The sequence below is a fragment of the Dipteris shenzhenensis genome, chromosome 30 (assembly GCF_047967505.1).
Source record: "Dipteris shenzhenensis isolate YYH24624 ecotype China chromosome 30, Dip_SZ_1.0, whole genome shotgun sequence".
NCBI lineage: Eukaryota > Viridiplantae > Streptophyta > Polypodiopsida > Gleicheniales > Dipteridaceae > Dipteris > Dipteris shenzhenensis.
The window spans coordinates 32,102,891-32,247,069 of record NC_141625.1 but is presented as its reverse complement, the minus strand read 5'-3'; the positions used below and the strand labels follow the sequence as shown (position 1 = coordinate 32,247,069).

The 144,179-nt window shown below is 42.6% G+C and overlaps 2 protein-coding genes across 2 annotated transcripts; one reads left to right on the top strand and one right to left on the bottom strand.

The window, feature by feature from the left end:
• Window positions 1–42,342: 42,342 nt before the first annotated feature.
• Window positions 42,343–133,311, bottom strand: LOC147881992 (oligomeric golgi complex subunit). The gene is made up of 11 exons (XM_087401736.1): window positions 132,544–133,311; window positions 131,113–131,165; window positions 95,049–95,196; window positions 94,438–94,545; window positions 70,781–70,848; window positions 49,598–49,721; window positions 49,191–49,337; window positions 44,046–44,303; window positions 43,564–43,848; window positions 43,300–43,470; window positions 42,343–43,170 (listed from the first exon to the last, which is right to left on the bottom strand). Exons 1-11 carry the CDS (start codon window positions 132,757–132,759, stop codon window positions 42,625–42,627), a joined length of 2,124 nt encoding a protein of 707 aa, XP_087257862.1. The 5' UTR covers window positions 132,760–133,311; the 3' UTR covers window positions 42,343–42,624.
• On the top strand, window positions 64,922–67,572 carry LOC147881993 (uncharacterized). Its single transcript, XM_087401202.1, has 4 exons — window positions 64,922–65,019; window positions 65,101–65,161; window positions 65,255–65,392; window positions 67,537–67,572. Exons 1-4 carry the CDS (start codon window positions 64,922–64,924, stop codon window positions 67,570–67,572), a joined length of 333 nt encoding a protein of 110 aa, XP_087257328.1.
• Window positions 133,312–144,179: the final 10,868 nt, after the last annotated feature.

The following is a 144,179-nucleotide window of genomic DNA, read 5'->3' as shown; positions in this document are numbered from 1 at the left end:
TGAAGAAGCACAAGAATTTCCAGAAACACCCCAAGTAGAGCCACAATAGCTCAGACGGTCTACTAGGGAAAGAAGACCTCCAGCCAGATTAACATATGCTTAGAAAGGCAAAGCAATTTAGGTTGAAACTACTAACTATGCTCTTATGACTACCATCATGGCTACAAAAGAGCCAATATACTTCAAAGTCGCAGTAGACAAGCCAGAATGGAAAATTTCTATGAATAAAGAAATGATTGCTTTGTATAAGAATAATACTTGGAAATTATGTGACCTTCCACCAGGAAAGAAGGCCATAGAAAACAAATGGGTATACAAAGTGAAGTACAATCTAGATGGAAGTATTCAAAGATACAAAGCTCCACTAGTTGCAAAAGAATTTGTACAGCAATCTGGTCAGGATTATGATGAGACTTATTCTCCAATAGCAAATATGGATTCCCTATGGTTCTTGATATCACTAGCGACACTCAACAAATGGAATGTGTATCAGCTCGATGTCAATAATGCATTTCTCAATGGTTACCTAGATGAGAAAGTCTACATGCAACAACCAGCCATTTATGTTGAACCAAGAAAGGAGAATAAGGTTTGCCATCTTAAGAAGAGTCTCTACGGCTCAAAGCAAGCACCCAAAAGTTGGTACAGTAGAATCGACAAGTATTTTCCTGAGCTGGGATACATGAAGTCCAATGCAGATCATACTCTCTACTATAAAGTTCAAGGGGAAGACATTAATATTGCACTTTTGTACGTAAATGATCTGATTATGACCGGAAGCAAAGATAGCTTCATCAAAAAGATAAAACAAGATTTGTTTTTCAGAGTTTGACATGAAAGATCTTGGACTTATGCACTATTGTCTTGGAATTAAGTTTTGGAGAGATTCAGATAGCACAAGTCTTTATGAGTCAACTCAAATATGTTTACAGTCTCCTGAAGAAGTTTCATATGGCAGATTGCAAGATTGCAGCCACCCCCATGGAATAGAGTTTAAAACTTACAAAAGATTTAGAAAAGCATATAGTCAATGACAGGTACTATAGGCAGCTCATTGGATCTCTTATATATCTGACTATCACACGGCCACATATTTGTTATGCAGTAAGTTCACTCGCATAGTTTATGGCAAATCCAAAACAGTTTCATTGGAATGTAGCCAAAAGAGTCTTGAGAGACATTAGAGGTACAAGACAGTTTGGGATAGAATACAGAGGAAGTCATCTATGGTTGCATGGATACTGTGATAGTGACTATGTCGGAGATCATGAGACAAGGAGATCCACATAGGGATATGCATTTTTCCTTGGTCAAGGTGCTACATCATGGTTCTCAAACAAACAGCCAACTATTTCTTTATCTTTGATTGAAGCAGAATATAGGGCACTCACTACAGGTGCATGTGAGGCTATATGGCTCAAAAGACTATTGTCAAAAACAAATTACTTTGATGAATCAAAGCCAAGAACAATATACTGTGATAATCAATCGGCTCAAGCATTGGCCAAGAATCCAATATATCACTCCAAGACAAAGTACATTGATGTCAAAGAGCACTTCATCAGAGAAAGAGTGCTACTTGGTGACATTACACTGTAGCATTGTGATAGCAAAGAGAATGTTGCAGACATCTTTACCAAACCACTCGGTGAAGAGATTTTTGAGAAACACCGACAAGCTCTTGGTTTGACGCAAAGGAAGGAAATTCCCATTAAAGGGGTGTGATGGAATGTAATGCTCAGTCCTTCTTCGATTCCATGGAATCATCATCTTGAGGGAAGGCCTACTTCATGATGTTGATCTTGAGGGAAGGTGTTGAGAGATCACACTCAACATCATGTGATCATATGTGCATAGCACTAACACTTATAGAGTGCTAAAATGGGTTTGTATATATTCTACATTTTCAACTAAATCTAGTGTATAGTTAGTCATTTGTGGTGTGCTCTCTAGCTGTGCCCTCTCTCCTCATCTCCACTCTTCTCCTCTCCCCTCTTCATATTTTTTTAATTCCCACTGTTGCCAATCCTTTCCACAACCCTGAAGGCATAAAGTGGGGGTCTGTAAAGGCCCTCATCTCGAATGACAAATTAGTGGCTAGATGGGATTGAAGCACAGTTGCCATTGACCCCACAGATGATGACCCATTTTGCAGTGTCATAACCAAGCCATGAAAGAGAATGCAGCCACCATTTGGGAGATGATTTTTGCAAAGAAATTTCACTCAGATATTCCCCAACACTTTGCAAAGATACTATACGCAAAGTTTTTCTTGGTCATGAAGTGGACTTTTCCTCAAATTCTCGAGTAAAAACCACGTGTGACAAACACCACACCCATGGTAGCCGAAACTCCACAAAGCGTCGACAATACAATTTCAAGTGAATCTAATGTTTAAATATCATGTTGACTATTTGCTTTTGGGTTTTTTTAGACAATGTCAGCCCAACATCAATTGATAACTTTGTATGTAACCTTATTGGACATGTAGCCTCGGTGACACAACTGAAGAACTCTATATGAATATTGAAGAGAAAGTTGGAGAGGGAGCACATGTCGAGCAAGATGTCACGTTTTCTACCGCAACTGTATGAGATGCAACTATGGAGCATCGATGAGTGCTGCAAGAACTTGAGCGGTTGAAAAGTGACAATGAAAGATTGCATGCATTGCTATCTCAAACTAGACAATGGCTTGATATAGACAATGCATACGTGGAGATGTGCCTAATAGTATCCAATTATTCTCAAAAAAGCACATGATGCACAAGCTGCTTTGCAACATATCAAAGAAGGGGGCATAGTCTCAGCAATCAATTGTGATTTTGTTGGCCTCGCCATGTGCAAACCATCCACAATACCTGGAAAATTATAGCTCATCATCATGGATGGGCCATGTTGTGCAATCTGCCAATATCATTTTGACAAGGCCACATGATACTATTCCCTCTCTTGTGATCATCGCTTTCACCTTGTCTGCCTTGTGAATACTTTGAAGGTGAGAAGTGCATCTGCATCATGCAACGCTCCCATGGAACGTGAGTTGTATGACATGCTCGGCATCGGTGCAACGTACTCTGATCCAAGACTATGTAGAATTTAAATAATCAAGAGAGAAAGAATTTTGTATACAAACATACATATAATATTAAATTATTTTTTTGGCATGTATAATCTATTTGCAATAATTGTATTGAAAGTTTGTTTCAATGATGTATTGAATTAATATTCTTTTCGTTTTCCATTCTGGTTAAATTTGTTTACGATGATATATTGAAATAATTCTTACTCATAAAGTGTAATACTTTGTTTTAGTAGTTGATCATCCCGATGTTGATCATCCTTGTGATTCTAATGCTTATCGCGCCAGCATGGTGCTCGGGGTCACCATTCTTTGTGGCTACTTTGTGGTGTTATATTGCCACGGGTTGCATATTCTATTGGGGGCTCAAGGAACCCACCAACTTCCACTCGCTAGCAGATGAGGCACATAGAAAAGAGTTTCGGCTGATTTGTTTTTTACTAGCATCTTGTACAATCATGGCATTGCCAACTCCTGACAGTGTGACAGGTGTTCGCAGAATTCTAGGAAAAAGCAAGTATTATCATTGCTTTTGTGATGATTTCATAGAGATAGTGCATCCCATGAACTTGTTGATAAGAAAAGGAGTTTCTTTCCAATGGTGTGTGGAGCAATACACCTTGGATCGAAGACAAATGGGATGTTTTACCTACTGATATGTTAGGGTTTATTGTTGTCTACTTTCTTAGAGATATCCGTGTAGGAGAGGAGTTGTTTTGTGAGTATGATTTTTAAGATGTAAAACCATAGGTCTTTGATACCGAGAAAGATAAAGAATTCAAAAGTAATGCCTGATCTGGAGTGAATGAATTCATGCATACTGAGAAAGGCAAAGACATCAAAAGTCTTGTCTCTTCAGAATTAGATGATTTTAATGCAATCATCTATAGAAGTGGCATATTATTAGGAGGGGATGAGTTTAGTGGTACTGTGAAGGCAAAAGACTTCAGAAGAGATGTCTTATCTGGAGTCGATGAATTCACACATGTCAAGAAAGTTAAAGATATCATCAGTGTTGTCTCATCAAACTAGACTTCAATGCACTTAACTATAGAACCTGGGGCGCCAACTCCGAACTTTAGTAAGAAAACCATGAAAATCTTGAGTATGAGATGAATTTAAAAATATGCAATAAGTAGAAACTATTCAAATTAACATGGTTGTGTTCTATACTAAAAGAGCTTCAAATTTGTCTTTACACCTTAAAATTTGGGTAACACATGAAAAAGTTACATTAATTTGAAAGGAGATGGGTTTTCATATTTTAGTGTATTTTTTGTTTTACCCTGCCTCATCCAAAAGACCCCCCCCCTTGGGAGTCACATATTATGAAAAATTTGTACGAATCTTAAAATCTTGCATATTTTTCAAGGTATATACCTTATATTTTGAGGGTGGGAGGACATGAAATTTTTATATTTTTCGCTTGCGTATTTGAAAATTTTTAAGGAAATCCATGCATATTATATATGGACCTAGTGGGAAATGTGCCCATGCAGATCATAGGGTGGCTTGGAGAGACCATCGCACTAGTTTTGTGCATAATAATCAGATGCAATCTATCATTTTGAACATCGCCTCAGCACAGTGATGACATGTCATCACCCGAAATTCAAGGTTGTCTTGGAATGACCACCGTGCTAGTTCTTGGAGTTATAGCTCTATTACCTATTAAATTGTGTATGATAGGAGGAGGTCTATGACCACTGCTGCTATGGCAAACAGAAGGAGAACTATGACAGCCATTGCACTGGTTCTTGGAGTTATATATTTGTGTACCAAGGAAAATGTATGTCCTTGTGCAACCAAGCAAAATGCAATTGACAATATGGCCCTTCAGGGGTCTCCTTTAGGGGCAAGTGCCATATCAACATGCATTATCAATCCAGTGGCATCCTCGATATTGTATAATGCATGTCCATATGGCCCTTCCCTTGTCAAGACCCATTTGCAGGCCTTCTTTAGACATAATATGCCCCAACAAGACTACTTTTGTTTGAGCCAAATGACACTTACTAGGATTTTGACACCCTTTTGCTTCATCAATCCTAGAGCTAAGGCCATCTTTAACTTCTCCATGTGATCTATGCGTCGAGAATAAATGCAAAAATCATCCAAAAACACCCTCATGAACTTTCCCAAGTAAGGCTCAAGCACTTGACTCATGAACCTTTGAAATGTAGCTAGTGCATTGGTAAACCTTAAAGGCATCACTCTGTAAGCAAAAACTCCCCAAGGTGTGACAAATGATGTTTTCTTTTAATCGAGTTTTAATCTTCCTCCTGAATACGAATTTGAAAGTACCCAGAATACCTATCACATACAGAATACATCTCATGCCCTGCTACTTGGTCTAGTATTTCATCTTGGAATCTTAGTGCATGCATTCAAAGGATGAAAGTCCACACAAACCTGCCACTTATTTCCTTTCTTTGTTGTGACAACTACAAGAAATATTCATACTGAATCATCAACAAGAAAGATGAATCCTGCCTCAAGTAGTGTGTTACCTCTTTCTTTAGTGCCTCAGCCTGGATCACCCCCAATCGCCATAAGCGTTGCACAACTAGCTTGCTTTCTAGCTTCAACTCAATCTTGTGCTCCACAAGAGACACTGGTCAAACCTGTGAATAGCTTATTGCAAAGAGACATGGAAAATCATCTAACATATCCAAGTACTGGAGCTTCTCACTACCTGATAGAGAATCACCAAGAAGCTCTTCATTGCATTGGCGTCGTTTAGTGTGCTCCACATCCTCCACATGAAGTGTCTCTATAGGATCTTCTTGTACCACCACCTTGTTCCCTCCTGACCCATCCCAATCAGCACCAAGACAAAGACCAAAGGCCACTCCTTCCACCTCACCCTCTGAGCTGGACTCCTCGGAGCTACACCCTATCTCTTCTTCTTCATCGGTTAAAAAGTCAAAGCTTGAACTCTCTGATGTTAAAGACTCCTCCTTGACAACTTCCTTTTTGCGACTTCTGATGTTGTAGCACATCTTCTTATCATTTCCATGTAAAATCCATTCTCCAGTATCCCACTTTTGAACAGCCTTCACCTTGTGTAGCCAAGGCCTTCCCAAAATCAATGGATAGGCACATGCATCTAGCTTGATAGGGATCACCTGAAAAGTAGTCCGCACAGAAATTCCACATACATCCACTTCTAGATTCTTCACAACTCCCAAGGTCTTTACCCTAGTGTTGTCAACCAATTTGATGCGATAAGGAGAGGTAGTACTAGAGTATTTTAAATCAGCATCTATCATGGTCTTCTCACTCATGACATTAATCGATACACCTCCATCAATGTACACATTAGAAATCACTTGACCATCAATGATCACATCAACCATAGGTACATCATCACCAACATCTATATCTACCTTTTGAACAACAGGAATGGCATTTTTCTTCTTTTTCAAGTCTTTGACACTCTTGTTCTTGCTAGCTTTCCCCATTCCTTCCATAGTTTTGCAGACAAAGCAAGTAATTGACCAAAGGTGAGATGAGCTTCCTTTTCTTTAAAGTCGGACAAGTCATAGCTTCCAATGCCTTCTCCTAAAGGAAAGTCTGACTGGCTAATTCTCCTTCTGGATGTCTTATTTTTCTTATTACAGCATTCCTCTTCGTGATGTTCCTCATCTACTTCTCCCTTGCTTTCTTCTTCTTCTTTTGTTGTACCATGCCCCCGTTTAGCCATCATTACCTCTCTTTCCTCATCCGCAACATGAGGCCTAATGGTGGAAGAGATGATGAACAAGGGAGAGGAGGGCTCCTTTTATAGAGATTTTGTCACCTCCTTCACCCATTTATAATTGCTGCCTGTAGATTCTTTTCCCCATCAATCACATAACCCCATATGTCACCATCCATATCCTTTTTGGCTACTCTTGCCATGTGTCCCATCAAAAGATGCTCAAGACTCTTAAAATATTGAGAAAGTTAAGAGTCTCCCCACATGGAGCCCATAGGGACCCTCCCTTTTCCATATGTCCACATCCTCCTTATTCCACACGGGAATTCTAGAAGGATTTCTCTTGACTCCACACTCCTCCACATTCCTTCCACATGCTTGGCATGTGGCCTCTCTTCTATTATTGGAACACATGGACATGATGTATATTATTCATGGCATTACAAATCAGAGAAGGACCCTCAACAAGTGTTATGCATCATACATGAAAAGATGGATCAACAAAAGATAGCCATACCAAGGCTCAAAGTTAGAGCAAAAGATATCGCTAAGTCATATCAATTGCTAGCATCATTGACTAGAATGCTAACACATGGACGTGGACAAGAAGTATATGGACATTTTTCACTTGGTCTTTGGCCTGCAGACCCAAACTTTACTGTGGGATCATTAGCACTGTGTTTTCGTAACTTGGAAAGAGAAGATAAGCATGAGTATGGTGATCTTGTACACAGTTCTTTAAATACTTCAAGCCAGCTCCTAAATTGTGAGACCTCGAGGACAGCCATGGATATTCATCTATCAATGAATGGGAAGTCAAATCCTTATGCTCAACAAGTGCTTGCAAGCACATATAACACATCCACTACATCTTTCAAAACTCTTCCACCTTGCCTCTTGTTGCAATTAGACAATTGTGGATCGGAGAACAAAAACAGATATGTGTTTATATACCTATCTTTGCTGGTGGCTAGGCGGGTTTTCTTAATGATGGAGATGGGTTTCTTAATGGTTGATCATACCCATGAAGATATTGATGCATTGTTTAGTCGTTTTTCATAGCAGTTGAGGACAAGTCATTCTCTCACTCTAGCACATCTTATGAAAACCTTCAACGAGTGCACAAGCTCAAGGCCTACCCCTTTTATGATGATAGAGGTTCCAGACTTTAAAGGGTTTATTGATGGTTACTTATGTGAAGGCCAGGATACACTTATTGGACATTCAAAGCCACTGCATTTTTGTTTTTTCATGCAAGATGACATTCTAGTAATGCAGTACAAAATGAATCACATGCAAGACCATTGGATGCCAAAGGGTGGTGGCATAGAGTTGTGGAAAAGAGCTACTCTTGGAAAACCTTTGTTGCCAATTGGGGAACCACCAGTACTTCCAATGTGTGAGTACTTAAAAGTTAGTGCTCAAGTGGTGAATGGCATAAAGGACTATATAAAATATTGGAACAAGCATAGCATTGACAAAGGCTCACTGGATCCTTATTCTATATACATTATGCCAATGATATAGTATTGGGAAAACATGATCAATGCATTGTCAGAATTTGCATCAACTATGCAACATCAAGATATATGTTCAGGCTTTTGGCCAAAATACAACACATGCAGTAGAGCAGAACACCAGCACCAAAAATGAAGGTTTCATGGGTTTAAAGGCATTGAAAGACCACTACTGTGGTCCACAATGCAACAAGCCAAAAGATACATTCCACCCTCTTTATAGATGTCAAAAAGGGTGACTTTGTTCTTATGAGGCCAAGCGACAATATATATCCAATTTGGTTGGGTGAAGCCAAGTTAGGCATTCAATCCAACACTTCCTCCAAGGAATACAACATGGTATTGATACAATATTGGGCACCATGTTCCCATAAGAAGAATGCAAGTGAGGAAGAAGTCTATGCAAATTGTTGGGAGAAATTTTGGATGTGCAATGACAAAGATCCTACACGTTGGGAGCAAGCAGACTCAATAGTATGGAGTTGGACACCAAAAGGAGGGAAGTCGAAGCCCAAGAAGATCAAAATTCCACCTACTGTGCATGAGAAAGCAGAAGCAAGCCTAGAAGGGGCTGATCAAATAAATGACAAGAGTGCAAATTGAGCTAATACTCAATGGTCTTAAGGTTTCGTTTTGTTTAAATAATGGCTTGTATTGAGTAGTTCAGCTCATTGTCTTCCTATTGGTTGAGCATTTTCATGTGTTCAATTCTTGGAAGTTGGCCATGAGCTAATACTGTATGGTCTTAAGGTTTGGTTTTCTTTAAATAAGGGCTTGTATTGAGTAGCTCAGCTCATTGTCTTCCTATTGCTTGAGCACTTTCATGTGTTCAATTCTTGGAAGTTGGCCCTGAGCTAATACTCAATGGTCTTAAGGTTTTGTTTTCTTTAAATAAGGGCTTGTATTGAGTAGTTCAGCTCATTGACTTCCTATTGGTTGAATGTGTAACAATTACCATTGACAATGCCATGATGATGATAACAAGCTTAGCTTCATCTCATTGTCTTCCTATTGGTTGAATGCATAACAATTACCATTGACAATGTCATGATGATGATAACAAGCTTAGCTTTACTCTGGTCATTGCTTTACACAAATGGCATTTATATCTTTACACCAACTATTATATAAATGTGTTGATAATTCAACAAAGTTAACTCTCTTGTATGGCATTGCAATGTTAAATTTGAGGTTTTCATTGTGCATTGGAATGTTTTTCAAGTTTTCATTGTCAAATACTAAATAATTTAAGGTGAGTTATTGTAGGTGGCTTGTGCAATCATGTTGTAATTGAATAAGATTTTTGAGTTTACACAAAAAATACTTCATTCCCAAATTTAATGAGACATCTCACTTATTTTCTCATTAAAATGACATCAATGAGATAAAGAAAGATCATATGCATCATTCCCAAAATTAATGAAACACTCTAAATTAATCAATGTAAAATAACAAAATCAAAATTAATAGAATTTGACATTCTTAGTCTAAGAAGATGAAACAACTGGTTCCCAAAATTAATGAAACAATGGACACAGCAACAAACCATTCATAGCAACTTGTGGCTTCAAGTACAAAAAATAAGAGGAGTGTATATATAAGAGAGGCACAAAGCCAAGCCAATGGCTTCAAGTACAAAAAAGAGTCGCTAGCACTAATTCTAGCACTACTTCTATGACTAATCTAAGTCATCCGCGTGCTCACTCCCTTCTTCATCGCCTTCTTCCTCCTCAGTATCCTTGCCTTCTTCCTCCTGAATATCTCCAGGGGCTTGTACACATGTATCAATGTATGAAAAATCAAATCTTTATTTACAATATTGACATTATTTAAGTACTTTTAAATACCTAGGAGGCACTTCAATGACAATGGTCAAATGCGGTCATCTACAACTACTTCTTGCTGCTGCTCTGTAAGGAATCTTCTTTCTTCTCATTATTTCTCCCTTCGTAGATCCACAATGTGACTATCACTATCAAATAAGAGATCCATTGTGGTTGAGCCAAGATGAAGATGGGTTAGAAAGATGATAAGAGTATGAGGAAGGGATCCAAAAATGGGAGAGTGTAAGGCTCTCTCTCCCAATTTCATTTTCCCAAAATATCGAGATTTTTCCAAAATTACTAATACAGTGTTTTTAATGCTTGATCGACAATGCAAAGCCTATCCAATGGGCACAATACTCTGCACACACCTTAACCATGGTGGTATTTACTTGCATGAAAAGTGGCACACCCATCCCATAAGTACTTGTTCGGATAACACACGTGGGAGCACGTTTTTTGACGGTTGTGCATAACACTAGGGAGGAAACGTTGTATAATGCGTGATCGACCATGTAAAGCATATCCGATGCTCACAATACTTTGCACGTACCTCAACCTAGTGGGTATTCACTTACGTTCAAAGTGACACCCCCATCCGATAAGTATTTCACTACAAGGCATAGGCCCTTTTCCGATGAAAATACCGACGCTTTTTATATTTTTTTTAAAAAAATTTACGGGCGCAAACGTCGTTATTAAAGTCGTTAAAAGCATCGAAAAAGAACGGTTGCTATAAACCGTCACTATATAGTGATGCTGATAAACGTCACTATATAGCGACACTGATAATCGTCGCTATATAGCGACACTGGTAAACATCACTATATAGCGATGATTACTAGAACTTAAAAAAAAGCATTAGTGGGGCAAAACAGGGCCATAGCAAGCCATTTTTTTCCCCAGTAATGTTTTTTTTTTTTGTAATTACAAAAAAAAGTTTTTTATTACAAAATTTTCGTTGCGGAAAGGGTGATACAAAATCGCTCAAATGAAATGATCGAGCAACAAAAGCATATACATGTCGAACATATACAACATTGTTTGTTACAAAATTACCCTTTCTAAAAGGGTGATACAAAATCACTCAAACGAGCGGATATACAAAATGACATACATGGCGAAGTATATGCAAACTGCTACTACTACTACTACTCATTTGAATCGTCCTCGTCCTCGTCCTTGTCTTGTTGGCCTGTTCCTTGGTCCTCGTGAGCTGTGCCTTCTCCCTAACCCTCGTCATGTGCATCTGATCCTTGGCCATGGTGATCGCTCGCCTCCAGTGATGGGACGCTCAAGCTTTGACCCTAAGAGCAAACCATATAAATTGAAAATTAGATTGGAACTTAAAGAATAAAATAATTTAAAAAGTGAGATTACAAGTAGGAGTAGACTTATACCGTGCAAGCAGCCACCTCAGCCCAATCGACCATCGCTTCCATTGCCTCTTGCTCAATAAACCACGGCTTTGTTCCTATGCGAGAGTTAGAGTTAGATAAAGTGCATGTAATATGTAGTAAAACAAATAGAACAATACATTAAATGAGAAGAAGTAGACTTACCACAATTGCCTCGAACGCCAACCGTCCGCCTGCACCAAAGTGCCAAGTACCTATGGTGTCCAACCATCTCCTCGCAGGCCTCCTCTGACCCTCGAACATTTTGGGATGGTCCCTATTCTGCTTCTTAAAGAACTTCCAATCAGCTTTGTCTGCCTAGCTAGGTTTAGCCATCCCCTTTGCGATGGAAGTACGCAAGTTGATCTACGATGCTTCAAGACCAAACCCATGCGCTCTCACATATAATTCTCATTAAACTCCCAATTTGGCGGGTTAGGGTATTTTTGTTTTAATTCATCGATGACCGCCTGCTTCTTTTGGTCATCTTGATACCACCAATCAGTAGCAATGCCACTCTTGAAATGATGGCTCATCAACCGCCTCATGGTGGCCATCACTGCTTTGCCCTTTCTATCTTCTATTATCTCTTCGACAGGCACGACTTGATAGGAGAGGTCCTCGTCTGGGTAAGGAGGACTGATGGTAGTGGCAGAGTCAGAGCGAGTGGAAGGTGTGTGAGTGCTTTCGGAGCGAGGAGTAGCAGTGGGAGTAGGAGAGGGCAAGAGACCTGACTGAAACTATGTCTCAGGACCAAGTGGAGACCTGTAGGGATGTGAGTGTGCTAACTCGTCTACATCTCCCGAGTCAGCACAACATAAGCAGCCCCTCCTACTTTTTCTTCCCTTACGATAGGCACACGTAGGTGATGACCCCTCGGTCAAAGGGGCACGAGGGGACGGCTGGGCAGTAGGTCTAGCCATAGGTGTAGGAGAGGGAATGGTTGTGGTCCTCTGAGATAGCAGAGAGAAGAATCTCGTTGCCTCCTCATCGGTCATCTACCACTACAAGGCATAGGCCCTTTTCCAACGAAAATACTGATGCTTTTTACATTAAATTATTTTTTTTAATGGGCACAAATGTCGTTATTAAAGTCATTAAAAGCGTCGAAAAAGAACGGTCGCTATAAAGTGTCGCTATATAGCGATGCTGATAAACGTCGCTATATAGCGACACTGGTAAACATCGCTATATAGTGACAATTAATAGAACTTAAAAAAAAGCATTAGTGGGGCTAAATAGGGCCATAGCAAGCCCTGTTTTGCCCCACTAATGCTTCTTTTTTTTTGTAATTACAAAAAAAAAGATTTTTATTACAAAATTTCCCTTGCGAAAAGGGTGATACAAAATCGCTCAAATGAAATGATCGAGGAACAAAAACATATACATGTCGAACATATACAACATTGTTTGTTACAAAATTACCCTTTTGAAAAGGGTGATACAAAATTGCTCAAACGAGCGAATATTGACATACATGGCGAAGTATATGCAAACTGCTACTACTACTACTACTACTACTACTACTCATTTGAATCGTCCTCATCATCCTCGTCCTTGTCCTTGTCTTGTTGGCCTAATCCTTGGTCCTTGTGAGCTGCGCCTTCTCCTTGATCCTCGTCACGTGCATCTGATCCCTGGCCCTGGTGATCGCTCGCCTCCGATGATGGGAGGCTCGAGCTTTGACCCTAAGAGTGAACCATATAAATTCAAAATTAGATTGGAACTTAAAGAATAAAACAATTTAAAAAGTGAGATTACAAGTAGGAGTAGACTTATACCGTGCGAGCAGCCACCTCAACCCAATCGACCGTCACTCCCATTCCCTCTTGCTCAATAAACCACGACTTTGTTCCTATGCAAAATGCACATCGCGTCTCTGCATCTGTAGGAAGACGACCCATCGTAGCTTGCTATGGATCAAATTTACGAGAGTTAGAGTTAGATAAAGTGCATGTAATATGTAGTAGAACAAATAGAACAATACATTAAATGAGAAGAAGTAGACTTACCACGGTTGCCTCAAATGCCAATCGTCTGCCTGCACCAAAGTGCGAAGTACCTACGATGTCTAGCCGTCTCTTCGTAGCTCTCCTCTGACCCTTGAACATTTTGGGATAGTCCCTATTCTACTTCTTGAAGAACTTCCAATCAGCTTTGTCTGCCCAGCTGGGTTTAGCCATCCCCTTTGCGATGGAAGTACGCAAGGTTGATCTACGATGCTTCAAGACCAAACCCATGCACTCTCGCATATAATTCTCATTAAACTCCCAATTTGGTGGGTTAGGGTATTTTTGTTTCAATTCATCAAGGACCGCCTGCTTCTTTTGGTCATCTTGATACCGCCAATCGGCTCCAATCGGTAGCAATGCCGCTCTTGAAGTGATGACTCATCAACTGCCTCATGGTGGCCATCAGTGATTTGCCTTTTCTATCTTCTATTATCTCTCCGACAGCCATGATTTGATAGGAGAGATCCTCGACTAAGTAAGGAGGACTGATGGTAGCGGAGTCAGAAGGAGTGGAAGCTGTGTGAGCACTTCCGGAGCGAGGAGTAGCAGTGGGAGTAGGAGAGGGCAAGGGACCTGACTGATACTGTGTCTCCGGACCAAGTGGAGACCTGTAGGGACGTGAGTGTGTTGACTCGTCTACATCTCCCGAGTCAGCACAACATAAGCGGCCCCTCCTACTCTTCCTTTCCTTACGAGAGACACGCGTAGGTGATGACCCCTCGGTCGAAGGGGCACAAGGGGATGGTTGGGTAGTAGGTCCAGCCGTCAGTGTAGGGGAGGGAATTGCTGAGGTCCTTTGAGATAGCAGAGAGAAGAATCTCGCTGCCTCCTCATCGGTCATCTATGCGACAAACTCGTTGAGACTCCCGATAAAGCCATGCATGGCTAGCAAAGGAGATCCCCAAGGGGTAGCCGCAATGCTACGTCTGAGAGTAGTCAGACCAGGGGTAGTCGCAATGCTAGGTCCGAGAGGAGTCGGACCAAGGGTAGTCCCCTCAGGTGTCACCTGAGAGGGATCAAATTCCTTTGGAGCATATAGATCATGATGTCTCCTCTTGCGAGGCTGTCCGTACTCGTCGGACGTGCGATGTGATCCCATGTCTAACATCGACACAAACACAAAAACAAAAAACAAAAAACAAACATAAGCATAGGCATAGGCTGTTGAGATATGGTGCCATGAGCACATAGATTAAAGGGCTAAGGTATGTGCTAAGGAAAGAATTAAAGTAGCCACCCTAAGATGTGGACTACATGATGTGGAGATGTGGATTGAGGATATCCACAAGGAGAGATGTGGATGAGAGGATCCCACATGGGTTGACTATTCAAAGGGCACTCTCTATATAAGAGTCCTCTCATGTATTGTTGAACACACATTGCAAGAGATATAGATTTGCTATTTCCCTCTCATGTCTTATTTAGTGTGCTTTGAGCCTCCTTAGTTCTTCCGCTGATCTTGTGTGCACTAGGCTTAGTGGCGATCACATGTTGGATCTTTAACATGGTATCAGAGCATAGGTTGCCCACAAGCCTAGGTAGTTTAGAGTGAGTGGCACACTCTTATCTTGATGTTAGGGAGAGTTTGTGAGATTATGTCCACAAGATAGCAAGAGCCACAGCAAGAGAGGTGCAAACCCAGATTCTGAGACAAAGGTCCGCGGAAAGAGGAACCTTGGCTTGATCGGAAGGGAGAAGGGGGAACACCATCGTATAGGAAGACCAAAGCTCACAAAGAGTCTCTGCGCTAGGATTGGAGTCTACTTTCTCCTTTGAGGAAAGAAGAAATGTTGCGCTGCTCTTCTGATCTATGATGCTTGAGTGAAGGAGAAAGAGAGAGAGGCTTGAAGTACTTGCATTATGGCAATATCTTGCATTGAGATTTGAAGCCCAGCAATATCCTTGTGAGTTGCAACGACTGCATGCTAAAGATATGCAATTTTGGGTTGGCTCGAGCTTCCTCCGAATCCGAATTCTTGACAGACTTATGACTACTAGAGCCATAACCTCTAGTGTGGCTGCAGCAACCTCCAACGACGGACGACCGGCACAGGATCTATGCTCAGCCACTGCAGACAGCCTCGCCAACCATCTATAGCACCAAGCAATGTCCGGCTCCAGCCATCTCTTGCAACAAGCAAGGCACAAAGCAGCTAGCCACAGGCAACCTTATCATCTATGACACAGTAGTCAGACGGCAACAGCGCCTCAGTCCCAACGATCAGCCGGCTCTTCTTTTACAAATAGTGCACGCGACGGACTCCACTAAGAGCTTCACAGCCGAGATGCTCCTGATTGGACGACCTCAAAGCCTCTCAAGCTGCATCTTTGCACAACGACCGACAGTCCTCCTGCTAGCCATGAGCTGTTGCACCTCCAAGCCTCATATCTCCTGAGTAAAACCATAGAGCTCCTCAAATGTGCCACACTGCATAACGAGCCGATCTCCATCCCGGATCTGCAGTGACTCCTTCTGCCACCACAGCACGCAGCGTCCATAGCCCATGCACATAGGTGACTCAGCCAACACCTACCAGACGTGGCTCAACAAACAAGCCATAGCAACACCGGCTAACAACGTCCACCCGCCTCACCAATGCTCCAGCAAATGGAATTCTTCTTCGCAGGTCTCTGCCATCAACCGCTGCCTCTGTTGCCATCACCAACCTTCTGCAAAACCTTCACAAGGCTGGTTAAGGCCATGTGGAAATGCCACGTAGGATTGGTGATTGGTTTAAAAATTGACACATGGCAGATAAGCTTTTGATCTGGGTTAGTTTAAAGTACCCATTGGGTTGGATTGGTTTGGTCAGTGCTCTAGTCTATGCTATGTGGCAATCCATATCAGCAAACACATGTCAAACTGCCACTTAAGCACAGAGACCCTTGCTAAGCATAGTCCTGCAAGCTGCATATGAATAGCCTCTGCCACATCATCAAGGCCTCTCTTCTTCACAAAAGCTTCAACAAAGCATAACTTCCAATCCATGAAGAATTTGGACACGCTCCAAAAAGGAAAAATGATCGTCTTTTCGACCTCTACGCGTTCATCAAGTCAGAATCATTGTATCCAATTAGACACTGCCAATATTGAAAGAAATCAATTGGTAAGACCTTTGCAACAAATGGATTAGTGACGCATGAATGCAAGCATCGCTGTCATAAGCATGCCGAAAGCACCAGTGCATGAGACGACCATAGCACGAAGCATGGCATCCACACATACAGCATTAAGTCACATGAAAGAACAAAGCATCATGCATCAAGCTACATCGAGTAAAGATGTGAATGCCATCGACAACATTTATTGAGAAGAAACATCCTTGCCACCTTGAGCCCACACATTTGTAAATCAAACCTGACCACCTGAGAGTAGCTATGAAAGCACCCAGGGGAGGTATTGACATGTAAACCACACTTTACCACCTTAAGTAGCAATGCAAGCACTAAGGGGAGGTGATGGAATGTAACTCACATCTGACCACCTTGCAGTAGCCAAAGAATCATGGCACCAAGGGGAGGTGTTGAGATATGGTGCCATGAGCACATAGATTAAAGGGCTAAGGTATGTGCTAAGGAAAGAATTAAAGTAGCCACCCTAAGATGTGGACTACATGATGTGGAGATGTGGATTGAGGATATCCACAAGGAGAGATGTGGATGAGAGGATCCCACATGGGTTGACTATTCAAAGGGCACTCTCTATATAAGAGTCCTCTCATGTATTGTTGAACACACATTGCAAGAGATATAAATTTGCTATTTCCCTCTCATGTCTTATTTAGTGTGCTTTGAGCCTCCTTAGTTCTTCCACTGATCTTGTGTGCACTAGGCTTAGTGGCGATCACATGTTGGATCTTTAACATAGGCATAGGCATAGGCAAAGGAAAAGAGGAAGAAGAGGGAAAGGAAAAGAGATTGGAAGAGGGGAAAGAGAGAAGAAGAGGGAAAGGAAAGAGGAAGAAGAGGAAAAGAGGAAGAAGAGGGAAAGGAAAAGAAATTGGAAGAGGGGAAAGAGAGAAGAAGAGGAAAAGAGGAAGAAGAGGGAAAACAAGATGGAAAGAAGAGGGAAAGAAAAGAGATTGGAAGAGGGGAAAGAGAGAAGAAGAGGGAAAGGAAAGAGGGAAAGAAGAGAGAAGAAGAGGGAAAGAAGCTCATGTTGTCTCCTTCTCTTAGGCTTATGCTCATGCATATGTCTCCTCTTATGCATAAGCATAAGCATAAGAGCATAAGAGCATGAGCATAAAAGAGAGGAAAGAGGGAAGAAGAGGGAAAGGAACTCGGGGGGGTCACTCATCATATGTAACCCTATCACGTGAGTTCAACAAAAGGATATTTTTTATTTCAAAAATTTACAGAAATAAATATACATAAGGGACTATTTAAAATAGTTTTGGGAAAAATTTACAGATTTGTATAGAGAAGGGGTACATTTTATTAATGAAAAATTTACAGATAAGGGATTTTAGAAATAGGCCTTGAACGCACGTGGTATAGAGGGTTTATACATAGTGACCTCCCCGAGGAAAGGAAAAGAGGGAGGAAATTAAGAGGAAGAAGAGGGAAAGGAAAAGAGATTGGAAGAGGGGAAAGAGAGAAGAAGAGGGAAAGTAAAGAGGGAAAGAAGAGATAAGAAGAGGGAAAGAAGAGGGAAAGAAGAGGAAGAAGAGGGAAAAGAGAAAGAAGAGGAGAAGAGGAAGAATAGGGAAAGGAAAAGACATTGGAAGAGGGGAAAGAGAGAAGAAGAGGGAAAGGAAAGAGGGAAATAAGAGAGAAGAAGAGGGAAAAAGGAGGAACAAGAAAGAAAAGAGGAAGAAGAGGAAAAGAGGAAGAAGAGGAAAAGAGGAGGGAAAAGAGGAGAAGAGGAGGGAAAAGAGGAGGGAAAAGAGGAAGAAGAGGGAAAGGAAAAGAGATTGGAAGGGGGGAAAGAGAGAAGAAGAGGGAAAGAAGAGAGAAGAAGAGGGAAAAGAGGGGGGGAAAGAGGAGAAGAGAGAAGAAGAGGGAAAGGAAAGAGAGATTGGAAAAGGGGAAAGAGGGAAAGAAAGAGAGACGAAGAGGGAAAGGAAAGAGGGAAAAAGAGACATATGCTCATGCTTATGCATGAGCATATGTCTCCTTCTCTTATGCTCATGCATAAGCATAAGCATGAGCATATGTCTCCTTCTCTTATGCTTATGCTTATGCTTATGCATAAGAGGAGTCTTATGCATAAGCATAAGCATAAGCATAAGAGAAGGAGACATATGCTCATGCTTATGCTTATGCATGAGCATAAGAGCATGAGCATGTTAGAGGGAAAAGAGGGAGGGAAAGAGGAGAAGAGAGAAGAAGAGGGAAAGGAAAGAGGGAAAAAGAGACATATGCTCATGCTTATGCATGAGCATATGTCTCCTTCTCTTATTCTTATGCTTATGCTTATGCATAAGACTCCTCTTATGCATAGGCATAATGCTCATGCTTATACTTATGCATGAGCATAAGAGAAGGGGGAAAGAGAGAAGAAGAGGAAAAGGAAAGAGGAAAAAAGAGGGGGAAAGAGATTGAAAGATTGAAGGAGAAGGAGAAGGAAAGGAGGGAAAGAAGAGGAGAGAAGAGGGAAAGAAGAGGGAATAGAGGGGAAGAGAGGGTTCCTACACCCATCACTACAGCTAGCGCTTAAGGCGCTAGCTGTAGGCCAATGCAAATAACAAAAATAACAAATGGAAAAAAGAGGAAGCACTTACTTGGAATAGTACGTCCTGCTCGATGTTTTGTGGACTCGCCCTACAAAAGAGAGGAAACATATCATTTTTCAAATAAGATGTTAGAGGAAGGAGGAGATTACAAAATCAACTTCTCAAAGAGATTGGATTGAGGAGACAAGGAGAAGAGAAGCAAGAGAAATACAAAAAAGATTAGAAGAGGTGAGTCTTCTTTCTTTCTTGAAATCTCATTTTGTGTTTCAATCCTTTGAAATCAAGCATGAAAACTAGTACACAGCTTTAGCAATACAAGGAGAAGCACTCACAAAACGAAATCTCACAAAAAACCCTCAAAAAAACTACCTACATTGTTCAAAGAGACTCACTTTCTTGAAAAACTTCCTTTTAAGACACAAAGAGGCAGAAGGGTGGAGAGGGAGCGCAAGTGCTAGGAGAGGGGTGAGTAGTGGTGAGGAGTGGAGAATAGAGTTGGAGGTCATCAGAAATAGGTGGGAGGAGAGATTGCTTTGCTTACAATAGAGATTAGAGAGTGCTAAAGAAAGCGCCGTGCGTCGCATCGAGTTTCGGGTTTTAACCCACAGCATCGCTATATAGCGATGCTTTTAATTTAAAGTGTCGCTATATAGCGACGCTTTAAGACACTTTATGTTTAAAGTTAAAAAAGAAGCTCATAGATGCTATTTTATAACTGTTAATATATTTCCTTGCAACTTATGTTGTGATTTTATAAGTGTAGATGGAAGGGACGAGTGGAAACTCGTCCGATGATGCGCCAATGCTCGGGAGCACAAAGTGGCTTACGAAAAGGTTATATTGTCATTGCACTCATTGCAAGCGAGAAGTGCGACATCAACGTCGTATTATCATGCACCACTTGCGGATGTATGGGGAGGAGCCTGAACCAGTACCCACCATTGGTGTTGCACGTGTTGATGGATTATCGGTAAGTCAAAGCTATTTAAGTTCGCGGTCAATATTGGATACCAGGAAATAAAAGATCTTATATTTACACGAAATCTTAAAATAGGATGAGGAGGCTGACGAGGGTATGCATATACCTTCACACTTTGAGCAAGACTATAGTCTCGCGGATGATGACGAGGGTATGGTCGACATGATGGATTCTATTTTTAGGGGCACTACATCACATGTACACGTGATGTCAGAGTCTGAGGTCAAAATGCGAGTGTTGCAATCAACACAATTGTATGAGGGTGCTAGGATGTCTAAACTATGTGCTTGTCTCTCAATCTTGAATCTGCAAGTAAAGTATGGGTGGTCGGATACAAGTGTCTCGGCCTTAATGAGGTTAGCTCTTGCATTGATTTGACTCATTATTTGGATATTGTTTGTTTTGAGAATCATGTATGGATTGGTGTACCGAATCATCATTGTTCGAAGCCTATGTATGTTTGAATTGTGATAGGTTGCTCCAGAAGATGTTGCCTGCACCAAATACCATGCTCGCATCAAAAGATGAAGTGAAAAAGATGCTAACAATGGTGGGTATGGATTGTGATACCATCCATGCTTGCCGTAATGATTGTATTCTCTTTCGTCGTGAGCATGGAGATTTGGCTAGTTGTCCGAACAGTGGGGAACAATGATATAGAGATGACTTGAAGGGTGAGCAGATACCGGTAAAGGTCTTGAGACACTTTCCCATCATTGCAAGAATACAGCACATGTTCTGATGCAAATCCATAGCGGAGTTGATGACATGGCATGCATCTCATCGGTCCATTGATGACACATTGAGGATTCCCATAGGTTGTGCAGCTTGGAAGCACATAGACAATCAGTGGCCGGACTTTGCAAGGGAGCCACACAACTTACATCTTGGGCTTGCTATGGATGGCATGAATCCTTTTGGATTACGCTCGACATCTAATTGGTCGACATGGCCCATAGTCGTGGTGAATTACAATATGCCACCATGGCTAACAATAAAAAAGGGATACCTCACGCTTGCACTACTTGTGCCAGGGAAGTACAAGGCAAAAAATATGGACGTGTACATGGCACCTTTGATAGAGGAGTTACAGATATTATGGAGAGGAGTGCGGGTCTTCGATATTTCCAGAGCTTCTAGACATACCAATCATATTTTGGTTAGGGGTATCTTGATGTGGACCATGCATGACTACCCAAGATATGGAGAGTGCGCAAGTACATGGTTGTGTCTCTACACGTATAATATAGGATTATGCTTTTATGACTCTCTTTTGCACGCATGTCTTATACTAACACATTCATGCACACATGCGAGACTTGTTACAAGTGGGTACCATGCTTGTCCTGTTTGTGGACCGGGTTTGAAATCGCGCTTGCATGATACTCCAAACATATGAGGAAAAATGTTAATGAAGGTCATGCTCGATACCTTTCGCTCGACCATCTCGCATGTGGAGGTCAACTCGATCCACCACCACCATATTTGAAGGCAAGTGACTGGATTCAGGCTTGGAGGGTGAATGGAGAGGAACCTCCTCCTGGTATGAAGAGGTTATCGATCTTTCATGAGCTTCCTTATTGGGGTTAGTTACAAATCAATCATCTCTTGGATCCCATGCATATCTTCAAGAATGTGGGGGCTACTATTTGGGCACACTTGGTTGGTTCCAAAGACTCGAGTTGCGTGCTATGAATAGGATGTCTCGTTTGTGGCCCCAAGTGCATGCTTCAGTAAAAATTGTCCTCCTGAAGGCAACGTGGATCCTCTCTATGATGGAGGAGGCAGCGGTCAAGGCGGACATTGCCTCTTTTCAAACACCGACAGGGTATATGCGTTGCTTGAAAGGAGCAGTTTCAAAGGACAATAAGGTTAGTGGGCTCAAGTCCCATGATTGGCACAAGGTCTTACAAGTATTCTAAGCTGTAGAATTAGTGTACCGATAATCGTGATGCGTTAGCATAATTATGATTATGATTATGTTATATTGTTGACATGACTTCTTTGTTGCTTTGATAGTTCATCCTCCCAATTACAATAAAAGGTTGCTTACAAGAAGATGTTAGAAATGCTATATTCAAGATCAGTGGTATTGTGAGGTATGCTTACTATCAAATCGCATTGATTGCATTTTCTTCAATTTAAGCTGATTAATCTGTAGACTGATTATGAAAATATCTTACATGGACATGTGAAATAGGTATAATATCTCAAAAAGAGATCTCCATATCGAGCATCGAGAAGGCTAGGGTGGAATCCATCGAAGCCGTATGCTTGCTTGAGAAGCACTTTCCCTTGAGCATTATGACAACTCAAGTCCACTTGCTTGTGCACATAGTTGATGAGGTGGCTATTGTAGGTACCGTTCATAGTCGATGGATGTTTTTTCTCGAGCAGTTTATGAAAACTTTGAAGGGATTTGTAAGACAAAGAGCAAGACTAGAAGCAAGCATGGCAGAGGGATGCCTTGTGCAAGAGTCATTAGTATATATCATGGAGTTTCTTGCATCCACGGATCCCGATATGCCGCAAGCTTGGCATAACAAGGATGATGATCGCATCGTTGGTGAGGTTCCCCAAGGAAAAGGGATTGAAAGAAAGATGAGCGAAGAGCAAATGGAGAAATTCAATAAGTTTTGTATCCTCAATAGCCCTGAGATGCAGAAGTGGATTGAGAGATATGAAGTGGCCAAAGCAGAAAGAATAAAAGCAAGGACGAGATTCAGAGTAATGTACAGGCAATCGCAACCATATCCACGGGATCTGGCTCTTCTCCCCACTCACATGTCACTTGATTGGCTACAACTGGCTCTACGTAAAGCCGAACGTGATGGAGAGACAATAAACGAGCGCGAGCGAGAGTTATCATCTAGATGTATGATGCATGTAAGTTTCTTACCTCTTGACGTAATTAAGTAATTATTTGTGGCAATATACGCTATAAAATAGATGCATCTTCATTGTTTTAATGATGCTCTTTTACAGTACAAAAAGTACAGTGCATTATGGTCATATGGATGATATTTTTGTGTGGAACCATCGATTCAAACAGAGTCACATATGATTGTGGAGTCATGGCTAACTTCACACAACATAGCCGAGCAAGTGCTTCGGATACCAATCTTTCACAATTGGATTATTGTGGAACCATACGCGAAATCTATGAAGTTGATTTCAGACGATTTAGTAGTTTCATTCTTGATGTAAAATGGTTTAGAACTATTTACAATGGTCCCCGTGCGACAGTGAGAAAAGATAGAAGCAGTTTCTTTGCAATAGACTCCACCAAACATTGGACCGATGAAAGTGATAATTTTATTCTTCCCGAGCACTATGAGCAGGTGCATACTAATGATTTAATTAATCGAAGCTTTCGTTTTTAAAGATCCATTTATACATGTACTTGAGCATAATTTCATATATATAATTGACGACATCTAGCACCCATCTTTAATATAGGTGGTTTTTCATCCGGATCGTTCTGATCCAAGATGGTGGTACGTGATCCAAGTTGCACCACGAAGTAAGAAAACTTTTGAAGATAGAGATGTGGATATGGAGATGCCACTACCAATGCCGGATCCAATTGATCCCGATGAATCTAGTAAAGAAGATGAAGATCACAATATGAGCCAAGAGAAAGATGTGCATAATGACATCGCACGGGAGGAAGATGGAAATCACGATATTGAGGAAGAAGACGATGATCATCAAGAATCACCACACTTTATTGAAGAAGATGATCAAGTACTTTTAGGTGAACGTACGATGCTAGAGTACGATGATGATATAGGAGATCAACTCGGTATAGAGTTAGAGATAGACTTGTTTGGCGCGTTAGAATTGGCTCAAGATGAAACAGTTGATGTAAATGCTCTTCATTGATTTTTTTCATCTCAAACTTGGACATGAATATATGAGCTTCAAAGGCTTGATGTACATGCTCTCATACTTTTATTCCCTCAAAAGATCAAACATGTATGAAAATTTAAAACAATTTTTCATTGGAAAAAACTAATTTTTAAGGCCTATATGAGTAAAAAAGCTCTCTGGAAAACATCGCTATAAAATAGTATCTCAGTGTTGCTATATAGCGACACTTACATTTCTAACAAACGTCGCTATATAGTGACTTTAAAAATCATCGCTATATAGCGACTTTAGAAATCGTCGCTATATAGTGAGGTTTGCTTAAAGTCGCTATATAGCGATGCTTTACGGGACGTGCTTCCCATACCGATGATTAGCACCCCGCGCGCGCTAAATGTCGGTACTTAAACATCACAATAGAATCCGTGTGTAGTAGTGTTTGTTTAGATAACACACCTAGGACCATGTTTTTTTATGTTGGGGCATGACATTAAGGCAAAAATGATGTTTAATGCTTGGTCGACAATGCGAAGCATATCTGATGGGCACAATACTTCACCCGCCTCAACCCAAGTGGTATTGACCTACACAAAAAGTGTCATTCCCATCCCATAAGTACTTAGGCATATGCTTATGAAAAGAAGAGAAAAAGAGAGAAAAAAGAGGAGATAGAAAGGAGAAGGATATGCATATGCTTATGAAAAGACATTGAGAGAGGGGATAGAGAGGAGGAAAGAGAGAGGAAAAGAGATAGGCAAATACATATGCTTATGAAAAGACATTGAGAGAGGGGAAAGAGAGGAGGAAAGAGAGAGGAAAAGAGATTGAAAGAGGGGATAAAAAAGGGAAAAAAGAAGAGGGAAAAAGAGCATAAACATAAGATAAGGAAGAGGGGGGCAGACCATTGAAAGAGTGAAAAAAGAAAGGAGGAAGAGGGGAAAAGAGCATAAGCATAAGAGAAAGGGAAGGAAAGGATATGCTTATTCTTATGCATAAGCATAAGAGAAATAAGAGAGAAGGAGAAGGAGAAGGAGAAGGAGAAGGACATGCATAGGCATATGCTTACGAAAAGAAGAGAAAAAGAGAGGAAAAAAGAAGAGAAAGAAAGGAGAAGGATATGCATAGGCATAGGCATATGCTTATGAAAATAAGAGAAAGAGTGAGGAAAAAAGAAGAGAAGGGAAGGAGAAGGAGAAGGAGAGAGGAAAAGAGGAGAAGGAGAAATATGCTCATGCATAAGCATAAGCATAAGAGAAGGAAGAGGGAAAAAGAGCATAAGCATAAGAGAAAGGGAAGGAAAGGATATGCTTATTCTTATGCATAAGCATAAGAGAAAGAAGAGAGAAGGAGAAGGAGAAGGAGAAGGACATGCATAGGCATATGCTTAGCACAATATTTTATTGTTTCTACTCATCGTAGATGGTTTAATAACTATGTCTACATCTATTGCTATCTACATTCACTTGTGTGCACAAAAAAAGAATTGGGATTTGAATCAAGCATTGTGTGTTTCAGGCTAAGCTACTTTCTACAAAATATTCCATTGTGTGCGCATGCTAGCTATATCAAGCACCCTCTGTATCTATTTCTAACATGGTATTAGAGCTTGAAGAAAGAACTACAAGTGCAAGGAGCTTAGAGATGAGAAAATTCATAAGGAGATATTAGTTCAAGTTCATGAAAATCAAATTCTTTCAGGAGATATTAGTTCAAGTTTGTGAAAATCAACTCCTATGTCTAAAGGATAGGTATTGTTATTGTAAGAAGGAAGATGACCAAGAATTTGTTTATTCTAGGAGCTTTAGATCAATGGAAACACATGGTCCAACACCAAACATTGGAGAAGTAAGCAAACTGGATGGGAATAACTACCATGCATGGAAGGTGTTCAGCTATGGATTAAGATGGTGGCAAGGAAGTTGTAGAATGCAACAATAGGGGAAAACCTAAAGACCAAAAACATCAAAGATACATTGATAAGAAAAAATAATAAACTATCTCATCATATTGAGGTAAAAGAGTGGGAAGAGATGGATGCCAAAGCACTATCAATGATCATCAGAACAATATGGATGGCGGAGTGATTCCACACATTCATTTGGTAGATACTATGAAGGAAACACAAGAGATCTTGAAGGACTTGTATGAAATAAACAATACAGCAAGGATTCTCAATGTCAAAATCCAAATGTTCACCATGAGGATGGAGGAGGGTGACACCATGTGGGAATACCTCATGAAAGTGAAGTATTGAGGGATGAAATCACTGGAGTTGTTCATAAGATGGACCCTACTGATGCTCATGCTCATACATGGTATTGAGGAGCTTTTGGACCTTTGTAAGTAGGTATAGGACTTTGAAAGGGTCAATTGAGGCTGCTCACCTTTGAGGAGCTTAGGGCCATGTTGGTACAAGAGGAAGCTAGGGCAATGATGTTTGATGGGGAGAGTGGAAATGACAAAGCCTTTGTTGTTGACAAGGAAAGAGCAAGGGTACAGGAAAGGATGAACCTAGCAATGCCCAAAAAGAAGAGAGCTGAGAAACCTAGTCATGATGAGGACTCTTCTAGTAGAGCCAAGTGGAAGCAAGAAAAAGAAGGATTCTTCTATTGAGGCCAGCCAAGACATCATGGGATTGCAAAAAGAAGAAAGCTAATCAAAAGAAAAGGAAGGAGTCCAAGCAAGAATTATTGGAGTCGAATCCAACAACGAATGTGACAGTATTTGATTTTGGAAGTTGCTAAAGTAGTGATAGGTTGAATGGTGCTTGCAAGGTCCAAGCTATCCTTGGATTTTGAGGAGGAAACTGAATTGACTTGATGTTTCATAACTATTAAAAAAGTTTCTATACTCTAGACTATGTGTTTAACATTAAAATATGAATTTTACCCTACATCATCCACATTTTTTTTTCAAAGTAAAAAAGAAATTTGAATCTGTTAATTGACAAAAATGAACATTGCTAGTAGCCAAAATGTTAAAATGTGTGGGTTGATACAAGATAGCAAAAGTAAGCTTCCCAGCAACATTCAGGCTTGTCGTGGGGTGTCGCATGGAAGCCTAGCCTCGTCACTCTAGGTTTTGAGCCGCATTCATGAGGTTTGAACCACAAACATGTGAAGGTGTGAGGGCACTCAGGGAGTTTGAGCCCCAAATCACCCAAGCCTAGGAGTGGTAAGACTAACACAAGTGCTATTTGGGAACCGGTTAGGACCACCTCCTAATACCAGGTTTGTCCCAAGTGCCTTAATATGGTTAACACAAGTGCTATTTCTGCTAGTAGGGAGAGTCAGTAAGAATAGCAATATGCCTTGGCACCCTGCGAGCCCAAGAGCCCATGGTTGTAAGGTGAGAGAGAGTGCTAAAAAGGAAAAGGGTTGGCCCTCCCTTCAAAAGGTGACATGTATAAATCGCCAAATGTATATTGTTGTTTGCACAAGTTTAAATACAAGCTCCCTCTTCTCTTCCAAGAGAGTGTTTTGGGTGTTCTCTTGTTTCCATTGTAGTGCCTTTGTGGTTGTCACTCTATCCCCCTTCACTCCCTTCTCCTTCTTCCCTTCCACCTCCTTCCTTCTCCCTCCTCTTCCTCTCCCCTCCCCTCTTCCCCTTACCTCTTCCTCATATAAAACCACATTGCAACAATCTAGAGGCCGCTTGAGTGACACTTGCAAATGGCTCATGCTATGCATTGCTCCCACAAGGAGTAGCTAGGAGTGGAAGCTCCATCAGCATATCTTCAACTACCCCATGACACGTGAGTCACCGTTGAGACACCACATTTTTGGCGCTGTTGCCAAAAAGAAAAGGTATGCTTTTGCATTTGCACTTGTCTCCCTTTATTAGATTCCCATTGCACAAGTTTTCAAGCTTACCTTGGAGCTTATTAGTGGAGTTGTAGGAGAGAAGAGAGGTGGAAAGAGAGAGAGAGAGAGAGAGGACGGAAATCTATTTTTTCATGTAGGAATGCCATTTGTGAGCATAGGAAGCTTGTTTTGGTTTCTTTTTGGTGTTTCAAGTTGATAGGCACTTAGTAGGCTTGATTGCTAAGGTGTGTGTGTGGTCTAATCATCTCAAAAAACAACAAAAATAAGGAATTTTGTCAAGTTTTGAAGTAGTTTCATGTTCTAGAACTTCCCTTTTGAGTTATTGCATTTTGACTTTCAAAAAGTGTTTGTTTTCTAGTTTTTTTTCATGGATTAGGTAGAATAGGTAGGTAGCACCCCCCCATCACAAAAAATTAGGAACAAAAATTGCAAAATCCTTAGAAATCACCAAATCTTAGTTGGTAAAATCGTGTTTGACTATCCCGTCAAGTCGGCATTGTAGCCATATTGCACCGAGCAGTTTCCCCAGTGACTAGTGCATTAGCCAGATCCCATCGGTCAACCACAGTTCACCCGACACCGTACCACTTCCTGTCAACCTAACCCCTGACTACGGTTTACCCTACTACCCGGAGTTAATGTGTGTTAAAGTTACTTCTGTACCAATCTGACAAGTCGTTGATCGGTGCTGTAGTGGTTCCCCATCGACTATTGCTATTTTACTATCCCACTGTCGGTGCGATGAACCCACCCCTCCATTGGAAGTCGTAATTGTTCCCCTCCGTTGTTTTGTTACTACATCACACCCATCGCTATGAAATCCTGCCATCTGGTGTTGTTCGCTTACTCTGCCATCATTGCTATACTATCCCGTTGAGTCATTATCCCATTGAATGGTGTCATACCATATCCCTATGCCCGTGGGGATATCCTGCCCGATCAATCGCACCAGCCATGTGGCAATTAATTTCCCACTGATCATCGCAATACCTCCATCACACCGACCGGTGCTATTTCCTTATTTCACCGATCATTTGCTGAAAGGTTATGTCGCCGCTTGCCACCAAAACCATACTACACTGCCCATTGCTATACCCGTAGCCCACCGATCGGTGTTGTAGAGTTATCCCGCCGACCGGTGTGATACCTCTGGGGTAGCTAAGGAATTAACATAAAATTCCAAAACCTCAGTTCAGCATGGGTGTCCCCAGCAAGAGGCATCCCACATGCACTTGAGGTCCAGAAGGATTTTGCCAAAGGATCTAGTGCCAGAAGAAAGCGCTTTGAGCTATGCTCAGCCCATGCTTAGCCCACCCTCCATCCTAGTTGGGGGTCTAAAAGCTTGATTATGAACCTCCACTCATTTGTAGGACCCTGTCTGGAAACTTCATCTAGTTCAGATGAAACAGAGAGTCTTGAATGAGTGATGCAAGACCCCATGGGTCCAAGGGCATCGTAAGCCCCCTTCATGAGTGTAGCCTCTCCCAACTCTCCTGCACCTTCGGTTGCGTCCAAGCTTAGAGGTACATTCTCTAACATGTTCAGTGGCTTAGGAAGAACAGAGTCGACGGACATGGAGAACCCCTTTTCCAGCATGTTTGTAGGAAGGGAAGGCCAGCAACATATAGTCCTTGAGCCACAGACCGCCGGGACAGAAACTACTTTTGCCAATCCACGTTCCTCTGCTTACGCCAGATCCCCCCAGTGGGAGAACATGGATGATGAAGATCAATGGATGAGGGAACTCTATAGACAAGACCCGAGTCGAGGGGATACTAGGAACTTCCAAGGTGGAATGCCATACAACCCCCTAACCGCCCTAGCCCCACCAACCTTCGTCAACTTTGGGGCACCGCAGTTTCCACTCTATTGCCTGCTGCATGGAACCAATGTTACCATGCCCTAGGACCCACCACCTCTGAGAGCCCATCCCTTCCCATCTATACCGGTTGCGCCAATCAACACAGGCATGGGTACTTCTGTCCCGATGCCGACACTAGCAACTACATGGACATCACCACTTGGGCCAGGCCTAAGGCCAGCCCTGTGACCCGTCAGGCCCACAGCAACACCACCTTCGCAAGTCGCTCAAATGGTGTTGACTGATGAGGCAAAGCGTATTTTAGTGAATGCCCTACGAAGGGGGGCAACACCACCACCACCTGCCCCAGTGTTCCCTGCAAGACTGGCAAATCCCTCAAGAAGCTATCCCATAGCCATTTCCACTGATGACCAAGTTCCTCAGAGAAGGAGACCCAGTCTCCCACGTGGAAAGGTTTGAATAGATTTGTGAAGCCTTTGGTGCACTAGGTGATCTTGAAATGGCCAATGCATCTCACCCCAAAGGAAAAGATCAATTGGGAGACATTGAGAAAGGCTTTTATTGTGGGATTTGCTCCCAACGGCCATAAATGGAGCCCAATCAACCAGCTGTATGGGATAAAACAAAACAACAAAGAATCTCTGAGGGATTACATTGCGAGGATTAAGCACCTTAATGCCCGCTGTGAACCCTATGAGCGAATGGGTGATGAACAACTGTTACCATGCTTCCTTATCGGGTTAGCAGACCCAAAACTGCACGACCATCTCATGGTGATGAACCCCACCTCCTTTGATCTATGCAGCAAAGTGGCCATCCGTATATGTGATAATATGATGGAGACAAAGTGGATTCGAACAAGGCCTCGGCCCCCTCCGAAGTAGCCCCATTAGTTAGGTCCTCAAGTGTAGAGTCAAGCAAGAAGGAGGCTAATGAGCCTAAAAGCTTGGATGTGAGTGAGCTAGCCTCCAATTTGTTGGATCAGCTAGGTCAGCAAGGGAGAGCAGGAACCTCCAAAGAGGTGCCGAGCAACCCCCATTTGTTTCCACGAAGAGACAATGTCTGGTGTAGGGTATGCAATGGAAACCACCCCTCCAATGAGTGCTCGCACCTGAGGGCAAGGCTGGCACTCTATTGCTCACACTACCATAGGTGGGGAAACCATGATACCTCCCAATGTCATTTTCGGAGGTCCCTTCCCCAACCCATGTATCAAATGCGACCCCCATTGGCCCTAATAGCCCCACCTAGCCCCTAGATCTTGCAAGGTGGCCTTGTAGCTAGCTCTAGCTAGTACCATGTGTAGCCAGCTCTGCTACCACCACCCATACTAGGTCCACAACCCCCACTACGTTGCATCGCCCCAGTCAATCAAGTGTTGGTTGAAGAGTTGCCCAATGACTAGGAGGAAGCGGATCCTGATCATGGACCCCATGATTATTACCCTTATGAGGAGGGGAGTGGAGCCCTGCTGGCTCACTACCTCCCGCCATAGGACCAATAATAAGTCCCCGTATTCCAGATTGCCCTCCTAAATGCAAGAGCGAGAGATCTGAACTCAATTGCTCGGAGGCCCCCGCTCTAATGTTATATCTGCCAAGGTCCCCATAGAGCAAGTGAATTCCCCTACCGAGGCACTTCAAACCCGTTGGTGTCTTGTTTCAAATGCCAGCGCCCACAATTCTTGAAGGATTGTCCATACAGGAATCATATGCCCACCACCCCAACTGCAACCAACCCCACTCCCTTGTGCGTGGGATGTGGCACGAAGCATCTATTCCGGGACTGTCCCACGAGAAGACCAACCACTCCACTCACCCCGCCAAAGAGCACTAGCCTCAATCTGCTTAGCATCGAACAAGGCCATGTGGCTACAGTGCCACTACAAGTCATTACAAGGATGCATGCCAAAGCACTAGGCAAGGCCATGAAGAAGCCCACCAAGAAAGGTAAGGTATCCCCGTTGCCTGGTCTCAAGATTCCTCTACAGCCTCTAACTCATTCCAAAAAGGTCATTCGAGTAGGTGATGACCTCGATCAAGTGCTCATCTAGGATGGTTCTAATGAGGAGATGGCTACCCTTGCCACCTTCTCTATAGTCTTCCATCTAGGGTGACCCTGAGATACCCCCAATTCCAAAAGTAAACAAACTAGTGTAGGCTCAGGTAGGCTCAGGGCCTGGCACTGGCACCCACCTATAAAGAGACCTACCGTCTTAGAAAAAAAAACATAAAAGATGCCCCGAACTTGGTGCGTGATTGCCAAGATAAGTTCAAGCATCAACTAAAGGCCACTAGGGGGTCAGATACAATCCATCCAGCCACCTGATGGGGCATCGAGGAGCGAAATCTCTCAAGGTCCCAAAAAGAGTGGAGGAAGAGGAACACCTCAACTTTGAGTAGTAGGAAGCTCCATATATGATGCAGAAGATGTTCCAAGAAGACCCAATGCTACATAACCTCCAAGATGAAGAGTGCTAAAAAGGAAAAGGGTTGGCCCTCCCTTCAAAAGGTGACATGTATAAAAGGCCAAATGTTTGACTTTGGTCTTCATTGTTGTTTGCACACGTTTGAATACAAGCTCCCTCTTCTCTTCCAAGAGAGTGTTTTGGGTGTTCTCTTGTTTTCATTGTAGTGCCTTTGTGGTTGTCACTCTATCCCCCTTCACTCCCTTCTCCTTCTTCCCTTCCTCCTCCTCCCTTCTCCCTCCTCCTCCTCTCCCCTCCCCTCTTCCCCTTCCCTCTTCCTCGCGTGAAACCACATTGCAGCAATCCGGAGGCGCTTGAGTGACTCTTGCGGACGGCTCTTGCTATGAATTGCTCCCATAAGGAGTAGCCGGGAGTGGAAGCTCTATCGGCATATCTTCAACTACCCCCCGACACGACGTGAGTCACCGCTGAGACCCACCACAAATTGCTAGAATACCTTGGGGGATTTCCTATGTGTTAGGAAGAATTAATTAATATTATGCCTATTTAACCACAGGCATTAGAAAAAATATGGTCATTGGGTTCCCTCCAAATAAGAGATAGTGGAAATATTAATGACCCATACCCTTAAAGATTCTACTGCTTGACCCACAATTTAGAGAGATTGGTATGAATCACACACTCTTGTACCTTGTGATACTAGTAGTAGTATTGAAACCACTATTGTACCATAATTCCATCATTGCGAGTGCATTTTATGCATGCCAGATGGGTTTAGGTGACAACACGCTAATGGTTTATCCCTTAATTGAGTGGGATTGGGGAATGGCACCTTAATGAGATGAGGCGCTTTATCCTAGCTTAGTGGGAGATTTAAACAAAGGAGGAGAATCCATTATTTTCCCAACTTAAGGCAGATGGCTTCTTTAATGGATGTCTCCTAGGTTGCTCCTAGGTTGTTGGATTTATCCCACATTCTCCATTGTCATCGCTTCACTTCACTCTACCATGGACTCTTTCTCTGCCACAACTCTCCGCTTATAGCAAGGCGGAGTGCTCCACTTACTTTGAGATGCTCAAATTTCAAACGTAAGGAGGCTAGTCTCATAGAGGGCCATCGAGTTGCATAGATCTACATCATTGCGCTTTGAGATAGCACATTTTCTTGTCATCAAATGTTATGTTTTGGTTCCTAATAAGGCTTAGCTTGGTACTTCCACTTCCTTGCTATCCATCTCTGTGCTATTAACTAGATATTAAATTTTAGTTTTAATAAAAATATACATTATTAACTTAAAAACTAATATAAATATAATGTAATTATTATATAAATTTAAATAAATATATAAATTATTAATATTATACATTAATTACATTTAAAATTATGTATATTATATACTAATAACCTTTAAATTTTAAAAAGGTAGTCAATCAAAGAATTGAATTAATTTAAAAAATATTAAAATTTACACACGTGCTTTTAGCATGTATGCTTTTCTTCCATGTGTATAATACTTGTTAGTCAAAGAATGAAGAATTAGATAATGTATTTGTAAGGTAGGTATTTAAAACCATAGAATTTGGAAGAGGTTTAGCATACTTGCTTATCTTTGTTTTACAATATGTAATACTTTGCAAAAGCCTTAAACTTTGTTTAAGGCTTTGCACAAAACTACAGTATCATTAAATCCATATCATTTTTCTACTTTAGCAACCACTAAATATCCATGGTATGAATCCACGATATGGAATACATATTTCTTCTGAATATTTCTTATCACATACTTCTTTATTTCTTTTGATACACCATGCAGCATGAATGTAAGAAAATATGAATCGGTGTGCTTTTAGCCTATGTGCTTATCCCTAATCAGTAGGATACTTTGACTAGGTAGAATTATAATTACTTAAAGTAAAGCCTTTGCAAAAGATCGTACCTAGTATTGGATATAAACAAAACACTTTAGAAAGCATAACATATAGTCTATATATATCTAAACTAAATACTTTGAAATGCATATTTTATATAGTCTATATACCTTAAATCTTACACCCTAAATCTTAAATCCTAAAGTTTCCTAAATCTTAGGTTATACAATCTAAGCTCTTAAACTTATATAACAGTTCTAATCCCTAAGCCTTAAACTCTAAATCTTAAACCCTAACCCCTATAGCTTAAATTCTAAAACCTAATTTTCATATCCTAAACCCTAGACTCTAGACTCTAAGCTCTTATATACTAAACCCTAAACCCTAAACCCTAAACCCTAAATCCAAAACCCTAAACCCTAAACCCTAAAACCTAAATCCTAAACCCTAAAATAATAATCATAAACCCTAAACCCTAAATGTTAAATCCTAAATCCTTAACCCTAAACCCTAAACCTTAGATCCTAAACCCTAAACCCTAAATCCTAAACCCTTAGCCCTAAACCCTAAACCCTAAAAACATAATCATAAACCCTAAACCCTAAACACTAAATCTTAAATCCTAAGCCCTAAATCCTTAACCCTAGATACTAAACCCTAAACCCTAAAACCTAACCCTAAAATATAGCCAAAATTTAATGATTTTTTTCAATTTGTGCAATAGGTTTGATGTATCTCCCAACCTGTTGCAAGTGGAACAAGTTAATGTGGTGCACCCAACCTATTGCAAAAAATCAAGGAATTTTCTTGATTTGTGCAACAGGTTGGATATATCCCCCAACCTGTTGCTCAAGCAACACGTTGGGGGTGCACCCCTAACCTGTTGCTTGAGGAACAGGTTGGGGGATATATCCACCCTGTTGCGCAAATCAAGAAATTTCTTGATTTGCGCAACAGGGTGGATATATCCCCCAACCTGTTGCTTGAGCAAGAAATTTATTGATTTGTGCAATAAGGTGGATATATCCCCCAACCTGTTGCTCAAGAAACAGGTTAGGGGATATATCCAACTTGAGCAACACGTTGGGGGATATATCCAATCTGTTCCACAAGTCAAGAAATTTCTTGATTTGTGTAACAGGTTAGATATATCCCTAACTTGTTGCTCAAGCAACAAGTTGGGGGATATATCCAACCTGTTGCACAAATAAAAGAAAATTCATTAAATTTTGATTGTATTTTAGGGTTAGGGTTTAGGGTTAAGGATTTAAGATTTAGGATTTAGGGTTTATGGTTTAGAGTTTAGGGTTTAGGGTTTAGGGTTTAAGATTTAGTGTTTAGGAGTTTAGGATTTAGGGTTTAGGGTTTATGAATTAAATGTTTAAAGTTTAGGATTTACGGTGGTTATAAGATGTTTTGGTATTAATTGTTTAAAGTTTAGGATGTAGGGTTTAGGTTTAATGCCTTCTCTGCTAGTTTTGATATAAAAGTTATTAAGTAATAATAAGCTCAATGATTATTTATTGTGTCTTTTTTGAGTTGCTAATCTATTTTTTTTACATAAAACAGGTATTCACCCTAATAGAGGGTATGGATGTGGTGTTATATAAGAAGAATGAAGTGGTGGCTTTTGGATGAATTCATAGTCTTGATCCTATGAATGTGTGTCATTTCCAACATTGTGGTGAGAGAAGATGTGTAGTGATAATCACCAATGTTGTGAATCCTGAAGTACATTTAAAATATCCACATGGAGACTTTGAAACATTGGGAGATATCTTACAATGTGACATATTTGATATGCAAGCACACAGAATGCTTTGGGACCAAGATGAAATTGTTCCAAAGACATACTTTCACGATATCAAGAAAACTTATTTTGAGGGGGAAAAAGTAGAGATGTTATCTTGCTCCAGAGAAGTTTTAGCAATTGGCAACTTTAAGGGCTATGCTCAGAGTTTTCTCTGTATAGTGGAAATAATTAAGTTGACTAGTGCAGGTGTCATTCAAAATGCAATGGATAGTACTTCACATCTAGACGTCCATAATACTACGTCTCATCCCAATGGCGGCACAGTAAATCCTCATAAAACTCTAATTTACTACTGGTCCCCCTCTCTAGAGCCCTCCAAGTTCATAGTACTTGTAAATGGGGTTTAGCTTTCTTGAAATCAAGTTTTCCCAAGATAGTTTCCTTCAATGTCATGGAAGACACAACAGAATATTATCAAAAGAAAAGGACAATAACACAAATGGGATCCAAATTGATAAGAAGCTATAGTAGTGATCAAGAGTATCATAGTGGCATGCTCACTCGTATTGAGGACATTATAGTAATAGATGTTGATACAGAAAAGGTTTCTTGTGTTGAAAGTGACTCAAATATACTCACTGGTATAGAAGACTTGTCTTGTGTTGCAAGTGACTCGAATAGGCTCACTGGTATAGAAGACTTGTCCTGTGTTGCAAGTGACTCGAACAGGCTCACTGGTATAGAAGACTTAGACTCAAACATGCTTACTGATATAGAAGACTTGTCTTGTATTGAGAATAATAAGATGGGACCGCAAAGAAAAATACACACAAAGATCGATGGGATAAGTGATGCAATAACAGGAATTGATGATATTAGTGACAATGATCATGATGTTACCACTCGAATGCAGGGCAAAGGGGGCAGAGAATCTGAGACTTATCATGTTGTTTGTAATATTGTTGCTAGCATGCCAGAGAATATAGATGGGAGAATCTTGAGTTACGAAGGAGAAAGAGTTCAACCACAAAATTCAAGAGGCATTGGCAACAAATTGACATCAATGAACATGTCTACCAGATTGCCATTTCCAAGATATTATAAGGCATCAAATAATTCTCAAGCCCACACAACATTTGATTATAGAGATGAAGATTCAAGGGAAATGGATTCGAGGTTTAATGGTCTTACAACTAGAAAATGCAAGATACTATTTACAAAAAGAAAGTATGTGTGTGAAGAGGCGAAGAATCATGGCATCAATTCCAAAACCAAAGAGACATGTAATGTTATCTGAGGAGAATATGGAAAGGATGCTTATGCGAGTTTGTTGCAAGAGACTTTGCATTAGAAAAGTTGGAAAAGATGATTGTGCAACCATACACCTTGGTATTTGGAGTAAGACAGTGCCTAATAGACATAACTATCTTCTTCAAGAGTTTTCATGCTTTCTTCATCAAGGCACTGATCAAGATTTGAGCATAGGACACTGTAAACCTAGATTGAAACCCATGGTTAATGGGAGACCCATTTGCAATCGAGGATATCAATGGTTAGTTGGACTATCACATGGCACATAATGGACCATCTGGGCAGAGGTGAAAGAAAAAGTGGTTTATACAATTCATGGAAATACCTACAAGCTTAAGTGCCATGGAAGCACTATAAATGCAACCGTAACATTAAAGTAAGTTCTCAAAGACCATGCATTACCACAGCCTCATCTTCAACAAACAATGCTAGATGGGCGTGTTGAATGTCAACAACATCTTCCTTTGGGAATGACAAAAAAGGTCATTCTAGAAACTATCAATAAAACTTTACAAGACAGAGACGAGAGCATGATTTCACAATCAACCTTGTACAAATTTGGCGTAGAGATTTTTGCCATGTCAAGACACTATCAAAGGAAAGGATGTCAAAATGTAAGACATGTGATGAATTAAAAAATGCCATTGAACATAGTAAATGTGAGTAGCAACAATGACGAAGATATATTAAATGGCAATCAATCCATTTACATCATGTGCAGGATGCTCGAAAGTTGTATGCTTCTTGGAGAGAGGAGGCTATTTCACATGTTGATAAGTCCATGTGCATCACCATTGATGGCATGGACCAAAATACAACAACTTTGCCACGATATAGACGTATCCCGCTGGCATTGGAGGGCAAACGTGGACTAAAAACACACGTGTGGAGTATTAGTACATGGATACCGAATATTTTGTGATGTATGGACGCGGGGGGGTCACTCATCATATGTAACCCTATCACGTGAGTTCAACAGAAGAATATTTTTTATTTCTAAGATTTACAGAAATAAATATACATAAGGGACTATTTAAAATAGTTTTGGGAAAATTTTACAGATTTGTATAGAAAAGGGGTACATTTTATTAACAAAATCTTTTACAGATAAGGGATTTTAAATATAGGCCTTGAACGCACGTGATATAGAGGGTTTATACATAGTGACCTCCCTGAGTGTATGGATTGATAGTTTGCATGGCCATGATAGTAACCAGGTTGTTACATCAATCATGAAAGCAATAAGAAAGGTCAGACCGAGTCGCATAATCTGTGGCCACCAATAAATAATGCTTGCCTTGAGATGAGCAAGGGAGTGGTCCCACAAAGTCCAACCCCCACCTCTCAAATGGTCCATATGCTGGAATAGGCTTTAAGGGCCCAGGAATCAACTATCGCCTTCCAAACTTTTGTCATACTTTACAACTTCGACACCATTCATATACATCCTTATGGAGGCGTGGCCAAAAGTAACCTGCATTAAGAATTCTCCTGGCTATGCTTGTTGAAGCAAAATGACCAGAGCATTCATGACACATTTCTAGGATTCTCCTAGTCTCCATGGGATGAACCACCTGACGGAGCACCTTGTCTTTTCCCAATTTATAAAGAATGTCATCAACAATAGTATATGGACAAGCCTTCCTTACCAATATCTACTTCTGTTGTGGAGTTAACCCTCGAGGAGACATGCCTTCTTCCACATATTGCTGAACATCTTGCAGTTTTGGCCATCCAGTGTCTACCAAAGAAACCACCACCCGGTCTTGTACTACAATGGCTTGAGTAGCTAACTCATCTGCCCTTTGATTTTCTTTTCTGTCTATATGAACAAACTTGCAAAAATCAAATTGACTACATAGTGCCATAGCCTTTTGATTAAGCTCCTTCAAATGAGGACTTCTTGTCTTGTAATGCAGTTGCATTTGCTTTATAATAAGCTGAGAATCTCCTCTTACTTCCAATTCTTTAACTTGACTTTGAAGACAACCCTCCAGACGAAGAATCAAAGCATTATACTCAGCTGCATTGTTAGTTGTGATACCTGGAAGCTCTTGTCCTCTTGCCCATACTTCTTGACCTTTAGAATTCATCAAGACCATCCCCCCAGCTCCTTGTTGGCGTGAAGGACTAAAAGCCCCATCAAAATACAAAACAAAAGCTGTTGGTGTTACATATCTCTTTCATCTTTAATGTTCTCCTTACATTTCTTTTCTTCTCCTAGATCCTCCTGTCCTGTGAGCAAATCTTCCATAGTGGACCTAGTGGTACTTTTAGTGACAAAAGAGAAAGAGAACTCTTGAAGCTCTGACAACCATTTTGCAAATCTCCCCCCAGGATTAGGCTTGCGAACTAGATATGCTAATACAGACTGAGAGGTATGGAAGAAAAATGGTCGAGGTAATAAATAGGAGCGAAACTTTCTGACTGAAAACACCAAAGAGAGAGCTTGCTGCTCCATTTCTTCATACCTTGTTTCCACATCTGTAAGCTATCAGCTGGCATAATAGATGGGTTGCGTTCTACCTGCCTCTCCCTTTTGTAGCAATACAGCACCAACTGAATGCAAAGTTACACTTGGATTTACATAAAAGTCTTGAGACCACCAATCAGGGGGCTTCAATATTGGGCCCTTACTCATGGCCTACTTAAGTTGCTGAAAAGACTCTTGTTGCTCCACACCCCATTGGAAAGAAACTCCTTTTCTTGTCAACAAGCTCATGGGATGCACTATCTCTATGAAATCATCACAAAAGCGTTGATAATACTTTCTCTTTCCTAGAATTCTGCGAACACCAGTGACACTCTCAAGACTTGGCAATGCCATGATTGCTTAGACCTTGTCAGGATCCATTTACAGGCCTTCTTAAGACACAATATGCCCCAACAAGACTACTTTTGTTTGAGCCAAATGACACTTGCTAGGATTTAGACACCCTTTTGCTTCATCAATCCTAGCTAAGGCCATCTTTAACTTCTCCATGTGATCTATGCGTCAAGAATAAATGCAAAAATCATCCAAAAACACCCTTATGGACTTTCCCAAGTAAGGCTCGAGCACTTGACTCATGAACCTTTGAAATGTAGCTGGTGCATTGGTCAACCCAAAAGGCATCACTCTGTAAGCAAAACTCCCCAAGGTGTGACAAATGATGTTTTCTTCAACACCCATAGAACCTCTAAAAGAGTCCCCAGTTGACATGCCGTCAAACCTGCTAACAATGTCACTTCTTCTCCCCCCACAACTCTATCGACCTCCAAAATATCGATTCAGATCTCAACTTCTTTTGGAAAGTTGTAGATCACAACTCCAGCTTTCCAACCTCAAAAAGAGCTCTCAATCTGAGTTTGGAATCGAAAGTTATGATGAAAATAGTAATTCTTGCTTTTTCCTATATTTACCTTCTTTTTCCTATCTCCATGCCATGAGCGCCTATCCTAATTTTTCTTATCCCTTCTTGTCCCATACTAAACATGGTATCACCCTCTACCTTCCAATTCAACAAAAGATGTCTCGTAGTAATCCACAAGAGCACATGTAGCTAACCGACCCTTTATTGTTAGAGTAGTGCTTCCTTTAATCTCCTCTGTCATCATCTCTCAAAACATGCACTCTGTTGCCAGTTTCCCAAGATCCACAATCAAAGGTCAATGTGTATGCCAATTATCTGAGAAGGGTGATGAGCATTTCATCACATCCTATAATCAAGGTCTCCCCACAAAATTATATTAAGAAAATTGTGATTAATTACAAAATCAAAATCAAAAGCTCTCAGTAGTTACTACTCTCTATTGCTACTCCCTAGCTCCCATGTCCAGAGCTGATCTACAATAACCTAGACTTGTGCGTAGCAATGCTAATCCCACTCATCTAGTGGTGTTCCTACTTGTGAGATGTACAACATGTACAATACATGCAACAATTTCCCAGGCTCCAAAAATATGCATCAATCATGACTCACAATCCTAATCAACAAAACGCCTTAAGCCTTTTATAAGGTTATTGGAGCCTTGAGCTCCACAAATCGAGCAACTATGTAGCTCAACAATCTATATAGATCAATTTCATTTTTATGTCCAAAGCTTTGATTGATTTGACATCTTTTTTTTTCAATCCCAATCCAGCTTTTCTTTTGTAATAGAAGGATCGATTGTTGGATCACATGTTGTCTTGGACTACTAGACTTTACCACTTGTCTTGAAGCCATATGTCTTACATTGGAATTTTCTACTTTTACTGCTTTATTGAACATTCTACATCAATATTGCCTCATGTTAGCTACCCTGAATTCTGATGAACAATGAGCTCAAAATGCCTTTGAAAGTTTCTAAATAGGCCAATGTAATTAGGTCTAAACAATAGCAAATGTACATTAAATCATGGACATATCTCTCCGTGTAAGTGCTTGAAACTTGATGAAATCTAGGCTCAAATCCAGTCCAAAACAACCAAGAAACGACCCCTAAAAGTAGGCCCAATTTACAATGGTTGGCTCAATTCAGCGTTGTGCCAAGTTATCATAACTCCATTTCAAAAGAATCTCACAAAACTTATTGCAAGTTGGAATCGATCCTTAGTTGGTAAGCTGAGACATACATACCATTAATACTAGGCACTAGGTAAATACATCACTTTAACCTTACCAAGACACAAGGATATTAAATTTTATGTCATGCGTCAAAAAGGCCATTTTTCATTTGAATGGATTGAACTACAAAACAATCCTCAAAGAATGCTCTATTCAAGAGAGCAAACACTCATAAGAAAGGAAAACCAACCAGAAGAGATGCAAAATCATGCTGAAGATCCAAGACAATGGTTTTTTTAAATGCAAAAAGCTGCTTTCAAATGTATTGAACCTGTCAGTGTCCATTCTCTCTTTTCAAACAAACAATCTGATTCCCCTCACAAGTTTATATCAGGAAATTACAAATATACTTGAAGATTCTTTGACAACCTTAGATTCAAACTTCAACCTATAAACAGGTTAACTCATTTGACAAGACTTGAAGTACAACTGATACATGGATTAGTGCTTTATGGCAGCGCAAGTGTAAAATATTCAGTCTCCCATATTTCCACATTCTGAGCGAATTGTATCCCCTCAAAAAACTAAAAAGCATCCTACCTTTGAATTGAAAAACTCAGTGATGACAGGAGAGAACAGAGAGAGAGAGAGAGAGAGAGAGAGAGAGAGAGACAGTTTTGAAGAAGCACACAACAAAAAGAAGAATCTGAAAAAGAAGTTATCTAGTACTGAAAGCAATACTGGTGCTGCATATATGCTTTTTTCCAAATTGATATTAATCCAATCTATACAATCCACTTTACAGCCAAAATTTGCATCCAATCTCAGCAGTAGCTAAGCTACCCTAGGTTTAGAAAGTAGATATCCTCAATACCAAAGATGTATAGAGCATTTCAACATGAGGTTTGACATTCAGCTCTGGCAACAGGTAGCACATATACTGTAAACTGGGAAGTTTTAAATCTACAAAGGAAATCCCTAAACATTTTGACATCAAAAGAGGTAGGCAACACAATAAACAGTTTGTGCCTTCGTCAGATACCAAGAATAGTTCTTATTTGATCGGGCGTATGACGTAACATGGATCTAGGCTCTGGATAACCACTGCTTGGTTCATGAAGTGTCATATACACCAATTCATATGCCTCTGACAAAGCCTTTGCAACTCGATTACTGGCTTCACTTCTCAGCAATGGAGATTGTAGTTGCTCAAACTCTGGGACAACACCATCACTCCCGGTAACAAGCCCCAAAAAAAGCCTAAGAGACTCTGCAAAAGCAGCAGGTAACATCTCTTCTGCTTGTGCAAGGGGTTTACCATCATCTGTGTCATCCTCTTTCAATATTATCTCAGACTTGTTGTACTTCTGAGATCGTTCTCGAATATAAGAAACCTTCTTCTGCAGTTTACACCTCTCAAGTATTGCAGCAACCTCTTCATTCACGAGGCTGGAAAGGTAGTCTTCAATTTTGCTGCCCAGTGAATTGACATATTTGTTCACAAGCTCATAGTCACTAAGAGGTTGCTGAATCGATGACAAACAGTTAATGAGGAAGATGTTTCGTGAAGAGCCAATAGCCTGCAATGGTTTAATATTTCAATACGTATTATGGGTTTCGCAAGCGCAGTATTGCTCAGAACCTTCTTTCAGCATGTTTCTAACAAATTACTAAGTCGCAATGAAAGATAAAACTATGGAAACCCATACCTGGGCAGAAGGCGCTGTATTGTTGTCTCCAAAGGTTTCTGCAGATAAGGTTCTTTGCGGAAGAACAGATGTATTCAATATCTTTCGACCTGTTTCTATATTTGTTGAAGTCCTCCTCAAAGATAGATTGGAAGATTTTGATGCATATGCATCTGCCGCACGTTCACACATCTAAGCCAAAGTCAGCAAATTTTTTATCAGGATCCTGCAGAACTTGGAATGCATAGCTTACCATAGCCTCAATAAGCAATACAAAAGAGAGACCTGAATGATGGGATCAAGCATTGCAGATATCACTGGCTGAAAGTCAGGTTTCTTGTCCCCAGCAGGCACCATCATGCCACTGTACGTATTTAGCAGCTCTAGCAGTGCAGAGATTCCTTCTGCTACAGCTGGAGGGGGGGATAAGTCAACAGCTACCGGAGAGGGGTACCTCAGCAGCTTCTCGCCACGAGCTTTCAGAATGTCAAAAAAAGTTTTCTCAGCTGCAGCTGCCACGTCTCTCAGTGTGACTGAGAGTGATGCACCCTCTCCTAAAAGGTCAGATACCTCGTAAAATGAAAAAGTTCCATCATAAACACAGAAGTACTCATTCAAAAAACACTATGCACTTTCAAAAATCATATCCTGAAAGTTGCAAGAAACAGATATTCATGTGAAAACAAATAGTAAGCTGACACTAGTTTTGTGGGTCATAGACACAATTTCTTTTGCAATCAAGGATAAGTTCCCCTATGAGTACTTACAGTGGATCTGTAAAATTGAAGAAGATGGCTCAATTTGTATGCTAGCAAAAGCCCTGGCTGTGACTGAAGCACTTGTTCCACTCGAACTTTGAAAGGGCGGCATACACCTTCAAAAACACGGTCTAGCACAAACCCAAGATCTGTTTCTGGTTTTCCACTGCTCATTTCAGAATCTTGTGAAAACCGGCGTGATGTTGAACCCACACTTCTATCTGGGCTAAAAAGGGCCATCGCAAGTTCTCTCTCAGAGGCTAGAGCCTTCAAGTTCGCAACCACAATAGAATTAGCAAACCTGTGTGCGTACACATGCAGATGCACGGTGTGTGCGCATGCATGCACACACAATGTGTGTGTGTGTGTGTGTGTTGGAGACCTTCCCAGTTAGAAGTTTTTTATTACTGTCTTCAGTTATGAATAGTAGCTGTCCCACTTTGGGACAGCTATGAATGTAAATGCTTTCTTAATGCAAAATTTCTTTTACCAAAAAAAGTTGTGTGTGTGTGTGTGTGTGTGTGTAAGAGAGAGAGAGCGAGAGAGAGAAAGGAAAAGGGGGACGGGGAGGAGAGTGGGGGATTGGGGGGGGGGGGGGGGGGGAGAGCACAGTTGTGACAACGCCAAAGCATATCTAAACCTTAAATATTTGTGGAACTGTGTGGTACGTCAACATAAAGTTTTACCACCAAAATGTTACATTAACCTAAAAATGGGTGCTGCATCTGTTTCAGGGATAGAAAAAAACAAGAACTGAAACAAAGACTAACACAGCTTCTCAAAGAATAGGGCCACGGTTTTCTCTGAGAAGGATAACCAATCATCTATTTCCCACCCACTTCCTCAGATCAGCAGAAGGTCCACCACTCTGGCATTAAACTATGGGTTTAAGTCTGATCAAAGTAAACACAACAAGACAACGATATCTTTTATGCCTTCTTGTCAGCATCCAAATATCAAAGCCACTGTAACATTGGCTGTTATCTCCTGCAGTGCTCCATGCAAGGGTCTCATCTTATGACAAGCAGTAAACCAAAGCTGAAGTTGTCTTGAGGTTGCCATGAACAAGTATCAGCACACTCAAGCTCAAGAAAAAAAGCATGTGTCGCTGGTGTATTTCAAAGATCATGAAGACAGAAGGATGGGAAACTTAAAAGGTCTGTGCACTTCTGACTAAGCCCGACAAAAGTAGACTATCCAATTACTTTAAGATAGTCCAAACTTGGTTACATGAAGTATCATACACCTCCATAGAAATTCAATGCCAGAAACCAGGTATAGCCCAGTGACCTTTTAACAATGGAGCTTTTTTATCCTAAGGATGGTTTTCTCAATATCATCCTCCTTTTATGCCTAACCATACTCCGTGTAGCCATCCAAGTCTCACAGCAACTAAAGATTCATCATCGTTAAAAAGCTCACTCATCTGATAAAAAGTAGCAAGGTTCCACAATAGCATCACCAGCTCTAGCTAATCAGAAAATTCACCATAGCTACCGCTCAAACCTTCCATGACTGCTTATGTAGGTGGAGTTCATCTCCCTTCCTTAAACTAGAAGAATGAAGAAAAGCTTCACGAATTATTTTCATTGGCAGCACTACTATGTATTTTCATCCACGTTACTTCTTAAAATACTAGAAATTCTAGAACAAGAAAATATTTTTAATTTGTATAGTTTTTTGTACGTCTCGGCTGTTTTTGAAAAGGTAGTATAAGAATCTCCTCAAACTTGAGCACTTGTTTTTTTTCTTTTAACAACACTTTTTGTAGGGAATGAAAAGTCTCCCCCACAGTGATTATTACATCCAACATCCATATGATCTTCATTGACAGCCATCATATCCTTGAGAACAACTGATTTCTAAGGATGCACGAACTGTGCTTCATATGAATTTCAGCCAAAAGGAGAAATCAGCGAACAGGCTTGAAACTAGTTCTTGAACTCAAAAGTTTTACTTTTTCAGGAACCATTGTTCTAAAAATCATTCCCACAAAACATAAGGAATTCTTTATGAATTCAGATTATCCTTGGAATACACAACCTCTAAAAACAACCAGATAAGACCCAGGAACAAGAGTATTGCAAAGTAAGTACTCTGCTGCCTCTAAACACCCAAAACTATGTGTGAGCAACAACCCTAAACAGCCCATAACAATGACAGAAAGTCCCTTCTTTCATCTAGAAATTATCATTTCTCTTTGGGAATATTGAGTGTGGCCCTTCATAAATGCAATGTTCAATGCTTTCCCTAGTATAACGACAAAACATAAGGAATTCTTTATGAATTCAGATTATGCCCATAACAATGACAGAAAGTCCCTTCTTTCATCTAGAAATTATCATTTCTCTTTGGGAATATTGAGTGTGGCCCTTCTAAATGCAATGTTCAATGCTTTCCCTAGTATAACGACAAATCATTCCCACAAAACATAAGGAATTCTTTATGAATTCAGATTATCCTTAGAATACACAACCTCTAAAAACAACCAGATAAGACCCAGGAACAAGAGTATTGCAAAGTAAGTACTCTGCTGCCTCTAAACACCCAAAACTATGTGTGAGCAACAACCCTAAACTGCCCATAACAATGACAGAAAGTCCCTTCTTTCATCTAGAAATTATCATTCTCTTTGGGAATATTGAGTGTGGCCCTTCATAAATGCAATGTTCAATGCTTTCCCTAGTATAACGACCAGACGTTTTCATCAACAAACTATTGCGCTCAATGACCAAGTCCTCACTAGTGGCAACAAGCTGATCGAGACAGCAATCAATGCCTTCCAATGCTTCTCTCCCTGGTTGTGCTGCATGCCAAATCAGAGATACACTAGGAATAAGCAAGGCAATTCAAGTGACTTATCTTTCTTGGATTAAACAGCAGCCTACAAGGAGGGAATACTCTGGTGTGACACCCATCGCCTCCTCATAAAGTGATTCGCTGTCTCTACATAGACAAGCTTGAGACATTTATGGAGACACTAAGGGGTGCTGGGTGCTCGCTCGCTGGTTCCTTGATTCAGACCTTGTTGTAAGCAGATGATGTGGTATTGATGTCCTCTTCTGCAGAGGGCCTCCAGAGACACTTAGATGCCCTACAGTCTTTCTGTGAGTCAATGATCTAAAGGTCAACCTTGGTAAAACAAAGGTCATAATCTTCAACACATCCAGAGCAGCTATGCATAGAGAGCAGTTCACTTTCGACGGCTAACCAGTTGAGATTGTTTCATCGTACATATCTAGGGGTTCTTTTTTCTAGTCCTATTTTCACGATACGGCCCGCGTCGCCTTGAAGTGCAGTCGTCATATCCTCTGACCTGGTACAGATAAGTGATGACTTGGAAAGCTGCATTGGGGATGACCCAAACTCAGCCTAAATGATTTGGTGGGGGATGAATGCGTATCATCCTCGATAGCATGAGAATCTAGAGACGCTCTGCTCGAGCCTACTCTGCATCCAAGAGATCTGATCCCCACAGCAAGGGCTACCATACATGCCTACAGGCCGAACCGAGGAGTCGAAGAGGAGAGCCTTGGTTCGGGCTCTTGAAAGTGTGAGTGGAGCACTATCTCTCTGACCTGGCCAACGAGGCATATCCTATGCTCAAACATGGAAGATTACCCCCCTTCTAGTATAGCATTATGCACCCTTTTTCCCACTCAGATATCATGAGGTCAACCAAGTCATATGCGAGGACCTTCTTTAACTACACATGTTCAAGACCTGGTTGGCGCCGAGTCGGCTCGCACTGAAGCTCAACTTTTATAGAGATCATTGTCTGTGCATTTCGGATGAGGGCTTCATCGTGGTCTACGGGAGATCGAGTCGGAGAAGCATTTTATCTTTAGATGCCCTGTATATTACAAGATCTAAGGCTGCTACTACTATCTCTTCACAGATAGCTCTGCACTGCTCTCCCGCTTTCTTTCCTATCCGGATCAAAGATGCTTAGCTGCCTTCATTCATGAAGCTGTGAAGCATCGAGAGCGCTTGCTCAGACTACAGAGGCAGGAGCGAAGCACATAGGCAGACTTCACAGCATTCAGCTAGATCACGCAGACCCTCGTTCCTAAGGTAGTCAACAAGGCAAAGATCCAGAGCCAGTGAACATCATACCTGACAAAGAGAGGACACACAGATCACACACCAAGACATCTCTTCCATGTTCAGACTCTAAGCACAACCTACGCGACCCACAAGAGTTATTGTGTCCCTAGTCAGACATAGAGCTGCAGCCAAGAGACTACGCCGGACAGCACCCATCAATAGCCACCAGCAATTATCCCTGATCTAAAGCCACCGCAGCCTTGCCAGACTTTGGGTCCAACATGACCTCTCTTCTAGAGCTCCATATGCATTGTATCTCGGCCAGTCTTGGCATAGGACTTGATGTGACATGATGATGTACATGATATTGCTGTTATGGCTATGTCATATTGATGCTTTCCATGACTATGTAGTATTTAGCATCTAGCGTGGGCGATGATGCTCATTTTAGTAGCTCCACCCTTTCAGCTTGTTGTATCAGGCTTCTTATAGTCTCATAGACCCATCGTTCTTCCGAAGACTTTAATAAACTTCTTTCTTTTTTTCTACTCTTCTTTGCACTCCCCAACTTCTAAGAGATGCAATCATCCTCTGCACCTTCAGTTGTAATAAACATTATCCAATCATCCTTTACACCTTCAATTGTAATGAACATTATCCAAAAGTTAGCGCTCCAATTCAAGAGGTTTCTAAGCAAGTTGCTTCGATAAAACCTGAGCTTCAAGACGAGTCTACAAGTTAGGAGGGTGCCAATTAGATGTCAAGTTGGCCTTCAAAAGGAGAGGCTTTTACTATATCCTCAATGAGTAGGCTACCATATTTAGAAAATGCACACGTTGGAGAGTTTGGGGGGAGAGAGAGACAGCATACGCCTACAATGTACGTCTCTAATATATGATATCTTACTAATTTTATTTTACTTGTCTTTTGTAAAAAGGAGGAGTATGCTATATACATGCCATTAAGGATTAGGGTTCCCTGTTAGCCTTTTCGGCTCCTCTTGGGCTATGCACATGCCTAACTCAGTTATCATTCTGAACAGAGCCTTAATTTATGATTCTCAACACCCCCTATTAAGGGAACGAAAAAGGGAATAAAAGAACAAACCTGATGCAGCCATCCCAACATGTCACCAACATACCGGAGTGAATCATGAGCATGGACTTCAATAGGTCTGGGCATCCCCCCAGGGCCTCCACGTGTCAATGCACTTATAAAACGCCGGAATAATGCATTGTGCCTTGTGTTTGCAACCTGCACAATTAAGCCACCATGGAATAGGGAAAAAGAAAGAGGGTAATTCACTATACTCTGGATAGCAGTACACCATCTGGATAGATTATTGAGCAATGACCTTCAGAAAAGAAAACAGCCCTAAACTGGAACAGTAACAAATTCCTTCACTCAATACTGACTACAAGCTCTGCGTACTTGTCTCCAAGATTTAATATCTATGTAAGGTTAGAAAAGCAAGTTTCATGCTCTACAAAAGAGAGATTAAGAATAGAACTTACCTCTTCTGCACAGTATTTGAAAAGAACTGGTCGCTCTTTCAAGCACCGTGCTGCTGTCTTCACGAGATCACTGACCTCAGGTGTATCATTGTCACCTAAACTTCGGCACTCAGATTGAACCCAACTACAAGTGTAGAAAATAGTATAAAACACGCCGGAAACTGTTCAGTGCCCTTGGAAGAAAAAGCGCTTCTTTAAAAGCCTAAGAAATAATGAGGAATAACAAAAACATGAGCCTTACTGCAACCCTTCCATAGAAAACTGTCGATGTTATCAAAAGATATTTAATCCCCTTCGAGTATGAAGAGAGAGCGCTGATATCTTTTCTGAATTGAAGTGATTGAATGTACCTAGCATACTTAGTTTGTTTCTAGGCTACATATGACCATGCTTATAACATTGAAATGGCATGCGACAACCATCTGAATTCTATAATTCATTCGTAATTTTTCAGTAGCCATCATTGTGTACACCATAAGCATCACCTTCTCCTTTTACATAAGTACTTGTGGTATTCTATGACAAAATCTATAGCATCCACCACATGTAGTAACATCATCTTAACATTGTACATGATTCAAATGGATTAGTTAACCCTTGTTTGCGACATAAAATGAGACTAGGGACATTATTGCTAATACTCAAGTTTATGAGCCTATCTTAGCTCCCCCCATCATAATTTGGAGTATTTCATTCAACTATTTTCCACGATTTTCTAGCTTTGAGACAATCCTTAAGCTTGAATCTCCAAATGCCATAATTGGTTCCCTCCAATCTGGTTTTTTGATAGGGAATGTTAACTGGTTTGACTTTTTGAATATCGGACATGTCACATAGATTAGAAGTGAGTGAGATCTGTGCATTGACTAAGACAATTAAATCAAATGAAGTAAAACAACTAGGCACATGATTAATGCCTTCCAATTGAAGCACACCTAAATTTGAAACCAAATACGATAGGCCTAAGGTGTTATCTCTCTGCAAAGTTAACAGGTGTAGATGATGCTCCCCCTCACTTCCAAGTCTTGCCCTGTGCCATTTTCCAATTGATATCATGGATCTGTTTGTCAATTCCACCCACACCTTTCCATATTTTCCTCAGTTGTTAATGTCACACTGGTCGTCAAAACCTCTAGTTGTTCTTGCTTGTAGGCACTCAGCTTTGTAATGCTTTTTACATTTGCTACATAGCTACGTAGCCACCCACTGTCATAGAGGCAAGTCACAAATCTGTTCATCTTAAATAGATTTCTGTAGCATTGGTTTGATTAACGTCTCCTTATTCACAGGTCACCATCCCTGTCTGAGCTACAGCTCGAATTCTTTGATTTTTGGAAGCTTTTGGCTTGCCAGAGTTCCCTTTCTCTACAATCTCATTGAAGCTATCCACGTCTCCTTGCATTTTACAAACAATCCCTCAAGGAACGCAAATACCCTGGATTAGGTGTGTATGCACCAACAGCTAGAAGACCACCCTTTGCAGACTCTTCTAAAGACTAGCAAGATGGTTCTTATACCATGAACTTAAAAAACAGTAGGCTCCTAGACTGTGATTCTCTCCCATAGATTGCACACGTAGAATCATAGCACATATATTGCTGCAATGGAATGCCAATCCATGGTTACAAATGCACAAACTAAAAATGTAGCAATGGACTGCTCACACACAATGAACCATATGTCTATCTAGAATTGAGGAGATGTAAGGTCCACTTTGACTCTATTGCTCTTTTTCCTTTATTTTAATTACATATACTACAAAATAATTGACCACTGCTAGCTTTCATGTCAGCTACCAACCCAGCATGTGTTGGAGAGGGCTTGCCACTAGCACTGCTTGAGCATCCATATCTAAACAACTGCACCCACTACTCCTAGCTCTTGAATAAAGGCTTGAATTTCACTAGAGTGTGGGCTTTCCAAGGCTGTATCTTAATTCCAAAGAGCTGTTGATTGAGGTATACCTTAAAATTTTGAATTCTTGAAATGCTTCTTTGAGCTTTTTGGGTAGTCGATGTTAGTGGCTAGAAATTTGCTCGTATGCGGTCTTCTCCAAGTTGTATCTGAATTCCAAAGAACTGTTGATTGAAGTGAACATTAGAATTCTAATTCTTGGCATTCTACTGTGTGAAGCTGATGTAGTGGATGAAGTGATTCATTACAACATCACTCCTCCTTGTCAGTTGCAATGTGAATTTGATTCTTGTCCCGAAGCAGCCTTCCTAACTCCTTGTTCCATTGCGCTCAGTAAGGCTTTGCTGCCAAAAATAAAGATCTATGGACTTCTCAACACTAATTGAAGAATTCACAACACCTTCCATCTCCCCTTCTATATCCATTCAAAGGATGGTTTTTAGAAATTCACTTGCAAGATTACTCATTAATGTTCACATGCACATTGTGCTTAAAATATGCAAACTATCAAGATGGCTGATAGGTACGATACCACTTGATAAAAGCTTTTCAGAATTGCAGCCTATAATTGCATGAAGAGCTAACTATGATGCAGTCCACTTGAATAACCACTAAATTTTGGGCAACAAGAGTTTGTGTATTATGTATTAGACAAAAGAAAGAAACTTGAAGTTGCAACAACAATTGGTTCAACCAGTAAAATTAATAAACCAAAAGACCAAAAGCAAAAAGAAAGCAGCCTCTGAGTTGTATTCTTTAGCTGAGCCTTTGTGAGCTCCTCTACGAACCACACTAGTGGTCCTTTCAACTCATTGAACGGTCTAAGAATCTACGTTATTTCAGCTTCTGTATTAAAAATACGAATTATATAAGCTCCATCTTGAGAAATTCCAAACTCTAATTCTAAGCACTCAATGCCTAGTGTGGCATTGTAGATATTTTTTCAAGGTCTCTTCCCAGTTTCTTTTGCTAAATTTCACTTGTCTCTGTCAGCCCTCCAACCCTAAGCTTCTTTGACTTAGGTACCTTTCAGCACTCTCCTTTAGTACCTTTCAGCACTCTCCTTTACTTACTTTTGGACCTGTGAGCCTAAAGAGCTCTTCACTTCACCTTGGATTTCTCTTGAATATCTCTCTTAAGCTTCTTATGCATCTCTCCCATCTGGTCATTTACAACTAAGTGGGGAACAATTTGAGCACCACTTTTGTCAGCCTGTTTGCTGTCCATCTGATAGTCCCATATTCTTTTGTTTTGCCTTGTGGTTCACTGCCCCAGGGGACGAGCATTTTCCGAGCAAAAACGTACGAGCGATCTGAGCAGTGGACCTTTAGTTAAGTCTAATTTGATACCTTCAATATATATATTTTTTCAATAAACATCATGTGCAAAAAAATAAAGTAAAAATAATATTTCTTCCAAACAATTTATAGTCAAATGGTCTAGAATCTCAGGAAGATTGAATTGAGAGACATAGATAGATTTCTATAAAAGGACCATTCAAACACACCAAAAGGTCACCGAAAACTATAGTGTGGTGAGTAATACATTGTTCATACACAACTCTTAAAGAAGCTGTGGGCAACAAAATACTGTTTACATACATATAGCTATATTGTGTCAAGCAAATGACTATCAAAATGCACCCAAAAAGTCAACACAAGCTACAATGGTCATACAATATTTGTATGCACCTATGCAAGTTCCTTTAATATAACCACAAGTAGAGATAAACGCCCTTCTTAGCAAGCAGGTAGAGCTTGGTAGAGTTCTTGCCTACTTAGTGCAGATTGGTGAATGAACATGTGTATCTTCTCATCTAGACCCAAGTATTGCATATAAATGTAATACAGATGTTTGCATGGGATATATCTGTTTTGCCCTTGAGAATGGCCCATAAAGTCCAGACATGTGCATGATGGAAACACTGAAACCACAACATTGTACTTGCTCCCTTTTCTACGTGATCCTGGAGTGGAAACTAGGTACTCCACATGCTCTCTAGGGACAACTATATTAACACTGTGAACAACACATTCCAAGGAAATAGACTTAGCTATCCTTATTCTCATTTCACATGTCACCTCAGTTACCCATTCCACAACCATGCCATCCCTTGTGCTCGGTCTACTTGTTAAATCAGCAGATTTGGCCCTAGTGCATTGCTTTTTTAATCTAAATCCTCCAGCTACTAATAGCCTCATTTCTTCCTCATCCAGGCTTGTCCCTTTCTCAATAGGCCACTCCCTCGGCACCTCAGGTGGTTTTCCTTCAATGCAATTTGATGGTGTCCATGTATGGTCCATGTTATCCCCACAAAACCAAATCAATTGCCTTCGAATGCCTGCTTTGGTGTTGATTCTCCCAAAAAAGCTAGGTGCAGGAACACCTCTCTTTCCCGTCCTACCCTTGTGATCTATCAATTTGTGGCATTTGATTCCTTTGTCCTCTAAGTATCCTTGACACCTCACCTCACTACCTGCATTAGTTCTTCTTATAGCCCACATAGTCTTGTGTACTACCTCTTCTTCAACATATTGATTTGTTTTCAAGATTGGTGTGGTATTTTGTTTTCTCTTTCTTGGCTGATTTACATACTGGTATTCTGGACGATGTGAATCATTTGCATACACTGCTTCTGAGAAAGATTTTGACCGCTTCCTTCTCACAGTCTTCAAATCACCCATACAATCTTGACCTCCAATAGTTGCATCCACCTTGCTAGCCACCTCATTACTGAGATCAATGAACTTGCATGAGTTGCTCCCTATGTCCCCATAAGAGTGCCTTCGAGATAGCTTTTCCAAACTAGGTCCACAACCCAAGTGTAGTCCCTTTAGATATTCTGTGTATCTTGCAGTTTGCAGCAAAGCACCCGTCATATCTGTCTCACAAGCATTTTTTAGTGTGACATATTTCACTCCGTCATTCGATGCCAACCAACTTCCATGGACTGACTCTGCAAGGTTGGCTCTAGGAACTAAAAACTGGTCAGATCCCTCCATGCCCTGTGTGTGCCACAACATAGATTAGTTTCCAATAATCAAAAAACAATAAAGTTGTGAATGAAATAACAATAGACCTACCTTGAGAATGTATTCTCCCCAATGAGCCACTCTTGCATGCCACCACACAATCCATGTTTCTAAAATGGAGATGTCCTTCTTATGTGCATGATGCTTGAACCACGAACGGAGGTTTTTCAACTCGATGTCCGCAGCTTCTTGAGATGGAGCATTCTTCCACTGTCTACACCTTAGCTTGAACTCCTCACGATCAAATGATGGAAGGAACTTAGCATGGTTTTCCAAGCTTTGCTCCCAATGGAATAAGCAAGATCTCTCTTTTTCTTTGAGCACCTTATTGGCATCACCATTGAATACCATTCTAATTGCACGCCAATTTGCTTGTGCCTCATCAGCCATAAACCCTTTAAATTGAGGCTTTGGGAATCCCTCCTTCTCCATGACTCTATTTAACATTTCCCAAAAAAGGATCTGGGCTTCTGTATCCTCAACCTTGAAATCCCCAATAGCAATAGTTTGTAGCTCTTGAACAAAAGGGTTGTAAACATGGCATGCCATTGTATTCCAATCATGCATACGTTTGACAAAATCAAAGCAAACCCAGCACGATCCTAACTCTCCACCTGGCCTCATCTTGTTCACTAGATCAACACCACTACCATGTCCCTTGGTAGACATCTTGAAAACATGACATCTTTCAAAAGAAGAAAATTCAAGTTGTCCAGGGAACACCATGCTCTGAAAATAATCATATACACACTTTCTTTTCAGTTGTAAAAGAGCATCATAACCATCTGCAAAGGATCCACTTTCAATTTGGGCCTCCCTTTTCCAACGTGCGAGCCTACAGTTAAGAACATGTAGCATCAAAATCCCATTACTTATTTTTCATAAAAACTTGAGTACTTTTAATCACCTTAAGAGGACAAGTATGCACATACCTTCTCTTGTCCAAAGTTGGGGTAATCTTCTCTAGTAATGATGTCAATTCAGCATCACTCATGGCTTTCGGATCATCTTGAATGACGGCATCCAATATTATTTTTTTTGCTAATGTTTTTTGCAAGGCTTTAGGTCTTCCCATCCCATCTCTTTGTATGAGCTTAGTCAACCTAGCCTTAACTTCCTTCACAGCACCTCTAGAACTTCCTTCACCAACGGGATGCAAATGATACCCTGAGTGTATAACACACCTCTTAAATTGTGTATCACCCTTGGGGTGTGGGTAACATACGAATAGCCTACATGGGCACTCTTGCTCGCAGAAAGGACGAGCACCACAATGCAAACACTTAAGAGTACTATTTTCGCCAACATATGATCTTTGAGGACACACTCGTGAAAGTCTCCCTTGCCAATGCTTCTCATTGGCCTCTTTGGTTCTCTCCAAGTGAGGACAAAATATGTTTTTGCATTGTAGATGCCCACCACATCTTCGAATTCTAACTAAACCATCAAATCCTGTCATATTACTTGTTATATCATCCGTCCAAACATGGCTGTCGTATTTGGTTTCTGTCCCCTCAGCACGGTTAGGGAGGTCCGAAGCGGGAAGCTCAAACAAAATATTGCCATCATACTTTACTGGAAGAGCATCAACTTCTTGTATTGTTGTTACAATGTCCATAGCTTTTTTGAGTGCACTTCTTGCAGGAAGGTTTTTCAAGAGAGGAACCAAACTCATAGTCTTATCGGATTGTTCATCTACTTGTTTTTTATCCGACACTTCCTTACTGATTTCTGTCAAAAGCTTTACACCTCTAACAATGAAGGTGGTTCCAAACTGAGTGTCAAGATGAAACAAGGACTCCTCACCTACAAAGGGAACCTCAAAGGACAAGTCGTCACACTTGCTATCAAGTAGTTGATGCAAAGAGATTGAGCTCGGTGAAAGTCCAAATGCTAAGTGAAGGTATTCCCTACTAATGCGTGCAACACCATTAGTTGTTGCGACTTGCAGTGTCTTCGACCTATTGTCATTGGACACAATTGCAAAATCCATGGAGCTTGTGGAACACAATCTCCCTACCAGTGTTGAGATCTATTGCAAGCAAACGAGGCACAAGTGAGCAAGCATGTGAGCAACAGTAGTTCACGCACTTGTCTCCTTTCGAACTCTATACTGACCAACTCTGCACTTGTAGTGCAAAAGCATAGAAAGAGGCCATCATTGTTCTTTGATACTAAATCAGCTAGACGATCAAACTCATAATATAACCACATTCATTGCCACCGCCACGTCCCAAGCACACAAGTCCTTGTAACCGCCAATTCAGAAGAATCTACTCATATAATCAATTCACAACATTCAGTCTGACCGCCCACGTTCCAAGCACTCAAGTTGGCACCCCATTTATCATTCATTGAAACTTTCTCTAGGATGGAGAGGATGGGGAGTCATTAAAGAGCCATGTTACTCAAGGTTGATTTTTCCAAGTCTAATGCACACGAAAAAGAACCACTACAAATTAGTTTCGTTGGCGAAACTATATTAGCAGATGCAACTAGCTCAAAGAATGGATGGGAGGTGCTGACGGAAGCTTGGATGGAGGGTTTGTCAATTTCACTACACTAGCAATCTTCAAGTTTATGGGAGCTGTTGCTTATATCTCTTACAATTTCGGCAATGAAAAATATCAAAATGTCAGTACTTTACTTTAAACAATGGAAAACATCATCTTTAGGATACCTTTGCCGAAGAGGCCTTAAATGGGTGTGTATCCCTAGTCTAATTTTTATTCTAAAAACAATCATACCAAAGGATGGAATAGTTGCGAGAGAAAAATCATGGACATGATGCCATCATTAGATCTAATGAAATAATAGAGCTCAAGAAGGTTAATGGATTGAAGGTGGTAGGAAAAAGTAAAGGCATCGCCGGTGAAACACTATTGGAAGCCATTTCATTTGGAGTTCACAACTATAGTTTCGCTGGCGAAACTAAACGGGGCAGAAAAAGGGGCTTAGCGAAGGAGGAAGGTCGAAGGGAAACGGAGAGGGAGAGGGAGAAGGGGAGGCAGAGGCAGAGAAGTGAAGACTAGTTTCGTTGGCGAAACTAGTTGGTGAAACTAGTTACTAGTTTCGGAAACTAGTTTCGCCAGCGAAACTAGTGAAGTAGTTTCGGAAACTAGTTTCGCTGGCGAAACTAGTGAAGACTAGTTTCGCCAACGAAACTAGTCAAGACTAGTTTCGACTACCCTAGGATGACACCTCCTCCGCCGCCTCTTTCTCCGCCTACGCCTCTATCTCCTCCAAACACCTACAAACGCCTACGCCTACGCCTTTATCTCCACGCCTACGCCTACGCCTCTATCTCCACCTACGCCTACGCCTTTATCTCCGCCTACGCCTTCAAAAGCCTCCGTCTCGACCTTTATCTCCGTCTTTATCTCCGCCTCCAAACTAGTTTCCGAATCTAGTTTCGCCGGCGAAACTAGTCTTCACTAGTTTCGCCAGCGAAACTAGTTTCCTTCACTAGTTTCGCCAGCGAAACTAGTTTCGGAAACTAGTTTCGCTGGCGAAACTAGTTTAGGAAACGAGAAGTATCATCAAGGGCTCACAAAGGACTCTTCTGCAAGATCATGATAGTCGATTATTGCCAATTCTCGTCGATCAACAAGCATATGCAACCATAATTCCGTTAGTGGTTGTAATACATGCCCTCTCCCTCCCAACCAATAATAAAAGTAAATGCATATGATGTCATAATTCTGATGAGTAAGCAATAGCTTACATGTGTTACGCAACAATCCATGCCCTCTCCCTTCACAAAGGTACTTGTGTGCGAGCCTAGTGCATCACAACAATGCATCCTATTGACACATATTATGATATCCATAATCAGTTTCAAAATCGTTCTATTGAGAGACTTTCTGCCATTTTAGTAACATGCACGTTAAAGAAGTTGTGGTGAATTGGCCATGCTGTTTCTTCTATCTTTTGTGGTGCACGTTTATTAGCTGTCATCTTTATCTTTTTGTTAAATTTTACTTGTGCATATTTCTTTATACTGCATTAAAATAAATATCATAGTTTATTAAGCTTAAATTTGCTTTTCTACCGTTCAACTTGGCGACTCTTTACTTTACATATCTAAAACTAAACAGAAGGAAACGTTTTATTAATCTCCTTTAGAGACCCAATTCGCAGTATGGGACAAACCAGGTAAAAGTAAGCCAAAGAACTAGTGGATGACTTGCTCACACTAAAGTGAACGAGAGAGGTTTAACAATGTGTTTCCTAAACTAGTTTCGCCAGCGAAACTAGTTTCCGAAACTAGTTTCGCTGGCGAAACTAGTCCAGCGAAACTAGTTTCCTTCACTAGTTTCGCCAACGAAACTAGTTTCCGAAACTAGTTTCGCTGGCGAAACTAGTGAAGGAAACTAGTTTCGCTGGCGAAACTAGTTTCCGAAACTAGAAGGAAACTAGTTTCCTAAACTAGTTTCGCCAGCGAAACTAGTGAAGACTAGTTTCGCTGGCGAAACTAGTCTTCTCGCCAGCGAAACTAGTTTTCGAAACTAGTTTCGCCGGCGAAACTAGTCTTCAAGCTATCCAAGCAATCTGTGGGGCTACCGAGGAGTTGTGGGGCCAAATAGTGTCTGGTTCACTTTTCCATTTCCACAAGCAAAAGTCCTTTTTCCTTTCACTTCATCTTCTTCTTCGTCTTCTTCATCTTCTTCAAGAGAACTTGAGACCTCGGTGTTTTTCTGCTCTCCATGGTTGCCTGCCTCTCGCAGGACTAACACCTCCACAAGCTGTCGCTTTCCCACCTCCATCACCGCCCTCGTCTCCACCGCTAGTGGCTTGCTTGCCATGCTCCAGGAGCCCCACCCCGCTCTCAAGATTCACGCCCTCACCAACATCAACACCTTTGTCGATTACTTCTGGCCCGAAATCTCCACCGACATATCCAGCTTGTATGGTTTTTCGGAACCCCTTTTCCTTTTTTCGCTTGCTTATGATGTGCAGTTTGGAGGGTGTTTAGGGTTCTACTTTTGTCTGTTTTTCTTATCCAAGCAATCTGTGGAGGGTTGCTTATGTACCTCCATCCAACAAGGAGGAAAAGCTTGGGGTCTAAGTTGTGGATGTCCACCCAAAAACAACGAAAAGTAGGGGGATCCAAGCAGTTTTCGAAACTAGTTTCGAAAACTAGTTTCGCTGGCGAAACTAGTCTTCACTAGTTTCGCCAGCGAAACTAGTTTAGGAAACTAGTTTCCTTCTAGTTTCGGAAACTAGTTTCGCCAGCGAAACTAGTTTCCTTCACTAGTTTCGCCCTCGCCCTCGCCCTCGCGTCGCCCCCCTCCGCTCTCAAGACCTCCAGCTCCGGCCTCCACGAGTTCGGAGATTGAGCCACACAAGGAGGAGCGTACACGCTCCAATGACAATAGGCTTGTTGGCTTCTCCAACAATAGGCTTTGGTACGTACAAGGGCGAGTTTTCGGTCCCTTATGTTAAGCGGATTAACCCAGAACAACACAGTGACTGCCTGGATGAGCTCGGCCCAGAGGCAGATGTTGCTGCATATGCCACGGTTTTGAGACATTGCGCCAGTCCAAAGGCCCTGTCTGAGGGTGCACTTGTGCATATACAAATAACCAGGCGTGGATATACAGGCAACTTGCTTCTCAGTAACCTTCTCATCCACATGTACAGCAAATGTGGGAACATGGAATATGCTCGTGCGGTTTTCGATAGTATAGTCAATCGAAATGCGTATGCCCAAAACGGGCATGCCGTCCGCTTCTGCTGTCACCGCCTCTGCTGTCAATCGAAATGCGTATGCCCAAAACGGGCATGCGTCTCCCTCGCCTCTGCTGTCACCGTCTACCGCTTCTCTCTTCTGGCTCTGGGCTTTCCGCAGCTGCCATCTTCGCCTTCGTTTTCCCCACGCAGGTGCTCCTCCTTCTCTTCACGATTCTTCTCTCGTGCCTCCGATTGCCTCAATCATGCACTATGACTGCAATTGAGCCTTTTCGCAGGTGTTTGGCGGGCCAAAGTTCTCGCCGTAAAGTCCGTTCGGCAGTCATTCCCTCGGCCTGCTGACACTCCCTTGCAAGAGTTTTTCCGTAATCTCAGGCCATCTCGATCATCATTACGTATATTGATCGGGGATGACAGCCCGGCACGTCTACAGGTTGGCATCAGTTAGTCTTATTCGTAGAGGAGAATTATCTGCCCAACTATCTAGAGCACCTTTCCCCTGATTTCGGGAAAGATCGACTTCAAATCAAGGCTATTCGGCTTTTACGAGTTACCCCTCTTCCCATGTTTCGCTGGCGAAACTAGTGAAGACTAGTTTCGCTGGCGAAACTAGTCTTCACTAGTTTCGGAAACCTTTATCTCCTCCACCTTTATCTCCTCAACCTTTATCTCCTTTATCTCCTCGACCTTTATCTCCAAAGCTTTATCTCCGCCTGTTTTGGGGAGGGATTGGAGGATGGTATGCTTGTTTTAAGGCCATTTTCTAGTTCGGCTCTCTATGAGGATGCCCTTACTTTTCTCCATGACTCTTTTAGCGCATGCGTTGCTCCTATCCTCTCTTCCTCCTGCCCCTCCCCCCTCCCCTAGCACCACCTTGTCGCTGCCCCGCTCTCTCCCCCCATGTTTTCTCTGCCTGCGCCCTCCTTTCCCTACAGCTACTCTTCGAATCGCTCTCTCGGCATTCTTGGGCCGCACTCGGATTGCTGACGGACCAACGAGTGATCTAGGGATTTGTTTTGCAACTGTGATACAATACAAGACCCGTTTTGAACCTATACTTAGACTTTGTTTTATGAAGCTATTTGTTGTGAGCATTCATTGGTTTGTTTGGGGTAGAGTCATTTGGACAGTATGTTGCTATTATCCCTATCTTTGGTTTGAAGGGGGTGTTAGGAGGCAAAACCTTGATAAGGTTCAAATACTTTGGAGAGAATGTCGAATGTTGTAGATGGAGTACTTGGTAATTTATGCTCCCCACGTTATTCAAATACTTCTCGATTATTCTCGGCTATGGTTTCGCCAGCGAAAGTATGATCTTGTCTTCTTCACACAGTGCTAGTTATAGTTGAAGGGAGCCTCACTCATAACACGAAATGTTTATTCTTAACTTGCATTTTGTTATCAGAATAATGTATTGAGGAACTCCATTTTTTTCAATCATTTAAAAGAAGTTTCCTTTGGCAAAACTATGAATGGCATTTTTATTTAATCATTTGAAAGATGGTTACACTCTGTCATTTTTCATTTAATCATTTCAAAGATGGTTTCACTATGTCATTTATTTGTTTTTCTTCTTGTGTAGGTGAGCTTATTGAAAGTTGTGCAACAAATGCCTCCAGTAAGTTTGGTTTCTTTTTCTTTTTCTAGTTGCATTTCACCTTTGCATTTTTGCAAATCTTGTAATTGAGTTCTTCGAACGTGTAGAGAAAGAAACGTGATGTGTCTAGTCCTATCACAAGAAAAGGTGGTAAAAGGAAGAAGCAAGAGTCAGAGGTCAAGAATGAACTGAAGGAGCTTGAGCAAGTTGACATTGAAGATGATATTGAGGATCCTGGGGACAACAAGGATAAAACTATAGATGATCCATCCAACAAAGTAGGAGTTAAAGATGATGTGGAGGATATCATTCCAGAGTGTGTTGAGAGACCTTCAGGTGCAGATATTTTGGAGCTTCTTACAGTAACTAAAGAAATTCCACCTCCTCGAATTCCCTTGTGTCGTTGTCTCATAAACCCAGTTGTGCGTCAAATTAGGAATGATTTGACCATTTTGAAAAGAGCATTTGAAACAGAGGGATACATTCCGACCAAAGGATCTTTTATTCTATCTATCAAAATGCCTGATGGGTCTTCCAAGGATGTTGATGATGTCACAAGAGAACGTTGGGACAAGAATTGGAGCTTAGTTAATGATGAGTTTGAATCAGAGATAATTGGCACACCATGGAGCTTTCTATCAAACAAAATGTTCTTCGTGTGGGAAGGAAATCATCGTACGGCATCTTGGATGGAAAGCATAGAAGAGCTTTACACAAATATCAAGTCTAGACACATTAGAGTGCAAGCTCAAATTATTGAACCGGAAGCAAAGGATGAGCTTAAGCTTGTTGCTGCTCTACAAAGATTTAACTTGTAAGCTTTGTTGTTTATGTTTACTATATTGCGCAAGAGGGTTGGATTATTTGAATAATCCTTGAGATGGTAAGTGCTTGTAAATGAAACCAATTTTGATCCATTTAAGTCAATGGTTGCAGGCTTAATGAAGATGCAATTGTTGTTACTAATCTCAAGGATTATTTGTACCACACAAGCACACTCGTATCCTGTGATGCTCAATATTTTACTCAGGATTTTAGTGAGGAGGAGAAAAAAGCTATTGAGTTGGCAAGACAGAAAGAGGTTGGAAGTGGACGAAGGGTGTGGTATCCCCTCACCCAAACTATTCTTGGGAGGATGGTATTTGCTGTAAGTATTAGTTCTTTAGTTTATATATTTTGCTTTGTGTTCCAATAACATTATGATGAGATTATCTGTTTATGTTGAAAGGGGAAATGGAAATCAGATTTTGAGGCTCAATGCAAGAAATTGCATTCTTCCATGCCAAAGGATGAGAGAGAGTCCAAGATTCATGAGATTAAGAAGACTGTGGGAGCAACATATCGAAGAAAAATTACACGGGTAAGTTTTCAATTTACCAAATTTTGTATTTATAGATCACAAATTTGAATTTGTAGTCCACAAAATTCTACGTTTTATATCTCAGATATTTGAATTTATAGTTTGCAAATTTGAATTTATAGTTTTCAAATTCTAATTTTACAACTCATAAACCACAATATATGATTTGAAAATTATAAATCTATAGTTACAACTTGCAAATTTTTAGTTTGTACTTTGAAAACCTTAATATATGGTTTGTTGTGTGTATCAAAGTCTCTTCTAAAACTTTACTATTTGGCAGATGCTTTCAATAGTCAATCCTTCCCATGGCAAGGAGTGGTTTAATATCCTTTGGAATTTACCATTTGAGGATACATCAATGAAGATCACTTTGGAGAAGCTTTACCAAGTATCAATTGCAACCTGTTCCAAGGCAAAGCAACTATCTATTCTTTCTCTTCTTGGTGCAGATGACAATCTAAAGGAGAGTTATGGGATGCCTATGACTGACCATGGTTTCATACCTTGGCTTGCAAAAGAAGTATGGATGGACCATGTGTTGGCAGATGCTGGGCGATTGCTTGACCAAGTGATGAAATCATCAAGCATTGAGGGTGCAGCTACACTTCCAGACAATCCTTCTATTCTGGAATACTTTGATGGCATTATAGTGAGACACAGGCCTTTTTTGTTTGAGCCTTTAGCTTCATTGATGACAGTTGCTGTTGTTCCATCCAAGCAAGTTGATCTTACAAATGCCAGCAGACGATTGGTTTACAGGTGCGTTTTGGCTTTCGTTTTCAATGGAAAGATATATTTGTAATACCTTGCATTCTCTTATATTATCCTAAAAATCATTTAGGTATCTCCATTATCTGGCTGCAAATAAGAGTCTTAAGGTGGTACCATCCATTTGCAAGGCTTGGACTATGCTTGCACCTGCTACTTATTGCATGTACACCTCTCATATTTTTAGAGAGAATAAGCATAAGGATGGTCATATATTGCTTACGGAGTGGGAAAGGAAGCACTGCCCTTGGTGGATCGAGATGAAGGCTGGAACATGTATCGAGGAAGAGAAGGAAACTTATGATCGCCATTTAAAAGGTGAGTGCAAGTCAAACTCGGGTTCGTCGGGCAACATGGATGAGGCACAAAAGAAGAGGCTTGAAGAGGAGCAAAAAGCAATAGTAGAAAAGCAAAAGGCAAGTCATGTGACTCCAAATAACAAACGTGGTGGAAGACCTAAACCAACGGGCACTTCTAACACAGGTCTATTTTCTTATAACTCTTTCTTTCATGTTTCAAAGTGATTAGAAGCTTCCTACAAATTTAATTTAGGGTTCTTTGTTATTGTAGACGATGATCCACGAAAGGAGGAGTCTCTTCTTAGTAAGAAAGTGTGTAATACGGATATGGTTTATGTTCCTTTGTCCACTTTCTCATCATTTGCAACTCATATCTCACAAGAAAACTACAAAGTTTGGGAGTATGATTATGTATCACTTGGAAAAGAAGTTAAGCAATACAAGTACGATGGGGCTTTTCAAATCATAAGAAATTTTTACCATGAACTTGGTGGCATGAAGAAGTCACGCAATGGAAAAAATGCTGCATGGAGTGTGGATTTTTGCTTGATTGACCTTCCTACAGGATCTATAGTGAGTGGAATCAAGGGTGGAATCCCTGGATGGAACATTCTAAATGAGGAGCATATCTCATGCTCACTTGCTATTGCTTCATCTGTGATGGATGATTATGGATGGACATTGGTGATGTGTTCACCTGTATCCACTTCATTCGTTGAGCGTTTGGCAAGACAAATGAGACTAGAGGTTTCTTCTAGGTGAGCAATATATCACAGTTGATAATGTCTGTTTATGTGAATTGCATTCAGCTATTGGTATCTTATAGTTAGTACATGTAGATGGATCGTGGAGACGGGAGATTGCATTGATGTTGCGGATAATGTTGGCTTTGGTGTCAAGGTATGTCATTTGGCTATTTACATGATTGTCATGTTCTTGTTTGTTCGTATTTTAGTATTCTCCATTAACTTTTTCAATCTATGTTTCATGTAGATTACTGCCTTTCAAATCCTATTGTTCTCTAGGATTGGCAAGAAGGCACATCACTATCTTGATAGGGCAAATAAAGTTTCCCAATCCCTTAAGGTGTGCATGGACAATTATTTCATCACTCATTACTTGCCTTCAAGTGTACGGTGCATAAAAGAGGGAAAGGGTGGACAGTGGCGTGGTGGGTTGGAGAAGAGTAGCTCCATGATGTTGATGTTCATGGAGTTGTTGTGTCCGATTGGAGGCTCTGTGCTTGAGCTTGGTGCAGGTACAGCACCTGGGATGAAAGCAGCAATTCACTCAGGACGTCCATGCATGGCAGTGGACAATGACAAAGAGATTTGCACAGGATACTTAGAAGGCATGCTTAGAGACAACTTCACAGAGGCAGGGCCTTCAAGTGTGAATCAAGCAGTCCTCATGATAGATGATGAGGAGACAGACTATGACTTTGATGCACCTCTTGATTAGTGAGTAATTTATTTGATCTATGTGTATAATTTAAGCATGGTTAGATACTGACTAATTGAGCTTAGTGTTCTGCCTTGCTATGCAGAAGATGTGGCTACCCAAATGGCAGGAGATAGCACATTCGATTATGAGTTGGTGGAGAGGCATCATGGACGTCTAGACTACATAGATGACTTGGCTGATGAGGTCTAGAGAGCATGTCCTGGCTTTTTATGGATTGATGCAAAACTTAATTTCTCATGTTTTCATTATCATCTCATGTAGACCTGGTTTCTTATGGATGGATAGCCATTACCTTCTTATGCAAACCTTAACTTCTTATGGATTGATAGATTATGGCTTCTGAATCATGTGATTTTAATGTTCTTTGACCTAATAATATGAACATGTCATAGTTGTTTTGGAAATGTATGGCAAGTTGTAATTTTTAGGTTTGAATTTTTAGGTGAATTCATAGATTACATCTTTGATTGTTAAAATATATATCCGTCCCTCTATTGAGTTTCGAAAGACTAAAAACAAATAATTGTTGGCAATCTCACAAGCTTGAGGGGAGGTATTAATAAGCATATCTACTTAAAAGTGAACAATGCCACTAGTCCTAATTTTGTTGGCATGTTGAGGCTTATAGAAAATACAATGAATGTGCAAATATAATACACACAACTGCATCATGAGAGCATTCAAACCAAGGGTATATGTCTTTGGCTCTTTGTACCTTGGTACATGCATGCAGTTAATATGAGCGCTGTCGATTGAGGTTTTTAAAAAAAGATATTCCATAAAAAAACATTCATTCAAGTATAACTCCATTGAGTGTTGCTCGGATAATCCGCTCAAGGGTTTCCGCTCATAATATGTACGCACCCACTGCCCCAATTGTTGGGATAAATGTGATCAAGGGCTTGCTCTAAGGTGCATGTGTGCATCTAGGGGAGTCACGTGTGTGTGTGTGTGTAGTAGAAGCACACCAAGTGCTATGAGGTGTCAAACCATGACACAAGTGATGATGTAAGTGCAAAAGCCCCCACATGGGAGGTTCCTTTGATTTAGGCAGTTCCTATGATGTAGGGCTGATTGCCACTGATGTAGGGGAGGTGCTTATGATCGAGGACACCTTCCTCTCCACTCTATATAAGGGAGGTTCTCCCTTCATTTCAATACACTTGATTTTGCCTTCATTGTGCTCTTCCTTTGTGTCATTATGCACCTCTTCTATCCCACTCATCTCTTCATTTGATATCAAAGCTTATAGGTTCTAGAGAATACACTTTGAAAGTGCCACCTCATCATCTTCTCCACCACCTCCATTTTTGAAGCTCCCTCTTCCTTTCTCTTCAAATTTTGCTAAGCTCCGTTCTCCTCATCCATTGCGCCATTTGCCAAATCCTCTGAACTAAAGTTTCTCCCCTTTGGGGCGCACCTCTGACTCAAAGCATTTCCTGTGATGTTGTCTCTGTTGCCCGTACCGACACAAACTCAGTGTGCCGACTGTTAGCAAAATTCCGCCTCTACATAGCAAATGTCGACCTGCCCTTCAAGCACAAGTTAGGCAATGCTAAGGGCTTGCTCCTAGTGAAATCTGAGCTCATTTGATCCAGTGGTTGCTGAGAATTGAGCAAAAAACTAGTCGGAGAAGGCAACTGTCATGAACAATGCTGCGCGTTTTTTTGGCAATCCTCCTAGGTGGACACTCTCTGGTATAAGGTCTTCAAATGTGCACTGAAAGCCCTCTCAGTTATGCTTCATAGAGCTTGAATAAAGCCCTCCAAGTTACTTTGTTTTTTTGCAAACATTTTTTACTGTTCTTGAAGTTTGATGCTAAAGTAAATGCTAAAGTTGATGCTTGAGGTATGAAGTGGGGCTAAACTACAGTTCAGAGAATGCTCTTTCAGTTTGAAGTTCAGTTGGCATTGATATCTTGTCAAAATGCCAACTTCTCAATGCTCTTCCAATGCTAAGCACTTGAAGAAGACTACAAGAATGACAAAGTACAAAGTAAAGAAGACCCCGGCTAAGAAGCTTTGGAAGAAGCCAACTGGGTATACTTATGCTAAACAACTAGGCTTTTTTGAGTTTCTCTCTAGCAATCTACATTTATATGGTGAGGGAGATTTCTTTGTTCAGCAAGATTAGTCATTTTGTAAGAGAGTAGACACTGCCTGATAAAGGTAAGACCCTCTCATGGCTACCTTTAAGATTGACAAGTTCAATGGCCAAGGTTTTCACACTTGGAAAATGAAAATCAAATTTGTGCTTATGAAAGAGAATTTGTGGGACTTGGTCGAGTCAGGGAATCAATCATCTCAAGAAGTTGAATCAACCACAACCAAAGATAAAGGGAAGGCAAGTGACTCTTCTTCAACTACACCTACAGATGCTAAAAGGATAGAGAAATCTTATGCAATAATTGCATTAGGTTTGGGTGATGATTATGTGCATCATATTTCAGATTTGGAATCCCCTTTTGAGGCATGGCATAAGTTAGATGTATTATTTGATGCTAGCTCTCATACTTCTAAGTTGAATTTGAAAATTAAGTTCTTTGAACTTAAGATGGATGGAGAAAATGTTGCAGCTCATGTTAATACTTGAGGAGTCTTATGACACAATTGGCCTCAATCAACTCTCCAGTTACTGAAGATGATGCTACTATGGCTGTGCTCTTGAAGAGTATGCCTCAAGACTATGATTATGTTGTGACTACCTTGAAGAATCTTCCCCAACCCACACCGAAGGGCATCATCAATGCTTTACAAGAGGAGGAGAGAAAGAACACTTCAAGAATGGGTAAAGTGCACACGGAAGCACTTGCAGTAAAGTTTTCATCAAAGAGCAAGTACAAGGCATCCAAGCATTGTGGAAAAAACAATCATCTTGAGAAGGATTGTTATAAAATCAACCCTTGCACCTAATGTGGCAAGAACAATCATTTAGAGAAGTTTTGCAATGAGAAGAAGACAAACATGACAAGTCTGGTTGAAGAGAGAACTCCATCAACAAATGGAGAATCAAACTTTGTGGTAGAAGATAAAGACTAAGCCTTTTGAGCACTTTGTCTTTTATTATCATCACTTGGTCAATTTTAAGGTTCTCTGCTTGGAGTAGTACTCCAAAAAGAATGTTATGTGTTTTGTCCTTTGTAAATCACCTCTAGTCACCATATGATGTAGGCCATGTGATATGTGTTTGGTCTATTCCATTTTTTTAAACCTTGACCCTTAGGCACCTTTGCTAGCATGAGATCCTAGCCATAGATTTATCCTTGACCACCATGAGATGGCATGAGAAACTATGTGACTAGATGTATCCTTGACATAGCAAGAGACAAACCCTTGAGGGAGGATATGTTGGGATAAATGTGATAAAGGGCTTGCTCTAAGGTGCATGTGTGCATCTAGGGGAGTCACATGTGTGTGTGTGTGTGTGTGTGTGTGTGTGTGTGTGTAATAGAAAGTACTTGCTTCCAATCCTGAACCAAGGAATTAGAAAATGGACAACCAGGGATTTTACCTTGAAATTTTCCAAGTACTACTTCCGATGGATCTACTAGCCAATGTCCATAAGCATGTGTGCGCATCTGACCACACAAAATTGCCAGCATAATAGACCAAGGCTGCTCTTGTTGAAAGAGCAGCCTTGGTCTATTATGAATGTTTCATAATATAAGTATCTTGGTTTTACAAAAAAAAAAAAAAGTGTGTGTGTAATAGAAGCACACCTAGTACTATGAGGTGTCACACCATGACACAGGTGATGATGTAAGTGCAAAGGCCCCCACATGGGAGGTTCCTTTGATTTAGGCAGTTCCACTGATGTAGGGACTGATTGCCACTGATGTAGGGGAGGTGCCTATGATCTAGGATACCTTCCTATGATTTAGGTAGTTCCTATGATGTAGGGGCTGATTGCCACTGATGTAGGGGAGGTGCCTATGATCTAGGATACCTTCCTCTCCACTCTAAGGGAGGTTCTCCCTTCATTTCAATACACTTGATTTTGCCTTCACTTGTGCTCTTCCTTTGTGTCATTATGCACCTCTTCTATCCCACTCATCTCTTCACCAATGCACTCCTCATTTGGGGGCTCACAGATGCAGAGGTGGCCACTCCTATTCCAACACTAAGGGTCTATTATTCTAGCTTTCAAAAATACAGACAAAAATATGTAATGATACAAGATGTTTTTAATCATATTTCTCGTGATGTAGTTATCAAATTTCTCATGGTTTCTTTCCTCTTCATAACCATATTATATATCTAGATGAATGCAAGAACATGCCTACGCTTATCCTCTTAAAAAACGCAACACAAGTACAGTTTCAATCTTGTGATAGTCACTCATAAGGTTGAAACCATAAACTTCATCATGCATAGCAGGAACTAGCTACCATGACATCCCCACCGACATCATCAACACACAACAGTGGATTAGACCATAGTATAAACAGTGGATGTAGACTGTAGTATAAACATTCTCACACATACATATCCACACCCCCAAACATACTTGAAAATCCAATGATACATAGGTCTTTATACAGAGTTTATGTCAGTACTCCAGAGGTGAAGGACAGACTCAATCATGTAAAATGCTAGCACAGAAGGAGAGGCTTATTGAGAATTGTTCACATTCTCTTCATTCAAGCTACAACTACTTGTACAGACTATCCAATTTCATTTGATATCGGACTATTTATGGTTGAATGTCATGTTTTAGAACATCTATGTGTTTCATATGCTTCTCTACATGTCATTCCCCCTTGTTTTCAACTTTAGAAATATAATTCTTTAGAAGCTTGCATCTTAATATAATTCTTCCGAAGCTCACCTAACCTTCGAGTACTATGCACTGTACAACAATGATGCTATGACACTCTCTCAAAAAGATGTGAATCTCGTGTGTGAGCAAGAAGCTATTAGCCACAACCTTTTCGATCCTTCCAAATACTGAACATGACAGATGATCTTATGCACCATACTGCCCTTATTTTTGGCAACTCTTTAGGCACAAAAGTATTTTCAATTACTTATTTTATTCAATTGTAAGCCCACATACCGACAAAGCCGCTCATAAGCTCCTTCTTGGTACACTGCCATCATGTCCATCAATTCTAGACCTGCACGCTGTCAAAAACCAAAGCTTCACATACTTATATAGACATATCACCCTTTCCAAAATCCTGAGTTTGGGTCTTAGTACAACTAAACTGCCCATTGTAAGAGGAGGATTTGCAAGCCGCCTTTTACCCAAGTTTGAATGCTGTAGTTGCATGGACATAAAGTTCCAATAAACAACAAGCTGCAGATAAGAAACATGTATCTGCCAAGGTATTTGCATTATGAATGCAGGCTGAAGAGAATATTTAACAACATATGATTATTTAACAACGCATGACTTCACACTTTTGAGCTTTCTTTTTAAGCCTAGCAAAATGGAAATCTTAAGAGTTTGAAAGAGACTTTGAGCCCAACCGTCTTACTGGAAGAACCACTTGATGCCAATCCTTCAAAACATACCATGCACCAAGCAACATCTTTCGTGGCCCCACTTAATTAGCAAAGAACAGCAAGAGAAAAACCATCTATGCAATCACATGCAAAGCAAGAGAGAAACTGAAATCTAGCAACAAGGCCCTTCAAGAGGGTTGATAATCATGAAGTACTTTCCTAGGAGCCACTAAGGAGTGAATCGCCTTGATCACAATAAAATCCATACAATTATGCAGACACGGCAGAAAAAAAACATCGAGTACATCATGCCCTCAATGGGTGATTATCTGATACGTCACCTCTTGAATTTTTAATGAGCCTTTAAAGGGCCACAACACTTTGTGATTGTGCTTATGGCCTACACTCTTTTTGTAATGAAGGGGGTTAGCATTTGCTTGGGGTGTAGTGGAACTAAGTACCAACTCCAAGATATGATGTGTATCATTTAGAATAATGTGCTACTCAACCCAAGTACCAAAATTTATGACACAATACTTCAGAGACATCACCATGGAATGAATTTGTGCAATCATGGTATTTCATTCACTCTTGAGATGTCTCCATTAGTGTTACAGCCATACCACTACGAGGGAACTAAAGGGTACAATTACAATGGTATGGTAATGTACATTAGCCAACAATAGGTTTAAATCTTTGGGGTCTACACATGCGGGCATGCGTGCGTGTGCGTCTGGGGCAACTATGAATGTAAAGTATTTTGAATAATGATGTGTTTTCACCCCACAGAGAGAGAGAGAGAGAGAGAGAGAGAGAGAGAGAGAGAGAGAGAGACTTCTTTTTTAGCTCTTCAGCATTCGCCCGAAGGCATGAGTTTGATCTTTTTTTCATATGGGTTTGATTTTGGGGACTCTGGAGTCTCTAGAAACACAGAAACCAAACGGTATTTGGAGAGTCTATGTTTGACTACTTCCGGTCACTCAAGCAATCCCTTTATGATTGCCTGTTTGTTCATCAGATAGATTACTCTTTCTACTTGTCTTACAATGACATCTTCTAATATTGCAATTGAATGTCTCTTCTTCGGGGAACTATAAACATACATGGATTTCACCCCAAAGTGTGTGTGTGTGTGTGTGTGTGTGTGTAAGGATAGAAACTAAGTACATAGATCCTGATGTGTATCTGTCTTATACTGAGATTTTCTCGCGATGTATTTTTCCACATCCCGTTTTGGGATAGTGATTCTATAATATAAAGTAACAAAATTTTCACCCCAAAAAAAAAACCCCCCAAAAAAAGTGTGTGGGGTGTGTTGTGCGAACGTGTGGTCTGAGAGGCGTGGAGAGAGGTGCAGGTTCCCATGGCGTCTTCTGCCTTCTAGGCTCCCATAAGCTGCTCGCGGTCTGTTCCCAACCACCCTTTGGGGTATGTCCAGACCTGCTCGCCGCCACTGCCAGCCTTGATTTACAGCTTGAATCTGCTCAAGAGAGTTTATCCTTGTCGCGACCTGTACAAAAGTTTCCAAGAGCTTCATTGTTGGGCAATGGGCAAACTACCTCCGGGAAGGCTTACCTCTGGTTATGCCTTTCAGCATAATGTGCAGTCTGCATATCGATCGTTGGTATATCTTCAATGCACCACAGAGAAGGGCTGCTTCTCAAAATATTTTTCAAAAATCTCCATTATAAGAGGCAATTTGCCAATATATGCCGGATTAAAAATTTGGATGGTACTTGGACAAAGTCCAGAGTACAACTTGCTGAGGCTTGTGTTTCTCATTTTGCTCGACATTTTAGGTAGGTTGTTCCTCCATCACAAGATGTGATTTCAGCCCGGCGGGAATCCTTCGTTATGTCACTCCGATCGAGCTTCCCTTCATAAAGAGAGAGTTGAAAGATGCCATTCGTGCTTGTGGCAAAAGGAAGAGTCCGAATGGTCTTACAGTGGAATTTTATCAACAATATTGGGATGCCTTCACCTACAGTACTTTATATGGTTAATCTTGTGTGGCACACGCAACAAATGCCAGCCAGTTGGGAAAAAGGATTGGTGAAATTATTCCCCAAAAAGAATTTATGTGAGTTCTTTACAGATTGGAGACCCATTACTCTTATGCATGTCATCTATTAGCTGATGATCGTGGCAAGAATAAAAGGTAATCTGCATGATGGGTTGCATCCTACTCGGTATGGTTTTATTCCGCATAGGTGTATTACCAACAATATTGCTAATGCTTATGTGGAGATAGAATATATCCGATTACTTTTTCTTGCTCCAAAATACTGAAAGGGATCTTTCATGTCTTATGAGAGTTTTATCACTTTGATTTCATCTCACTAGGATTGGGGGAGTATGTCATTTACTGGTTATATCAAGATAGTAAAGCTGTTGGCATTCTCGCAGATCATGGACCCTCTTTTGCTTGGTATGGCAGGGCTGTCCTCTCAGTGTTTGATGCCATAGCTACTCATCATATGCTTTGATCCATGGATTATTTAGTAGCTAGAGATGCTTTGTATGGGCTGGAGATACATGGCAGCAGGCCGTTGATAGCATAGGCATATGCTGATGATTCCTTTTTCTTGCCCCAAAACACCGAAAGAGATCTTTCTTGCCTCATGTGAGCTTTATCTTTATATTGTCTGGCTGCTAGTCTACATGTAAATTTTCAGAAATCTAGACTCATGAGAAAGCTTGGCATCATATCTTATGGCCAGGCGACATAGTTCCACCCACATAGCTTGTTCGTCATCTCGCTTACCCACTGGGATACAACAACTGGATTGGGTGCTTGATATGCTTAACAAGAAACTGGAATACTGAAAGTTGGCCACCTGGCCATTGAATTTCCACTATCGCATAGTTCGATCCATTCCGGTGGCTTATATTCGGTTTCTATTTTCCCTTGATGATGTTTGCCAATCTTGTTTTATGTCTAATATCATGGAGCTTTTTGAGAGGTCACGCTATCACCAAAAAGCCCTTAGGCTGCTTTCAAAGGATCACCTTTGCTTCGTGGACACAATGCAATCTTACATATAACCAAATATAAATGTGAAAAACTTCAAAAAAGGATTAATCAAGGTGTTGATGCGAATATAGCCCATGGACATATATGATGCACCATTTGATTTTCCAGTTATCTTCTACTACCTTATTCCTTGGCAGCCTACCCAATGGGACTTTCTTTTGGGTTATATTGATGGCAAAATAAAGGGATGTCCTTTTGTTACTCCTTTCTTCTGATTGGAAGCACATCCTTTCCCACTTTAAATGGAATGGCAGGGATACTCTTGCAAGAAACTCTTTGCGTGCCGAGAGCCTTCATTGGCCAAAGGCGTTCACGCCTTCATTGGCTTTCCAGGAACCTATTCTTTGGTCCAAGGGAATCTACCTTATGAAATGATGTGCTTGATTCTACTAGTATGGTGGTCCAAGGGAATCTACCTATTCTTTGGTCCAAGGGAATGATACATCCTAGAAGCGTTGACGCCTAGCTTTTTTCAAATCACGGGCATAGGCACACAAATTATCCTCCCAGCCAACCTCGGTGGTAGCAAGCTCTCAAGAAGATTACGCTACGTGAAAGCTCCTGCTTGCCAAATCCCAACGAGCCCCAATTCCCTAGATGGATCTAGTATGCCACATGTCTTCATTCTAAGGTACCTCCTAAATGCATCATTTACCCCTCTCTTGGGATAACATTGAATCATTTGCCCCTTGGCACATTTAATGCATTTAGACCCTTTAGCCTTAGATCCACCTAGTCTAGTGCCATATCACCCTCACCAAGGACCTTGACTTTAATTCCTTTCTGATCATTTACGTAAAGCCCAACAAATATAATACAAACATTGATCCTTTAAAGAAAAATGTCGACTGACCCTTCCGAGGTCATGTTACCTCAACTTGAGCGTAACATTCTTTCCTCTTCATACATCAGCGTCCTCAATAATAAAGTCTAGGAAGACTCTCCGTAACTGGTATACGGATTCCCAGGTAGCTTCTGATAGAGGTAAACCATGCCATGCAACCAACACCGTGGGTATCTTCCGATTGCGTACTTGCATTGTTCCTCGGTCCAGGATTCCTGTTGGTTTGCGTCTTGCATTATCCTCTATCTCCTGAAACAAAACAACACCCTCGATTAGTGAGTCACCTGTATGCAAAAATTTCTTTAAACGAGAAACATGAAACACTGGGTGCACCTTACAACCCTGTGGTAATTCTAATTTATAGGCTACCTTGCCTATTCTTTTTAGAATTAACCACGGCCCACAATATCGAGGTGATAACTTAGCACACTCTCCTGCAGTCAAAGACTTAGAGTGCGAAGGAACTCTGAGAAAAACTATTTCCCCTTCCTTAAATTCTCTAACGGATCTGATTTCATCCGCATACGCCTTAGCTCTATCCATAGCTTGGCGGATGTTAGCTCTCGCAAGTGCTAGCATCTCCCGCATCTGAACCACAAAGTTCGCGGCACTAGGCACTTTCTGAGGTACTCCAACTGTAGTTGGATTCGCTGGTCTATAACCATAGTTCAGCTCAAACGGACTGAACCCTATAGAGGAATGTTTTCTATCATTGTAGGCAAATTCTAACAATGGCAACCACTTGTCCCATGTATGTTGCCTCAATGACACATATGCTCTAAGCATATCCTCTGATTCTTTCCGTTTGACCATCCGTTTCTGGATGATCCCCACTACTCATTCCCAACTCAGTCCTTAGTGTCTCAAACACCGCAGTCCAAAAATGACCGATAAATTTGACATCCCTGTTTGACACTATGGATTTGGGTAATCCATGCAAACGAAATATATGTCTAATAAACAAATCCGCCACTTGCGAGGCACTAATAAACTCTCTAGTTGGAATGAAGTGAGCCATCTTAGTAAGACAATCAACCACCACAAGGATAGAATCATATCCACCTTGTGTCATAGGCAGACCTACAATAAAGTCCATGGAAATGCTCTCCTATCTACCTAGTGGTATTTCCAAGGGTTGTAAAAGTCCGGGTGGCTTCACCCGCTCTGCCTTACTTACCTGACACAAAAAAAAATGTGTCACATATTCATGAATATGCTTTTTCATCTTTGGCCAAAAGAAATCTCGCTTCACGAGATCATATGTCTTCTCGACTCCTGGATGTCCCGCACATGGGCTATCATGGCATTGTTAAATGACTCTCTGCCTGAGATCATTCTGATTAGGTACTACTACCTTACCATTTCTTTTCAGCATACCATCTCTTATGGTATATCTTGCATAAGTTTGGCCTTTTCTGGATGCCAGGTCATCCTTTTCCCCGGGTTTGAATACATGAGCCTTAGGCCAAAGGCTCTAGACGAATTCGTCCACCTTTTGAGTTTCTCTAATCTCGATCATTAGAGCACTCTCTAATACCGTGAAACTCATATTATGCATAATGCGTGACAACGCATCAGCAACTTTATTATCCTTCCCTCTTCGGTACCGAATCGTCAAGTCAAACTCTTGCATGAGTTCTGCCCACCTAGCTTGGCGGCCTCTCAAGTCAGGTTGTTTACAAAAATGTTTTAGAGTATCATGATGAACATCAACATAAAACTCTGATCCATACAAATAATGTCTCCATGTTTTCAGAGCATGGATAACAGCATACAACTCTAATTCATGAGTTGGCCGATTTCGTTCAGAGGGAGAAAGCTTCTTGCTTTCAAAGGCTACTGGCCTTCCCTCTTGGAGGAGAACTGCTCCTACCACAATGCCACTTGCATCGGTTTCAAGGAAAAACGATTTCTTGGGATCAACTATTTTTAACACCGGTCCTAAGACCACATCTTGTTTTATGGTGTTAAAACTTTCCTGCTGATTCTGTCCCCATATAAAAGGTACTTTATCTGAGGTCAGATCAGTCAATGGCGATACTATTTCGGAATATCCTTTGATATGCTTTCGATAAAATTGGACAAATCCCAAGAATGATCGCAAAGAAGTCAAACTCTGAGGGATTGGCCAAGTTAGTATCGCAGTCACTTTCTTTGGATCCATTTCTACCCCCTCAGGAGTAATTATGAATCCTAAATACTCAAGTCTTACCATACACAGTATAGTTTTCTTTTTATTTACATAAAGACTGGCTTTCTGAACACTATTCTTAAGTGTTCGTGATGCTCAATAATACTTTTACTGAATACCAGAATATCGTCAATAAAGTGTACTACAAACTTTCCGATATACGGACGTAGTAAATCATTCATAAGCATGACGAATGTAGCTGGAGCATTGGTAAGTCCAATTACCAAAAACTCATAATGTCCAAACCTGCTTCTAAAAGCGGTTTTATGCACATCCTCGGCTCTAATACGGATCTGATGGTAGCCACATTTAAGATCTATCTTACTGAAAATTACGGCCCCATGTAACGCATCTAGCAAATCATCGATCCGAGCCATCGGATCCTGTGTTTAATAGTGATATTATTCAATGCTCTGTAATCTATACAGAGGCGAAAAGTAACATCTTTCTTCTTCTTTAATATCACTGGCGAAGCAAAAGGTGAGAAACTTGGTTGAATCTGCCCCAACTTGAGGTATTCTTCCAGTTGTCTACGTACCTCCGCTTCTTCGATAAAACTCAACCTATAGGGAGGTCTATTTACAAGTTCTACCCTCGGGATTAGTTCAATCTTATGCTGAACATTCCGCTCTGGAGGTAACCCATAAGGTAACTCATCCCTAAAACTATCAGAGAACTCCTCTGCTATTTGATCAGCCAGCTTGGCCATCTCTCCATTTTGGGCAACATCAGTGCTAGCCGAAGAATCATCAATTGGCTCTACCAATGCTGTACAAAGAAATAAAAACTCTTCTTGAGCTTTTCGAATTTCCATTACGGAAACTAACAGTCCTTGAGGTATATCTTTTTCACCTCGTAAGACATACAGCACATCATTCATCTTGAATTGATAAATGTGCTTTTTCCAATCTACGGCTAGATTCTTCCTAGAATGCCAAGCCTTACCCAGGGCTATGTCTGCATGAGCAAGCTTTGTCATTTCAAAATCAAGCTTCTCAACATAGTCCTGAATTCGAAGCTCCAACTAGGTAACCCTTTGGTCCCATACTTCAGTTGAACTTCCATCTGCCATTCTGACTGTATATGCATAGTCAGATGGGCGTCTTTAGTTTCAGCCTCTTTACAAGCTTGGAGTTAATTACATTGTGCATTGACGCTGAGTCAAACAACACAATGACATCATGATTAGCTACTTGCCCTTTCATCTTAATTAACTCCGTATCATTAAAGGTTGTATACTCCGTTGCTGCGGGCTTTGACACGACATTATCAGGTGCACTAGTTACTAGCTTAGCAACAGACACACAACAAAACAGGTACTGACCTTTGAGAAGATCCCGCTAGCTGAATCTGCATCTGTTTTGCTCTGGGACTTCCCTCCATTTCCACGTCGCATTCTGAGATCACCATCTCAGCCATCCGACGATCCTTGTTTCGTGGACAATCTTTCCACTGATGAGGCTAAAGGCATCCAAAACACAAGCCTTCTCTCCTCGCTTTTTCTCTTTGCTTTGGGTTCAAAGAAGACTTCGACCAAGCCCAAGCTGCCATTGGCGTTACTTTTCTTTTCATTCCAATGGTGGTACTTGATTTAGGAGTCTCAACTGGTTTCGCCTGCTTGGCTTGACCACTAGGATGTGAGGCACTCCCTTTGCTAATCCACTTCTTCTTAAATCCAGTTTTCTTCGGGTACTCATACTGAGTCCCAACCTGCACAAACCCACTTGGTCTGTTCCCTTTTGCATCCTCATAGTTCAGGGCTATGGCAATTGCTTCATCAAGCGTGTTCGCATACTTAGCCCGAACTTCCATCTTGATCCGATCATTCAATCCAAAGATAAAATCTTTTACCTGGATTGACTGAGGTAGAGGTTCATAAATTTTCATTACACTTTCTCTGAACTTATCAGTGTATTCCGCCATTGATAAATTTCTCTAACGAAGGTTTCGATATTAATCCCAAGCTCGGGATGCTTCGTCAGGAGGTAAGAAGTGTTTTCTAAATTCCTTTTTAAACCCCTCCCAAGTAGTGGATGCCAATCCATCTTTCTGCTGTTTTATCCACCACCTATCCGCTGTCTCATTAAACATATGGGTGGCCTCGCGGATTTTCTTCATATCATTTCTGATTTCACAAATGGCGAAAGCTGTTGGGGTAAAGGCACATTGCCAACCCTTCATTAAAAGATAGGACACCTATGACTGTCTTAAGACAGTCATAGGGTAAACCTAATCCTAATAAAATACAAGTGAGTTTGTGGTGTGGCTCATCATTCTTTCACAGCCGCACTTGAGTGTCTCTCTCTCTCACTCTCTTTCTCTTGCTCTTCTTCCCCCTTCACTCCCTTTCAACTGGTATCAGAGCCTCCCTAGCCTACCTAGCCTCCTCTCCCTAGCCTACCCAACCCTTTCCGTACGAACGTACGGACAGCGCCGTACGGCCATACGTCGTCCGTACAACCGTACGGACGGACCTCGAGCGGCCAGATCTGCGCAGGGCAGCGGACCAGGGTACGGCGGCGCATTTCGTTGCAGGGCGGCAGCGCATCGCGAAGGCAAGGCGCAAGGCAGCGGACCAGGGTACGGTGGCGCATTTCGCACACAGGGCGGCGGCGCATTTCCACCCTAGGGCGCTAGCCTCGTTTTGGCGCAGGTCCTTGCTTTGTCCAGCAGCTACTAGCTGCTCTTCGGTGCAAGGGCAGCCTGTGCACAGCATCAGGCTGCGCGAAACCAGAGCGCGCAGCACGCGCTCAGGTACGGTTATCCGTACCTGCTGTACGGATTCCGTGCAGGAGTCGTACTGCCGTACGGATCTCCACAGCGCAGGTATAGGGAGCTGTCTTTTCGATTTTTTTTTGCAACAGGGAGTACATTTTTCTTTGGGGAAGCGTGCCTACTGTAGGTACAGAGAGTACAGCAGGTACTCTGCAGGTACAAAAAGTACAGCAGGTACTCAGCAGGTACAAAAAAGTACAGCAGGCACACAAAATTTTTTGCAAGAGGAATAGTACTGAATCACTCTGTTTTGTGCGTGGTACATGCATGTACGCGCAAGTACGGAAGTACATGAAGCGTTCCTGATGCATTCCTGAAGCATTTCAGCTGTATACTGTGCATTTGTTGAGGTACAGCAGGTACTCTCGTGTCCCTCACGCCTGAGGTGACTTGTGCCACAGTGGTGGTGTTTGCGCAGTTGCTTGTCTTTCAGGAAGGTCAGATACTTGTTTTGCAGAAGCTTCTATGCATTTACTAAGTGCAATTCTCAGTTTTGGGTGACCTTTTCAAAGGGCTTTTGCCTGGATGTGTTTGCAGTATATGCCTTGAGGCAGTGTGTAGCCAGGGAGCACACATTTGCTTTGTTTCCGCAGTGCATCTGGTGACATTTGTTGCAGGTCACATTCTTTGTACGCACTTTGAAAATCTCAGTTGAGCCACGCTTGGTCAGGGCGCATCGAGTTTACTCGGTCCCTAACTGCCCATCGTTGACAGTGCTCAAAAGATTTTCTTCTTGGTGTTTGTACGTTGTGATTTGTGTTGTTACTGAGTACACAGGGGCAGTCTATGCATTGCACATTGTCAGGTAAAAGTGTCAGAGAGATTTTCATATTGCATGCTACCTCAGTGTTGAGGTGTTCTCCACTTGATTCAGGTGTCAGATCAAGGGGCTTTTGCCCAGACTTTGTTTGATAGCACTTGGGTTACCGACAGAGATCTTCAGATGCATTTTCTCCCCTTGGTATAAGGGTGATTGCTTGGGATTTATCCCATTTACTGTTGCAGGTTTTGTGACAGGCTGAAGTGTCATTTTTTTTTTGGGAGTTTGCCAAGTGGTTTCTGCAATTTAACTCAGTGCAATACCTCATCTGAGGTGGAAGAAGTGATCAGTACAGTCAGTACAGCAGTGTTTACAGCAGTGTTTGTGGTTTGTCAGATGATTATGCACTGTTAAGCACTTGTTGAGCAGCTGCAGCAGTCTGAAATTACTGTTTTTATGCCTCTTTGAGCACAGTACAGTGTGTCAGAAGGTATAGTATTTGCAGGGTCATTTACTGTTTTGCTGCAGATTTTCCTGACAGTAAAAACAGCACCATTGAGAGTGCTTCTGGCTCTTGAATAGAGCAGGTTTTTCTGAGAAATCAGAATTTTTATTCAGTCTTTTTACTTCCAGGGAGTCAAGTACTTTCCTCATCTGATATGGCATCAGGGGGAAGTGATTCTTCAATTCTGAACATAAAGAAACTGGAAGGAGCACACAACTATCCATTATGGGCAGAACAGTGCTTGAATGTACTTCTGTTAAAGAAAATTGCTAAGCCCATAAGGGTGAAGGGTGTCAAGCCATCTGACATGGCAGCTGATGACTGGGAAGAGCTTGATTTGTCCGCGAGGGCAGCTATCATGCTCACTATTTCAGACACTCTTGTGTTCAATGTACAGGCTGAAAAGACCTCTTATGGTCTATGGCAAAGACTAGAAGAATTGTATGCCCAAAAGAGCTCAGCCAGTAAGGTTTATTGGCTGAAGAAGCTGGTCGATCTTCGCATGAAGGAAGGTACAGCTATGACCTCACACTTGAGTGAGTTCAATGCCATCTTTACACAGCTGATTGCACAGGGGTTGAACCTTGATGAGGAGTTCAAGGCTACTTTCTTGCTGTGTACCCTCCCCGAGAGTTGGGACACTTTCAAGACCACCCTATCAAACTCGAATGCCACTCTTATTTATGCTGATGTAGAGAGCTCTCTCCTTATGGAGGAGATGAGCAGGAAGAATAATGCGGGCAGCAAGTCTTCAAATGCTTTGCAGGTACAGGACAGAGGCAGGACTCAGCAGAAGGGGAGATCTGCTAGTAAGTCCAAATCCCGCAGTCAGTCCCGTGGCAAAAAGGACATTGAATGCTTTTATTGTGGCAAGAAGGGACATGTGAAGTCTAAGTGCTTCAAGTTCATACGGGATCAAAAAGCCAAGAAGGCTGAATCAAAGGATGCAGGAAATGCAAGCAAAGGCAAAGGCAAGGCCAAGGCAGATGACTTGGATGCAGTGAATGTTGCAGCAGAGGACAGTGACAGTGACATACATGATGTTTTATGCTCTTCTGCTGTAATAGCACATGCTTTGGTTATTGATGGCCATGACATGCACACGTGGCTCTTGGATTCAGGTGCCTCTTTTCATGTTACTCCTCATAGGGAGTGGTTTACTTCCTACACAGGTACTGCAGCAGCAGGCTGCTGCAGATAACCCTGTTCAAGAGGGTATACAGGCTGAAAATCAGCCAGATAATTTTGCCAATGATGTACCACTGGATATGCCAACAGATGGGGCTGTAGATCAGCCAGATATGGTGGTACAGCCACCCGTCATGCATGAAGAACAGGCTGGACAGCAGCCTAATCCGGAACATTTTGTTAGGAGGAGCACCCGTGCACAACGGCCTCCTGCCAGGTTTGTTCCAGGAGCCAATAATGTGGCTGATTTTATCATGCTGACAGATTGTGGTGAGCCTTCCAGCTTCAAGCAAGCTATGGGAAGAACAGAGAAAAAGAAGTGGGAGAAAGCCATGCAGTCAGAAATGGACTCCCTACTTCAGAATGATACATGGGACTTGGTGCAGTTACTTGCAGGCCGAAAGGTAAGTGGATTCAAATGCTTTACCTAGGTATAAGGCCAGATTGGTTGCCAAGGGATTTAAGCAGGAGAAGGGCATTGACTTTGATGAGATCTTTTCCCCTGTAGTCAAGATGACTACTTTGAGAGCAGTGTTGGCTCTTGTTGCTCATGACGACATGGATTTATGTCGGATGGATGTGAAGACAGCCTTTCTTCATGGAGATCTCCATGATGAGATCTATATGAGTCAGCCAGAGGGATATGCTGTTAAAGGGAAAGAGCAGCTTGTGTGTAAGCTCAAGAGGAGCTTGTATGGACTCAAGCAGGCGCCAAGGGAATGGTACAAGAAGTTTGATGCCTTCATGCAGTCCCAAGGGTATCATCGGTGTGAGACCGATCATTGCTTGTACACCAAACGGGCAAAGGATGGCAGTTTGATGCTACTCATTCTATATGTGGATGACATGCTTATTGCCAGTAAATCTCAGCATGAGATCAGTGCTTTGAAGAAACAACTGCATAAGTCTTTTGATATGAAAGACTTGGGTGATGCAAATCATATTCTTGGCATGCGGATTACTCGTGACAGGTCCAAGGGACTTTTGTTTCTGTCAGAAAAGGAGTATATTGACAAAGTACTGCAGAGGTTTAAAATGGAGGGGGGGAAGTCTATTAGTACCCCGTTGCCTCCACATTTAAAACTCAGCAGTAAGGACAGCCCCAGATCAGATGATGATAAGGCTGAAATGGCCAAGGTTCCGTATGCATCTGCAGTTGGATCTTTGATGTATGCCATGGTTGCCACTCGTCCGGATATTGCTTTTGCGGTGGGAGTCATCAGCAGGTATATGGCAAATCCAGGCAAGCGGCACTGGGAAGCAGTGAAAGGTGTCTTGAGGTATCTCAAGGGTACCAAAGACTTGTGCATATGCTATGGTAGGCAAGATGCATTGGTGCATGGTTTTACAGATTCAGACTATGCACGGAATGCAGATAACCGGAAGTCTACTACCGGTTATATTTTCACATTTGCAGGAGGTGCTATATCATGGGTGTCTCGGTTGCAGAAATGCGTTGCACTGTCAACCACAGATGCTGAATATGTTGCAGCCACTGAGGCCTGCAAGGAAGCAATATGGCTTACTCGGCTGGTGGGAGATTTGGGCATTACAGGAGATATGCCAGTTTTGCATTGTGATAGTCAGAGTGCTATCATGTTGGCAAAGAATCCGGTCTTTCATCAGAAGACCAAGCACATAGAAGTGAAATATCATTTCATCAGGGAGGTACTGGAAGACAAGCGACTTGAGCTTGTGAAAGTGCATACTGATGATAATCCTGCAGATTTGCTCACTAAGAGCTTGCCTACAGAGCGGTTTGCACATTGCCGCCACATCATGGGATTAGGATGAGACCATTCTTACTTTATGGTCTTGTATACAGTAACTGTATATTGCTGTAATTTTTTATTCTTTTCTCCCCTTTAGGCACATTGGCCTTTAGGTGGGAGGTTGTTGGGGTAAAGGCACATTGCCAACCCTTCATTAAAAGATAGGACACCTATGACTGTCTTAAGACAGTCATAGGGTAAACCTAATCCTAATAAAACACAAGTGAGTTTGTGGTGTGGCTCATCATTCTTTCACACCCGCACTTGAGTGTCTCTCTCTCTCACTCTCTTTCTCTTGCTCTTCTTCCCCCTTCACTCCCTTTCAAAAGCCTCGTCCCATTTGTGTAACCAGGTCTCAATGATATCGGAACTACGGTCAGACATCCGACCAGAATACTTTTCTGGCCTATAATTGGCAATATTAGGCACCTTAGCCCTCCTAGGCTCGACTGTATGAACACTGGACTTCGGTTCCATTGGAGATTTATCTTTCTCTTCACGAGATGGTCTAGCAGACATACTATGAACCATTTTCCTGAGCTCAGATTGCCCTATATTTGCTTGTAACTGTTGCACTAAAATCTGTTGCAAGGCATCCTCCAATAATGCAATTCTACCAGACAATGTATGGCCTACTGGGCGCGACACCTGCGGGGTCGGCCGGACTCCCGACTCTACGGGATCCACCCTAGAAGCTTCTTCTTCTACTTCCATTTAGGTTGATGGGGGGGGGGGTGTGTTTTTTTTTAACACACCTAAATTGTATCCACAATCAAAAGCCCAACTCTCAAATTTACAACTAACCAGGCATATATCAAACTGCAACCCAAACCACTTTTCCCTATGCTAGGGAAACTCCTGCAATCTCAAAACCCTCAAATACGGAGGTAAATAAACTAGCATATACCACAACAAAACTTAAAAGGCATAGAAAGCTCCCTAGTCATTCATGCTGCATTGATAGATTAATTTGTCTCTTTCCTCGAGCTCACGTCCCAACAAAGCAAAGCACTTTGATCAAGAAAGGGTTAAAATAGGAATGGATGATGTGGCTTTTTTTTTTCTCTCTCAAGGTCCAAAGACCTTAGATGACGTGGCCTCTGTCAATGCAAACGTTTAGATGGTCGCCTCACTCCCGGGATCTCCTTCACCCAATTCCACTATGAAAGGCGAATCTAAGAGCCGATCTTTGAAACTAGCAGAATTGCGAAACAAAGAAAAGCACAATGGGCTCCCAAGCCACGAGCTCGCTTCTCGCCAAAAACTTCCATTGGACGATTTCTTCATTTCCATGAGTTTGCTAACAAAGCCGAGCCCACACACGTATCGCTTCTTTGAATTACAGACTCTTGGCAATTCCCTTACACGCGCAGCTCGTCACAACGCCAGCCAATCAGTCTGCGTGCAACAACTAGTTCTTCACGCGATGCCAAAAAGCCCTGAAGGTACCAAATATGAACCTGCGGCTATACACGATCCTGCTTTTCCCAATCGCCTGCAGCTCTGATACCAAATGATACATCCTAGAAGCGTTAACGCCTAGCTTTTTTCAAATCACGGGCATAGGCACACGAATTATCCTCCAAGCCAACCTCGGTGGTAGCAAGCTCTCATGAAGATTACGCTACATGAAAGCTCCTGCTTGCCAAATCCCAACGAGCCCCAATTCCCTAGATGGATCTAGTATGCCACATGTCTTCATTCTAAGGTACCTCCTAAATGCATCATTTACCCCTCTCTTTGGATAATATTGAATCATTTGCCCCTTGGCACATTTAATGCATTTAGACCCTTTAGCCTTAGATCCACCTAGTCTAGTGCCATATCACCCTCACCAAGGACCTTGACTTTAATTCCTTTCTGATCATTTACGTAAAGCCCAATAAATATAATACAAACATTGATCCTTTAAAGGAAAATGTCGACTGACCCTTTTGAGGTCAAGTTACCTCAACTTGAGCGTAACAGGGAATCTACCTTATGAATGATGCGCTTGATTCTACTAGTATGGTGATCTCTTTTCCTACAGCTATCAGAAAATATGCTTTGGGATAGCACTATAGACCTCTATAGTACTTATTGTCGTAGATGCTCCATGACTTCAGCCAATACCTCGTCTTGAGACTCACGACTGCCACAAAGATTGGGTTCTACAATCACATGATCGTATTAGCCATGCCCTACCGTTAGCTGATATCACGGTTGCATCTTGATATAAGGCTTTGTTGTCTCCTTCTGGGCAAGTCATGTCCAAGATCTATGCATCAGTACTCGACACAGAGGTCAGCAGGTTTGTAGAGATGCAGGGACTTAGGGCAGAGCCAAGATTTCGGCGCGACCACGGGACCATGGATCACGTACTTGCGCTCAGGGGTGTCATAGAGGAGGTCAAGGCCCAGGTCACAGAAGCAGAGAGTATACTGTTGCTTTGTGGATTTCCGCAAGGCCTTTGACACAATCCCACGAGCCCACCTCATCAGACACTTGCAGACGTTGGGGTATGACGAGGAGATCATATGGGATGTTATGGCACTCTATGAGAGAGTCTCAGGCCGAGTTTGGGCAGGTGCCAGATGGACGGAGGAGACAGGATTGCCCACTATCACCAACCTTGTTTGGCCTCTACATAGACAAGCTCAAGACCTTCATGGGATCACTAGGGGGGCTGGTTGCTCTCTTGCAGGTACTGTGATTCAGATTCTCTTATACGCAGATGACGTGGTTCTGATGTCCTCCTCTCCTGAGAGCCTCCAGCGACATTTGGATGCACTACAAGTTTTTTGTGAGTCACATGATTTGAAGGTCAACCTTGGCAAGACCAAGGTTATGATCTTTAAGAGCAGTCATGCATAGAGAGCAGTTCACATTCGATGGATCACCAGTCGAGATTGTCTCCTTATATACCTACCTGGGTGTCTTCTCTGGCCCGATTTTCACGATGAGGCCAGCAATGCAGCCCTGTTTGAGCAGAGGATATGACTCACTTGCTCGCCTCGAGCAACAATGCTTCCACTTACACTTTCAGGACCCCCAGACCAAGGCTCTTTTCTTTGACTCCTTGGTTCGATCGGCAGGCATGTGCAGGCATGTACAGCAGCCCTTGTTGGGAGCGAGATCTCTCAGACACAGAGTGGGCTCGGGTGAGTTCGGCGCATCTCCACTACAATTAGATGCGGCATTCCAGACCAATACCTATCTACACCGCGTCAGATAGTACGGATCCAGTACAACGAAGCGGCGCACGTTGCCATGGATGGCTCTATTTTCATCCAGGACCTCGTAGACATTGGGGATAAGAGAGGTTGCTATGCCCAGACATGTAGGTGGTTTGAGAGATTAGGGCTTCACATAGACAGACTGCCTCCCTTCCAATACAACTTAGACACTCCATCTATCCCGCTAGGGTACCATGAGGTCAACCAGGTCATTCAAGAGGATCTACTATAGTTGCACACATTCAGGACCTGGTTGGAGCCGAGGGAGCTTCCATTGAAGCTCAATTTCTATAGAGACCACTACCCACACATCTCTGAGGAGGGCTTCCTTGTCCCACCAGAGTACACTCGGATCAACTTGCCACACTCATTGAAGATCTCTATCGGACAGTTTCGAGTCTCATCAGGCATCTCGGAGAGGATATAGCCACGTACTCAAAAGATCACACAATTATCCTAGCACGGGATTTTGATGCGCAAACAGGATCAAGGAAGGCCATTATAACACAAGGAAAAGACCCTCTATTGATGACAAGACACTTGAGCTGACCACACAGGCATGTCTAATGGGATTGAGAGAACACAACCAGCTATAGAAAAACAAAAATCCATCTGGTTGTTGAGCATGGACTACAATAAGGCTCACATACATGAGCACAAAAAGGCGATATCCCAATGCACAATGTCCCATACATGTGAAGAGTTGATAATTCTTGATGCAAATTACGCAAACAACAGCCCACACGTGCTTCACAAAGAGCAAAGGAAAAAGCTTAGGGAAGCCTTGCGACAGCTCATATAAAGAGGAGTGCAAATTTTTGGTACGAAGCCTGCTATTCCTCATTTAAGGATTTTTGTTCTAATGCATATGTGCAAGGATGTGTGCTCCACGAGTCAGAGCCACAAGCAACTACAATAGAAGCTCTAGCTATTTCCCAAAGACCAAGACTTGCTATAATGCAAGTAAAGGAGACAAATGATCCAAAAATTGATAGGGTGCCCACACCAACAAGACAAACCCCCGCAAAGGAAAGAAGTTTAGCAAAGTGGCACTTGAAGAACTTGGAGGATTCAGACGTCACAATATTCCGAAGACCAGTTTAGAGGTAAGAAGGTGTCAAAGAAAAGCCCCTACTGTGAAATATGCTTCAATGGTTCAGGCCAGATGAATTTGGAACCAAGAACCTTTGAAGAAGCGAAGGAAGTGCCAGAGTGGCAGGTTGCTTTGAAAGAAAAGATGGATGCCATTCTGAAGAAGCACACTTGGGACCTGGTTGATAGACCTCGGAGGAGGAAGATGATTGGAACCAAGTGGGTTTACTAGGCCAAGTATAAATCTACTGAATCTTTGAATAATTACAAGGCAAGACTTGTGGTCAAAGGCTATGCATAGGCAGCAGGAGTTGACTATGGAGGGACATTTACTCATACAGCCAAGATAACTACCTTTGCATGGTAATAGGTTTGGCAGGCCACCATCAGTGGCCAATTTTTCAGATGAACATGAAGCTTGTCTTTCTAAATGGTGAGGTTCAAGAAGAAGCGCATGTTGAGAAGCCAGAAGGGTTCCGACATCCAGGTTTTGGAAAGAAGGTATGCACAATTCGCAAGGCACTTTATGGGCTGAATTTTGAAACAGGCCCCAAGGGCATGGTACCAAAGGATAGATGAGTACTCCCATGAGATTGGATTTTCTCGTAGCCCATTTGCTATCTCATTAGAGGAGGTAACATCATAATCATTATCCTTCATGCAAATGATCTAATTATCACCGGTCATCACAGGAGGAAGATCCAGGAAGTCAAAGGACTCTTGATGCAAGAGTTCAAAATGACAGATTTGGGACTTCATTATTTCTTTGGCATAGGACTTTGGTAGAAGAATGACAGTATTTTCATTTGTCAAGAGAGTTAGTGCTAGGAGATGTTGAAAAGATTTCAGATGCAAGATTGCAAAGAAGAACCACTCCAATCAAGGTCAGGACAAAGCTGAGCAATAAGAACACATCTCGGTTAATGCAACGGTTTATAGGAACACGGTTGGCCGTTTATACACCTAGATGAATCTAGGAACATTCCCGAACTCATCCTCTAAAAACACAACATAGTGCAATTTCAATCTCACGATAGTCACTCATAAGATTGAAAACCATAAACTCCATCACACACAACAGGGACTAGCTACTATGATATCCCCACTCACATCATCAGCGCCCAACAATGGGTGTAGACCATAGTATAAAAATATGCTCTCACACATACAAATCCGCACACCCACACATACTTGAGCATCCATTTTTTCAAAGTCTTTGTACTGAGTTTCTATCGGCACTCCGGAGGTGAAGGGCAAACTCAGCCATGACGAAGGAGAAGGATAATTAAAAAGTAGTCCAAAATCTCTTCATTCAAGCTACAACTGCTTGTGAGGTCTAAACGATTTCATTTTAGTCTCTCCTAAACGAGCATCTAAATCTAGTTGATAGGGCAATGCACCATTTAAGATAGAAAAAATTATCGCAAACCATCTGGCCGCAACTTGGACGAAAACTTCACAAGGTGAAATTTGCATGTCCGCTAATATGGCAAAAGCATATATATGCCTAGATGAATCCAGGAACATTCCCAAACTCATCCTCTAAAAACACACCATAGTGCAGTTTCAATCTCACGATAGTCACTCATAAGATTGAAAATCATAAACTCCATCACGCATAGCAGGGACTAGCTCCTATGACATCCCCACTGACGTCATCAGCGCCCAACAGTGGGTGTAGACCATAGTATAAAAATATGCTCTCACACATACAAATCCACACACCCCCACATACCTGAGCACGGTTGGCAGTTTGCTATATTTAACTGATACCAAGCCTAATATAGCTTTTGCAGTAGGAGTGTTTTCTCAGTTTTCAACCAAACCAAGGGAGGATCACATGAAGGCTGGATTTAGGGTCCTCAGGTACCTCAAGGGCACAACCAGCTATGGGATCACGTATCACCCTAATAGCGATCTTGGAGGATTTTGTGATTCAGATTGGAATGGAGATTGCGATACACGGCACCCAACTTCAGATTATTGCAAGTGCTGTCATATCTTGGCTAAGCAAGATATGACAGCATGCTTGCAAGTGCTGTCATATCTTGGCTAAGCAAGAAGCAACCTTTAGTTATGTTGTTTTCCATGTACACAGCAGCTTGTTTAGCAACATGCGAGTCCATGGAGATGGGATACACAGCGCTCAACTTCAAGTTACTGCTTCATGCTTACAGAGGATGCCTTGGCAAAGCAAGAAGCAACCTACAATTACGTTGTCTTCCATGGAGTCAGAATACAAGGCAGTTTGTTTACCAGCATGCGAGTCCATTTGGCTCAAATGGATACTAGAGGACATAGGAGATCTCCAGGAGGAGGTGACTGTGATAATGTACGACAACGTGAGTTGCATAGCGATTGCAAAAAACCCGATGTTCCATGCTCATAAAAAGCATACCGAGGTTCGTTTATCACTTCATTCAAGAGCTGATTCAGGATGAGCTCATGGAGCTTCTTTATTAACCCAACAGAGGAAAACATATTCGATATTTTAACCAAGGCTCTTCCTAGAAAGAAGTTTGAGCATCTCACCAGACGCATGGGCATTTGCCCACAGTTGAGTCATTGAGGGGGTGTTGGAAGCGTCACTTACCCTACCTGTGAGCCCCCATATGAGGAGGACAAGGGTCAGGGCACTGTAGAAGGGAGGCTTACCTACATTGAGCAGTTGCCCATGGTTTGCAGCAAGTTTGGAGGGCTGTGAACACCTGGAACAAGAGCGGGAACAGCCATGATGACACATGTGGCATAGAGCAGGAATTACAGCAGTTGTAATGCACTGCCAGGGCCTATTTATAACCCTGGAAATAGGAGCCTCCAGCAGCAACTAAACTCACCAGAAACAGGTTGGCATCCAGTGGGGCGGTTTCCAGACCCAATTGAGTTATTTGACAGACCAAGTCGGCTGACTTTTGGCAAGGTCCAGGGCTACCTCATTCCCTACAAATAGGTGAATATTTTGAGTCATTCCTATGCAGCTACTGAAGCCTCTAAAGGCCCCGCAGATTGTGTAGAGTGTAGCAGATTTCTCTTCCATAGATCTCAGTAGGTGGTAGCCATCCTTGACTGCTAATGGGTCGTAGAAATTCAAAAAATTCAGATCTGATTACTGTTGACTCAAAATCAAGTGCAAATTTTTCATATAGCACATTAATTTTACCTTCCAGTCATTTCGCTACTTTGAGTTCACGTTAGCTCACAAAGAAGAGACAAGTACATCGACTCATTACAAAATAGTTTTTGTTATATTCTCCCAAAAGCTGTTACATATTTATGCGCACATATCTGCCGGCCATGGGCCTTACATCCGATTAACCAGAAAAGTACCAAATATCATTCAGATTTCAAGCAATGTGTGTCCCATTCCTGTACTTGGTCACCAGAGGAAGAAAGTCGGGCATCACGAGATTGTTGCTGCTATTATCCGAATCATCGGCTTCCACAAGATGCTCTTTACCAGGACGGTGCATAAGAGGTGCAGCTGCATCACTGTCAGCATTCAAGGGGCTCTCCTGTCTTCAAAAGCATTATCCACCCGAGCACACGTCCCCATAGCAACATCAACAAGACCATCAGTTTGCGCAGTTAGCACCGGCGAGCGAGGAGTTTCCAAGTCGAAGTATCTGGGAGCATGCACGTCCAGCACTCCCTTGATATGTCTGTCAAGTTGAGGCTGCACAGATCAGGAGTCGCAGGAGAAGAAAATAGTACCAACATCTGATTGAGTCAAGGCGTTGGGAGAGATCATCGCCTTCCACAATGATTGTGCTTTCTCTGCCTCCATTCCTTTACCCACACATGGAATGACCCACGTAGCAGACAGGTCGGTTCGCAGCATTTTGAGCAGGCATCTGCTAAATGTCATGCCGATTCTGCATCCTTATACTTCCAAATAACGGTCAAATATATTGGCACTGCTCAGACACACCCGATTTTTAATTTCATCAGCACCATACCTTACATACAACTCAATACCAGCTCTCAAGTCGTCATAACTCACGTTCTTCGACACACTTTTGAAGTGTGGTTGCCCAAAGTCCTTAAAGCAGTAGCCTAACATGGCATGAAATGTGTGCACGTTATGTTGTTTCAACCCACGGCACATGAGCACCGCTCCTACGGGTTTACTGACATCCCACCATATGTATTTCTTTATCATCCTATTCACTGAAACTATGCTGCGAGCATACACACGAACAACCATCTGAAGATGCAAATGAGACAAAGCCCCTCCTCTTCCACAGCGCAGAATCCTGACACGCATGACTCTTTCAGAAAAGCCTCTACTTTTGACAACACAGCCAAATCAATGTCGCTACCTCCCACACCCACCGTCACGCTCAGCTCAAACACTTTAGGACCCGATGTCTTCCCCTTCACTTTTGGAGGCCTTCCTCTCCCCCGCTTTATCCTAAAAGAGCCATGCAAAGGTTACTTACCCAAAATCTGTGCTACCCACAAACGACTCGAAACTTATGGAAGCATGTCGTTATCGTTCTCCTCCACGTCATCCGCAACATCAGTATCTCCCTCATTGGCATCAACCTCACAATCCTCCGCTGCAACATAGCCATCATCTTCCCTTTCATGCCGGATCTCTACATTGTACGCCTCGCACTACTCCGTAGCATCCGCTTTAAGCAGCACCTCGCAGCCGGCGACATCGTGGGAGGTCCCGCAAATCATCTCCAGGGAGGTCGACCAAATGAACGCCCCCCTTTACTCCATCCCCCTTTAGTGAGCCTGGAAGACTCCAGAACCACGTGGCCAGCCATGCATTGGCTGCCACGCGTCAAAATTCCATGCATAACCCCCTTACCCCCCTCCCCCCACACCGCGCCCCCTAAACTAATTGGAATTTCCAGTAACTGGGGGGTCCTATTTTGCAAAGCACCTCTGGCTGGATGTACTTGGCTCGTGCTTGAGCAGTTTTCCCACGTTTTGTGCATGCATATACCGAGCTATCTTTCTTTTCTACTTGTTGTATTGTGTAGGTGAGTTTCAGTTAGTGAGTACTGTTGTTTCTGAGGGAGATCAGTGAGTAATACAAGTTTATTCCCCTGTGTTAGCGTTTCTGTCCAAACAGCCCCTAAATCTAACAAGCGATGCCAAGTGGCCTCCTACCCTTACTTTATAAGGACCTTCTCTAGGATGCGAGAAGGAGCACCGGTGCTTCTGCTTCCTTTAGTGTCATGGTTGAAACTTTTTGTCTATGTTTTTTCAAATGAAACATTACAATACATGGTGCAAAAATTGTGGCCCTTTTCCATCGCAGTAAGAAAATACAGCTGATAAGGGAGATTGTTGAAGCTTCAATGCAAATAAGTTTTGGTTCATACGAAATGAATATATGCCAAGAAACAATGCTCTACACAATTCAAGGAGGCGAAAGAGCCAGAGGCATGGCAGGGATTTCTTGCCGTAAAAAAGATGCAGCTGCCGGGATCCATCACAGGAAAAAATATGACGGAAGGCAGTAACCTAGATTGCATGAAGCCTTCAATAGCTTGACTGCTGAATACAAAGCCCGCTATTTCACCATTGCTGTACATCAGCTTCAACATTGTGATATGCTTCTCTTGTTCACTCGATATAATCAACAGAACCACTTTTTACCAGTATGCCTTTGGCTTAAGTAACAAGCCCTGTGGTATTTGGGATTGAGCTTGATTTGGACTGTTCCTTAACATCTTATCCTAATCTCCTTTCTTCCCTGTTCTCCTTTATAATGTATAATGGTTGACATATAGATATTATCTTTATAATGTTACTAATAATAGATACGGATAACTGATCAAATCAGACTTGCTTTTTCTTACACTGTACTCTTCCATGGCACTTTGATGCAAAGCATTTGTTGAAAAATGAACAAGGATGAAGGAAACAAACCTGGTGATGAGTTCGAAGCAATATTTTACAATTGGCATGAATCTCTTGCACCCGGGAAAGTGCTTTGAAAAAGTTATCATTCAATTCTTCTTCTCTAAGGGCATTGATCTGCACATACATGAAAGAATAATGGTGCTCAAAAGATGCATGAAATTGTTACAGTGTAAGCTAGGAACATGTTTACAAGAACCGACAGTGTTTGTCCTTATCCACTGAGCCTCACTACAAAATGTAAGAGTATTGTGAAAACATATTAGTACCATTACCCAAAAAAAAAAAACAGATGAAGGCACATATATGATTCCTTCATTCAAAAGAGCTTGTAAATATGGAAGCAAAATATATCTACAAATTATTAAAGAACAGCCAAATCAACTATGAAAATCCAATGTTTGGAAGTTTGTTCTCTCTAACTTGTCTTTGGCCAGCTGCTAATCAGCATCCACAACCTTGAATGTATTACAGGTCAATTGCCTTTATATCTGCAATCTAATCTTTAGGAGGCCTACTGCAAACCTCATGCAATGGGGAAGACAATGCATCTTTCTCTATTGAAAATGCATCCAGAGGTCAATTAAATGAAACAATTCAATGCAACATAATATACGCACCTCCTCAGGAGATAGCTGGTAGTCACGTAAGAAGCTGGAGACTATCTCTTGCCGTTGATTTGTATTTTCCAATTCTTGCTTCAATCTTTCAGTTGCAACTACAATGTCCCCAGTAATGGCACTACAAGAGCTCAGAGACTTGGTAATCCTGCCAAGCAAACATTCAAAACAAGGTCCTTTCATGTGAAAAAATTTGACTAACTATCCCTATGCCTTCCTATGACAAATACCAAAACTTGTCTATGACAGGTATCCAAGTGCCTATTGATATGCTCCAAAAAATAGGGCCAAAACAAAGATCAAGTCTCAAGAAACCATTCAACTACCAGATGTATAGATCGGCCTCCATTACATCAAATCTTACTAGCTGAGAACATCAAAAGGAACAAGAGACAAAAAACCAAATTTTGCAAATAAAATCAAGAAATTGTCTTTGATTTTCAACTAAGAAAAACGGCCAACGGGACAAAAAAACTATATACCTAGATGAATCCAGGAACATTCCCAAACTCATCCTCTAAAAACACAACATAGTGCAGTTTCACTCTCATGATAGTCACTCACAAGGTTGAAAACCATAAACTCCATCATGCATAGCAGGGACTAGCGAGGAACGCGACCTTCACCCCGCCCACTGCTGCCCTCGCCCCGCGCGCTGCCTAGGCTCCGCCCTGCCACTCCCACCCTTCTCTCCCCGCGCCCTCCCCTCGCACCTTGGTCGCCTTGCTGCACGCCCCCTCCGCTGGCTGAGTGCTCCCCCTGCTGACTGGCTGCCCCCCTGCTCCGATCCAGCCGTGAGCCTCTCCAGGATGGCGCATCCTGCTTGTTGGTGGCTCCCTTCCCGTGGCAGTGTGGTCTTCCAGGCTGGTCTTTTGCACCCTTCTCCCTCTCCGTGGAGTAGAACGCGTCTGGGTCGGGGGTGTTCGGGCTTTTGGAGGTGTCGAGCCACTTGCGGCATGGGGCCTTGCACTTCTTCGGAGGGGAGTATCTTCGGCTTCAGCTGTCTCCCTTGCCCTGGCGGTCCTCCACATTTGCACCTTCACAGCAGCAGTAGGTTCATCTTTCAGGAAGCGTCTCTCCCTTCCCGGTGGCATTTCTTTGGCGGAAGGAGGTTTGCCCTGCACTCTCCTGCTCTTCCGGAGTTGGAGTTCTCCTCGCAGCTTTGCCCTGGCGACATCGGCCATGGCCATCCCCCAGCAGTCCAGTTCGTCCCTCCCCGTGGTGGTGGTTGTGCTGCCCTCGTCCCCTCAGCATCTCCTGGCCGCGAGTGGTGCACTGGAGCTGGATGTACCTGGCCCTTGGACAACAACCCAGAGGGGTCGCGTCGGCTGGTGGCTTCCTTGCTTGGGTCTCCAAGCTTCTCAAGACTCAGAGTTTTTCTCGAAGATTCTTTTTCCACAGGGCGGCGGCCCTCGACTCCTTCCTCAGGGATCCCTTCTCCTTTGGCTCTACTTCTTCTTGTCGTACCAGGAGGCTCCCCATGTGGGTTGAGGCCTGCAGGTGCGTGGAGCAGGCTACTGGAGTGCGGACTCGCCCCCCGTCAGGTGGTGGTTGCTCATGCTGGCAAGTCTCTTCCTATTGGCATCCTCGGGCGGGCACGATGGACGGGAGCTCAGCGGAGGAGGGATCCATACATGCTAGGATTACGAGTATCTCCAGGATTCACTTCATCAGGGATTATTGGTCGGCCTCGATTGTTGGATGTTAACTCAGAGGAGTCATATCAGTTGAGAATTCACTGTCTCGAAGACTTTCTAGTACTTCCAGGATTCACTTCATCAGGGATCCGTAGCTTTTTTGGTTTCGTGGTTTACTGGTTTTCAGAAAACCCAGACTAGGGTTTTCTTGGTTTGACTGCATTTTGCAACAGTTTTTGCTTGGCCCTGTGTGGCTTGTAGTTTCGCAGGTGGGAGTTATCCCTGTGCTCCAGCATTGCTGTTGAGTCTCTTGTATGCCTTGTCTCGAAGTAATATAATTAGCCCTTCTTTTTTCAAAAAAAAAAATAATATCTTGGATTATGCCACAATAATCATCCATGGCTCCATTGGCTCCCTCAAAGCTAGCAATGACGCTGCAATCTTGTGTGTTTCTCTTATCATGAATCCGTTGTGTTCGAAAATGCTTGCCCTCACACCATATAGCATTGAACATAGTGCACTACACCAAGAAAATAGCAGGGACTAGCTACTATGACATCCCCACTGACGTCATCAGCGCCCAACAGTGGGTGTAGACCATAGTATAAAAATATGCTCTCACACATACGAATCCACACAACCACACATACTTGAGCATCCATTTATACAAAGTCTTCATACTGAGTTTCTGTCGACACTCCGGAGGTGAAGGGCAGACTCAGCCATGATGAAGGCTAGCACTAAAGGACAAAAAAACTACTCCAAAGTTTGCATCTTTCATCTCGCATTGGAGCAATCCCATGTAGTTGGTGAAGTGAATGAAGAAATGTCAGTAAGTATACAACATTGTATAAAAGTGCTGAAATCAACTAAATAATTATGGCCTACAGTAATCTTGTACATATGTATAACCAAAAAGTATTTCCTCTCTTGATTCTAAGAATAGTCACACACGCACACTTTTTGGTGAAATCCATACAATTATATTAACAAAAGTTGTCTCCAAGAAGGAGAGCAATTACATGTTTAGAAAGCTTGCATATATGCTAGAAACTGAGAGTAACCGTCCACTATGCTTGAGGAGGAGATTACAGATCCAATTAAGGGATGGGGCAAGCAATGGTGTATCTACACCAAAAGTTCCAAGACATTATGCTCCGGGATTATCTGCCACCCTAGCTACCTCCTCCTTTACAGACCGGAAGACCCCACATCGATTTGATTCCAAACTCCACACCTCCAAGTAAGCTTCCTTACCGACTTTCCAGGTCTATGGAGGGGGAGTTAGAGCAGCAATTTGTTAGAATTATTGCCATAACTCTAGGCAGTGACCAATGTAATCCATAAGTGAGTTAGGGGTACTTTTCGCTCACTAGATTTTTTCCCCTAACCACAATTAGTGGGTTAGTGTGGTTTTGTCACTTAGACAAAACCATCTCCACTCTTGTATTTTTCTTATCTTATCTATTACACTCTACGTTTGCTCCTGCTTACTCTCTTGCATCCTGCTTGCTCCATTCTTACATTTGGTATCAGAGCCACAAGCTCCTGCTCCTGCTTACAGCCCACACGCGGATCATCTCCTACGTGGTCACGCAACCCGGAGCTCCAATCACCGTACTTGCTTATCTGTATAGTCCATACGACTGTACGGAATTCCGTACCTGCACGTACCGTCGCCGTGCCACCGCACCTACCTGCTGCTCGTCGTACGTCCATACCTATCTGCAACCTGCCGTACGGCCCTGTTTGGCGTCCTACCCACAACATGTATGCTATTTCGTACTTACCTGCCGTACAATCGTACGGCCCTACAGATTCGACCATACAACTACGTACGGGGCATCAGCGCCATACATTTTCTATGCACGTCCGTACATTTCCATAACACACCGTATGTCCGTACATTTCAGCTCGTTCGTACACCGTTGTCATTCCGTACAAGCCATCCGTATGCCGCACGTTCAGCCCGGCATCCATACGTTCTGCAACACCCATCCGTACACGTGTTCCGTACGGGTATCCGTACCTTGGTAGGTCTCCTTGCAGGATCTTTCTGCAGGTGCTTTCCTTTGCAGAGAAATTCGGGCTTCTGGGTCCCTTTGCAGGTGGGCAGATTTGGTCACATTTTGTGAATCAGACATTTTGTCAAATTTGGGGCTTTTCGAGGATTTGCCCCAATTTCAACTCAATTTCATCCCAAAATTTGGGGCTTTTGGTTTGCACTGCAATTTCTTGCATAATTGGGGCTTTCAGTTAATTTGTCCTCTTTTGGATGCAATTTCCCTAAAGAAATTGGGGCTTTTGGCATTCGGATGCAATTTGGCAGTGTGCAAACAGTTTGGGACTGATGTAGGCAGTTTTGGACTCATTTTGAGTGACATTGCAGACATTGGCAATTTTTGCAGTGTTGTTTGGGTAATTTTTGGGCATTGCTGAGCATTCTGGTGCATTTTAAGCCTTTGATAGGCTGTGATAGCAAGCTGTCATTTTGGGCAGATTTTTGCAAACTTTGGTTGTGCATCTTTGATCCCAAGAAGGAATTTCACTTGTCAGGTTTGCTGCATTTTTTGTTTTGTCTGGCAGATATGGCTTGGAACAATCCCAATGAGGTTTTTGGTGTCCTCACACAAGAGGATAAGTTGGATGGCACCAACTATTACTTATGGAGTTTTATGGTTCACAACATCTTAGTTGGCAATTTGGTATCCTCACACAAGAGGATAAGTTGGATGGCACCAACTATTACTTATGGAGTTTTATGGTTCGCAACATCTTAGTTGGCAAACATCTATGGGATTATGTCAACAAAGATGAGAAAAGGCCAGAGACTGTGGTTGCACTTGTCACTCCTCCTCAACAAGGTGGAGGCAAGGGTAGAGGTCAAGGTGCAGGACCAGTGTTAAGTGCAGCAACTGCTGCTTTGGTGGCTCCCACACAGGAACAGAAAAGGTGGGATTCACGTGATGCACAAGCTCTTTCAATTATTTCCTTTCTATCAAAAGGTTTATCATTCCTCACATTCGGTCATGCAAGACCTCGAAGGCAGCTTGGGATATTTTAGAGAGCATGTTTGCAGCCAGAAATGATGCCCGGGTCTCTTTTCTGAAGAGAGAGCTATCTCACACACATATGGATGAGGGTAATTCCATGAATGCTCACCTCACCAAGCTTCAGGATTTGAGGGAACAATTGTTGAATATAGATGAGATCATTCCTGATTCAGAGATGACTACCACCACTCTGAATTCTCTTCCTGAGTCGTATCTTGGTTTTCATACCTTGCTGAATTTGTCATTGAGGGGGGGGTGCCAATCCTCTCTCTTTTCGCGAGTTGGTAGGACTCTTGTTGCAGGAAGAACGAGCCACGAAGAACATGGCCACACGGGCGGGCGAGCATGCCATGCTCTCAAAATTCAAGCCCAAAGGGAAAGGGCAGCAAAAACAACAATTGAACCAGCCTACACATCAGCATAAAGCTGATTCCAGACAGCCCTCTCACAAGGCTAAAGAGGGGATGCAGAGAAGCCAAAGAGGAAGGGTATTTGTCACTACTGCAAGAAGCCGGGTCACTACATTGGTGAATGCAAGAAGAGGATAGCAAAGGAGAAGAATAAGGATTCGAGTATGGCTGTCTCAGATGCATCAGCCCCTAGTGCACATGAAGGAGTGGATGTTACAGCCAACTTTGTGGAAGAGGATTATGCCTTTTTGTCTTGCATTTCAGTTTTTCAAGTGGCTGGTCCAGATACTACAGCCACTCTTGAGGATGACTCTTATGCTTTCCTGACTTGCAGCTATGACCCTTCGAAGGATGCATGCACTTTCAGTGTCAATGAGACATTGAACACATGGTATTTTGATCGTAGTGCATCCAAGCACATCACTTCCACGAAGAGTCTTTTTGCATCTCTACATTCACCATCCGTTGGAAAGAGAGTGATTTGTGCAAACAATTCTTCTTATTCAATGTGTGGAGTGGGTGATATTATACTTACTTCCACGGATGGCACAGATTTCAGAATTTCTGATGTTCTTTATGTGCCTGGTATCAAGAAGAATTTACTTTCAGTGTCCTCAGTCAATCTAGGAGGATTTCAAGTTATCTTTGATGATGCTAAGTGTGCAGTCCGAGACAAAGAAAATGCTCATCGTCGCTTCCTCACATCCGTCTTACTGGCTCATCGTCGCTTCCTCACGTCCGTCGCTCACTCGTCGTACATCGCTCACGTCCCATCTGCTCACGTCCCGTCCGTTTCTCCCGTCCGTCTATTCACGTCCGTCGCTCATCGCTGCAGCTTCGCCCGTCTGCTGACGTCCATCGTTCATGGCTGCTCCACGTTTGCCCTCAGCTCACCGTCTTCTCACACTCGTCCTCAGCTCCCCGTCTACTCGTCCTCAGCTCGCACATCTTATCACCTGCAGCTTGCCCGTCTATTCGTCTATCTGCTTACCCGTATGAGCTCTCAGCTCCCCCTCTGCGCACCCGTCTGCTCCCTGTCTACTCCTTGTTTGCTCTCAGCCGCTCAGCCGCCCCGCTCAGCCGCTCAACCTCCCCGTCACTCCCTCTCGTAGCCTCTCCACTGCCTCTCTCCCACTAGCCTCTCTGCTCCCTCCCGCCCTGCCCCTCGCCTCTCCGCCCTCCACCCTCTCCCCTCCGCCCTCCTACAACCCCTCCTGCCCTCCCACCCTTTTTTTTTTTTTGCTTTTTTTCCTTTTCTCTCTCTCTCTCTCTCTCTCTCTCTCTCTCTCTCTCTCTCTCTCTCTCTCTCTCTCCTCCTTCCCCCCCCCCCCCTCCTGCAATCCATTCTTTGCTGCCTCCCCCATAATGAGTGGCAAAGGGGGATGAGGACAGGGGACTAGGCAGGAGACCCTTCGGTTCAATTTTACATACGCGAGGAGATGGGGAAGGGGAACGGTGACAAGGGGAAAACACAAAAGCAACTCAGTCTGGAGGACCTCAACAAACACAGCAACCAGAGCGGTTTGACAGTGCACAGCACCGCGGCCCAGAAGAAAGGGGCCCACCCGAAGCCCATGCCGCTCACCACATCCTCGACCTCTATGGTTACCACCACTATTTCACCACCATCATCCGCCTCATCATCTACGCCACCTCTCTCCTCTCCCTCTCCTACATCATCATCACAGGTCTCCTCTCCGATAGCCTCACCACTAGCCCCACCGGCCACGGCTCCATGGTACTTTTCCCTCGTATCACCTCTACCTCTCAGTCAGTCACCCTTCAGCACCTCGTCCGGCCTCGCTACTCCTACATACCACTCATCATCACAGGTCTCCTCTCCGATAGCCTCACCACTAGCCCACCGGCCACGGCTCCATGGTACTTTTCCCTCGTATCACCTCTACCTCTCAGTCAGCCACCCTTCAGCACCTCGTCCGGCCTCGCTACTCCTACATACCACTCCCCCGCCCAGATCACGCTGTCCCCACCCTCAGTACAACCTCAGCAGCCCACCTTCATTCCAACCTCTCTCAAGATCCAGTTCCCACCTGGACTAGGATATCTTAGGCCCCCACCAAATGCTTGGGACTCCTTATTGGCTGAGATACACAGCATCCGAACCCGTCAGGCAGAGCTGACACGTTACACTCAGGAGCAAGCCCAATACACCCAAGACCAGGCCCGCATTATACACGAGCAGGGCACCCTTATCCAGGGGCTCAAACACGACATCAAACAGCTTCAAGAGGAGCTCGAGACCCTGAGAGCAGTGCCTGGAGGGACCCCAGTCACAGAGATGGAGACACAGATAGCCACGATGCAGTCGGCTATAGCAGGGACGACTAGGTGGGTGGACGTGGCGAAACGGGAGCCTGCAAAAGCAACCGTTTCAGCCGCCATACAGGATCAGCAACAGCTTTCAACATCCGAATACGAGCGATCACGCGAGACAGCACCAGCACCACTACGACTTGTGCTCTTCTTCGGACTTAGAAAAGACAATTATGTCATCGAAGAAGGTACCTTTTTGAACTGCCTATAGGGTCGGAAGATACAATCCATCATCCTATTGAAGGTAGCTGGGGTATTGGTCAATCCAAAAGGCATCACCAGATACTCATACAACCCAAAAGTAGTGCGGAACGCTGTCTTGTGCACATCCTGAGGCTGTGTCCTCACTTGGTGATAGCCACTCTTTAAGTCTATCCTACTGAAAACTGAAGCTCCATTTAACTGATCCAGCACATCATCAATGCGTGGAATAGGGAATCTATTCTTGATGGTCATTTTGTTCAGTATGCGGTAATCGACGCACATACGGAATGAGCCATCTTTCTTCTGTACTAACAGTACAGGGAAACAAAAAGGAGAAGAACTGGGCTGAATCAACCCCTTGGACAACAAGTCCTGCACCTGAGTCATAATCTCTTCTCACTGAGTTGCACTAACTCTGTATGTGGGTCTATTTAGTGGCTCGCTTCCAGGAATGAGTTCTATGCCATGATCCTCAGGTCTCTCAGGGGGTAGCTCCCCTGGCAAAGCGTCAGAAAAACAATCTTTAAATTTTTTAATAAACTCAAATTTATTTTGATCTGCCTCACTTGTTTCAGCATACATTTCCACATCTCTCTCTTTTACAAAAATCATGTAAGCTGAAACTGCAGACTTTATTTCTTTTCCAACAGAACTATTTGATACAATGGGAATAGTTTCCCCTCTATTCCTAGCAACCACATGATATTCTTTGCCCCTATGTACAAACTCCAGCACTCTCTCAGGAAGAGTCAACTTCACTGCCTTGCGATAAAATCAAGGCATACCCAAGACTACATCATGATGTTTCACTGAAGAAATGAAGAAGTCTTCCTGATCCACATAACTCTGTATATGAAGACGGAGCTTCCCTATCAAGGGAGTGACTGGCACAGGGTTTCCGCAGAACATCTGATCGGCATCCAAAGCCCTGCCCAACTCCTCTGTCTTTATTCCCAGCCTCAGGGCAAGGTCCTCTTATATGAAATTATCAGTAGCCCCTGGATCAAATAAAATTAGCACTTGCTGGTCTCTAACTTTGCCCCATGATAGCGGCAATTCTCGTTCTTCTGGGTTTGCAACATGACCCAGTATGTCAGGAATTCCTCCTGCCATTGGCTTTTGCAGTCCCCGTGGCTTCTCTGCCTCTTTTCCCTTCGAAGTTGAAGGCTTTTCTGGGCACTGGGCAGCCACATGCCCCTCTTTCCCACACTTAAAGCATTTCCCATCTCTGCGAAACTCAGCTATCTATTCAGGAGTGAATGGGGATTTGCCTTTATAAGTCTTTGAAAACGGAGTACCCCTCGGCTTCTGAGGCTGAAACCCTTTCTTTTCAACCTTGGGGTACTCTTTCTTTTCTAATTTTGAAAAATCAGTTTTCTTTCTTTCAGCACGTCCTGCATGCAAGGATAGTACTGTAGATGGATCTTGTAACGGCACAAGACTAGCCACTGAAGCTGAATGCATAAGGTCTTGAGTGTTCTTTGCCCCCAAAGCATTCATTACTGCCTGGATTCTTGGACTGAGACCTGCTCTGTACTTTCTCATTTTGGTTCCTTTGGAGATCTTTTTGAAAGGTGCAACCTGCAAATAAGCATCCCAAAACTTTTGGTTGTACACATCCACTGTATCTCCTGCATCCATATGCAAACTGTCCCAATCTTGAAGAACATGATCTCTAAACTGTTTAGGCATAAACTGCTGGTATAAGGCTTTCTTGAAGTCCTTCCACTTCTTTGGGATTGACCCATCTGTGGTCTGTGCACTCCACCATGCACTAGCTGTCGTTGTCAAGTGTAAACTGACCATTCTTAATTTGGAGGATTCTGAAAACTTTTCTCTACCAAATGCAGCATCAAACTGCCTGATGAACTACAATGCTTTGTCTGTATGACCATATTGTCCATTATAGGTCATAAACTTGACAGATTTACCTCCCTCTTTGAATTCCTTGGTCTCTCTGGAAGACTTACTCTTCCTAGACTTCTTGTGTTTCCTTCTTTTCCTGGATGGTTTATCTGATAAAGAAGAAGATACAGAAGTCGAGCTCGAGGTAGACGGTGAAGGACTGGGAGATCGGTGATGACGCCTCGATCTCTTCTTGCTATGAGACCGTCCCCTATGAGATCTCTCTTTCTCTGGCTGTACACAAGAGTGTGCCTCTGGCATTGGCACATCATATGCTGCATTAGGCATAGCTTCTGCTTGAAACAAATGCTCAGCTCTTGGATCCCTTTAGAGATTTTCCATCTCCTGTATACGAGTGCATACCATCTGCTCAAATTCTTGCTGAGTTTGTTGCACACTTCTCTGTCTTGGATGTGCATCCCTATCTTGTGAATCCCATTCGATAGGTGATTGAGCCATTTTCTTACAACTCATCTGAGATCTGCAAGTTTCTCACACACACTGTGTATGCAACTGACGCACACTACCTTTGCTTTTCAAAGAGAAAAATTACCTCAACAAGAGGTGTCTTGCATTCACAATCTATGCCAGTACCGGGCTGTCAACTTAAGGCATATACCCACAAGCTTGCCAAGGCATCAACAACTATATTGCCCTTTTTCTGGCTGCTGCAAAAAGCACTCAGAATGCATCTGACTCCCTTTTCCTGAGCACAAAGGCAAGCATTCCTTTACTTGTGCAAATCTCTGATTTTCTCTGATTTCTTCTTTTTCTGACAGTAAATCCTCGCTCAGATAGGTGAAAACTGCTAGCAGAAACAGTCTCTGTAACTTTTCTTCTTTTTTTTTGGGGTGACAGTAACCAGATGGGTAACTGGCTGGTTACTCTAACCAGACTAACTGGCTCTGGTCTGGTTGGTCTGTAATTAGACCTCTAACCAGATTAACTAGATTCTGAAGTAGCTGAACCATGCCACGTCATCATCTACGTGTCACTGCCACGTCATCTGCTGCCTGGCTAGGTGCCACGTCAGCGCAGTACACGTGTCTGCCACATCACGAAAGCCACGTCACCAAGCCTAAGGTTGAGAAAAATTCTGGCAGAGTTTCAAGATCGTCACGGACTTCCGTCAGCGTCGCAAAACAGCCATGGAACAACTTTGTTCGCATCTATTTCATGACGAACACCTCAAAAGCTCTTCTCTTGTGGTTCACCAGTCGACACCCCACGCTTGGCAACCGTCAATGCTCGCGTGAGGATATTCCTTTGGGGTCGTCAGCGCAGAATTTACCTTCGCAAAACCTCCACGCTACTAGAAACTCCAAACAACGTTGAAAGGTCTCTGCAGGTCCTTTTGGTCATTCAGCATCGTGAGACCACCCAGAGATGCACGCCAAGGTAAGCGTCACGTGAAGAATTTACTTCACGGAGAGGCGTGTTGCTGCGTGGAGATCTCCGTCGTCCAGCTCTTCATCAGACGCACAAGTCTCTAGTGAAGGCGTGTCTACACCTTCACGACGCGTGACCACATATTCGCACCCCCAAATCTCTACCTGCGTCACAATTTCCTGTGGAATATTTTCTTTTTGCACGCAGCCCGTACTTGATCGTCACACAGGAATTGTTTTCTCTGATCGTGATTGCCATAGAAGGCAATTCATGCCTTGCTCTGATACCAATGTAACCTCAGTCGTAAAATACAGCAGAGAGAATCTCATTTCTTTCCCTCTCTCCCTCTCTCAACAGAGACACTAGGGCCCAGGACAACACTCGGGCTGGACCCCCCCGAAGGATTTTATTACTTGAGAGAAGATGAAGTACATAGTTCAGCGTAGAGCTGTTCATACATGAAAATCCAAGACGTGAATGAATGAATGAATCATTACATGAGCTCTCAGGCTCCCCTTCTTGGCAACAAGCCACTTGTCAATTTCTACACTACTTTCCTAATTACATGCCACTAAGGGCAACTCTGGAGTCTTCGAAGCACTTGGTCACGCGAACCGCCTCCTAGACTCTGATTAGGCTCCCGTAGCGCTTAGGAAAATAACTCTTCCTAGTACCTGCAACAATTAATTAAAGCGCACCACCATGGCATCCATTAATTGTTAGCGCTTTGCATGCAAACAGCACATTGTGGACTAGTTCTAGTCACGGTGGGCGTCCCCACTGAACACATGTGCACACATAACAAATATAAAAATATATATTTATTCTCTGGTTGACCGAAGTCAACGCTCTTGATCATAATTAAGGAGCTTTGACCAAGGGTCGAGGCGCCTTAATTATAGCCAAGTCTCTCCAACCGAAGTTGGCACATCTTGGTTAACCGTGGTTAACCCTCTTGGCGCATGCCAAGTCTCGTTGACCGAAGTCAACAATCTCTAACCGTAGTCAGCTCTGTAGTTCTTTGGTTAACCGTAGTTAACCCTCTTGGTAATAAACCAAGTCTCCCCGACCGCGGTCAGGTTTACTTGATCAGAGTCAAGTATCTTTGACCGTAGTCAATTCTTTGACCATAATTAACACATATAAAACTCTTTGATTATAATCAAATAAATGGTCAACTGTACTTTGACTTAGGATATTTACATTGTGGTGACACTGGCTCACAATGGAGTGATCAATAGCAACAGTGGAGCCAAATATTCCAGTTGTTTGGAGAAATGATCGAGTATGTCCCCGGCAAAAACAACCCCATTGCCGACGCTCTATGTCAAAAAGGTTCAATCCAGACCATTGAGAAGGCCACTGTGCTTGAAATCCACGGAAAGGATCTTGATAGTATGAAGGCACAGTATGTGGATTCAACAGAGTTTGGCACCTAGTTCCAGTTAACCACAACTCTTGCTCGAAGCCATTACTTATTAGAGGACGGTTGACTTTTCTATAAGAAAAAATTATATGTACTCAAAGACAAACGGCAGTTACTTCTTCATGATGCCCACGACGCCCTTACTGGTGGTCATAGAGGTATCAATGGTACTTTGGAGAAGTTAGAGCACTACTTCTATTGGCCAAAGATGCAGAAGGACGTACACGGCTACGTTCAAAATTGTCAGATATACCAAAAGGTCAAGGCTTTCCACAAGAAGGTGGCTGGCTTACTTATGCCATTGCCAATACCTGACGGTCCTTTCCAGGACATAAGCATGGACTTTGTGGGACCACTTCCAGCATCCACAGGTACGCGTAACACTCCATGTCTTACTATTGTTTGTCGCTTTAAATATTGTATGCTTATTCCCAGCAAGCAGACGGCCAGCACTGAAGACGTAGCTTGTTTGTTCATATGAAGGAGGGAATGTCACATGCACCCCTGCACTTGGGTGCAATGTCACGACACTGGCTACAGCGACAAGTGCGTTATAATTCCTAGATAGGAGATTTTGTCGTATAGTGTGACCCCTTTGTGAGCCCTTGTCCAGGGACAGTCAAGCACAAGCTACGTAGGTCAGCCTCTCCGCCTTAGGTCAAGTCAGAAGATCAATCCTTGTTCACTGGTACCCACTAGAGAACAGTAGGGTAGTGTTTTCATCTTAGGATTCTAGGTAGGTCTAGGTCCCATCCTACAATAGGAGCCCTTCTGGGACCCCTCAAGGCTGGAACAATGAAGGGGAATGGGCTGAGGAAGGGCTGCCTTTATAGGCTTCCTTGCACCCGTCCCTAGGCATGGATTTATGGGGCAAAGGCCCTCCAAAGTCAGCCCAAACCAGCCAACCCAAAAGTCGGCCAGTTTGGGGCTGGTTGGCTCAACCCCAGCCCCCTGAGACCCTTGCCTTCATTTCTCACTCAGCTCCCCCAACCTTCAGCACTCCAATAGCTCCCTTCCAGCCCCTTGTGTGCAGCTCCTGAACACCTCCAGATCTGACCCTGATCAGCCTCAGCTTTTGGCCTCAGTTCAGCTTGTCAGGAAGGTGTTTATGTTAGAGGTCAACATCTCCTGATAACATCTAGAGAGAGAGGGCCTTGCTTGTTGGTGTGCCCGCCCAGTCAATGAGGGTAGCGTAGAGAGTGAGGGCCTCTATTGTGGGTGTGCATGTCCCTCGTGAGAGTAGGGTAGTGTGGCTGTCCAGTGCCATGGAGGTTCCCAAGCGGGGTACGGAGGTGTGTGGTCAGGTATGCCCTGTAGGACTGCCCGTTAGGCGCCTCTTAGAGGCCCATTTATGGGCTGTGGAGCAGAGGGTGGGCCGACCTGCAGGTCGGCCACCTTGCTGGCTTCAGCCCTCCATGGGCTGGGGGGGTTGAGCCCTATACAAAGGGCAGTGTGCACCCCTGTAGGTGGGTGAGCCCACCTAGCCATGTCGGCCTGCTGTCTGGAGCAGGGGCTCAGCCCTCATATAGGGCCTTGTGGAGCCCCACTTGTAGGGCTGTGGGTCATGAAAAGTGAGAGGATTTGCACCCCCCCTCAACGATAAGTTCAGCGAGGTATGAAAGCTGAGATAAGACTCAGGAAGAGAATTCAGAGTGGTTGTAATCATCTCTGAATCAGGAATAATTTCATCTATGTTTAACAATTGCTCTCTGAGATCCTATAGCTTTGTGAGGTGGACTGACATGGAGTCACCCTCTTCCATATGTGTATTACTCAACTCTCTTTTCAAGAAAGATACCCTTGCATCATTCCGAGCTGCATACATGCTTTCCAAAATATCCCACGCTGCCCTGGAGGTCTTACACGACTGGATATGCAGAATGATAAATATTTTCACTGAAAGAGAGATGCATGACAAAGCTAAGGCATCCCGTGAATCCCATCTCTTCTGCTCTGGAGTAGTGACTGTAGCTGCACCAACAACTTGTCCTGCAGCTGCACCCTGTGCACGACCTCTTCCACCTCCTTGCTGGGGAGGGATAGCAGGTGCAATATCTGCTGGTCGGATCTCATCCCCATTGACATAATCCCATAAATTGCGAGAAATCAGAATATTGCGTACCATGAAACTCCAGAGGGAGTAGTTGGTACCATCCAACTTGTCTTCCTGTGAAAGACCACCGAACTGGATTTTGATGGGCCATATTTGAGAAAGAGATTGAAGCAGATACAAAACTGAATTCCCTTACTGGGAATGAAATGCACAACTCCCAAAAAACACAGCCAAGCACGGGCTGTAAATGCAACTTAGATTTCTGTACTTGCACTGTCAGAAATCTGTCCAAGCATCAAAAAACTCTCCAGAATCTGCCAAAAGTGCTGCAAAACACTCCAAGAAACGCAGTATGAACTGAAAACTCTAGAAATTGCTCTCCCAACACAAAAGCCCCAAAATAGGCCTGAAATTGCAACCGGAAAGGGGCAAATTGATCAAAAGCCCCAAATGTTACAAGAATTGCGCTCTTTCTGCAAAAGCCCCAAATTTTACTGCAAAATTGCAGTGTAATCACAGAATCCCCAACTTTCTTCAAGAAATTGTACTGCAGAACTGAAAGCCCCAAATTTCGAGCTTGAAATTGCAACCCGAAAGGGGCAGAAGTACTGAAAGCCCCAAATTTTGCAACCTCAGCAGAAAGCCCCAAATTTCAGACCAAATCTGCAATTTTTGCTCCAAGTGTAGCTCCGAAACTACACAATGATTGCAATGTCTGCAACAAACAAAATGCCCCAAATTCTTCCAGAAAACTGAGCCAAACAATGGCTATCTGCAAACAAAGCCTGCCCAAAAAACTAACTGCTCGAGTACCTGCAGAAGTAAAACTCTGCACAGAAGGCGTTGTACGGATGACCGTACGAATGTACGGAGTACGGACGACAAGGATGTGCGGAGTACGGACGACGGGAGCTGTACGGAGTACGGACGGCGGGAGCTGTACGGAGTACGGGCGACGCAGATCTGTACGGCGCAGAACCTTGCAGGAGTACGGGTGAGCAGTACGGTGGAACGGTACGGAAGCTGAGCTGTACGACGGAACTGTACGGGAGCTGAGCTGTACGACGGAATGGAGGAGCAGCAGAACGGGAGTTGTACGGACGCAACGTTTGACGCAGGTCTGCAACGCAGGTACGATTTGGTACGGCAAGATTCCGTACAGTCGTACGGACTGTACGGACGAGGTGTAGCAGATTGTAGCTGGAGCTCAACGAAGAATGCGTAGGGAGCTGGATCTAATGCTCTGATACCAAATGTGAGAGAATGGTGAGTGAGAGAGAGCAAGAGAGAGTGAGAGCTGGAAGCTTGGAAACTGAAAGCTGAGTTGCAATAGAAGAGTGTGAAAGAGTACAACTCAATGAGAGAGAGATAAGGTTTTGTCCTAGTGACAAAACCTTAGTAGTCACTAACCATAGTTAGTGAACTAACTGCGGTTAGGGGGAAAAACCTCTTAAAGAGGGAAAAGTGCCGCTAACTAGCTTATTATATTACATTGGTCACTGCTGAATTATATCTATAATTCTAACAGGTCTCGGTATTGGTCAGCGTTGCCTCTCAGGTCTTTGGGTCTGCTATACGTGTGCACAGTGAGCTCTTCAAAAGCGCGTTTCCGTGCTCTCTCGAAGAGTGTTCTTTGTATTTCTCAGTTCGCCAAGTATATAGCAAATTCTCCCCTGATTGGGGGAAGGGGCCCTCAGTGGGTACAAGGACCCAATTGGTTGTCGGCCAGATTTCTGGTCAAAAGGAGTCCAAGCCCAAGATGACTCCTGATGAGAAGGCTAAAGCGGGTATTACATAAGGCTATCTACAGCCCGACGAGCAAAAGCGGTACCACCAAGAACATCGCTACTTTCATTGCCACCACATTACTAGGCATGGCAAGAAGGATCGTCCGAAGTGGCTTGCCGAAAAGGCTGCGAAAGCGCCTACTTCGTCCGTCGCCAAGGTAATGGCTCTTCCAGCCCCGCCTCCATCCTCAGCTATATGAATGCCATCTTCCCTACTTTAAACGTCATTCCCACGGTGGTCTTTCAAGGCAAGAAGGAGGGCGATTTCTCAAATCAAAAGAAGGCACTCATTCGAGCGCACGGCACAGCTAACGGGCATCAGTTTATTGTCCCGTTCGATATGGGAAGTTCAAAAGATGCCATCTCCCCTCAACTTGCCAAGACAATGGGGTGCACCTTGGTGCCTCACGAGCTTGCAGTGGACGGGTTCACGCCCAACTTGCGCACACACATCACGCATAAGGCCATCCATTTCACTTTTCCAATTCAGAAGGCCATGTTTACGCGGGATTTTATTTTGACTCCTTTGATGGGGTGCAACATGATCCTCAGGATTCAGTGGTTCCGTGAGCATGTATTGACGCCTAATTGGCAACAGAACACCTTCACTATTGTGGAAGGTTTACCTGAGCCCACCGTGATACGCGGTGATCAAAGCATACCAAGGATTCCGTTAATCTCGCATATTCAAGCAGGTCGCGCTGCCCACAAGGGTGCCATGTGTGCACTTGTCTACATCCAGTGCCAAATCACCACAGTTCAAGCCACTCCTCAAATGGGGCAAGCAATAGTGCATCTACTCCAAGAGTTCCAAGACATCATGCTCCACGATGATCTGCCACCCCAGCTTCCTCCCAATCAACCGGAAGACCATCGCATTGATCTACTTCCGGACTCGACACCTCCAAGTAAGTTCTCGTATGGACTTTCCAAGTCTATGGAGAGGGAGTTAGAGCAACAGTTGTCTCAACCACTACGCGCAGGGTTTATTAGACCTTCTTCTTTGCCTTTTGCTGCACCCATTCTATTTGTGGCAAAGAAGGATAAGTCCGCACGACTATGTGTCGACTACAGAGCACTCAACAAGCTTACAGTAAGCAACAAGGTTCCTATGCCCCGCATCGAGTACATCTTGGAACGACTCAAATGGTGCAAAAATTTTCTTAAAGATTGACCTCAAGAGTGACTACCATCAAGTGCGTATTTTTAAAGCTGACATCCCAAAGACAGCTTTCCGAACAGAGCGAACTCATTACAAGCTCGTCGTCATGCCCTTTGGTCTGAAGAATGCACCACCAACTTTCAACAAGATGATGTCACGAGTATTTGCAGAGTATATTGGGAAGTGCATGTTCATCTTTCTCGATGTATCCTAAGGATGTGTGATGTGCCTCTCTCTCTACCCTCATCTCCTTTCTCTCTCTATGGTGGATTATGCTAATTCCTCGCTAAAGGTTTAAAGAAGGTCTTGCTGTGAATTACACGATCAAATTACTGTTGCATGTTACAAACCGTGTTAATGCAAGGGTAAGATCATTCATTTTCCTTAACTGTATTCCTCAGGTGATTAATCACGTGAAGCACATGATAGTGGCCAAGAGTAGATGGGAGCATTTGGCATCCATGTATAATCAAACCTCTCCTATGAAGAGGGTTTCCCTGGAAGTCCAAATGCGGTTGTTGGATCCGAAGAAGTCTTCATCGATACAGGACCACATTAACAAGTTACAGGAGCTTCAGCAGGAGATCCTCGATGCAAGGAAGTAGATATCATCCGAGGACATGGTCATAACTTTACTATCCTAGGTATCCTCTTAGTATGGGGCCTTCTATTTGTCCGTGATGATCACCAATGGTAGGATGAATGAGTTGACTTGGGAGCAATTGGTCCCCATGGTGCTTGACCAAGATGAGTGCTTTGTAGATCATACCTATGAAAGTCAGCCTACGGCTTTGGTAGCTGAGCAAAAAGACAAAAAGCAATTGACAACTGAGGAACGAGAAGCTCTCAAGGCATCCCGTACGTGTAACCGATGTGGCCAGAAAGGTCATTATTGGCATCAGTGTTCCCAAAGAAACGTTGAGGGGTCTAGTAACCAATTGGCCAATAGTGTTACTACTGCGACCACGTATACTCCAGCCTTCTTGTAGCACGAGGTAGGCGCTGCCAGCAAGCTTTCCAGATCCAGATGGAGGATTGCTTGCTTGTTTGTGGCAGTAGGACCTGCTGATCAAGTGCACCAAGCAGGGAGTCATGTATCGAGGCAGGCTTTCAGGCAAGACCCCGAGCCACGAGGAGTTGTTCCCGCTGACTCAGGTGGTAGTATGTTACCAATTTGTATTTTGTTTGGACGTTATGACCTCGCAGATCCAAAGGGGGTCTCCTAGTGTTCTGCTGTAGGTATTGTCTGATGCTACTGAGGATCCGGATGGGTTAGTAAATTACCAGTGCGGAAACCCAAACACAGTTGATTGATCCTAATGAGCTGTTATATGCCCGTTATCATTGGAGCACTAAAGTTTATCGATCTAGCGACAGTATACCTTTTTGGATTTAAGAGGGGGCTATCTAGCTCTGAGATACAAGTGCTTATGCAGGGAAGAAGACCTTGCACCGAAGGCAATATCAGTCGGATTATTATTCCAATACCTTCTATTGGAGTCATGTATCATTTCAGTAGTTGGATTGTTGTACCAGATGACCAAGTGTACCATTACTAGACCAGAGGAGTGTTCCTAGCACTTGTGGCTTGGGAGCAATAGTTCCTGTAGGCCATCCTCTGGTGGTTCTAGTGATGCCCTATAGACCATGGTATGTGCCTTGTAGGCATAAATAAAGACACTTATAGTGTTAGTGTCTTTTAGGCCACATAGGACACTTAGTCCTATGTGACACCTAGGACACTTAGTCCTAGGTCTAGGTACTTGTACCTTGTACTCCTTTGTTTTTGGTTTACCCAAGATTTGACGTGACGGCTAACTCATCGCTTCTTTAGCTACCTGCACTCTCTCTCTCCTAATCGATCCTACAGTGGTATCAGAGCCAGGTTTGACTTGTCTGCCTGCCCCCGGACTCCCTGTTGTACCTGTCTGTATTGGGTTCTATACCTGCGTCGTACAGATCCGTACATGTCATCGTACTTACGTAGTACAACTTACGTACCTGTGAAGATCCACACTTTTCAAAAATGCAAATGTGTGCAATGCATGCAGAATTTGAATGCCGATTGGCCCTCCAATGGGGAAGAGCACCCTCGTGTGAGTACTTGTTTCTTTTTCGACCTACATGCAAGGTGGGAGAGAGATGACGGATGAATGCAATGTGGTAGAAAGAATGCAACGTGAGATTCACAATGAAAGGGTGATACCCTTTCATTAATGTCCCTTGAAATCACTCAAGTTCCATCTTCCCATTTACACCTACCCTTAGCCTATGACCCATGCACCTACCATTCAATGCACTCTAATGCACCCTTTCCCTTTCCTATTGCCCCTAGGACCTAGACACGTGTGTGCACATCTTTATTACTAATCATTGGCCAATGTTACATAGTTTTGGCGGTACTATTTACACCGCTTGATCGATCATAGATACAAACATATAACCGCACCATCAAATTGGCGCCTCACAATAATAAAGTTCTAATGACTATTAATTAACTAAATAATCATTTCTCTTGTCATGACACTCCCTCCTGCTTGAATGAGCAGAAGTCCTCTTCTGGATTATTGCTTGTCTCTTCCTCTTACGTGCACTTTCTCTTGTTACTTCTGCCATTGCATCGCCTCTTTGTAATCTGCGAGTATCTGTGGAAAATCTGTAAAGAACTCTTCTTCCATCCATTGTGCATCACTAGCTGGCTGGTTTTTAAACTTCAGTAAATACATATATCTCTTCTTTCCACGAGTACTCTTCTCTTTATGATACACGATCTGTTCCGGAGTAAGAACTTCAGTCCCATCTTCAAGTTCAGGTTCTTCTTGATGCTGAGTATCCAAAAACGCAGAAGTATCACCATGGTATCTCTTCAAATTGCTCACATGAAAGATGTTCTTCATACGCCAGTGGGCTGGTAACTTCAGCTCATACGCTCTGGATCCTTCTTCTGGATATAAAGCTGCTGAAATCAGAAATGGACCATAAAACTTCGGTGCTAGCTTGACATGTTTGGTACTTCCTCTCACTGACTTGATTCTTCTTTTATCAATCTTCAATAAAACCCAATCATCCTCCTTGTAATAAACTTCTTTTCTTTTTTTATTGGCTGCCTTGGATTGTTGAACCTGGGCCTTCTTAATATGTTCTTTTACCTGTTGGGGTAAAGGCACATTGCCAACCCTTCATTAAAAGATAGGACACCTATGACTGTCTTAAGACAGTCATAGGGTAAACCTAATCCTAATAAAACACAAGTGAGTTTGTGGTGTGGCTCATCATTTTTTCACACCCGCACTTGAGTGTCTCTCTCTCTCACTCTCACTCTCTTGCTCTTCTTCCCCCTTCACTCCCTTTCAACTGGTATCAGAGCCATTCCCCTCCACTCCCTAGTCTACCCAACCCCTTCCGTACGGACGTACGGACAGCGCCGTACGACCGTACGTCATCCGTACAGTCGTACGGACGGACTTCGAGCGGCCAGATCTGTGCAGGGCGGCGGCGCATTAGCGAAGGCGGGCTGCAGGGCGACAGCACGGGCGCGGGCTGTGGTGTGGGCACGGGAGCAGCTCAGGCGTGGGCACGGTCAACGACGCGAGTCGCGGGCGGTACATCTGCTGCTGACAGCAGCAGGGCGGAGCTGCATCAGGCAGCTGCACAGCAACTGCATAGCTGCTAAGCAACGTCGCGCAGCTACTCCAAGGCAGTCGTACGGACTGCCGTACAACTGTACGGACGACGCCTTCACCACACCTGCAGGGAGTTCCATCAGGGCGAACCTTTCGACATTTTCTGTTTTCCCCCTTCTGGGATTCAGCATTCGATTTTTCGCTGAAAAGACTTGACGGATTTTTTTTGGGGAAGCGTGCCTACTGCAGGTACAGAAAGTACACCAGGTACAGCAGGCACACAAATTTTTTTTTGGAAGAGGAATAGTGCTGAAGCACTCTGTTTTGTGCGTGGTACATGCATGTACGCGCAAGTACGGAAGTACATGAAGCGTTCCTGATGCATTCCTGAAGCATTTCAGCTGTATACTGTGCATTTGTTGAGGTACAGCAGGTACTCTCGTGTCCCTCACGCTTGAGGTGACTTGTGCCACAGTGGTGGTGTTTGCGCAGTTACTTGTCTTTCAGGAAGGTCAGATGCTTGTTTTGCAGAAGCTTCTATGCATTTACTGAGTGCAATTCTCAGTTTTGGGTGACAATTCCAAAGGGCTTTTGCCTAGACGTGTTTGCAGTATATGCCTTGAGGCAGTGTGTAGCCAGGGAGCACACATTTGCTTTGTTTCCGCAGTGCATTTGGTGACATTTGTTGCAGGTCACATTCTTTGTACGCACTTTGAAAATCTCAGTTGAGCCACGCTTGGTCAGGGCGCATCGAGTTTACTCGGTCCCTAACTGCCCATCGTTGACAGTGCTCAAAAGATTTTCTTCTTGGTGTTTGTACGTTGTGATTTGTGTTGTTACTGAGTACACAGGGGCAGTCTATGCATTGCACATTGTCAGGTAAAAGTGTCAGAGAGATTTTCATATTGCATGCTACCTCAGTGTTGAGGTGTTCTTCACTTGGTTCAGGTGTCAGATCAAGGGGCTTTTGCCCAGACTTTGTTTGATAGCACTTGGGTTACCGACAGAGATCTTCAGATGCATTTTCTCCCCTTGGTATAAGGGTGATTGCTTGGGATTTATCCCATTTACTGTTGCAGGTTTTGTGACAGGTTGAAGTGTCATTTTTTTTTTGGGTGTTTGCCAAGTGGTTTCTGCAATTTAACTCAGTGCAATACCTCATCTGAGGTGGGAGAAGTGATCAGTACAGTCAGTACAGCAGTGTTTACAGCAGTGTTTGTGGTTTGTCAGATAATTATGCACTGTTGAGCACTTGTTGAGCAGCTGCAGCAGTCTGAAATTACTGTTTTTATGCCTCTTTGAGCACAGTACAGTGTGTCAGAAGGTATAGTATTTGCAGGGTCATTTACTGTTTTGCTGCAGATTTTCCTGACAGTAAAAACAGCACCATTGAGAGTGCTTCTGGCTCTTGAATAGAGCAGGTTTTTTCTGAGAAATCAGAATTTTTATTCAGTCTTTTTACTTCCAGGGAGTCAGGTACTTTCCTCATCTGATATGGCATCAGGGGGAGGTGATTCTTCAATTCTGAACATAAAGAAACTGGAAGGAGCACACAACTATGCATTATGGGCAGAACAGTGCTTGAATGTACTTCTGTTAAAGAAGATTGCTAAGCCCATAAGGGTGAAGGGTGTCAAGCCATCTGACATGGCAGCTGATGACTAGGAAGAGCTTGATTTGTCCGCGAGGGCAGCTATCATGCTCACTATTTCAGACACTCTTGTGTTCAATGTACAGGCTGAAAAGACCTCTTATCGTCTATGGCAAAGACTAGAAGAATTGTATGCCCAAAAGAGCTCAGCCAGTAAGGTTTATTGGCTGAAGAAGCTGGTCGATCTTCGCATGAAGGAAGGTACAGCTATGACCTCACACTTGAGTGAGTTCAATGCCATCTTTACACAGCTGATTGCACAGGGGTTGAACCTTGATGAGGAGTTCAAGGCTACTTTCTTGCTGTGTACCCTCCCCGAGAGTTGGGACACTTTCAAGACCACCCTGTCAAACTCGAATGTCACTCTTATTTATGCTGATGTAGAGAGCTCTCTCCTTATGGAGGAGATGAGCAGGAAGAATAATGCGGGCAGCAAGTCTTCAAATGCTTTGCAGGTACAGGATAGAGGCAGGACTCAGCAGAAGGGGAGATCTGCTAGTAAGTCCAAATCCCGCAGTCAGTCCCGTGGCAAAAAGGACATTGAATGCTTTTATTGTGGCAAGAAGGGACATGTGAAGTCTAAGTGCTTCAAGTTCATACGGGATCAAAAAGCCAAGAAGGCTGAATCAAAGGATGCAGGAAATGCAAGCAAAGGCAAAGGCAAGGCCAAGGCAGATGACTTGGATGCAGTGAATGTTGCAGCAGAGGACAGTGACAGTGACATACATGATGTTTTATGCTCTTCTGCTGTAATAGCACATGCTTTGGTTATTGATGGCCATGACATGCACACCTGGCTCTTGGATTCAGGTGCCTCTTTTCATGTTACTCCTCATAGGGAGTGGTTTACTTCCTACACAGGTACTCATGGAGTTGTTCATCTTGGGAACAACTATGCATGTCAGATTGCAGGGATTGGCAGTATACAGATAGTATTTCCTGATGGACGGTCATTTATGCTTGATGGTGTTCGCCATGTGCCGCAAATCAAGAAAAATCTGATTAGCACTGGCTTATTGGATGATAGTGGTTACCACACCACATTTGGGGATTCCAAATGGGTGATTACTGATGGCCAGACTGTAGTGGCTGAGGGTTTTAAGAGTGATACCTTGTACCCTCTTTATGTTTCCAGTGTGGGTAATCATGTTGTTGCCATAACCGAGCTGCCAAAGGTTTCATTGTGGCATAGCCGGTTGGGACACATGTCTGTTAAAGGAATGCAAGAACTGTCACGCTTGAGTTATCTGCCGCCTCTTTCTTTTTCAGATTTGCCTACTTGTGATCATTGTATATTTGGCAAGCATTCTGTGACTCCTCATAAGAGGAGAACTCCCCAGAATAGAGCACCGCTTGATCTAGTGCACACTGATTTGTGTGAGATGCCACAGTTATCACTAGGGGGTGCAAATTATTTTATTACTTTCATTGATGATGCCACACGTAAGGTGTGGGTCTATTTCTTAAAGCATAAGGGAGATGCTTTAGATGCTTTCAAGAAGTTTGTTGCTCAGGTTGAGAATCGGACAGGACGCAGGCTGAAATGCCTCAGGTCCGATAATGGGGGTCAGTATTTGTCACATGCTTTTGTGCAGTTTTGCCAAGCTAAGGGCATCAAACAGGAACTCACAGCCCCTCATAATGCATCTCAAAATGGTGCAAGTGAGCGTATGAATCGAACTATTCAGGAGAAGGTTCGATGTATGTTGTCTTATGTTGCATTACCCCATGGCTTTTGGGCAGAAGCCGTGCAAACAGCAGTTCACATTATTAACAGGTCGCCAAACAAGGCTTTGGAGTTGAAAGTGCCAGAAGAGGTGTGGTCTAGCAAGCCACCTTCATATAAGCACTTACGTGTATTTGGCTGCGAGTGCTTTGCTCATGTACGCAAAGAACTACGCACCAAACTGGATCCAAAGTCTATCAGATGCATCTTTATGGGTTATGGTGACGAAGGTGAAATGGGGTACAGATTATGGGATCCCGTTAAACGGAAGATTATACGCAGCAATGATGTCATCTTTAAAGAGGATAGTGTACACAAGGAACCCGTGCAACCTGTGGAATACAGGAGGGTTATTTATGATGATGTTGGACAGCAAAGAATGCCCATTTATATGCAGCAGCAGCCTGCTGCAGATAACCCTGTTCAAGAGGGTATACAGGCTGAAAATCAGCCAGATAACTTTGCCAATGATGCACCACTGGATATGCCAGCAGATGGAGCTGTAGCACAGCCAGATATGGTGGTACAGCCACCTGTCATGCATGAAGAACAGGCTGGACAGCAGCCTAATCCGGAACATTTTGTTAGGAGGAGCTCCCGTGTACAACGGCCTCCTGCCAGGTTTGTTCCAGGAGCCAATAATGTGGCTGATTTTATCATGCTGACAGATTGTGGTGAGCCTTCCAGCTTCAAGGAAGCTATGGGAAGAACGGAGAAAAAGAAGTGGGAGAAAGCCATGCAGTCAGAAATGGACTCCCTACTTCAGAATGATACATGGGACTTGGTGCACTTACCTGCAGGCAGAAAGGTTTTGCCATGCAAGTGGGTTTACAAAGTCAAAGTGGATTCAAATGCTTTACCTCGGTATAAGGCCAGATTGGTTGCCAAGGGATTTAAGCAGGAAAAGGGCATTGACTTTGATGAGATCTTTTCCCCTGTAGTCAAGATGACTACTTTGAGAGCAGTGTTAGCTCTTGTTGCTCATGACGACATGGATTTATGTCAGATGGATGTGAAAACAGCCTTTCTTCACGGAGATCTCCATGATGAGATCTATATGAGTCAGCCAGAGGGATATGCTGTTAAAGGGAAAGAGCAGCTTGTGTGTAAGCTCAAGAGGAGCTTGTATGGACTCAAGCAGGCGCCAAGGGAATGGTACAAGAAGTTTGATGCCTTCATGCAGTCCCAAGGGTATCATCGGTGTGAGACCGATCATTGCTTGTACACTAAACGGGCAAAGGATGGCAGTTTGATGCTACTCATTCTATATGTGGATGACATGCTTATTGCCAGTAAATCTCAGCATGAGATTAGTGCTTTGAAGAAACAACTGCATAAGTCTTTTGATATGAAAGACTTGGGTGATGCAAATCATATTCTTGGCATGAGGATTACTCGTGACAGGTCCAAGGGACTTTTGTTTCTGTCACAAAAGGAGTACATTGACAAAGTACTGCAGAGGTTTAAAATGGAGGGGGGGAAGTCTATTAGTACCCCGTTGCCTCCACATTTGAAACTCAGCAGTAAGGACAGCCCCAAATCAGATGATGATAAGGCTGAAATGGCCAAGGTTCCGTATGCATCTGCAGTTGGATCTTTGATGTATGCCATGGTTGCCACTCGTCCGGATATTGCTTTTGTGGTGGGAGTCATCAGCAGGTATATGGCAAATCCAGGCAAGCGGCATTGGGAAGCAGTGAAAGGTGTCTTGAGGTATCTCAAGGGTACCAAAGACTTGTGCATATGCTATGGTAGGCAAGATGCATTGGTGCATGGTTTTACAGATTCAGACTATGCAGGGAATGCAGATAACCGGAAGTCTACTACCGGTTATATTTTCACATTTGCAGGAGGTGCTATATCATGGGTGTCTCGGTTGCAGAAATGCGTTGCACTGTCAACCACAGAAGCTGAATATGTTGCAGCCACTAAGGCCTGCAAGGAAGCAATATGGCTTACTCGGCTGGTGGGAGATTTGGGCATTACAGGAGATATGCCAGTTTTGCATTGTGATAGTCAGAGTGCTATCATGTTGGCAAAGAATCCGGTCTTTCATCAAAAGACCAAGCATATAGAAGTGAAATATCATTTCATCAGGGAGGTACTGGAAGACAAGCGACTTGAGCTTGTGAAAGTGCATACTGATGATAATCTTGCAGATTTGCTCACTAAGAGCTTGCCTACAGAGCGGTTTGCACATTGCCGCCACATCATGGGATTAGGATGAGACCATTCTTACTTTATGGTCTTGTATACAGTAACTGTATATTGCTGTAATTTTTATTCTTTTCTCCCCTTTAGGCACATTGGCCTTTAGGTGGGAGGTTGTTGGGGTAAAGGCACATTGCCAACCCTTCATTAAAAGATAGGACACCTATGACTGTCTTAAGACAGTCATAGGGTAAACCTAATCCTAATAAAACAAAAGTGAGTTTGTGGTGTGGCTCATCATTTTTTCACACCCGCACTTGAGTGTCTCTCTCTCTCACTCTCACTCTCTTGCTCTTCTTCCCCCTTCACTCCCTTTCATTACCTGCTCAATAACCTGTGACATATCCTCAACAAACTGGTCAGCAGCAAAAATTCGCTCCCCCGAGTGTGTTATTGGAGTGGGTAAACATTGCCCATAGATGATTTCAAATGGGGCTTTCTTGGTGGAAGTATGTACAGTGTTATTATAAGCAAACTCTAACATAGGTAAGAACTCTGGCCACCTTCTAGGTTGGTCATGGACATAAGCTCGAAGTAAAGTAATTATGGTTTGATTGGCATTCTCACTTTGTCCATCTCCTTGAGGATGGAAGGCTGTAGTAAATTTCAGTTTGGTTCCGAGATTCTCTAATAGAGCTGTCCAAAAGTTGCTAATGAAACGGCCATCATTATCGGATACAATGGATTTTGGTAACCCATGTAACCTGAAGATTTCCCTAATGAATAACCTTGCTGTTTCAGGAGCAGATAACTCTTTTTTACAGGGAATAAAATGAGCTTGTTTACTCAGCCTATCTATAACAGTGAAAATCTGCTCAAACTGACCAACCTTGGGGAAACCAGACACAAAATCCATTGTAATGTGTTCCCACCTTTCCGAAGGAATAGGCAAAGGCTGCAAAAGACCAGCAGTCTTACTTGTGTCAGATTTAATGCGCTGACATACGTCACATTGTTGAACAAAGGTCGAAACTTCTTTGCGAAGTTTAGGCCAATGGAAGTATCTCTCAATATTGTCAATGGTCCCTCTAATGCCTCTATGTCCAGAATATGGACTCGCATGTAACTCACTCATGACTAGATACCGAAATGTTTTGGGTACACATATGGCACGTCCCAAAAATAAGTATCCCTCCACGATGGAATAAGCCTCTTAATCCCTGACCTCATTACGTTGAATCTTCCCATAAATGTCAGCGAAGTCCTCATCTAAAGGATAAAGCTTCAACCATTGCTCCTAATGATTTCTCCTTAATCACAGAAACGTGATTAACTTGGGGCCGTCTACTCAAAGCATCAGCTACTAAATTCTCCTTTCCTGGCTGATATTCGATATTTGGTTGCCCAAAGGATTGAATATATTCAGCCCATTTGATTTGCCTTGAAGAGACAATGGGTTGAGAAAACAAGTGCTTGATACTTTGATGGTCAGTCTTAATCTTGAAAGCAGAACCATATAAGTAATGCTTCCATAACTTTAGAGCATGAATGACTGCCAATAACTCCTTCTCATACGTGATATATTTCAATTCAGCCCCTTGAAGTTTTCTACTCTCATAAGCAATGGGATGCCCTCCTTGCATCAACACTGCCCCAATCGAGGTACCACTTGCATCCGTACATACAACAAAGAACTCTTTGTCCATGTCCGGAAGTGTTAACACTGGTGCAGTCACTAATGTTCTCTTAAGCTCCTCAAAAGCTACTTGGTGAACCTCTCCCCACTCATACAAGGAATGCTTCTTCAACAAATCTGTTAGTGGGGAAGCAAGACGTGCAAAATTCTTAATGAATCTGCGATAATAACTACACATCCCTAGGAAGGATCTCAGCTCATGTAAGTTTTTGGGTATTGGCCATTCAATTATGGCCTTGACCTTTTTAGGGTCAACCCGAATTCCCTCGGCAGACACAATGTGTCCCAAATACTCTATTTCTGTCTTGAAGAACTCACTCTTCTTGATATTTAGGAACAATCGATCCTTCCTTAGGAGCTCCATCACCTTAGCAAGGTGATCCTTATGCTCTTCCTCATTCTGGCTGAACACTAAAATGTCATCAAAAAAGACTATGACAAATTTTCCCAAGTAGGGTCGCAAAACCCTTCTCATCAGCCTACTAAAAGTGGCTGGAGCATTAGTTAGGCCAAAAGGCATGACCAAAAACTCATAATGTCCAGTGAGAGTGCGAAAAGCAGTCTTATGTTCATCCCCAGCTTTCATACGAAGTTGATGATAACCAGATTTCAAATCCAATTTGCTAAAAACTTTAGCACCTTTAAGCATATCCAATAAATCATCCACTCTTGGAATCGGATACCAGTTCTTAATCGTAAGTTTATTCAAAGCACGGTAATCTATACACATACGATATGATTCATCCTTCTTCTTAACCAATAATACACGTGCTCCAAATGGAGAATTGCTTGGTCGAATCAGGCCTTTTTGCAACAGATCTTCAATTTGTTTTTCTACCTCCTCCATTTCTATCCTGTTCATCCTATATGGGGCTCTACATGGAGGAGAAGCTCCTGGCTCTAAGTCTATGGCATGATCATCTTCTCTCTCCATAGGCAATTCGAATGAGTCATCTCTTGAAAATCGATCCTCATAAGCTCTAAGGAACTCATTTCTCTTCCGATCTTCTTTTGAGATATGAAGATCTCGTGAATCCCGTATATACACAAGATTACAATCTACCCCTCTTTTTACCAATCTTTTCGCTTGGGTAGGAGTAATCAATGGAATTGTATACATGTCCCGATCCCCTACGATCCTTATGTTTTCATCCTTATGTACAAAGCAACAATGATGAGTATGAGGATAAATAGCAGGGTTAAAATCATACCGCCATGGTTTACCTAGTATCATGTCAACGTCTTGTAAAGGGGCTACTAGAAAATCCCTTCGATCTCTATATTTTTGTATACGAAAAGGAATATTTCGTACTATGGATGTGTCTTCTTCATTGTGTCCCCTAAAAGCTCCTGAGAGCGACATGTTTTTTATAGGTTCTGGTTTAAGATGGAGTAATTTTGCCAATCTATCACTTACTAAGTCATAATTACATCCATCATCTAGGAGAACCACTATTCTCTGTCCATTCACGAATCCATACACCTTAAAAAGATCATGAGGCCCAAAGGTATTGGCTGAATGGACAGCATTCACTATTGGCTCAATAGTCACAGTAGATTTCGAGGGTGACAAGGTAGAAGCCTCACCCTCCTGCTCACACATCCGGTCTTGCAAGATAGCAAAGGATGCCTGGGATAAATTGGCTTCTCTCTATCAGATTCGCAATGAAGCTCGTGTTGCATATTTGAGAAGGCAATTACAGGAAGTCAGTATGAATGAAGGTGACTCTATGGATGCATACCTGACAAAGGTCAAGGACCTCATGGAACAGCTTGCCAACATTGATGAGGTGGTGCCAAATTCACAGCTTGTCAGTACCATTGTTGCCAGATACATATCAAGGGTTTGCTACAACCCTTCGATTAGTGGCCATGGGTATCCAAACCACTATTCTTTTGATCAGCTAGTTACTTTGCTTTTGCAGGAAGAGCAAAGTAGAGCTAATAGACAAGCCATCATTCTTAATCATGCATTTGCTTCACACCAGACAGGAAGAGGCAAGGCTTCCAAGCCTATGGGCAAGCCAAAATCTGCGCATAGCAGCTGCAATTCCTCCCATGCATCTAAAAATACAGCAGATAAGTCGAAGAAGAAAAGATGCAACTGTTGTCGCAAGCCTGGACATGACATTTCAGAATGCAGGAAGCGCATTGCTTCGAAGAAAAAGAAAGCAGGATTGACAGTTAATGCCTCACATACTATTGAATCCCATGAGCCAGAAGATGCTTCACATACACATGCTCTTCAGGATGATTGGACATGGGCTGTCCATTGCTCATTTGATCCCTCCAAAGCTGATGCATTCCTTACTGCTAATGATGCTCAGTCCTGGTACTTTGATAGTGGTGCTTCCGAGCATGTGACATCTTGCACACAATTGTTTCATTCTTTAGCTGATGCACCTCGAGGGGGGACTGTTACATGTGCTAATAATGCTTCATATGCTGTAAAAGGAGTTGGAGATGTGCAGCTCACATCCATTTCAAGCCATCCTGTCACTCTGACAAATGTTCTTTTTGTGCCTGGAATTGAAGTCAACTTGATTTCAATTTCAGCAATTGCTACTTCAGGTTTCAGAGTGATTTTTGATGGCTACAGATGCCTAGTTTATGATCTTCGTGATGACAATGCCATAGTTCTCACTGGCACTTTGCAAAAAGTGCTTTATCACCTTGATCATCATTCAGCTGCACTTTCTATTGAAGCATTGGCTATTTCAGATTCACAACTTGCTGAAACTCATCTTTGGCATGAGAGAATGGGCCATCTCAATTATAGAGCTCTTGCAAAGCTACATTCACAGCAGATGGCAAATGATGTACCTCAGACTCACACAGTTTCCAAACATGTGTGTGAGGGTTGTCTTTTGGGTAAGATGCATCGATTTCCTTTTCAAAAGAATTGTCCAAAACTCTCACAAAGGAAATTGCAGCTAGTGCACAGTGATGTCTGTGGCCCAATGAGGACAAATGCCATTGGGGGGTACAAGTATTTCATGACTCTCATTGATGATTTCACAAGATATTGCTGGATATATCCTTTAAAAGCCAAATCTGAAGTTTTCCTATGCTTTCAGAGATGGCTGAATATGGTTGAGAATGAATCAGGATGCAAGCTTGTCACCCTCAACACAGATAGGGGGGGAGAGTATATGTCAAAGGAGTTTGATACATTCTGTCTTCACGGGGCATTATTCACTCATGTACTACTTCTTACACTCCTCAGCAGAATCTTGTTTCTGAAAGGAAAAACAGGTCCACAATGGAGATGGCCAGATGCATGCTTAAGGCCAAGTCTTTGCCCAATAAATTTTGGCTTGATGCAGTAATGTGTGCCAACTATGTGCTGAATAGATCACCTACACGGGCATTGAAGACTGTTACACCTTATGAAGCATGGAAAGGCAGGAAGCCTTCACTTTCACACATGAGAGTTTTTGGGTCTCTTGCATATGTTCATGTACCATCTCAGCTGAGACATAAGCTTGATGACAAGGCAATCAAATGCATATTTATTGGTTACAGCCAGGAGAGCAGAGGGTATCGGTTATATCAACCAAATACTGGGAAAATTATTGTCAATAGAGATGTAATCTTTGCTGAACATTCAACTTCTCCTCTTGTGGACTGCAAAGCAAAGCCAGATGTTGACATGTTTGATGCCTTTGAATCGTGGTTACCTCTGCCATCATCAGAAGAGGATTTTGACCAGCAACATGAGCCTCCTGCACGCCCTCCACTAAGCAATAATCAGCCACAACCTCATGCTGATTTGCAGGTTTCTCTTCCGGCACAAAATGATCCCACTACTCATGATGCAGTCGTTGAAGAAAGAGCTGTCAATAGACAGCAAAGGCAAGTTCCCAAATGGCTTCTTGATACATTGAGGGACAGCAAACAAGATCAGCCTTTTGCTGCCTGGACAAGATCAGGGAATAGACAGCATGGTCACTTTCTTGAGTTTGCATTCCTTGCTACAGCTTGCAATGAAGAGCCTCTGTGCCATAAAGATGCTTTTGACAGCAAAGAATGGATGGATGCAATGAGAGCTGAGTTACATTCCATTGCTAAAAATGACACATGGGAATTAGTAGATCTCCCTCCCTGCAAGCATGCCATTGGAACGCGGTGGGTCTACAAATTAAAAAGGAAATCTGATGGCAGCATAGATCGATACAAAGCCCGTCTTGTTGCAAAAGGGTATGCCCAACAACAAGGCATTGACTTTGAGGAGACATTTGCTCCCACATCCAGGATTACTACCATTAGATGTGTCATTGCCATTGCAGCCCATCATCATTGGCAAGTGCACCAGCTTGACATCAAAACTGCTTTTCTTCATGGGGATCTGCAGGAAGAAGTCTATGTCACACAAACTCCTGGCTTTGAGGTTGTTAATTCTGAAAATAAGGTATGCCGGCTTAGAAAAGCCCTTTATGGTTTGAAGCAGGCAGGCACCCAGGGCATGGTATGCCAAAATTCATGCACACTTACTATCCCTTGGTTTTCAGAATAGTCCCACAGAACCCACTCTTTATGTCCGTGGAAGTGGATCTGATTTTTTAGTGCTGATTTTATATGTGGATGATATGCTCATCACGGACCCAGATACTCAGCAATTGCAGCTTTCAAGGCTGATTTGCAGCAGATTTTTGACATGTCAGACATGGGACGGCTCCATTATTATTTGGGCATTCAGTTTGCTCATGTTGAGGGGGGTATCATGATGTCTCAGTCCAAGTATATTGGACAGCTCCTTGATCATTTTCAGTTTGAGGATTGCAAGCCAATCTCTACTCCAGTGGACCCTGGCTTCAAATTCTCAGCTCATGATGGGAGCCCACCATGCGATATCACTCTTTATCAGCAGGCTGTTGGATGCCTTATTTATTTATGTCACACCAGACCTCACTTGCAGTATGCAGTATCTCAGCTCAGCAGATTCATGCACATGCCCAGTTCACAGCATTCGCAGGCAGTGAAAAGAGTCTTAATATATCTCAAAGGCACTCAGGATTTAGCCCTCTTCTATGGTGATCAGGGTTCACTTACCATGCATGCTTACACAGATAGTGATTGGGCAGGATGTTCCGACACCAGAGTGTCACATACTGGCAATTGTTTTTTGCTTGGCAATTCATGTATCTCTTGACTCAGCAAGAAGCAACCAACAATTGCCACGTCTAGCTGTGAGGCTGAGTATAGGGCAGCTTTCACCGCTACAGTAGAGTGTGTTTGGCTTCGACAGTTACTTACAGATCTTGGTATTCGCCAGACATCCTCCACTATTGCCTACACTGACAGCCAGAGTGCTTTGGCCATTGCGCGTAACCCAGTGTTTCATGCGCGTACCAAGCATATTGAAGTTCACTATCATTATGTTCGGGAGCGGTTGTCAGCAGGAGACATAGAGTTGTCCTATCTTCCCACATAGGACAACATAGCAGATATGTTTACAAAGTCACTTCCTCGTCCCAAGTTCGAAGTCTTTCGACAGGCTTTACACTTAATTCCCTTTGTTACATGATCAAACATCCCTTGTACATTCATAGGTGGCTATATCCTTTTGGATGAACATGTGCCACCATGACTAGAAAATACCAGGTATTCTGAGACGTTTCCAGAGTACTTCAGCCCATCCCATGGAGGGGGGTTTGTAGGCCATCCTCTAGTGGTTCTAGTGATGCCCTATAGGCCATGGTATGTGCCTTGTAGGCATAAATAAAGACACTTATAGTGTTAGTGTCTTTTAGGACACATAGGACACTTAGACCTATGTGACACCTAGGACACTTAGTCCTAGGTCTAGGTACTTGTACCTTGTACTCCTTTGTTTTTGGTTTATCCAAGATTTGACGTGACGGCTAACTCATCGCTTCTTTAGCTACCTGCACTCTCTCTCTCCTAATCGATCCTACAGTTCCAAGTTTCCAGTGATCGTGCTGAGGCGATTCGTGCCAAGAGGGGCTTCTTTGACAATACCTGTGGCAGTCTTCAGCAGTGGAGTATCACACGATGGATTCCTCCAGTTGTTCCAGCAGAGCACCCAACTCCCTAGCATCTATGTTCCTTCCAGGAACTAAGAGGGGGTGTTAGAGGTCAACATCTCCTGATGTCACCTAGAGAGAGGGCCTTTTGTGGGTGTGGCCGCCCAATCAGTGAGGGTAGCGTAGAGAGTGAGGGCCTCTGTTGTGGGTGTGCCCATCCCTCGTGAGAGTATGTTAGTGTGGCTGTCCAGTGCCACAGAGGTTCTCAAGCGGGGTACGAAGGTGTGTGGGCAGGTATGCCCTGTAGGGATGCCCTTTAGGTGCCTCTTAGAGGCCCATTTATGGGCTGTGGAGTAGAGGGTAGGCTGACCTGCAAGTCGGCCACCTTGCTGGCTTCAGCCCTCCATGGGCTGGGGGGGTTGAGCCCTATACATAGGGCAGTGTGCAGCCTTGTAGGTGGGTCGGCCCACCTGGCCAGGTCGGCTTGTTTGGAGCAGGGGCTCAGCCCTGATTTAGGGCCTTGAGAAGCCCCACTTGTAGAGCTGTAGGGTCGGCCCTCTAGGGCTGTTGGTCGGCCCATATAGGCAGGCTGGTTGGCCCTGCCCCTTGCTGGCCGACTAGGAGGCTGGGGGGCTATATATAGGCCGCCCCCCCCCCACGTATTTTCAGCAGTTCAGTTCACTGCAGTTTGGTGCCTGGTGGAGCAGCATATCCAACCCAGTGTAGCACCTTAGGAGCAAGGTAGTGGAGCAGTTCATCCACTCCCTTGTGCTCTAGTTCTCGTGGTTGTTGAGCTGTCCGGGTGAGCTCTCAAGCAGCCTGTTTGTTCCGCGGTTTTCCCCCAGTTGTAGTAGGGTTTTCTCCAGAGATCACTTGCAGTTCACTTGTGTCTCTCTCTCCTTCTCAGTGTGGTGTGTGTGAGGCGTGCTCTCTCTCTCTCTCTCTCTTCCGTTCATTTCCGCTGCACTTCTCACAGTATACACAGCACAACAGTTGGGGACTTAGGCAGCAAACAGAGTAAGGTTTGGGTACTATTTCAACAGCTCTTTGAAGTTCTCTTTTGCAGTTTTGCAAGCTCACTTCTCAGCTCTATATCTCAGTCATATCTGAGCTCTCTCTTAGATCTATTACAAATTCAGATTCTTTAAAGACACTGAAGGACAGCCCAAGTTGCTCAATACGTGGGACTGGGAACGTAGCACTCATCAATGGTGATAAGGACGAGGTAGGACACTCAGAATATGGTTCTAGAGATAACCCGTGGAGCATGAGCTCACAGTTACATGGGTATGATCCAGATAGAGGGACTTCCGCCAATGGTGGCCACTTCACACAAGTGCTAGGCTTTCCCACAGAGATGGGGATGTAAACCCCACAGTCAGTATCCTTTTTGTATTTCTGTGGTACCCAGAGTCAGTATTCTCTTTGTACTTCTGTGGTGGTTTCAATAGACAGCTTTGGGAATAATGTTTTTCTTAGTGTTCTCAGATGATGGAGAAATTGATCAGCAATGTGCTTGGAGAGGCAGAAAACCTTACTAGCCCCACTATTCATTGTTGAGCAACAAGAAGAAGCAACACATTACTGTACAAGAGCCAAGACAGGCAGGTGATTGTGATCAACACAGAGTCAAGACCTATGATGGGGGACAAGATCAAGGTAACTCTGACAACTGAAGCAATCGAGCAATCATGATTATAACAATATCTCTTGACGATAAATCATTTGTACTGTCGAGAGATCCAACACATCGTTTTAGAATGTGTGTTACTTCTGCCTAAAAAGAACTGACCATTGCAATATATATAGAACTGTGGATATTGAAGAGTAAGATGAAACATCAAAAACCCCTATAATCCAAAATACTCACCTATCACAACAATCTGCCATTCCTGCAACCTCCGATTCGACTGCATCCAAAGCCTACACAAATTGAGAAAGAATTCATTCAATTAAAACAAAACCTATGCACACACTATTAGTTTCTAGCCTTTTAAATCCGCAGAGACTATAGAGAAGTGATACGATGACCAATACAAGGTTCAAATAGATCATAAACACAAATCCAAAAATCCCACGGATGACTCAGTCAGAAGCTTTAATAATATCACTTATGGATGTCATAACACCACATTACAAGAGCTTATAATGATAGTGACTAATTTAGAAGCTCTCATGCTAGCTATAGATGTGAAAAAAAGCATAATGAAAGTTGAAGCCAAAAATTTTCCTTTGCTGAATGGCACGTCGTCTTAGTCAACAGACATCTAGCTTTACTTTGTGGTAAAACAATAATGGTTTGCATCATGACCCTAGTTCATATTTTCATTCATCCACAAGCTCTACCAAAGATAACTATCACTTTGAGTGACATTGACTACATTCACACAAACAGAATATAACTCACTCATTTTTCCATCCTATGTTTTTTAACTCAATGTTGCCTTGAAAAGTATCTCTGGAATCAAACATGCAACATATGAACACAGTCTTCATAACATATACCATTAGGCTTATTGCCTTTCACAACTTTGACTAAGGTGTCCATGTAAGTATTTCCGTAACTAAGGCATTGGAATTCTTCATGTGTTACTCGCTCTCATGCCAAAATTTGGTTCAATTTTGTTTTTTACCCTACCTTAAGCATTTAACCTTGATACTAATGACAATGTTGACAAACAGTTTGAAAATAAAAACAAAAATAAGAATAGATCTCAAATGTGTGATTGACATGCAATACAGAGATGGTCCACAATATGCACATTGGACTAAAGTTTGACAGCATCATGCTTCTGTTTTTTTAGATTCTCTCGTTCTCTTCGACAAAAAAGGTAGTAGTACTGCGCTTGGCAACACTATGTTTAATGTACTCTCTTTCTAGCTCAACTTTTACAGAGTGAACACATGGCGGTTTTTAGAACTGCCTCGCTATGGAGTGGAGGTCGTTTGGTATGCCTTTATTTGTTTTTCTTAACCTTCTTTGAGCTGAATCCTGCGGTACTACTGCCTTTTTTAGACTCTCTCTCTCTCTCTCTCTCTCTCTCTCTCTCTCTCTCTCTCTGTGCTTGCCTGCCTGCCTGGAAGCATGAGTAGCACGTAGACTAGACGGCAGTGCCCATGAGCATTCATGCTCTCGGTTCTATTACTTCTCGTGTACAGACCTTGTTGATGACAACGGAGGAGAAGATCTCTCTCTCTCTCTCTCTCTCTCTCTCTCTCTCTCTCTTACACACACACACACAATTGGAAAACGTAAGACATTTATTGTGCTAGACATTATCAAAAGATGCCAACACTTTACTTTTTGTGCTGCTTCTGAAGCCCGCAAAAATTCTTCATTGATAGATAAACCGCGCCTCTCGATAGTCGTCCGGAGGTTTTTCCTTCCCTGCGGTGTGCTCTCCGTGTAGAAAGAAGACAGAGTGCTCAAAGACACTAGCAGATCAGGAGAATCTGTGCGTGTGTCGAGCACCTTTTTGAGCTTTCGGGCAAGCCCCGGTGCCAGAGCTGTACTCATGGCTCAGATACAAATGGCAGCTCTATCGCTCTCCTGACTCTCTCAATCAATAGATCCGATTTCTTTTCTCTCTGTTCCTTCTCAATTGTTGACAGATCTACCAGATGCAAGGTCGGTATAAAACCGCCCACGTGCTGATCCTGGCAGAAAATTGTTTGTTTGTTCTGTGTATGTATGTTCAAGAAGTAGATCGTTTTGGGTTCTGAAGGACCGTTAATAATTCTCCCTTCAGAGATGCATGGGAAAGATGTAGCTAGCATAGATTACTGAGGTCTCTCTAGCACATCAACCCACCTTGCTCCATAGCATAGATTACTGAGATGTGTCATTTCTCTCTCCCATCTTGCTCCATCGTGGGTGCAAGGTGGTAGCTAGCATAAATTTCTCAGCTCTCGCACATGCGATACATCACAAAGAAGATGGATCACTCTAGCGACAACAGTATCTTTAATCTTTAACCTATTAACCACGGACACCACAAAAAAAAAAAGGGAGAGGACAAGTGGTAGCTTGGGGGAGAAGAGCCTGCCACGTGTCACAAAGAAGGAGCTCTTGGATATAGGCTTGGAGGGGGGAGGAGGTGGAAAGATAAGAGGGAGGCTTGGAGGGGGGAGGAGGTGGAAAGACAAGAGGCAACTTTAGGGGCAAGGAGGAGATAGAAGGTCAATGGAATGGAGGAGATGGAAGGTCTCAGAGCCATGGGTTAAGACTTAGCCAAAATTTAAGAATTCAAAGATCCATCTTCAGATGGGGAGTGGTTGAGGGTCATGCATCTTTGCTCATGCAAAGCACGGGTTCAGTACTCGTTCAGTATTATGCTAGTTCATACCACCCGCCCGCACCAAATGTGGTGGTTCACACTACTCTCATCCGGCTGCTAATTTATGGCACCAACTTGTGATTGGTGTAGCCATGGAGTGCGCTGACACATCTTTTGTGTCAGTGTTCGGACGTGCCCAATAGGTAGGCGGACACAAATCTTTTGTGTCAATGTCCGGGCAGATCCCTCCTATCGGGCCACCTAAGACAATACCCCCTTCACACCACCTTTTGGAAAATGGTGGGCAAGTGGTGTGAACCCATCCTTAGTGTGAATTTAAATCTCTAATATCATGTATAAGGGTCTAATGGCCTCAAGGCCACAACAAGGTGTGAGGCACATATCAATTAATCAAATCAAGAATCATTTCTCTTGTTAGAAAAAAACTGCCTATAGTGTATTTTGCATTGGATGAAATTGGTAAAAACTGGCTCAGATTTCTCCCCCTCTTTAGAATACAAGTTAAGATTTTAGTAATTTAGTGTAAAAATTAGTAAATGTGTATGTTTTGAGATGCCTTACTTAGAGAGTGTCATTATACTCATTGGTTGGGGAATATGTTTTCTCCCAGCACTCACTCCCACCTTGCTCCCCGCGCGTGAATGTTTCTCTCTCTTTATTAATGCCCCAGTCAAACTAAGGAGCTAACTTTAAATCAACACTGCTCTAATTGTCACAATCAACTAAAGAGTTAACTTTTAAGTCAATTGCACAAGATGAAGAAAAAAACCGTCCTTTATTGTATTTTGAACCGGCAAAAGTTGAAATTTTGTCATAAGTGGTGGGAAAGAGGTTATTAATTAGGGTAAAATTTTAGGGCAATCTAGGTTTTACATTATTTAAAGGATATATCTTAAAAATCAAGGCTAAATTAGTAATCCCTCTTTAGAATACCGGTTAATCTTGTCTAAGGACTTTATAAATAAGTGATATATAAATAAGAGTTATATATTAAAAGTTAAATAGTACAGTGTACACGTAAATTGATCACTCAATGATACCTATCAATCAAATGGACATATTGTGTGGTTCTAGCCTCTAGGTTTTCAATGTCGAAACTCGCCTTAACTACTTTAGAGTCTAGGTCTTGACTCTCTCCTTCATCCTCTAGTCTCGAATGACAGGAGTCAGGATTCACAACTCACACTCACCAATTTACTTTGCTAAGTTCCCACTACTGAGTGAATGTTGTTTGTAGTATCATCCCTCCACGCTCTAATTTTGTATTGCAACTTGCTTATTGCTTAAGCCTTGCTCATATGACAAAGCTTGAAAGTTCAAACACTTATGCCTAGCATCAAAGCTCCAAGGACTTATGCCTAGCGTCGAAGCTCCAAGGGCTAAGACCCAGCCTCCACATACTTTGAAGTTTAGAGTGCTTGCTTTGCATATTGTAGGCTCCAAAAGATTTTACAGCTTTAAAGTTTAGAGTTCTTTAAAATACTCTATTTCATGCATGGGTGACTTGTGAAATTTATTCAAATCTGCAAAGTTTCATAGTAATTATAGATGTGATCCATTGGCCAGCTATGTTCTCAGTATGCTTCCAAGTTCTCGTCTATATACGATGTTCAAGCTCTCGTGTATATACCATGCCCAAGTAGCTACTTTGATGAGGAGGTGATCCAAGTGGTCAAGGGGGCCAGTGACACATTGAGGAAGAGGAGTCGTGGGCTGCATAGACTAAGAGGAGTTTTTTGTAAAGGTTCAAAGGCCTGCAACTCAAGCACTATTGTTGCTATTAGCATTGTTGTGAGGTACTTTATAAAGTGAGGTAGAGGAAGAAGTAGATGTCGATTTGATAGACATTGACATCCAGACTATCAACTGAGGTGATGTTATTTTTAGCTATAGACTCTTGGGCTTTGAGGAGCAATATTCAAATTTGTTTGTGTAAGTCGATTCCCTAGGTAGGGTTGAGCAGTCATTTGCTTCATTGAAAAGTGCTTTCAGTATAAGGGATATCTACCGGGTAAAGGAGCTTTTATTGTTTTCTTGTGCAAGGTGATGGAGAGGAAACAATTGTCATTGAGTGGTTAGAGATCCATGGTCTTGTTTGTGGAAGGAGGTGGACGTTCAGTTTCAGAAAGAGGCATTAAGCAAGTGGGAGTTTAAGGTCATGTCAAAGAATATGTTCTATTTGTGGGAAGGCAATCATTGAACAATGGCATGGATGTCGCCAATTGATGATGCATATAAGGAGACAAAATGAAGGACATAAGAGTCATAAGGCCCACAATTAATCCAAGGAAGCCAAGTTGCACTCTTGATAGGAATGAGCTCGTATGGTGCAAGTTCATCCTTGTTTACAATTAGGTCGACCTTCATGCTATTGATCTCCTTGTATTACTTTCTTAATTTTATAACACATTGTTGTAGTAATTTTCTTGTAGACTTCGTGGACATGAAACCATTGAGCCAAGCTTGAGGGACACTCTTATTACTTAAGCAAGGGTGATTCTGAAATTTTTTTGCACTCCCTGCCTTGTGAGGATTCCACCAAAGTAGAGTGAAAGAAGAGAAGGGAAAAAAGACATCGTATCCTTCTTGCTTAGTGTTGAGGTGATATGCTAGTGAGGGTACATGTTTCCCACTCTACAATTGTGTTACGAACACATTGATTCCATATTGCATGCTGTGTTATTTTTGGATTGGTCCTTCATTTTGAATGTAACTATGACCCTTCTATATTCAATGCATAATTCAATAGCATATGCCTAAAGGGAAATTTTGTTGATTGTATACACATTATCTAATGTGGATGCAAGAATTTGTAGAAGTTTTAAGTATGATGGGGTTAGAAAGAATCAAAATTTGAAAGGTAAGTGGGAATATTGTCAGAGAAAACATAATCTTCTTTATACAATATTTAAACTCCCAACCTTAACCCAAATCCTTAGCTATTCAATAGCCAAAAGCTACTGTGCAAGTTAATGATGGAAAGAGAGGTATAGAAAAACACTTCCAACTTTTGGACAACCCTCCAATTAGAGCTAGTCATCTCATCATCAAAGCACAAGCATAGTTAATTTCTCCAAAGACTAGAAGGATTTGCCTCAAAGACGAACTAAAAGTAAGGGAAAGCCACCGCTAATCAAGAAAATGGATACAGAGAGCATACACAAAGTCCATAAAGGCTTTGTTCCAGCCTTACACTATCTAAAGGGAGTAAGGGGGTTTAAGATAGGATGATATCACACACACACACACACCATGTACGCACACACTCACACACACACACGCCATTTCCAAAATCTTTAGATTGGGATTTCGAGGACGATTTGGACGTACCTTTGGTGAGAAGTGAGTCACCAAGGGACGCTTTGTCGAATGAGGGTAGAGCATAAAGGGCTAGAAAGCCAAAGACCTACTCTCTCTCTCTCTCTCTCTCTCTCTCTCTCTCGTCACATTCACAATATATATGTTCTCATACTCAAGTGTATGATTTTTTGGGAGCTTAAGGTATTAATAAACAAGGACCCTTGGCTATTTTATGACTAGTCAACTTCATTCAATTTGATCTCTAGGAGGCTCCTCTCTGGTCGTCGTTATGCTCCTGCAGCCAGCTATCAAAGTTTACTGCTGCTCCAGATTGGTTTCTACATAGACAAAGAATTGATCATAACTTTCCAAGGTTTGCTCATATCACTTCAAGAACATTGTATTCAAAAAATTTGTACTTTTTCTCTTGTTTTGGACTTCACCTCCACTTGATATTGACCTAGTAGATTGAAAAAAGGGTGTTTTTGTGACACTACATATAACCATGTCCACAAATTATGATCTGTAGAAGCAAAAGTGGAGGTACAATGGGTGGGAAAGAGAATGTGAGGGGAGCAAAAAAAAAAAAAGTAAATTATTTTACACATTTGACACCAAATAAAAGTTTTGATAGAAAAAAGAGGAAGGTGCCCCCCACATGTGGCACACCCCTTAATATGTGGGCATATAGGGCTTGATCCTTGCATGCTCACCTAAGGCTTGAGCCTTCTATTACTAGCTATTTATTAATTGATTTTTTACTTTATAATGAATTATTTATTTTATCATTTTATTAATTATTAATTGATTTTTATTACTAACCCTTTTCTATTACTAAATATTTTTTTGATCAATATTAATTTATTACTTTTTATTAATTTTTAATTATTAATTACTTTTATTACTAACTAGTTTTTTATTAATTAATAATTACTTTCTTACTTAATTATTAATAGATATAATTCAAGAGTTGTGGTGGTATCAACATAGAGGTGGTGTAAAGATGCACCATTTTGGGAAATGATGTATGAGATCACCAAGAGGGGACCGCCACATAGGGACATATCTGCTCTTATGCTTCAGAATCTCTTTCAGAGTCATCAGACTCTATTGTTGCATCTTTTGTTGGATCAAGTCTACCCAAACAATATTTGATATGTTGGAGGCTGTTGTCAAGGATTGTGATACTTTTTTACACATCATACCCATGCTTCTTTTTAAGATATATAGTCCTTGATTTCCAACATGGATGATGCTACTCACTTCCACTTTAAGCCCTCTTTATTTGGAACCCATTTTTGTTCTTCTCCAAAAAACCCTCATAAAGTTGTTTCATTGTATATTTTTTTGCAAGATTTTTAATGGTTTGGGTTCATAGCATAATGCTGTGAATGTGCTAGGGATTCCCATTTCATCCATTGCTATCCAAGCAACCTTTGTGACCCAATTGGTCCACCTTGGTCATCCAACTTTGATTCTAGATTCGCTGCATAAACGGTAACAAAAGATCCTCTTGGATTTCATCGGAAGGTACGAACTCTGACAACGGCTGATCACCCTTCCTACCACAAAATTTAGGAGGCAAAAGGCATTGCTTAGCTTCTTCAATATCATTGCTCTCTATTAGCACATTACTTTCAAATTGGGTGCCCTTTAAATGTCATCTTCCATTATTTTGGTAGTACATTAGACTTGTGTCATCTATCACATTGAAAGATACTTTCTTAAGCACATGGGATTTCATGAATACTGTCCCCCAAGTGATAGTATTATGAACCTGATTCACCATAATCCATTGCACTTTGAATAATTCCTTCACTTGTCAACTAAATAATCTTGATCATGTAAAGTATATTGTGAATATAGCCCATAAATGTGCCAATTTCTAGTACTTCTCTTGACCAAGACAAAATATCCACTTTTTCTCCCTCAAGAAAGGTTTGAAATGAAATATGATTATGAAGAAGAGACTTTGGAATGATCTCGACCTAATCTCAAAGGATTTTTTGTGCTTATGTGTCAATAATTTGACATTGTAACAAATCACCGAGTGTTTCAAAGTCTCCTTATGGATACTTTAAATCTGCTTCGGAACGAATCACCTTGGTGATTATTATCACACACCTTCTTGCACCAAGAACGTTGAAAGTGACATAAGGTCCTGGGATCAAGACGAAGTATTTTCTCCAAAGGCAACCACTTCATTTTTCCTATACAATACCAAGAGTCTTTGAGCCTTATATGCACATAAGACTCCCTTATGTGAGGCTTGAGGCTTATGATATATTTAAATATATTTTAAATCAGAATATATATATTTTAAAAATATCTCATAATATATTTTAAATTAAGATTTAGAATATATATTAGGTTTTAAATTAGAATAGATAAAGAATCTAATATGTTAGAATATACTACTTATAATATATTAAGAATTTTTAAATCAATGTTAGAATATACTAGAATTTTTTTATTTTTTGGTAATAAATAATAATTTATTAAACAAAATTATTAATGGTACCATTTGATCTATTCACCCCCTCATAAAGTGCCAAAGGTTCTCTTGAAGATCACACTATTGCTCGTCGCATAAAGTGTACCATTGCAGGCTAATCTACCATTGTTTGAATATAATAATTATATGGTACAATTATTATCCTGTCTCTCTCCCACTTTATGCCAAATCTTTAAAATTAGTAATTATTACATCAATCCTATCCCCCAATCACTTTATTACATGAATCGCTTTTTTTAAATGATTATTACATGATTCTACGAGTTATTCGAATTTGTGCTCTCTGTCAGTTGTGTCCAAGTCCTCATTCTCTGAGCTATTGGAATCGGTCAAAGTAAGGCTCGCTCTCTTAGTTTCTTGGTCTAGAATCTTGTTCGTTTCTTTGTAATGATCTTTAAGAAGATCATCAATATTCAATGCTCTGGCTCATCGACTTTAGGTGACAAAACGGATAGGGAGGGCACATTCAAACAACTCGTAGGATTAGTTCATTCCACATCTTATACCATTGTTTGAATGCATGAGAGCTACATATGGAAAGATAATAATTATATAATTATTATATGAATATAATAATTATAATATGGTATAAGTATTATGTCAAATCTTTTGAAATTAATAAGTACATCAATCCTATCCCCAAATCACTTTATTCCAAATCTATCACGTAATATATTATTTGAACTCTTTCACTTCACACCGTGGAATACGCCATTCTCCCACCCTCCGAATCATTTCTTAAGCACTTCCTCTCTCATTCCTTCTTCCATCTCACACTAATTAGTGAGCATTCTCATTACCATTGTCTTGTCCTAAGCCTTACTCCTGCACTTTCTCTCGTTTCTCCTTCCATCTCCTCTTAGCTCTACACTTCATTTTTCATTAGTTCTCATCCTTTTTGTGAACACATGGATCTTTTTGAAATCATCGAGCTTTCCATAAGTAGCAACAAAGATTGTATTGCGGAGAACAAAGAGAAGAGAAAGAGAGAACGAGCTCCACTCACATAAGATGAAAAGGAAATTTGCACTCAAAGAGGGAGGAGAGAGAGGAAATAGGTCGGTGTGCCGCATAAATAAATACTTTAATTTCATCCAGGGGAGAGCTATTTGAGTTTTTGAGTGAGGTTACTGCTCATAGCACTTGTCATGGACGATTTTCGCCACATGAAGAGCAAGCCATACGGAACAGGGAGGAAAGAGCTATTGAAGAAAAAATCAATAATTCCTTCACAAGTGCTTTTGATATAACTATTAATGTCGTGAAAGTCTATGTAAGATATCAAGTTAAATTGTTATTTGCTTTAAAATACCCTTAAAATTTGCTTGCTTTTATGTTGTAATTTATATTTTTAATAGTGGTTAAACCCAAACTCTCATTTTATGGTACAAAATTTAAAAAAAATCAAAATGTGCAAGTATGTTTTGAAAAACCCTCACTTTTTAGTATTAATTTGAAAAAAAATAAAAAATAGTAAGATAAGTTTTTAAAAACCCTCAATTCTTTGGATAAAATTGAAAACAAATTTCAAATATGAAAATATTGTTGTTCTTATCAAATTGAAATAAGATTCAAAATCTAGAAATGTTTTTTAAAAACCTTTTTTTTAATTTAAATTTAAAATAAAATCCAAATTCCAAAAATATTTATTTAAAAACCCTCATTTTTATATTCTGATTTAAAATAAGATTCAAAATCTATGTTCTTAAGAACCCTCGTTTTAATATTTTAATATGATTAAAAAATAAAATATGGGCTCATAGATGTGATCTCAACCCTTGGATCAAGTGCCCCTAAATCATAGAAAATGGTGGGCTCTATCAACTAGGTGATATGTAAGGCTAGAGCCTTATGCAAGCACATAAGGCGCATGTTATGTGCACACATAAGGCTCAACCCTAGGTTCCCTATGTAAGGCTCGAGCCTTATGTGGGCACATAAGGCGCACGCCTTATGTGCTCACATAAGGAGCCTTATGTGGGCACATAAGGCGCACGCCTTATGTGCTCACATAAGGAGCCTTATGTTGGGAAACTAGGATTGAGAGCCTTATGTGAGCACATAAGGCGTGCGCCTTATGTGCCCACATAAGGCTCGAGCCTTACGTAGGGAACCTAGGGTTGAGCCTTATGTGTGCACATAACGTGATAAGGCTTAAGCCTTTTATACTTTATTTACATTTTCAAGTCTTTTATGTTTTTTAGCCTTCATTTTGCTTTTTTTCAATTTCACCCTAGTAAGTGAAAACCTTCTCCAAATAGAGCATGAAAATGATTTTTTTAAAATAATCAAGCCTTAATTGAAAAGTTTGCTCCCCAAGTGCAATTGAAAAAATGAAGGGGGATAAGAAAGGCTAGCTCTTTAAATGGAAATTAAAAAACTCCTAACTTTCCCTCCAAAAACTTAATCAAGCATTAATCTCTCTCTTCCTCTCAATTAGTGGCTCCTCTCTTCTCTCCTTCCCTCTCGCCACCTCCTGCTTGCCGGCCCCCTCCCTCTCGCCACCTCCTACTTGCCTGCCCCCTCCCTCCTCCCCTCCCTCCCTCCCTCCCTCCCAATTAATCTCGCCCTCCCTCCTGCCGCCTCCCTCACTCCCTCCCTCCTCCTCTCCCTCCTCCCTTCCTCCTACCCTCCTTCCTCCCGTCGCCTTCCTCCTCTCGATTAATCTCACCCTCCCTGCCTCCCTCCCTCCCACCCCCTCCCTCCCCTCTATTCACATTCCTATTGACCCCCTCCCTCCCTCTCTCCAATCCTCCCCTCCCTCTTGCCCGCTTGCCTCCCCTCCCTCCCTCCCACGTCCCCTCCTCCTATCTCCCTCCCTCCAATCTTCCCCTCCCTCCCTCCGCCTCCCCTCCAATTCTCCCATCGCTCCCTTCCTCCTGCTTGCCCCAATCCTCCTAACCTCTAGCCTCTCGTCCAACCCTCCCATCTCTAATCCTCTTGCCTGCCCCCTTCCTCCTCCCTCCCCTTTAGCCGCTCCCTCCCTCCTTCTCTCTCCCCTTTGTCTGCTCCCTCCCTCCCTCGCTCCTACTCCCTCCCATTCGATCGCTCCCTCCCTCCTTCAATCCCTCGCTCCTTCTCTCTGCTTGGATCCCTCCCTCCTTGGCTGCTTCGCCTCCAATCATCCCGCCCCCTTCCCCCTTCCCACCTCCAATCCTCCCTCCCACCTCTAATCATCCTTGCTTCACCTTCTTGGCTTGCTCCTTGGCCACCTGCCTCCAATCATCTTGCCCCCTCCCTCCCTCCCACCTCCAATCCTCTTGCCCACCCCCTTCCTCCTCCCTCCCCTTCGGGCGCTCCCTCCCCTTCATCCATACCCTCACTCCTCTCTACCGTTTTGCTCCCTCCCTCCTTGGCTCGCTCCCTCTTGCTCTCTCACTCTCTCCCTCCCTCCTTGGCTTGCTTCTTTGCTCACCCCTCCCTCCCGCTCTGCCGCTCTCTCGCTCTCTCCCACCCCCTTCCTCCTCTCCTGTTGCTCTGCCACTCTCTCCTGCCCCTTCCTCCTCTCTTGCTCTCTTCCGTCCCCTTCCTCCTCTCTCGCTTTCTCCCTCCTCCCTCCCACATGGCCTACTCCTCTCGTCCTCCTCTCCTGCTCGGCCTCCTTCCTCTCATCCTCATGATCAACCCCCTGTTTCCTCCCAATCGCTCTCTTCGAATATGCCCCTTCAAGCTCCTCACCATCGCGTCTTTAATTTTCCTTGTGTGTGTGTGTGTGTGCAAAATGCCTTAATTATTTCATTGGATACTATCACTGATGCATGGGTAGTGGACTCAGGGGCTTCATTTCTTCATGCTACACCTTATAGGAAATATTATGTTCAAGGTGATTTTTGAGAAGTTCATTTAGGTGATGATGAAGCATTGAAGGTTGTATGAAAGGCAAGGTGTTGATTAAATTGCAGAATGGAAACCAATGGTTGCTGAAGGAGGTAAGGAATGTTCCTCATTTAAAAAGAAACTTAATTTCGACAAGATAGTTGGATGATGAAGACTACACAACCGCATTTGCAGGAAATTTGTGAAAGGTCACAAAAGGGTGAATTGTAATAGCAAAAGATCACAAAAGGGTAATAGCAAAAGGACCCAAGGTAGTTACGTTGTATTTATGTACCGGTAATGCCTACTCCTCTATTTTTTTAGCTTCTACAGGAGTAGATACAACTTTGTGGCATCATAGGCTTGGACACATGAGTGAGAAGGGGATGCAGATTCTTCACTCAAGAAAGAATATTAGGTAATGCTTTGACTCTTGCAAACAAGGGAAGACAAAGGGAAAGAAGAAAGATCCCAGGACATCGTCACGACAAGTTAAGAAGAAGTAGATCCAAACCCAAATGGAACTTGGAGGGTTGGGAAGAAAGGACACCTAAAGAAAGACAAAAGAGAAAGGAGGGAGATGGACAGCAAGAGAATATGAAGGAAGCAATGTAGTAGGTCATGTGTTGCAATATGCCTTAATTCTTTCATTGGATACTATCACTAATGCATGAGTAGTGGACTCAGGGCCTTCATGCTACACCTCAGAGAAAATATTATGTTCAAGGTGATTTTTGAGAAGTTCAATTAGGTGATGATGAAGCATTGAAGGTTGTTGGAAGGCAATGTGTTGATAAAAATTACAAGATGTAAACCAATGGTTGCTGAAGGAGGTAAGGCATGTTCTTGATTTAAAAAGTAACTTAATTTCGACAGGACAATTGGATGGCTACACAACCACATTTAGGTTTTGTTATAAAGTCAAAATTTTGAGGAGGGAATTACAAGAATACTTGTGGTTTCTTATTTGAAACTTTTTTGAAGTTTCAGGGATCCACAAAGTCAAAA

Coding starts and splice junctions, on each gene's coding strand:
- LOC147881993 (XM_087401202.1), top strand. CDS start 64,922: ATGGATGATTATGGATGGACATTGGTGATGTGTTCACCTGTATCCACT. Junction 65,020..65,100: donor AGACTAGAGGTTTCTTCTAG/GTGAGCAATATA, acceptor TAGTACATGTAG/ATGGATCGTGGAGACGGGAG. Junction 65,393..67,536: donor CTCATTACTTGCCTTCAAGT/GTACGGTGCATA, acceptor CTGTTCTTGAAG/TTTGATGCTAAAGTAAATGC.
- LOC147881992 (XM_087401736.1), bottom strand. CDS start 132,759: ATGAGTACAGCTCTGGCACCGGGGCTTGCCCGAAAGCTCAAAAAGGTG. Junction 94,546..95,048: donor ACCAGCTATCTCCTGAGGAG/GTGCGTATATTA, acceptor ATGTATGTGCAG/ATCAATGCCCTTAGAGAAGA. Junction 70,849..94,437: donor TGCTTCGAACTCATCACCAG/GTTTGTTTCCTT, acceptor GGTTTTTGACAG/CGTGCAGGTCTAGAATTGAT.